Genomic DNA, 144073 nt, shown 5'->3' with positions numbered 1-144073 from the left:
TATTTCATGTGTCGTTCTGCTTCGTGATGGCTCAGAAGCGAACACAACACAACAGTTAGCACAAATGAACAAAATGGCTTTCAGCTGCAGTGAGAATTCATTTTTTCAGGAACTGTGCAACTTGGCCCAAAGCTGGTATGCATCGGTATGCTACCATTTTCTTAGTGGTTTTGCATATCATTAATAAGATAGCAGTAATATATTCTCTCCTAATGGTTGCTGTTCTTTATACCTCATCTCCTGGGAGATCAGAATCTCTACTTTCTTTATTCCCCACATTTATGTAATTTTTCTGTCCCCTTTTTTTGAGCAAAACCCTGAAATCAAACAAGTATTAAATCATCTCAGTATTTATTTATTCATTGTATTTTAGATAACCGTACTGTGATAGTTGGAACTGAGCATCCATGTTCTCAGCTTTTGGTTCACTTTAATTTCTTTTTCAAGTGTTAAATTAACAGAACAGTTTCCAGTGTCTATATTTTAGTCAGGAGCAATAACAACTTTATACACTCACTTTTTAATTTGCTTTGGTCTTTGCACCTCTTGGGGTCTATTTCCCCCATTCTTGGCCACCCTTGTACATCGTTATAAGCAGAATCATATAAACCACAGAAAATAGTATGAAAAGACACATATTTTGGCCCATCATTATAGTCCACAGCAGGTTAATCTCCACCTAAATTAGTCCTGAAGGAGTTTGTCCTACTTCTTGAGAATTCCTGGTGATGGAGACACCATATACTTTGTAGGCAAAATGCTCCAGCACTGACTGGTCTGTACTATTTGAATAATTTCCCTGGGAACTGTCTTTCAAATAATCATCATGCAATTAATTCTCTATGTGTAGATGTCTACAGGTATACATCTACAAATACTGCAGGTTTCTAAGTTTCTGCTGGAAGATGTGGAGATCTGGATCTTGATTCATTTGTCTACAGATAGGTGTTCAGAGCCATCTGAGATGGAAAGAGCACCGCTGATGTCTCACCTATACTTAAAGCCATTTCACTCTGTCTCATCAATAGGACAGGTGTGGAGTGTGCAATTTATTCCTTTCCTCTTTGTTGTACCCATTACACTTACTTATCATGTTGCCTGTCATATTCGATAGGCTAAACCAGTTCACTCTTTCTTTAAACACTGTTTATTCTCACATCATCTGTTTTTGTTCCTCTTTGGACTCTTTCCAGCTGGTTCACGTAGTCCTCATAATAAGGAACTCAAAACTAAACGTGGTGGAAGAGAGACCATGTGGTATTAAATGTATACTGCGTGAACCCCAGTTTATCTTTTAGGACAGTGAATGGGGAACTTAATCAGAGGAAAAGCTCCCTTTCATTACATCACCACTGAAGCAAAAGCAGTACATGCAGCTGTGTAGTGCTCGATTCAGGCTGTACTTACTGTAAAGCTGGGTGCTGGATACCAGTGAGCCACAAGGCCCGATAGGAGAGTATTGAAATCAGCAAACATCACGTCAGCAAAAGCGTGATGGCTGTTTCTTAATGATGTATGTCTACAATGCTTTGAAAAAGATGCTCACAAGAACAAGATCGTAGAATCATATAATTATAGCATGGGTTGGGTTGGAAGAGACCTTATAGATCATCTAGTTCCAGAATCTAGATCAGCTAGATGCCAGAAGTGCTCTTAACTTTATTATCTTGATTGCTAGTTTAAGAAGATATTGCCTTCATTCTTGAAGTTGTGGAGTAGATTTTCAAGTTCATGTGTGGAGGAGGAATGCTGACAGGATTTTTTTTGCATATATCTAAAAAGCATGTTGATCTAAAAATACGCTCCATTGTAGCTCATTGTTCAGAAATATTACTCTTTTCAGTTCTATTTTTATAAACAGCTTAAATGATTTATAATGGTTCCTTAAAAAAATTCCTTATTACTATAGTACATCTTATGATGGAGGATAATTGTTCCTGAATCTTCTAACTGTTCACGTGTCAATCAATTTATAAGAAGCTCAGAACAGTTTTGTGAGAATAATGGAACAAATTTAAAGTGGAGAGAGTTGTCTGAGGTCAAAGGAAATACAGAGAAAATACAAATTACCAGACTGATAGTGGGGCTGTGGGAGAATGCATGAGCATCTGCAAAGAGCAGTTGTGGTAAATCCACACCACTTTGATCATACCTTGATTTTAATTGCATTATGAAACTAATAATGACTATAATGAACCTGGGATTCTAAATTTCACATGAATACCATTGGTTTAAAGAAATCATCACAGTTTGAAAGATAGAAACCAAGACAGAAGATAGAAAATTTACTTCATACGCTGTTGCCACTGGTTGCTCATATAGAAACATTATATTTAGCTCCTTCTGCTTTGATGTTCTGGGTTCAAAATCATCTGAGAGGAGAGCCAGGACATCATCTTCTCTGTGGAGACAGAGATGAACAGCTTTTGCTTCTCCAGATCTTCAGGACAGAGCCCACGAGAGGCTTGCAGTGGGCTTTTTGATCAGTTGTTTTGATGCAGTCAATATCCTGGGTGAGTCCGAGCTACGGCATGTGACCTGACACATGGACTGAAGGCTTTTACATTAAAAACCTTGTGAGAATTCGTTGGGTTTGTGATTCTGAAATTGGAGACCATCAACATCTTGATTGGATACCCTCTGCTTTATGATGTTGTCCAATAATATGTAAGATTTTCCACTTGCACCACATATTGCAAAGTGCTTTGAATTCATATTGTTATCCATTAATAAATCTCTCCTGCAGTATTCTCTTACTATCATTGCAGCTACTTGATATAGTTTTAAAATTAAGTTATTGGTAAATCAGAATCAGTTTATTGTGATGCACCTACTAACTGCTTCTAAGTTTCTCCATGGTCTTTTGGGTATGAGTTTTATCTTTATAAATCTTTACATTGTTCAGGACTTGCTGACATAAAGGACAACCAGCTTCTTCCAGTTATTCAATTATTATTTATTTGTTGTATTATTATTACACTTAAGGGCTTATTATTAGTAGACCAAGGATTTGTTCTAGACGTTATGCAAACACAGAATGAAAGAGGAACTCTGTCCCCTCCATAGTACCTAACCTAGGACAAGAGAAGATAGATGCCACAGTCAGAGACATGTGGTCTGAACAACCGTTGTTTTTGGATGTATGAAATGAGATACTTCAAGATTTATGTGCAGGAGATGATATTTTTCTCATTTGAAAGTGATTTTCTACTGAAACTGTACGGTGGAGAAATAAAAATCATCAAAACTGAATTGAAATCTCCTTTTAAATGCAAGTTGTTTTTTTTTTCAATTGACATGAACACTTCTTACCCTGATTCGGGGTGGAGAACTTTTCTCAGTTCTTGAAAATTTTCCCCAGGTGGGAAAACAATTTCCCATCTACCTCTTCCCCAGAGGACAGTGGGATGAGGGACAGCTCTTCGGGTCTTGTGGCACAGCCTGCACAAACACAAGGATGCACACAGCTCACTTGCCATCAACATCAAGAAGTTTTACAGTCAATCTCCCTGATTTTGACTTCAAGTAAAACTTAATGGTAATTACTAAGCATGCCACCTAGTGATTTTTCAAAATCTGGAGTTAACCATGTTGTAGGCGAGCTGTGTCAAAGTGCAGCTTCCCTCTAGAAGCACCATGAGAAGCAACGTGATTAACAAAATGAAACCATGGCCCACTGCTGAACATGTGAGAGGTAGGGTATGGAAAAGGCCCCGGCATTGGTTCTCTTTTTCTCTCATCAAATGTCAGGTTAGTTTTAGTTACCACTCTTGCTTTTACTTGGTGTTTGTTCTGTCTGTAGTTGGTCTGAATTTGCTTGAGCGTTGCAGACTATTGAACTTAAGGCAGAGTGATATTAAGTGGGGTTGATTCTGTGTTAGCAGATGTGTTATTGTTTAGACACACTTGCAGAGTGAAATCTCACCATCTATTTAAAAGTGACAGTGTGAAAAGTTTAACATGTTAGAGAGGCCTAATGATTTCCGATTTGATATTTTAATATGTCCTGCTGCAAAATTTGTGGGCTTGATTGCTGTGTGTGCTATTTGCCAAAATTACTTATGCAAAAAACGTTCTGAAAGGGTGGCATCTTAGGCAGAGGTGAAAAGACAGCTCAGAAATGCCTTCCTAACCCAAATATACTTGCCCAGTGCTAGACCTACCCTGAAAAAGGGGTGGTTAATCTTTTAAATGTCTTGAAGTCCTCCAAAGTATTCCTGCATTCCACTGTCTATACAAAAGATTAACTATGATGTATTGTGATTGCCACCCTGGTTCAAGTAAAAATAATACTACAATTATTTATTACGATCCAAAATTAATTTAGTGCAGGTCTAGAGGAAGATACATAATGCCAAATGGAAAGCTGCTTCTCTGTCAGCAGCAGCATGTGGGTTTTCAGTAAACGAGGACATTTGGTGATGTTTCAGCTTTCACAGATGAAAGGTAGGAAAGATTTACATTTATACATAAACATGCACAGCATGGGGGAGGCTTGTCTGCCTCACTGCTTGCAGCAACTGTTCAAATTAAAATGAACACTTGTTAAGAGTACTATTCTGGGAAGTGCTAAGAGTCCACGCTGCTCACTGTGCCAACGGCCCCAGGAGCAATATACCTTAGATGTATGCCACAACACATTCTGGCAACAAGTGTATCATCAGCTTCTAAGGTTTATGGAGTTCAGTGGATTGTTTATTGATCATACATGAAAGAACTCAGCAGCTAGTGGTAGAGGTTCCACCGTGTATCGGAAACATCCATACTGTGTCCTAGGGAGAGATACAGGTTAGTAATGAAACACCATTAGTACAATTACTAACCCAGCAGGAGGTACGGAGGTGGGAAGAGGCTGGCCGTGTATCTGCCTCGGTACCAGAGCACTTGTGTTTCTGCTTTTAATGAAATCCTGGCCAATTTGGGACAGGCTGTTATTGAAAAATCCTCAATGGATTTGTCTTACTGGAGGCAAATCTGTCTTGGTGTTTGCTGAGAGGATGAGTGCAGAGCCGCTTGCTTTCTGGGATAGATGGGAGAAACGGTGAGCTCCTGGGTGTCCCACATCCACGTGATGCTGTAGGATCCTTCTTGTTGGGGATGGCAGGAATTGCTTGATGGCAACATTAGGCAGCTTTGAATTTAGCTCATGTCCATTTGTGGGTTTTGCCCCTGCTAACAGTCCTGCGTGGTGGGTGTGTTCAGGGTTCTGGTGCCTAGGTGTTCTGCATGAGGTTTGTGTCCACTTTGTATCCTTGGGTAGTTTCTCTCCACTGGGATTTTGGTTGGCAAAGAACCAAACTTTCCCAGTTTCTTGAGCAGAGGAATGGTTCCCTACCATGGAGAAAACATCCACAGGCTGCTTCTTAGAGCTATAATCTGTTAAAGACAGAGCTGGGTGTTCTTGGGACAATCTAATGTCATGTTAGAGGGAACTAAGTACTGAAAAATCACAAGGCTGCTGTCTTTGCCTTTTCTGGATCTTACTCAAAAGCACATCACTTGTTCTCGTATTTGCTGCTTTTTAGTAGGTAGCAGTGAGTCTTTAACTTGAAAGAGTTGCTTGACATCGGTCAGGCCATGAATTTAGTCTTCCCTCTTTCTGCAAGAGGCATTACTAACCAAAGATTAGAACCTTGCAGCTTGGGCTTGGCTTAGCCATTTTGGTAACAGTTTATAAGCACCTTGCCAAAATATTAGCTTGATATGTACCAGGACTGGCTCTAGGCATAACGCTGTGTGAACCAAGCCTCTTTGTACGCTTCTCCAAATGTGTTGGTGAAGGCTGCGGTTGCAGAAGGACGATACTCCAGTAATAGTCTGCATAAGGTTGAGTTTGTATCCTGTTATCTGAACAGAGCTTGCAGCAAATCTGAATGAAACCTGCAGTTCCCGTCTCATTTTCTGTTAATACATTTTCAGGATCATCTGCTAGTATTACTGCATGTATATTTTCATCACACTTAATCAGTATGATTAATCTACCATTTTTACACAAGGGACAATCTTCTATATTAGGAAAATGCCAGGTCCCTGCCTGAGATGTCGCAACAACTCTCCCCATATCAGTCCTTATTTTGAGGATTAATTACATTTGATTGAAATGATGTCATACTCTGGGGTTAACCCTCTCTGAGAGTAGGTGAATGATTCCTACTTTAATGCAATTTATTGTTTGGCTGGGTGAATTATGTGTCTGGAAGAAGGCTAAAGTTTAAAACAACAAGCAAAAATGCAGCCTGCTGGTCAATTGCTTCTCATCCATATTGGGCAGAAATTCGTAAGATACCCAGTTTAGTGCTCTCTAACTGGATTAATACTATGACTTCACTGTAGCTAACAGTGTGTCTGAGCAGGTTTAAAACAAGATTGCTTAAGTACTGCTGGCGGTGTCAATGTGCCAGCGTGGTACCTCACATGAGCTGTGAAACGTGATGGCATGAATTTGGGGAAGCTTTAGTGACTCAGAGAGTTTCCCTACTGCTCTGTCGCACGCCACCAACACTCGGCGTCAGTCTGACTGCTCACGCATGTTTCTCAGCCCACTCCTGGATATCTAAATTATCTACCAGGGCTCTGAGGAGTCTGAGAGGGAATTGGTCTTCTTCAGGATCACCCCTAAACCTGGTATATTTTTGCCTCTACTTTTCCAGCTACCCTAAAATCATTCATAGCACTAAGAGTTCAGTATTATGAGAACTGTATTTTTAAAAATAAAAACTAAAAAATCTATATTACACTAAAGCAGAACATGTGAGAAAGTCATTGCTTTGTTTAAGGTCAAATACACAGAAATATGTGAGGTTCGTTCTATCTTATTCAGCTACAAGGCTCTCAGGTTACTCACTGAATCCAGTTCTTCGATGAGTCTCACGCTCAAATTTGCTTCTCTTGAAATGTCTTCTGCTTTGGGTTCAAACCCATTCTTGTGTCATCATTTTTCTCCAGATGCCTTCAAGGAGGCCCTCAAGTGGACCTTTGTAAAGCTGTCTGTTGTCTTTTGGAGGACAGATTATAACTGTAAGAAGTAGCTACTGACAATGAAATTTTATGTGACCATATTATTTGAGTATTCCTTCTGAGAGAGAATGTTTATGAAAAGGTGAAAAATATAAGTGATTACTGGTACTTTATAGATAATAGCTATGAAGATACTGAAGTGAATCTGGGAGCAATAGCGTATTGGTAGTAAATGACTCCTCTCTCTCCTTGTGGTCCCCCAGGTCTGGCTTTATGACACTGGGATACTATGGTGTGTGCTAGAAAGCTGATAAAACCTCATACAATTAGTTCTGTACTGTTGGCAACTCCACTGACCATTGCACGTGAAATAACATTTTACTCTGAGCAGATGCAGCTGCAAAACCTTTACTTTGGAGGTGCCTGGTTCAGCTGGGAAAGCAGCTTCATGGTGCAGCTTCTCACTGTGCATTCCTGGCTGGCTGGTGCTCATACTTCACCACTATGTTGTGGGGGTTGTGTAGGAAACTGAGCCTTTTGGGAAGTTTTTTTTTTCGAAAATTCTGTTAGTGTAAACTACGATAACTCCAGCTGGTGCTGGAGTAAAGATATTTTATGTGTGCCCATGTATTTTTAAGAGCTTCAGCTAATGCTTGGGGGAGGTTTTTTATATATATTTCTATATATAAATATAAAATTAAATACTTTCTACATACTCATCTGTGAACTCTTTGTTTTATCCGTGGAGTAACAATCAAATCAGGTATGTTTTTAAAAGCCTTTTTTCCCCCACTGGATCCTGACATCTGTGTACTGTCAGGGAGGGTGACATTACCCATGCCATGTGATGTTCTGCACCTGTTGCTTGTGCTGTTTATTGCTTTTGATTCTCAAGAAGTGCAGTACTTAACAGATATATTGAAAAATTGTTTTATTTTGCCAGATTTTCCCCCTATTTGATGAATGTGGTTTCACCAGGAAAGATTTTGCTAGAGGGTCATTTTTCCCCTCTGCTCAGTGATTTTGTGCCGGGCTTTATGAAATCTTGATCTGTTTTTCTGTCCAGAGAAAGCATTCAGTGATGGTATGAACATTTAAGGGAAAAATGACGGATCACAGGTTACGCACTAGTGGTTATGGGAAGAGCCCTGTTTGTTTCAAATGCAACTGCTAATGGGTTTTGCAGTAAACTAAAACAAAGTTATTGCGGTCTTATTGCACTAACCTGCAAACCAGCCAGGGTCATGTTTCTGTTAATTCTGCACCTGCACTCATTGCAGAAAACTGTTGCTATAACCTGGCAGGTGGTGTTGATCACAGGAGCTCTCATGTGTGTTGCTTTTGGATGAACCACTATCACTTTTGGTGGCATTGCTGTCTACAAGTGACCACTCCAAGCAGCCGCTGTGCAGAGCTGCGGGTGCCTGGCTCCGTGCACAGCCCCAGCTGGGAACTGAGTGCTCCCAAAGGGCAGCTCAGAGTGACTATCCCACCATCACCTTTGTTTGTGCCAAGTTTGTGGCACGCTTCCCGCATTGTTCTGGCCTGGGCCAGCTCATGCTGTGTCAGACAAAGCCTGGTTTAGCACAGGCTGGGGACTGTGCCCTGCAGGCAGTTTGGACGAGGCTGCTCTGTTTTGGGATAGAGGGTATCTACATGGATGTAGGCTGTGCTGTGCCAGTTGGTCAGATAATAGTCCCGAAGCTGTTTTATTTACTTGTACAGATGTGGTGTAATGGATAGAGAGTCAAATGACTTACTACCTGTATTTATATATTCCTGTGTCACACAGGTTTAGAAAGTATTATGGAAGTGCTATGAGAATGAACACATTGAGAAAAGGCTGAGAGATGCTCAGAAAATGTGGCTACCAGGGCTACTTAAGCACTCTTAACTGGAGCACTGTATCGCTGTATTTATTGAATCTCTGCATTTCTTGTCCTACTTTAATGTTCTTGCATGCTCAGCATAGGTGATGCTCAAAAAGCATGGAGAAGTAAATGCATCTAAGCCATCCTCCCCAAAGATAGGAGGAAAATAACTGTGCCGTCCAGGGCATGTATTAATATATTGCAAAGCACATGAATGTTTTAATTGCTTTTGGGAGTGAGTGAGCCTCTTGTTCCTACCTGTTGTTGTTCTTTGTTTCCCTGTTTGACATCTTGAAAAGCATTTGTAAGGCCCTCTTTAAAAACAGGCAGTGTGCTGCCATCCAAAAAGCAGCTCCTTCTGCATCCAGGGAGTCCTTTTGGTATCTCCTGCAGTACTTTTAACACATAGCCTGACTGGAAGAATACAACGCTCTGTTCCATCTCTGCTGGCCCAAAGGCTGCCCCTGATCATGTAGGCACAGACCAAACGGTGACGTGCCATACACCAGAGCTTTTATGGCTTCATTATTATAACTCATTAGGTCTTAATCAGCTTAAAAACAGCAACACTTGATTGTGCCAAGTGACGGTATGTTTGCTTGGTGACTGTGCTCTGCTCTGTATTGTCTCCCTTCCCAGTACAGTGCCTGGTTCACGGACAATGTCCCCTCAAAGCCCTTTTATGACCCTGGCATGAGCTTCCAGGGCCCTCACTGCTCCTGGGTGCTATGTGATGGAAGATGTCCTCTGCTGAAGGACATTCTGGACTCATGCTGTAAGCAGGCATGCTCCAGCTCCCTTAAGGTCAAAGGCGGTACCGTGGTCTGGGAGGAATATTTAAAGCCCTGAACGTGCTGGAGCTTGTTTAGTGTCAGAGGAACTCGCACATACTAGCAGCTAAATAAATACCAAACTACCTGCAGGCTCACAAACATGGAAAGCCCCTCCAAGCTGAGCTTTTAGTTAAGAATCACCATTCCCAAAATATCCATCTAGCTTGTCCCATGGGTCACTCCAGCTATCTACTGTATTAAAGAGACCAGGTATTACTTTCTCTTCCAAGTGAAAATATGTGGCAGATGCCAGCATCCTTTCCAAGGTAGAAGGCCAGACTGAATGTTTCCTTTCCAAATTAAAGGTCAAATGTGCCAGCAAAGAATTGCAGGTGCCAGAGCAAGATGCCGCTAATCAGGTATCTGAAGCATCTTGGCTCAGGCTGAAGCATGGGCTGGAGGAACAGGGGTCTGAAGCCTCTCTCTCTTCTGTTCTGCAAGATGTCATAGCCCTGAGCTCCCGATGTCATGGCCCTGAGCTCCAGCTCTCTGTGTGCCATGGGGGCTCTGCTCATCAGCTTCCTTGGTCTCTGGCGCAGCAGATTGCCCATCCCTCGTACTCAGCAGGGACTAGTTGCTAGTAGCCCTTTTAAAGTGATTATCTTGAAGGGCAGCAGCTCAATAGAGGTGAGGTGGGGGTAAGGATGTTCACAAAATTACCAGATTCAGTTGCTGAAAAGTTGTGACTCAGATTCCGTGCCCTACCACACACCCCCTGCACCCTGTGCCCATTGGTGCTGTTTTCTTTAAAATACCCATTTATTTTCCTTTCTGGCCCTCCCTCCCCACATCTCTATACTTTATTCCTCCATGGCAAGAGTTAGAAATGGGGTTGATTTGCACTAAAGGCCAAGCTTCTTACCTGACTGCTGACCCCAGGGCTCTGAGCCGGGAATGGGCAGGAGCTGGGATAACAGCGTGGCAGCTGACACCGGGGACTTCAGCCACAATTGAGGGTGGAGACCCCACTCCCAGACCTTTAGGTGAGTTCGGAAAGCAGAGAGGAAAAGCAAAACCAGGCAGCAAAGTCTATTTTAGCAAGCTCAGAGAAGCAGGGCTGAGGATGAGGGACTTAAGGAGCAGTCTTGTAGCTCTGTGCAAATCTGAGGAGGCATTAAAGAGCATCAGGGTGTTTGTGGTAGCTCGTCCTTCCTGACTCGTTGGTGGGATTGCTTGTGTGTCCTGGTTTCAGCTGGGATGGAGTTAATTTTCTTCTTAGTAGCTGGTGCAGTGCTGTGTTTTAGATTTGGTGTGAGAACAATGTTGATAGCAAGTACTCACCTTACATTTAAAATTGGTCCAGGATTGGTTTTTTTTTCCCCCCTGAGAGTAGTTAAGATGCCCAGAAAATTATGTTCTTTCTTATGTCTTGGCTGATGATTACTGTCAGCCTGTTGCAGACATTTTGGCTTGTATATGTTAGGGTTAGACCTGCTGTTAGTTGGTGTCCTGCATGGGCTTGGTCCCAATCCACTTTATAGTGCATCATGCTAGCTAGACCTGAAAGACCATTCAGATAAACTCCAAATTAACTTAGGAGAGTGCAATGCCCTGAAGAGGACCCTGGTGATTGGGGCCAAAGACGTCAGGTTGTTTCTTTTCCACTAACTCTATTAATGAATAAAACTAGTGCTAATCACTCATCTTCTGAAAATATGCCACTTAAAGATGTCAAAAAACGGTACAATTTTTTTAAAAATTTGGATTGTCATTTATTATGTGTTTGGGTTTTTTGGCTAAGAAAATTGTGAAAATGAAATGGAAAATGGGTGAGCCCTAAAAGCTGTATAATAATCTTTTTTTCCCCCATTATGAAACATAGCTTTTTCTATTAGCTGAACTCCTCTCCAGGTGGGTCAGTTCCAGCAGCAAATCTGAACTCTGCTTGCATTTAACACCTCTGAATGCTCCTGTGGTCAGTACTTGTGGTGATAACCAGACCTAATTTGTAGAAACAGTAGGCAAGAGAAGGGAAATTCAGTCCAAACATTTTGTCCTTGAAATTATGGGCACAAAGTTAATAACATAGCTAAGACCTTAATTAATGTTATTTTCAAAACTCTTTCTGAACCAGAACTATTGACATCTCTGGCGTAGTGCCACCTGAATGCCACCCCTCAAAAGCCTTGCTTGCATACCCCGTTGTAGGAATCAGAGCACCTGAACATATCCTTGTTGGTTGTCCTGTTCAATCAACCTTAAATACAAGTAGCTTTGCCTCAGCAGCAATGCCTTGGGTACAATTCCTTGTGCTCTGTGCAGTGACTCAGTACCCTGCACTTTGCTGTGAATCTAACCTTCCCTTTTCTTTCTTCAAAGCCCTTGAGGGTAAAAAACAATTTGCTGGTAGTAGTTCTGCTTCTTTATGGATGGAATATTCTATTTATTTCTAGAGATGTACATTTACCTTTCATGTCCTTTTCTTGTTAGCTAAGAAGCTATTGCAGGAGTTTATTTTTCCCTTGGTGGATTTTTCCGCATAATTAGTGAGAAATGGCAATTGCAGTGTTCACCATGTACTTGTACTGTGGACAAATCACATTCAAGTACTATGAAAAATGTGTTGTCATTTCCCACTGAACATAACGAACAGTATCGTATCACCTACTGAGTGGCAATCTGTGAAGCACTGACTGCTCAGGAGTTGATGCAGAATGACACCTCAATGGTTGATGCTCTGTTTACTCACAAAGCCCAAGTAATCTAAATTTGTAGTCGACAAGATGATGTATAGGGCTTAATTTTTATTTCACAGAGTCCTTCTGGAGGGGCTGTGATGGTTTTGGTCTGTCCGAAAATGTGTCTGTCAAACAGCTTTGGGAGTGATGGCTGTACAGGGCAAATATGTGAGCTAGCATTAGCCAGCTGTCTCACGTACTGGTAGCAGGCTAGCCATGATGCTTGTCTGGTGCTGCCCTTTCACCCTTCGTCCCAGCCTGCTGATTGAAGCTGGCAGCTTTTGAGATGCAGACAAATTCCCATTAATAGTGGAACTGGGATCAGAAACCTAGTCATTTCTAAAGTTACTGTGTCTTGAGAGGACTGAAATAAATGGGCATCTTGGGGGATAAAAAGTCTTCAACCCCTTTGGTTAAACCTTCCAGTGAACCCACTTACATTTTTGTTGAGATAAAGCAAAGAAACACTCACTGCCCTGTTTACTGTCTCCCCAAGCTAATCAGGTAAAGCTGAGGACTCAAAGTAAAGGATGGTCATTAATTACCTTACAAACTCTTGGTCTCCTCACTGAGCAGTGTCCCTTAAGCAAAGAAACAATTCATTGCTGCTACAATGTGCAACGCTTCCTCATTCAGTTGGTATGCAAAGGCATGTGTTGCATGGCAGCAATGAAATAGGATGCAAAGGTGAAAAAAACCATCTCAGTCATTTACTGGTATCTGACAGCCCTAATAACAGTAATTTAATAAATGAGTCAATATTTTTTACAGGAGGCAGTAAAAGGCCAGTTTTTAACCATTAAGAGAATGAGACTTGTATCCCAGGTGTCCATTGTGCAGTTATGTGTACTATGTGCAACATCCTGAGCGAAAATCTAAGTTTAAGTGTCCTGGACAGATTCTGACTCAGGAAGAGTACAAAGGCTTGATCCTATGGTCCTTCCAAGAAAATTACTGTAGTGGACTTCCATCTAATACAGATAAAACTCTAACATGGATTAGTTAGATTAACTTCGATCTCTGTTGAAATCAGTGAAATTACTGAGTATTTACCTGGGTATAGCAGCATAGGAAACCCCAGGTTATTTATGCAACATACCTTAGTTCTCAAGTCTGCAAACTCTCAGCCTGGTCATAGAAGATGCTCCTTGCTATGTACTGAGAAATCAGTGCAACAGAGCTTGCTTTCTACTCGTGGCTTTCATTGTAAATCAACTCCAATATTTAACAGCTTTCAGCCAAAGAAATCTTCCATGCCTTTATTGAAGAAGCCACTAAACGATTACTTTTTAGGTTGTATGAAAGAGCATAGGAAACCAGCTGCTGTTTGTTTTAAATGGAAACAGAATCAGTATCCTTTTAAACAGGTGTTTTTGCTAGTAGTGTCAAAGCTGTGGACGTCATGGGACATGCCATACTCCTGATTCCTAGATGGGAACCCAGGTGTGATATTGGATGCACTGGCCCCTTTTCTTGTGTCAGTTTCCTACATGGCTGAGAATTATAGCTGGGAAAAAAAGGGGCTAGATGGCTCCTTGCAGGTCACCTAGTTGTCCTTTTACCCAAGGGAAAATGAACTGTAAACTGTGTCATCCCTCAAACATGTTTCTCCAATATGTTTTTGAGGACAATGGGGGTGGACAGGGGTCAGCTGAGGCCTCACCTGCTCTGAGCTGGTTGTGATTATCTTCCATGGCCTTCCTGCCAGCTCACTTACCATTTATTTGCTCCCGGGATGATTTATGTCTTTTTGCAAGAGTCTGGCTTCTCTTCGTCCTGTCCTTCTCTCTAACCGTACCCTTTCCTGAGCAGTGCTTCATTTTCTTTATATGTATATCTGTAAATGGGAATTATGGACATTTGGAAGTATATCCATTATGCTAAGGAAAAGCAGAAATTATTTTTCTGATTTTGTTGGGTTTTTTTGTTGTTTCTGTTTTTGTTGTCTTTGTTGAAATGTGGTTAAACACAGGAGGCTGGGAAAGAAGGGCAGCACTTTTCATCTAGGTTTGGCTAAATCATAGCTAAGTCCCCAGCTGTACTAATTCAAAGTCATTATCATGCCTTGTGGTTATCTGGAAAATACAAATTAGCTGGCTGTGTTGTGGCTGGATGCATCAGCTGGCATGTCCCCCATGGTAGGAGGAACACGGGATGTGACTTAGCCTTTTACTCAGGTATAAGCCTGGTCCAGCCACCCTAAGTTCAAAATAAGAAGAGAAAGTGTCACTTGAGGCTGGTTCAATAGATGAATAACAAATTTTAGCATTTGTAGCTAAACTTTGACACAGTCCACTTGCAGTAGATTTATGAAGACATGCAAACCCAGAGAGAATACTATTATTTATAGGAGAGTGTCACAGGTGGAACAGATTAACTGAGATCATGGCCACATCTTTTCAAAATTTCAGTAGCAGATCTACATTTCAAATGGTAGTTTCTTTCTGTTTTCTCTCAGCTTAATTTCTGCAGGGCTAAATTCCTGTTTTCAGGTTGATTTGCACAGATGGATTATCTGGCAGAACATAATACAGACTCCTGAAAGAATCAGATTTGAGTAGCTGGTTGCCATAATTCACGACACATTTAAGGCAGTAAAATTTTGCAGCAGAGGGAAAACAGAGGAGAAAAGACAGGGAGCAGAAGAAATGATGACAAGGTCATTTCAAGATCATTGAAGTGAGATGCATTGATTTCCATAGGCTTTGGGTTGGGCCCATAGGAGGCAACTTATGAGAGCCCATGGGCATTGGGGTGAGTTTGTCTCTGCAGTTTATTACATGTAGCAGGATTACAGCAAGAATGAATTTAGCAGAGTCATCAACCTCACAAAACAACTCCTTGATGTGCTGTCCCTTCCCTCCTTGTATTTTGCTGTTCTTCTTCTGCACCCTGATTTTGCAGCACATGGAGTAAGAGGCAGATGCCTTTCAGGTGAGATTGGGACAGGGTAGTGAAGGCTGATCTGATTAACGTGCTGGGGGAAAGGAGGGTAGGTCAGGGAGGAGAGGTGACATCATGGAGAGTTAGCCTCAGAGTCCTCTGCATGAGTGCTGCAGGCACTATCCATTTCTCTTGGTGTTCCCTGCATCTATGCAAAGAGTGGAAAAGAAAACTTCTCCAGGCCTTTTAGACCCATGAGTATTGCTAAGCTCTTAAGAAATAAAACTCCACAGAGGCTACTCCAGCTTCTTCAGCAAAATAGTAAAAGACAAGACATAACTGTCCAGCATTCAGGACACGACTCAGTTTGAGATTATCAAATCTAAATATAGGAGGCTGAGAGCACTAGTGCTGAGGACCCCATCACGGGTAATGGCATCCCAGCTGAAACATCCCTGGGACGGAGGGAGCTGCACAGCAGCAGGCACTAGAGACTTGCATGCCTGGTTGTGTGCCTGCACATAATGTCATTTAAGCTGCCTGGCCTCCAGCAGGCCATGGTCCCTTGTAGGTCATGGGGGCATCTTCCAGCTGCATGTGGATGTCTTGGGTGTCCCATGGCATCCCAAACAGCATTCATGTATGGAAAACTGAGCCAAGCAGTGGGTAAATACGTCAAGGTGAACAGAATTATTCTCTGGGGTCTGCTGTCTGCACTTGCTCAGAATTCAATCCAGCTGTCTGCACATAGGTGCCTAGTGCTGACTGAGATGTCCTGTCCTTGAGTATCCAAGACATCCATGTGGGCTGGTGCATGTGGCACAGGACCTTCTGTAAGAGAAGCTGGGGACCAGAGAGGGCACTAAACACCTGTCTGAACTGAGTCCCGTATCTCTGCTGACCACAGTATGCCCTAGGTGCCTAACTCACGTGTAGGCATCTCTAAGTACATGGATGATCTGCAACTGTTTGCTACCTTGGGTTAACTACCCTTATCGCCTTAGCTAACCATACCTTGAGAAGGGGCATCAGCTGGTAAACCCAGAGGCACTTTCACTAAATGAACCCTGTTGTGACTGCAGAGTACATCCTCACATTTGAACAAAGGCGGCAAAAATAATATAATTATGGACCACAACTTATATTCTTTACTTAGGCAAAACAATGTTCAGGGTTGTTGGCAGTACTGGTGAAGAGCATTCCTTCACATTGAATAATTATTTAATACTGTGTATTCATGCTAAGACATTGCAGCCATTTCCCGGGAACTAATCTCTAACCACAAGAATCATAAATTGACTGACATCCATTGATTTGTTTGTGACAGCGTTTAAAAAGTGGAAGTTATTAAAGTACTATTTCAATCAACACGGCTTCACTGATTATGTATCTCATCTATCTCGCTAGGTTGATTTCCTGTTATATTATTAACTCCGAAACCTGGCTTCTTCTAACAAACAGTTATTTCTAAACCCAGTATTTCCATTACGCAGTTAATTCCATCTGTTTTTTGCACATGTGCTGGTTACAGCTGAAAAGTCAGTGTTGGCAACATGGTATCATGTGAAGTGCCAAATATAGGAGATGAGGTACTCAAAACTGCTGACTGATTAGTGGCAGTTTCCCTTCATATACTGCAGGGATGCTGGAAAAATCCATGTCACCAGCGCACAACGTCACCTGGGACATTTTCTCCACACCTCTGAGACCCCCTCTGTGGGACCTGTACCTGTCTGTGAGGCACTGAAGTCATGGCAGGCAGGCTTCACTTCACCTGCCTTCAGTCATCTAGAAGTAAGGACCAGGCTAAGCTTATGAAATAGCCTCCACCAATGGCCAGAGAGGCAGAGAAAGGCATTTCGAAGGGTGATTCACTTCCCCCATTGACTAGGGAGGGAACTTAACCATTAACCAAGGCTAGGCACCTAGCTTTTAGACAGCTTATGTGACATGAATACTTCCAAAGTCCAAAATCTGTAGCAACATTTGCAACAGCTCTGGAGCCTTTTGGTCTGTACTTAGAAAATTGCTGCATCTGCTGTGATTTTAAGTAAAGGCCTATTGTCAGCAAAATTGAGGCTTCAGTAATAAGCCTGACATTTAAAATTGTATTAATGAATTGAAAGACATGGAGAGACCATTTAAAATTACGTGCCTTTCTATCTGTGCGCTGAGTAACTAATGCTGGTCTGGTTACTAATTTCTGCATAGTTTAGCAGGGTACTCAGCCTATTATCTTACTCATTTCATCTGGAGCAGAACTCAAGACTGACAAGTACCACTGCGCATATCGTTACCAATTACTGCCACTCTTTCTGCAGTTGTCTTAATTGTACTTCATTACTTGTATCAATATCTTGCATTTCAAGACTTCAATAAAATGGTCTTAGTTTTAAAGGTGCTAGTGGAGCAGCTAGTTTGGACTTCAGCATCTCTGGAGACTGTTTAATAGTGAAACAAGTTTGCCAAATGCAGAAAGCTTACAATTTGTTCTTCTATCAGTTATTAACTTTTCTCTAAGTGTGATTTTAACATTTATTTTCCAGTCCAATGAACCATATGTAATGGATTGTATTTCGATTATCACCTCTGATTTTAGAGATTTTAGAGTGAGGTGTGAATCTCCTAAAAGGACATTGTTTTTCAGTCATACGAACTTGTAGCTTCTTTTCGATGGCACCAAGAACCTTAATTTTCCACTTTGGAAAAAAAGGGTTCCCTTTACAAATACAGGGTTATTGGTTTAAATAAAAAACCATAACAGAAGTACTAAGAAATGGGCAGTGGTTACCAACTGTACCCTACATTTCATTAGGGTTACAAAGCATTTTAGGAGTCTTTGGAATGATGAAATGCTAGAATGCAAATCTTCGCCAGCACCTTTCAAAGCTGACAAATGATTTGGGACATCTTGTTTCTTAAGTATGCACCTTGACACCTTGGCTAAAATTGCTGGATTTGACGATTGTGCCAACTCCCAACCTCTAAAAGTCAATTCCTTTCATTCAGCTGAATTAAAACTCCAGAAACATTGATGGCTAAATGTACTGATCTTATGCTAAGGAGGAAAAGGGCATACTTCTTCCTTCCCATGCTATTTTTCCTATCAATCAGATTAATGAGCAATCTTGACTTAGATAGAGATTTTCTGTACAAGTTTTCTTTTGACCTTGAATATTAAATTTGGCTCTGGCAAGCAACCCCTCTAAGAATTTAAATATACATACTTGGGGTTTCAAAGTTTGTGTTTCTATTTGTCCTTTTTTATTTGGTGCCAATAAGTCTTTTATTGCAGAATTATTTCTCAACTCCTTTCCAATGAGTATGTAAAATTCTACCTATGGCAGGGAGAGATCTCCCTTTTGCTAGGTATATCTTTTACGTTATCTTCTGGATTTGCAATATCTTCTGATCATTTTGCCCTCACATCCCAACTGTAGTGACAAAATTTTGCACTTATGATCCACAACAACAGCAATTCCAGTTTTCCAAATGGTATGTTAAGAAGTCTGATTATTTCAAAACAGAAGCAACAGGGGGCTTGTCTTCACTAACTGTGTTTTATCAGGTTCAGAGAATAGGATTGTGTTACTAAGTTGATTAAGGCTGCTTATGATATAGTCTCATATCCAGGGCTTAAGATTTTCTTCAATGAGATGAAGGAGAAACCTATTACCTATGATTCCAAAAAGTCTCTCTTAAACAGAAGTACCTGTAGTTGGAAAGACGTATAGCCTATTAGTCTTATTATTTCAATGTGTAAGTCTGAAAGCTCCATCAGACACCACTTCTTTTCAATGATCTTTCTGCCCGCTCCCCGCCCCCCCCCCCCCCCCCATTGCTGTTAGTAGCTGATGGGAACATCACCTTTCTGATGCCAGGCTCAGTTTTTGGTGGGGAGTGCTTTTTTCTCTTTGGTTATAGTATATGTGTATATATATATATGTGTGTATATATATATGTATATGTATATATATATATATATATATATATATGGCCTCAGACAGCTCAGGACTTGGCCAGCTTGCTGTCTGCCTCAAAGCCTGTAGAGAGCCACTACTCCTGTAACACTGAAAGCTGCAGCATTCCCATAATATGCCATTCCCTTGCATACCTGAGGTGATGGCTGATGGGCCTTCTCGGTGCAGAACAGCTTGGCAGGGAGAGCAGATGAGGCAATGTTCTTGCCCTCAGGTACGAAGGGACTCTGCTGTCTCCTGAGTGAACAGAGATTGAAAGAGTTGATGAGTTTTGGAAGATTTTGAGAGACTTTATGGGCTGGTGGGTAAAAACAAGCCACTCTGTTTCTCCTCTGAGGCTTTCCTGCTTTTTCCCACTGCTCTCTAACCCATCCTGGAATAAAAATGAGGATGCAGGAACAGTCAGTCAGAAACAGATACTCTTGGATTAGTCTTCCATCAGAAAAATCAAGAAAAAATTGTCTGATTCTTGGAGAGGGAGGCTCTGTGCCACCTGAAAATCAGGTCTTGTATCCAGTTTCAGGTCCACTTTCTCGAGCTGGCCCTCCAGTAGGGCAAGAATAGGTCACCAAAATAGTGACTGCTCTTTAAAATGTGGACATTAATCCTAAATGCTTTACACTGAGGTCAGAGCATGCACAACTGAGATTCAGTGGAAGAGACATGAATATTAAGAGCTTAAGGGATGACTTTGTGGATTTGTCTGCTGTTACTCAGAGTGCATCACTTAAGTGCACCGAAAGTTTCAGCTTAGTTGTAGAATTTGCATCATGATGTGAATGGAGAGGTGGCAGAAATGGTTTGCCAGACATTGCAATGAGCACATCCCTTGGAAGCACATCTGCAGCAACTGATTCATTGACTCACTGAATTAAATCATGCTTTCAGCATTAAGCTGAAAACTGTTAAGCATTTAAAAGAGGTGCCTATTCGCAGGTGCTGATAGAAAGAATATGGTCAACATCTTTAAAAAATGTACTATTATATTTGTGACAGGTTTCTGTCCCTTACACTTCATGAATTATTAGCAAGTTTGACAGCATAGGAAGGCTTTGATCAAACCAGTCCAGTACTTCAACATTGCCCCAAAATGGCAGACAGGAATTTCTGGAGAAAAATGAAACAATTTTCCTCCCTGTTTTGGGCCACAGTATGTGGGAGTGTAATTGCTGTTCCCACATCATTTTCAGCATTCTTCTGTTTGTAATAACAGAACCTTTTTCACTTTCTCTTTTTTTTTTTAAACAAAAATTAAAATCACAAAGGAGCCAATACTTCAAAGAGACAGTTGTTGGTAGGCATACCTTTTGTACAGGCTGATTAGGAGCCAGACTCTAGTTGCTGAGGTCGGTGCAAACCCTCCCACTGAGCCTGATGCCCTGCACTTGCACTGGCACGCGAACCTGAGCCCCAGCATCACCCGGGGGTGACCAGTGCCCCCTAACAGGCACCCACCACAGACACTCCGGCAGCTTTTTTGTTATTGACGACTTCAATCGTGGGGATGAACTTCCCAAACTCAACACATGCTGGCAGCATCTTATCTAGCAGGCAGACAAGATAATGGGTCTGTCTGCCTGCTAGGTCCAAGATAAGTTTTTTCTACTAATTTTCAAAATGCCTTACAGTAATTGTGTTTCTTCCCTTCTCTCCTCTGCCATTTCTTTGGTGAAATAATAGAGTCTGTAGCTGTCTGTTTGAAGAAAACACCTTCTCTGCTTCTGAAGACAAGCAGACAGTACTTTTGGGATAACTTTCAATGTTAAACCCTAGTTTGCAGAAGCTTATGATTCACAGGATGCATTTAAATGCTACCCACTGTTCACCACCTCTCGCTGTTATACAATCTTTCAAATCTCGTAAACACTTCCAGGGCTTTGTCATGTTCTTTTGGTTCAGGTACATGAACAGTCTTCTGTAGGTTAACATGTAATTGATATAGTTTGACTTTCATTGTACTGCAGATTTAAATCCCCATGGAGGACCCTAGTTTATCAGAGGTGAGAAGTCTTCCATTTGGGATAAAAGGGGCTCAGCTCAGTACAAACCACTCTAGAGCAAGGCTAAAGGCGAAAAAACCCCACCCCTATTTTAATGAGAAACTAAAGCTGGGAATAAAGAAAAAGGTCTGTCATCAAGACTTTGAGGCAAATAATAGAAAAATCTCACTTCCAGGCCAGCAGACCCAGGCTGTTGCGGGAGAAAACAGTTTAATGGCAGAAAGGCAGCAAGCTGTCAGAGGGAGAAATGATCCTGTTAGTAGACCCCCTCTGCCAAGTGAGGACTCTGTACCCACTTGCATTGGAGGTATTCCCTCTGGGACTGCTGTAGGGAATTTCTCTCCATGGATGGGAAGAAGCAAGTTAAAATGGAAGATACTTTGCTTGCCAAGCATATTGGTAATTGGGTTTGTGATGCCAGCTGGATGCAACAGTGCGAGATCTTGTAGACCTCTGCAGAGGCTTGTAGGGAGTAGCTGAATGGTGGTTTGCCTTTTCTTGTGGCTGTCTTTGCTGAAATGCTCCCAGTGCCAAGTGTCAATGCAGAAAGACTGAAAATCAATCTCAGGTTATGTTTTAGGAAATGAGGAAAAGAAATAATGCAGAGTTCATACTCATCATAAGCTTTTGAAAATCTGGGTTCTACATTTAGAAATGTTAGAAAGTGGTGTTCAAAATAGAAAAAGTCTGTGAGATTAATAAAGAACTGTGAGAAAGCAAAGAGGTGTAGCATCTGAAAAGGCACGTCATCTGGGGTGAAGGCATGAAAAAATCTACATCTTTGGATGAGTGGTAAAGACTGATAACCCAGGAGAGAAACAGTGATGATCAGTCTGAAGATCAAAGTTCTATTTAAACAAGGTGCATGTGTGTACGCACATACAAACACACACACAGAGGTAACTGTATCAAGGGGTATGTGCTTCCACTGCAAGCTGAAATCAGGGAATGGGTATGCTTGTTTTTAAATTTGGAAGCTGACATAGCAGACATCTCAGAATTGGAAAGGAAAAACTGATAATCATTGGGATATTGTGTCACCTAGGAAAAATGATTACCAAAAAAAAAAAAAAAAAAAAGTGGCTGCCAGCTCTAACAGTAGTGCTATATGTTAGATAAGACATGCAGTCAAATCAGATAAATGTTGATCTCCAGGAGACAGTGTCCCCAGCATGTTGGTACGCATGGGGTTTAGAGGTTGTTGTGATGAGCATCCTGCTGCGAGGGCTGCTCTCAGGTGGGTGCTGTGCTGGGCAGAGCCCGCCATGCCCCAGGCATTCCAGGGCCATGGTGCAGAGGCCCCCGGTGCTGAGGTCTGATGGGCCACAGCCCGATGCCTCAGGGCTCACAGGACACTCATGCTCATTAATGGACCCAGCTTATCCTCCAGCTGAAGGAGCAGTGGCAGGAAGCCACTGATTTGGGTATTTGGGACCCATTGGGCTGGCTGGTGGTGCGGTGCTCAGAAATAACCATTTGGGCATCTTCCACAGGTTGAAACAGGAGTTTCAAACTCTGCTTGGGTGCAGAAGAGATGAGGACAGGGGACCAAAGTTACCTCCTCAGTGCTGAGGAGGCTGCAGTGGGAGGCAGAAGAGCTCAGGCTCCACTGACTTCCTCGCTGCAAGCTACAATGAATGCAAATCAGTCATCTCTCAATGAAAATTTTAAGAACAACTTAAAAAAACCCCAGATACATGATCCATTATTAAAATAAACCCATGAAAAATTAAAGTATGTTGTGACGAAAACTTTCAAAATGCGTTCTCTTATTTTGTGCAGCCTACATCATGAAGCTAAAAATGATACTTATATTTCAGTGTTACTATGGTTACTGATACTATTCTTCTGAGTCTTCAGAGGAAATGAATTGATTGTGTTAAGGAGGAGGCTGTATACAGGAGATAACCTTAGACCTTCATGATGGTTTCATTTATATTGTTCTGATTTCAAGCTTTCATGGCCTAATCTGCACCTAACTTAAGTAGCTGTAGTTTCATTTTTCTGTCTTTGTACAGACAAGTTTAAACTCTAACAGACAAAGTTGAAAGTTTTGGCCTGAACTCCCAATACACAGAATCTGTTCATTTTCTATTGCTTCCCAAAGCACTCCATGAGCTAGCTGCATCGTTGAATGTCCTGGTAGACTTCCTTATTTGGTGAATGTCATATAATTAAGAATGCAGAAGGTATTTTTTGTAGTAAGGATGATCTTACAGCCAAAAATATTTGTTCTTTGAAGTCTTTTTCTGTCTCCTTTCTCCCAGCCCAACACTGACTCGTGTGCTATTTGCTGTGAACCACAGCACTGCGGGGTAGCTCAGACTGGGAGGGACCTCAGGAGGCTTCTGCTCCAACCTCCTGCTCACAGCACGGTCAGCTCTGAGGTCAGACCAGGCTGCTCAGGGCTTCATCCAGTTGCAGCTTGAAAACTTCTGAGGATGAAGTGTTTGTTCCCACCCCGAAACACCTTTGACTTCAGTGTACAGGAGAGACAAAAAGGCAGAAGAGGAGCCAAGTCACAAGGAGGGGATTAGGGCCATATGGAGAGCTGGTGACAAAGCCAGGAGCAAAGGCCTGAGCTCTGGTACTCAAGTCAAGTCAATAGAAGTCAACAAACTGTTCCATAAACACTGATTTTATGTAGTTTCCAATTTCTTCAGAAGCAACACAGCTGTGCAGCCCTTCACTGCAGGCAGGCCTCTCCCTCGGGTGCTGTCTACTAGCGGCACATGCAGTCATGTGACAGTTAAGAAGACCATCTCATAGCTTTGAGGCCAAGAACCCTCAGGCATATTTAGCTTGTGCCTGTGCTGGGAGAGGCTGAATTCATTAAAGCAGACGTGGTTCTGCATTAATCTTCCTGCCTGGTTGTGCTGGATGGCATGGCTTGTGGCTGTTGGCACACGATGGTGGAGCAATGCCCCCAGGGAAGAAAGATAAGAGATGCTACTGCTTGGTAATAATGCCTTTCAGTGATGAACTGCAAGTGGTTTGAGGTGAGTGTGTGGATGATTTAAAATAAGGAGACATGCAGAACTGGCCTTCTTGTTGGTATGTTTGGTGTAATTGTGCTGTGCTGACGACACTGATCTTAAGCTAACATGTTAGCTACGTTTGGAGCCTACTCAAGGCAGTTTAAAGCTAATACACATCTTGTCCTACAGTCTCACTAATGAGACCATTTGTTTCTCAGCTGGAGAAAGTGAAAGCATATGGAGTGATTTAAGACTAAGACAATACTGTAGGGACAGCTTAACTTTGTCTAAACCTAGTTTGGCTTAAATCAAATGGGTGGTGGTTTGAAATCACACACACAATGCCACAATGCTTGTGTTGTTTCCGTTAACTCTGCCTGGAAATCACTCCAGCTACATCAGGGCATCCCCTGGTATAATGAGGCCTCTCCTCAGATGAGTTACACTGACATACAGAAGCTATACAGTAATGGTCAATGCAGCACTAAACTGTCTGTAAACAAGCCTTAAGGCACAGCTGATTAAGATGGCCTGCTCAGGGATTTGCACTGGTTTAAGGAATTTGGTTTGTTAATTGAATTCCATTAAACTACAGAAAGTTTTGATTTTAGACAAAGCCTCGGGCCCTGATTTTCTGTTTGGACCTGTCAGTAGCACTGACTGAACTGCTTCTGATGAACACTTCATTTGCAACAGCGCAGTGTTGGTCATCGCCAGACTGTTAGTATGACTCAATTTGCCAAATTGTTTCCCTTTTTCAGCAGTTCCAGGGGCTGATGATGAGGTGGTCTCTTACTTGTGATCTCTGAGCTCACTAGGTACAGCACAACTCAGGGTAAGACCCAAGTTCACTGTGAATCATCTGTCTAAGGGGATGTGAACTGGTAACTCTTTGGCTGAGCAAAAAGGCGTTCTTCCTCTGCCTTGAGAGTCATGTGCCCTGGGCTCACCACAGTAACACCATTTCTTGTAGGATTTTTTCACTCAACAGCTTGGAGTATCCTGGTTGTGGCTGCTCCAAGACAAAGGAAAATTAGTGGGCAAGAGTGGGAAAGCAAGAGGAACATATGGGGTGAGGTCAGGAAACACAGATTTGTCAGTGCCCCTTCTGGAGACCGTGTTGGTTAGGTGGCTGTGCCTTGTCTAAGCGAAGACTGTGGGCTGTGCTGGCTCCTCCTTAGACATGAGGTGACACCGTAATCTGGACTGAAAAAGCCATAAAAAGGGGTTTTCTCTAGAAACTAATGTGAAGGTCTGGTATGGAGGGAAACCTGCGTGCTCTAACTTGTTGGGTCACCGTGTTCCCAATGCTGTTTGCTTGTGCCATGTTAAAAAAAACACAACCAAACAAAAACCTAGGAGCTTTGGGCAACGGGGTAAGTCACTGTAACTGGGATGGGTGTGTGGTACAGAGCACAGCAGTTATTTCTGTGAATTGCATACTTATAAAAATGCCAGAAAGGACCTTTACACGGTGTAAAAGCAAACAAATCTAATGTAACTTAAGCTTTGTCTGAATGGTCCGTATTTTCTTAGAGTGCCAAATATGAGCAAAAAGAAATAACCCAATGAGTAAACTGCAGCACTTCCGAGGAAATGCTGCTGTGTGCTGGCTTCTTAATTCCTGCCCCGCGAGGTTTCACTAGCGGTGATGATGGTGCATCTTCTGAGGGTGTCAAAATGATCTGTGTCTCATGGGAGTAGCAGTTTGGGTGACTACCTTGCGATTTTCCTCCTCAGCTGTGCTCTCTGCCTGTGCTCTCTGCCTAAGTGACACCTTCCCAGGGCAGCACGTGTCCTGCGACACCTTGTGGTGATGGCACGGCTGCTTGCTGTCGAGAAAGAGAGGTGATGCATCCCAGGCAACACAGCCCCTCTGAGCAGCCTGGCTCAGGGAGAAGGGAGCTTCATCTGGGGAAAGGCTGTGTCACCTCTTGGCGTGGCGTGCTTGTTTGGTGCAAAGTGGGAAATACCTGGCATGAAGTGGTTGATAACCATGTTTCATGTGCTTGCAGATCTGAGGTGCTGCCAGGATGATGTGAAACCCTTTCCCTGCCCTGGAGACAGACCCTGTGTGAGGAGGGAGAGCCCTTCATTTCACTGGTTGAGGGAGAGATGGCGTTAAGATGCCAGGAGGTGTGTAGTGGATGGACAGGTTGGGTGTCACCTCCTCACACAGCTGGTGCTGGCTTCCCCTGGGTCAAAGGCTGGACTGCACATGGGGCTGAGCTCCGCACCCTCAATGGGGTTTGCACTCTGCTGGCGTTGGGGCAAGGTGTACTTTTGGCCAAAGCATGTGGGTGCATCTGGGTGAGAAAATACGTCAGCACTTCCTCAGAAATTTTGCTAATCTGTGGTGGGGTTTTTTTTGTTTGTTTTGGGTTTTTTGGTGTTTTTTTTTTGGTGTGTGTGTGTCTATTTGGCACCCTGTAAGAACACGTGCACCTGGCTGCACCCACATGCTGCTGCTGGGGGCACCCAGGGGTCCCTGTGCCTGCTGGTGGGGCAGGAGGGGTATTTCTGCAGCACTGCCTGTGGCTGAGCATATGCCACGGGCAGGCGGGTGGGTGCCCGGAGTGGGCATCTCCGGGCAAAGGGCCGGCAAGGTGGGTCCCCCTGCGGCCACGGTCGTCGTTCCCGCTGCTCAGCGGGGGGTCCCCTGTGCACAGGCAGGGCGCCTCGCAGAACAAGCAGAGTTGGCATCCAGCAGGGTGGCTTTTTCCAGCGTTTAGGCCGGCACCGCCTAGCGGGCTGCCCGAGTATTGCGGGCTGCCGGGGGAGCTCCCGTGCCGGCGCAGCCTTTCTACCAGCTGGTGGTGGAGGGCAGCCAGCGCTGCAGCACCGCCCGCACCCGCCGCCGGCCCCGGGGCGCTGGGGTCCGGCCCCGGGGTGCTGAGAGCCAGCCCTGGGGTGTTGGGGTCCGGCCCCGGGGTGCTGAGAGCCAGCCCTGGGGTGTTGGGGTCCGGCCCCGGGGGTGCTGGGGTCCAGCCCCGGGGTGCTGGGGTCCGGCCCCAGGGTGCTGGAAGCCAGCCCTGAGGTGCTGTTGTCCAGCTCCGGGGGTGCTGGGGTCCAGCCCAGGGGCTTTGTGGCCTCAGACCCAGCTAATGGCCTCAGCACAAGCACTGCTCCCCAGCCTGCTGCAGAGCTCACTGCTCCTTGTATCCCGTATCCTCAGGGCGATTTTACTCCATCATTCAAACTGGCATAGGGCAATATTAACAATTCTCTCCAGTTGTGCCCCCTTTTCCTTTTTTTTTTTTTTTTTTTTTTTTTTGACCCTGGTGGCTTTCTAGCGCTGCTCTCAACTCACCCCATTCTCAGCCAGTATTTCGCTCAGGTTTTTAAGCTCTCCCCAGCCCCCAGAAGGCATGGAGAGGAGGAGAGGGAAAAGAAGAGGGAGATGGAGAGGAGAAACTGAAATTGTCGATGCTGATTGAAGTGCAGATGCTGCAGAAGGAAGGGGGTGGTGGTGGTGGTAAGTGCTGAATTCCAGAGGCCTGTCCCTGCAGAGGTGTTAGGCAAGATGTGGAATTGTAATTTCAGAGTCAAAGGACAGAAGAGGTGAAAATTACTCACTGAGAAAAAAAAAAATATTTCTGAAAGGCCTGAGCTACAGAATGTTATTTTGAAGTTGTCTCTGCTTTGAGTGGATATTGGACTACATGACCAGCAGAGGTCCACTGCAGTCTAAATTATTCTGTGATTCTAGTTTTCCTCTGTGTCTGCATTTTAAAACAACAAAATTCTCCTTTGGTGATGTATAGTCTTTTGGGAATCGTATTACTGACATTAGCTTCATAAAAATGACCAGTTACAGTCTAAAGTACTGACACATCCATCTGCAGTATGGGCACATTTCAAATGTTACTGGGGTCATCTCCCTGCCTTGGAATTACAAAATGTTTTCTGACAGCTCTGGAAGAGAAAGACTACACTGCAGGGTCCACCTATCAAATTAGGGCTTTGCACATTGGCTGCACTCTTGAAACTATATTTTGAGAATTAGATAAATTTATTTGCTGATCACAAAACTGACCCTGCACGGGCCAGAAATGAAATATTTTGTGTTTGAGGGAGGACACAATGGATATTTCCCAGCTCTGCAGAGTTTGTAGCAGCAACACTATCCCGTATGAGCAGGAAGAAGATCTACAGATTTCCAGAAAGACAGCAAGTGTATGTTCCAGGAACACTTAAACTGAGTAACAGTTGAATTTCCAAAGAAAAACTGCAAGGTCAGTTAGTGCCTTCTGCTAGCACAAGCAGCATGTAGAAGAAAGAACTTTCGAAATCAGTTGGACTTGAGAGCACAAAGTGGGGGTGACATTGTTTGTCTTCCCTCCCTGCTGGAGAAGTGATCCTACCGGTGATTCTGTCCCCTAGCTGGGGTTCAGGGTTGCACATGGCTTTTTGAGGGTGCAGTGACCGAACAGCTATCAGTGCAGATGAGAGCTAACAGCAGCAGAGCTGGGCCATGTTGCTCAGTCCCGCTCTCCTCCCCTGTGCCCAGGACTGTAAGGTTTACTGCTCCACCCCCCACTACCCCCCCCCACCCCCCCCACCCCCCATTTCACAGCATGATTTGGAATAGCTGCATATGCTTAAGTTTACAGAGACATCAGAAAAAGGCACCTTTGTGCTTATTCTGCGTAACCGAGACATATGAGGTGGAAGAAGGAAAAGAAACCCCAAGAGGAAGACCACATCTGCAGCTGTCTGCAGCATTACACAGCCATGGCACTCCCTGCTTACTAAAAGCACATTTTCCCTTTAGTAGTTTCCACATTATTAATGCTTAGGAGGACAAGGATGAGCTTTGCAGCAATTCATGTGATGTGGGACATGGCAGATGCCCAGATGTGAGACCGCACTAAGCATCAAGGCAGGACCACACTGGACCCCTCAGCCCCACCAGCTCTGCCCTGTCTCCAGTGGCTGGATTTTCCTTGGGGTGAAATGTGTCCACCTCAGCATCACCCTGTGTGCCCCCCAGGGCAGAGCAGCTCCCTGAGAAGGTGGTCAGGGAAGGAGCTGGCGTGACATGGTAGCTGGCACCTGGTTCCCAGTGCCGGCAGTGACACCGGACACACAGCCGCACAGGTCATGATCCCACATCCTCTGTGGGCTGCTGAACAGAAAGCTGGAGAAGAAACAAAATTACTGAATTAAAAAAAGGAAACCCCCTCAAAGCAATATAAAGAAAAGGATTTGCACTCCCCCGTGCCTTCTAATATAGCCACGAAGTGGAGCAATTTTGCATATTTATACTTTTCTTCTACAGGCACCTGCTGAATATTTATTACTGTAACATCTCTTGTGCCTTTCTGTCTGTTCATAAACAGCTCAATACCAGTGATCTGAGCATTCATCACTTTAAACTGAAGCCAATAGCTACTGAAAGGAAGTGCTTATTCCACACAAGTTCCCCACATCATCCACAGAAAGGGTGATTAAGGGACAACTGTAACTCAGGGGCTTAGAATATGATAATCATTCCTTGCCTTTGGGAATGAGCCATAACTATTACCTGCCTTGGAGTCATTTGATCGTTGCTGGTGGGTTTCAGACAAGCCACCTCCAAGTGCATATCATCTTTTCCTCGTAAGAGGGGAAGCATCTGCGTAGTTGAACACTGCATTTCACAGCTGGGCGTCCTGGAGCTCTGCTGGTCTGTAAGGTGTAAGGCAGTGCCCTGCAAATTAAGAACAAGGACTTTACGTGTTTGCATGTAGGCAAGGAAAGAAACCAAAATAATAGATATAAAAATAGTAAAAAAACTAGTAAAGAAACATTCAAAGCTCAAGCTTACTTCACCCCCCCTCCCCCTCCATTTTTCATTGCAAATCAGAACTGCACAAAAAGGTCAATTTTCTCTCCAAAAGCAGCTGTGGTCTTGATAGAAAAACAACTTTATGCTCAGTCCTTTGCTTGGGCTTCATAGTTTTGTGAACATGCATCATTAAGCCTTTCTCTGTCAGGTCTGCGGGATGGGGTATGCTGATGAAGACACCCATGGAGTATGTGCATGGAGTGGAAACTGGATACCTGCCCTGAGTTCCTGCTGATTCCCAGGGAGGCAGCGCCTGAATTCTAGAGGGGAGCTGGCCATGGGAGAGCTCCTTGCTCTGGTTCCTGCTGGCACAGCCCCCATGCGATGCTCATCCTGGTCACTCCTTCAGAGCTGTGACCTGCATTAGAGTGGGGCCTGTAATCTGGAAAATTCCATCTTGGCCAAATTTCTGTTGTCTCAGAATTCATTTGGCTTTTATTGGGGGTTGTTGTACTGGGTTTGCTTGTGTTTTATTTTCATACAGGATGGCGAGAGGAATCTCAATCCCAGGTGGCTGGGATTGAGGGGGAAATGCTGGATACTGGGACACACTGTTTCTGCAGCTCACAGAGGCATTAAGTCGGTTCAGCAGTGGGGACACATAACCCAGACCACCTCCAGTCACTTGCCAGCGGGGCACTGGTATGAGCACTGGGTCATGGTCGCTGCTGCAGTTTGTGGATGGGTGCTTCGGGTAGCAGGGATTTAGAGGAAGGTCTGGTACCACTGCTTTAACAGGAATGGTCCATGGCTGGCCCGGCAATGCCTTCAGCATCTTGTGGGAGAGACTGCTGGACCCTTACAGGGTGGCTGGATGGTGCAGCTGCCCCACTGCAGATGTGGTCCGTGGCGGTGACATGGCTGTACCCATTTTGCTTAGAAGGGAGATGGAGGCAAGTGATAGCAGAGTGTCTTTCTGTGCTTCGGAAGGGATTGTCCAGTGGGATCCACAATGTGTTATTGCAGAAACAGAAACAGCGCACCAAGCTGTTAATTCTACCACTGTGTTCAGAAAAAATGGGATATGGTTTAAATATGATGTTCACCTTTTTCCCGGGTGGAGAACTGAGCCAGATGGGTGCAGTCTGTATTGACAAGAGCACTTGCTTTCTAAGAAGGAGTTTTGTTCATCTATCCATCTGCTTAGTATCCATGCAACAGTAAAACGGAGCAGCTTTTGCATATTTATACCCTTGTTCAGCCTGCAGCACTATGAGAACCAAACAACATGATCGCAGGGATGTTTGCCCACTTAGAAACACTCCAGCAACCATAGCAGAGTAAATGTGAACTGAATGTTATAATTCAATTATTTTTAATCAATAGTAGAGCTTGGCAAATTCTGCGAAGAAGTACTAATCAGTGTTAGCTCAAACAAAAATTGTGCTTTTGCTTTGATGTTCACTCTCCTTTTTAATGGTGTTCTGAGAATGTGCATACAAATTGTTTGTGCTCAGCTGCATGCAAGTGTAGTGTGGAGAAGCTGTTCTCCAGAACGGAGGGTGGCCTTGTGATTAAAGTGCCGTGACTCAGGAGTCTGGGAACAGGTACCTAGCTCTGTTGCAAACTTTGCTGGTGATCTTGAGCAAGTAATTTCAGGGAAGAGTTTTGGAGCATGTACTGGATCAGACACTTGGCCATCAGTTAGAATTTGGGTGCTGGATCCTACCTTGTGTCTTTGAAAGTTTTTGCCCTATATGTATCTAAATAGATTCAATTCCCCTTGTGTAAAATTTGGATAATCATATTTCCTTCTTGTCATCTGTAATTTGTCTTGTCTACTTACACCATAGACTCTTGCCAGGCAGGGGCTGTCTCCACCTGTGCACTTCTGGGGCTCACAGAGCAACTCTGAGACCTCTGGAGCCACTGTTGCAGAGCAGAGTGAAAAATCTTTCCAAGGTTTCTGAAATGGCTGTCTTCAAAATCCTTTGATTTCCTTCTAGCCATGTGTCATTCTGGGCAGGGAGCAGAGAGCACAGGAACATGCCCTGCTAGGTCTGTGTGATCCCTGTTGACTCCTCCCGGGCTTCGGGCTTCGGTGTCTAAGCACCACCTCCAGGCTATGCATCCACCATGGCTAGAAGGTCTGAAATCCTGGAGGTCCAGAAAGATCCAAACACCTGGCACAGAAGTTTTTTACCCCACTTAGGCCCAAGAAGCAGCTCACACACTATATTGAAGAGGAAAGTACAAGACCAGGCTTAAGACAGGACAACCTTTGGCAGGGCGAGAGTGACTGAACAGCTCACCGACAGTGCAGAGATGGCCAGGGATAGTCTTGGGGCTTTTGAACCATTCCCATTAAGTGACAGATTAAAATGACTTATGTGGATAGTACCCAGACACAGGAAAGGGCTGTCTGAACCTGCTAAACCACTGGATACTGGCCACTACTGTGTAAATGGGCACCATGGCTAAATGGGCAGTGTCTTTTCTTCATGCTGCAGCAGGATACGTATAACGCACCTTTGTATGTGCCCAAGATACTTGCCCGTATACATGTTCAAAAGAGATTATGTTGGGCAGAGGCAAAGTGAACACAGAACAAAGTGAACACAGTAAAAAGAACAAAGTGTAGCAGCAGGAATGGCACATTTTTTAGAAACTCCTGTTTTCTTAAAAAGAAACCCAGGATTATCTGCCAATTCAAACAAAATCTGTAACCTCTCCTTTTCTCTGCAGGTTCAAAGGCCAGTGCAGGTCAAGGCTGAATTGAAGCATAAGGGTTTTTTACAGCAACACATTCTCAGGCCAGATCTACTGGTCCCCAGGCAGGGGACCTGGGCTTCAAGACAGTGACCTCAATGCGGTTGTCACTTCTGCTGACTGCAGTTGCCATCCCCCCAGCTTGCCCTGTCTGGGCAGCATTTGGCAGATGCAAAGACAGCCGGCGAGTAGGGCACACGCAGCTCTGCAAATTTCCATGCTGGGGTTTTCCCCCTAACCTTTGAGCATGTAGTGATGGATGTCAACACCCTGCCCCTGCCTGCAGTGTCGCCTTTGTGTCTGTATTGCGTTTGCCTGGCAAGGTGTTGGTAGCGGGGTGGGCACGGGGCGGCTTTGGTGAGAAGCTGCTGGAAGCTCCCCCATGCCCGATGGGGCCGGTGCCAGCCGGCTCCAGGACAGACCCACCGCTGGCCGAGGCCGAGCCCCCAGCGACGGCGGGAGCCCCCCGGCTCGTGTGCTGAAGAAGGGGGAGAAGCTGCAGCGCAAGAGCCGCCGCGGCGAGAGGGGAGCGGGACCGTGCGAGCGCAGCAGCCCCGCAGCCCCGGGCGGTGCAGGGGGGCCGGGGGGCTCCGGGCGCCGCAGCAGCGGCTCCCCCAGCCCGCGGGGCAGCCCCGGCGGGGCAGGCTGTGCCCCCAGCCCACGGAGCCCGCGGGGAGCAGCTCCCCCCCGGGGCCGGGCTGCGGGCAGGGCCGGGGCAGGTGTTCTTAACGTTTGGGTTTATTTCTGGTTACCCTGCTCTGATCTGATTGGTAATAAACTGGACTGATTCGAGCCGAGCCAGTTCTGCCCGTGACGGTCACTGCAGAGCCATCTCTCCCTGCCCGTACCTCCACCCAGGAGCCTCTCCTTGTATTTTCTCTCCCCGGCCCAGCTGAGGAGGGAGCGATGGAGCAGCTTTGGTGGGCATCCGGCGTCCAGCCAGGGTCAACCCACCACAGAGTCCTTGCCTGGCTCTGCTCCGTGGGTGACTCACAGCTGCTCCCTCCTGGGTGTGCCGTGGCCGCGGCAGCCGGAGCTGTGGCTGTGCAGGCACAAGGGCTGTATCAGACCTGGGCTTTGGGGCCATGGGTGCAGGCATGGGCCATGGGTGCAGTTTGCCCTGGCCAGGAGTGAGGAGATGACAGCTGCAGTTGTGGACAGTTTGCAGCTCCCAGCATCTGCTCATGCATGCCATCACCATCTGATATCATTTGATTGTGGAAGCCATCCCCATGCATGGTATTAGGGCTTGGTACCATGTTGAGACTCATCTGGCACCTCTGCCTGATGTGCTGCAGCCACTGGCTGGGATAAAGGTTCCCGCAGGTCTGTGGGAGCCATCCTTGCCCCGCTCCCTCGTCCATGCAGGGCATGATGCTGCTCTGCTCCCAGGCCTGGAGCTGTGTCATGTTGTGCTCTCTGCAGCAAGCTGGCAGCATGAACATCTGATGTGATGTTCGAGGAACTGTGACATGGTGGATGATGGTGCTGAAAGTCACATTAGCTGTTTGGGGTGTGTTTTTACAAAGACTGACAAGTGTTTCTTTACCTGACAGTGCAACCTTAGTGCTGGCGACATGAAGACATCAACTGTGAATCTTTCTTTCCAGCTTGAACATATACAAATCAAAGTATGCATAATGCAAAGCATTATACTACATAACAACTTCAGACATATAAAAGTGGGTTTCACTGATGTTTAATACTTGCCCTTCAGTGACAGCAATGTTCACACTTGTGTATTTTCTAGTAGATATGTAAAATATATGTCTCACCTTGTTATAATCTATGCAAACGTCAGTAATCTATATAAACTGCAGTAGTTCGCAGTGTCAGGGGATGGCACCAGAACTGATTATCCATAGAGCAAGTTATTCTATTCTAAGTTAATTCATGTAGCAAAGCAAATATCTTATTCTAAGTTATTAGCTAATATTCCAGCCAACAAGGCACTATTTCTCTGTGATCTTTTGATTGCTTTTGTTCTTTATTTGCTCAATGTCCTTCAGTTCCATCTTTTTCCACTAGTAAACAAATTTTCTTTATATTTGGCATAAATAAGCAAGTAGTAATGCCAGGGCAACATTTTAGTGCAGCAGAAAGACAGCTACTGAAATCCTCATGTTTTCTAGGCATAGTCAGTCTCACCGCAGAGACCTTTTAATGTTGCTTCTTGATGCTTTGTTGCAGCTTGGACATGAAAAGAGATTTTTGATGGCTAGGGTGTTCAATACTATTAAAAGCTGGTGTCTTTAACTTTCTTTCCTGCTAAAAGAGATGTTGATTTAAAACTGATTAAGGATTAAGTTTATCATATACCAGCTAAGTTGTTCAGTTAACCATCTGCATTTGAACAATTATGTAAATTGCCTTGGGTAAGCCGTGATTACTAGACAGGTATAAATGTCCTCTAATAGCTATTTGTACTCTGAGATTGTTACTTCTGTCCCAATTCAATCATAGTGTTTTATTATTTATTACTCATCTGTCCTAGATTCTTTCCATACTTACACACTTGCTTGACAGGACTTACTGGAGCCAACAGCAATATCAGTAAGCTGAGCTGTTTCCCTTTGAGTTCTTGTCCCACGGTGGACCACCCTGTAACACTACCCAACAAAACTCATCAAGGTGGTTATTATGTTTTTGAGTGCCTTTTCCCAAAGCTTGAACTAGGATTGATGAAATCTTTTTTTCCAAGATAGGTTTGCTCCTTGCAATGTTTGGTATTTCTGTGTGCTACACTGTAGGGCTGACAATTTCCATGGTTACAACTGGATCTTGCCCTTTCTGGGAAAGCCCCTGTGGGGATTCACTGAAACACTGGCACACAGCCTGCCCTCCTGCATTGCACTCGTTGTAGTTCTGTGGTTTCCCAAGACTGCCACCTTTCCTATCCCCCCCCCCCCTTTTTTTTTTTTAAGTTGCACCCTAGCTGGATAGCTATCTTTTGATTTTTTAAAGATTATTTTTATTTTTACAATTTGTTTTATTTGAATATGGAGCTCTTGAATACTTAATATTTTTATCTGATAATCATCTGGTACTTCATTATCAACGCACTGGGACTGAGTGTCTTATTTCTTGGCCAGTCATTGCCATGTGAGAAGATCCATGTATGACAGGGACAGAAAATACACTATTAGAGTAACTGGAAGTTTTTTATCACAGTCTTTTCCTATGCCGCTGGCCATCTTTCCAAAGTCTTGCTTGAATATTCAGTTCACTCTGCCCATTGAGTCAGAGCTTTGGGAATGCCCTTTTATGTGAAATCATTGCTTGACTCCTAAAATGTTGTTCCATATTAGAGCAGCTGCTCTGTCTCTGTGTACTCCACGGCTCTTAGGGCTGCAGCCTTTGCTAGAGCATCCACTTTGTTACCTGAGTCCCCTTTTTCTATCTGATTTTTGGTGGGCTTTCACTTGTATTACTTGTTTATCACCATTTGTTTTCCTTAGGGTTTGGGCCACTTGTTCCCAGAGGGTAACATGTAACTGTCCTGAACATGACCCTTTGTTTTCCCATGTTGGTAGTCAGACAGCTTGTCAAATCCATGAAAAAAGTAGTTTCTCTCAGTCCTCATTTTGTAGTATTTCTTTAGCAGCCCGAGTTTCAGCTGCTTGAACTGAGTGGAGGAGTGCTTTCATTTTTGTGTATGTTTTTATGCTTACCCAAATAGCTGCAGTGTTTTCCCTGATTTGTTAGGGCTGCTGTCTGCAGCACTAGCTGTGGTTTGCTACCTGCTGTTGTGAGCTCTCCTGGCGCTGTGCATTTGCTAGGTCTGTGCCGGGGGTGACTTCCCTTTGTCCCCTGGCTCGTACATGTTCCTCCACAGAGTGCGAGAGCTGGCTGCAGGGCTGTCAGAGCTCTTGCCCTGCACATAGTTTTTCCTTTTGCATCAAGGCTGCCCCCACCTTGCCAGTGATGGGCTACTGAATATGCAACGGGTCTCCTATGCTGGGGTGTGCCAGCGCAGGAACCTGAGCAAAATCTTCCTTCAGCTGCCTTGGTGCCGTGCCTGGTCTGGGCCCCATGGTCACCATCTCTTCTCCTTGAGGGACATGGTCAGCATCCAGCTTTTGCCTGCTAACGTTGGAATAAAACTTCTGGAAAGCTAAATATTCTTTGCAAGGTCCATAATCCTGATACAATTTGGGCGTGTTGGGCTGCGTGTGTGTATTTCAATGAATTCCACCTGTTGTTTATCAGTGACCTCTTGAGCTAAAATTATGCCCAGCTCTTTAAGTTCTCACTGTACTAGTTGGATCTTTGGTCACCTAAACTGAAACGCAGTTTCCTCACCTGCAGAACTAGCTCTTTATTTGCTGTCATGGTTGCACAAGAGGGTCCATAGATCAAAATACCATGTACAGAATGTGCAACTGAAGTTTGGCTGTTTTCCAAGAACTCCACATTTACCATAACACACACAGGGCAGGTTGCCAGAGCATTAGGATCCCTAAAGCACTGGCTGCACCATCTGAAACAGTCCTAAAATCTGTGTTTCTACTTCATGTCCAATATAGGTCACGGCTGTGTTCATAAAACATATGAAACAGTCCTAAAATCTGTGTTTCTACTTCATGTCCCATATAGGTCACGGCTGCTTTGCTTGGTGGCTCTCTGGGCTCCCCAAGGGCATCTTGCATTGAGCCAGCTGAGGCTCCTACACCTGTTAGCTCTTTAGGACTATGTGTATTCGCTTTGTTGAGATCAGCGCTCTAGTTGCTGCTTGCCCCCTGTAAAGTTTGGATAGCTCTGGGCAGGACCAGCTGGAGGTTTTTAGGAGGTGGGCACCCCTAATGTGCAGAATTGGGTCTGTCTGGGTCAGGCCTTACTGTTTGTTCCTTTTACAGCTCTTGTTGTTTAGTTAATTCAGTTTGTTCTTAAAAGGCGCTGAAAGGTGACCCTCTCTGAGCATTTATGTTTTCTCCTTCAGTCCTCAGCTTTTTGACCTGTGAAAATCCCTCGTCCACCTCTGTCTCTGGTGTCACTGGCCTTTGCCTCAGCTTTGAAATACTGGCTTTTCTCCATTAACTTTGTTTTCCGTGGAGCAGACAATTAGTAGCAAATGTTACTACTTAGAGTGTTTCACAGACCTTCTTTCTCTTTACATTTTCTATCTGTGCCTGGTAAAATTGTTCTGCCTGAATGACTTTCCTCTTCAGCTAGAGCTGAGTCAAATGATGTTGATTTACGGGTTCAGTAATTGCCCTAGCAGCTGGTACCTATCCATCCGTCATTGCAGGTTTAATTTTGAACCTCAGCATTATGTTGCTGTCTTCGTCCCTCCTGCGTGAAATCTGAACCTGTATTCAGTACCTGCTTTCTTGATTAAAAAAAACACCCGCCTCTGGTCCTTCCTCAGCTCTCTTTTATTCCAAACTGAGCAGCTGCACCACGGTTAGGGAAAGCAGCAATACCTCTACAGTCCTCTGCAGATGGCCTGGTGTTCTCCCCCAGCTTCTTCCTCCAGTGCTGCTGATGCTGGGTTGAGGTTGGATGATGCTGCGGTGGGGTTATCATCACTCATGGCTGTTTGTGGGGCTCCTGCAAGTCCCACTACCACTGTACAGCAGTATCTACACAGGGTCCTAGCAACCATCATATAGCTCTGGCTCGTTCCAGGCCTTGACTCAGCTTGTCTCAAGCTTGCTCCTGTATCCCTTCACCAGCAGCTGTGTGCCAGTGGTGACAGGGGACATGAGAGGGGTCAGGGGTCCAGCACTTTGCTGAGGAACAGTCAGAGGGGAGGGGAGTAACCTGGTGGCTCCTCAAGATCCAGCCTGTGATCAGACCACACAGCCCCCTTCCCTGGCCCAGGGATCAATGTCTCACCCAGGAATCCCTCTCAGAGGGTCGCAGCCACAGCCTGCTGCTGCATGGCTCTTCCAAACACTCAGTCATCCTCTGGCAAATGCTGAGTCTCTCTTGCCATTGTCCTCACGGGTGCTTGTTGCTGATCTGGATGCTGGTCTCAAGTTTCTGCTGTGTTAGCTCTTGTAAGCTCCATCCCATCCTGCCTGGCCTCACCCCACACCGGTGTGGATGGCAGGATCTTTGCTGCAGAGGCACACGTGTTTCTGCCTCAGTTCCTTCAGCAATTCAGTTCCCTATTTTAATTCCATTTTCCCCTTTTCTAGACCTGCAATTTTCTCTCCAGGTCCTCACTTTACCATTTTAGTGGACTAGTCAATGTAGCTGCAACTTTCCACAAAGCCCATAGCCAGCAACATTAATAAGTCTTGACTTTGGTGCGCTCCTAGCAGACTGTAAATGCTTTTCTTGCCTCCCCCGGGACACTTTTGCCTGTGCAGTTAACCGGCTGCCATGGCTGGGCTCATACTGCGTGACCCAGATCCTAAACGTCACTTTTTGATGTATATGTATATGTATATGTATATGTATATGTATATGTATATGTATATGTATATGTATATGTGTATGTGTATGTGTATGTGTATGCATACGCGTACGCATACGTATACGTATACGTGTATGTATAACACAGCATGCCAAAAGACGAGAGTCTGTCTTCCCCCCTGCAAGCAGTCTTCATCTGTGTCTCGCTTGTGGTGCTTAGTACAGGAGCCCCAGTGAGATCTGAGCCTCCCCCCAGGGTCACTCTGTTTGGGCACCCTTCAGCATGTGCAAGGAGGTGCTGCAAGGACACACACAGCTCCAAAGCACAACGCTAGTATTTGCTGGCTACACACACAGGATAGCCGGGGCTTAACAAGCTGCCCAGCCGAGCACAGGCAGCTCACTGCCCCCGTACAGCACCGGCGCCTTTGCCAGCTGCACAGGCACCACCTCGGAGCGAGAAGAGTTGGTCTCTGCAGCCCCAGGGCACATCCTCAGTGGTGATGAGTTTCCTTATTTCAGGTCCCTCTTAGCTTCTTCAGGGTTTTATACCTTCCCATGATGGGTTTTTCTTATGAACGCTTGAGCTGGTAGTGATGCCACCTCAACCACGCTACCTCTGTGCCTGTGGTGTCACCGTGTCCCCTTTCCTGGCTGCGCTCTACCCATGTCTCATGGCTCCTCCTGACAAATGCGCAACACCCGCAGCAGCCTGAGCTGCAGCTGCACAGCCAGGAGGGCTGTGTCAGAGCTGGGCTTTGGGGCCTTGGGCTCAGGCCATTGGCCCCAAGGGGATAAGAAGGCGATGACTGGGATTGCAGACAGAGGTTTACATCCCCAGCTACTGCTGGAGACAGTTTCATCTGTGTATATAGGCTGGTACATCACTTTTGTAGCCATAAATCAAGCCCATCTGTATGATTTACTTTCTCCTCCTACTGTTTGTCTTTATTAAGTTAAATCAATCATCCCACTGCTCTGTGATTTATGGCTTTTTGTTTTGCTGTGAATGTGTCACAAAGTGAAAATTGGAAGTTTTGATGTATTGGTAAAACCAAGCTTGTCTACCTAGGGTGAGATCGGAAGAATTTAGTTTCCTCTTGAGTGGATTCTGACAGATGATATAAATTTCCATCCTTCCCTCTTCTTCCTCTTCCTCCTCAACCCACACCTGGCTGCAAAGAAAGGCCTTGAAATAGGTGGTGGCCAAGGCTCATCTGTTTCCCAGTCTGTCATTTTGTCCTGGCACACCTTGACCTGCACCCTGCAGTACTTGCAGCACTTCAGGGATCTGTGGCAGCTCTGCATAAAGCCATGGATGGATGGATGGATGAAGGTGAAGAACTCAGCCCCATCCCAGGTTGCCCTGATGGCCTCCAACAGCTGAGTGTGGCTTGCAACTGGCCATGGCCAACGGAGGATTCAATGACTCCAAGGATGGAGATGCCATCAGCTTGCTGTCTGGGCAACGTTATGTGGTATGGTCAGTCTTTGTCTTCACCAAGGTTCATCCAAGGAAATTCTGGCCAATGTGGGAGACCTTGTGCTGGAAGGGAATGGAAAAGGAGTTTCCCATTCAAGCAGAGGGTGAAATGGCTGGCCAAATACCAAAGACATAGTCTGGGGAGCACTTCAGTCCAAATACTGGCTTCCCCACCACCCGCTGTGCTCTCCACTCCAAACCTTTTGTGTTGAAGAAAAAGGCAGAGGGGCAGGCATGGCCCTACTACGGCCTTTTTCAGAAATGGGGACATCCTCTCTCCCCATCTCTCCCCATCACATCTCAGTGATGAGCAGCTCCTATCACCCCTGTTTGCTCCGCTATGCCACAGGATATCTGTGGCCATAGGCCCTTAGAAATCCCTGTGAAGGGTTTAAACTTCCTTAGACCTATTAAAAGCCCTTTTTTGCTGAAAGAAGGTCCACTGTGTGTCTCAATCACATTTCCTTGTCTTCTGTTCTTCCCAAGGGTGGAAAAGCAGCTACTCTCTAAGCCCAACTTTTGTCCTTTCAATTGGAGGCTTGTGAGGTAGTGGACTGAGATGGTAATGATGTTTATTAATTAAGCAAAACACACATCTACAAATCTTTTAATACCTTAACTACCTTATAAATGCGCCCCTTTTTAGTAGCATAATTCACATTTGTGTCACTGCAAGTAATACAGAGTGATTAACCTATTGCTTATTATTAGTATTAGTACAGATACATAATTATGTTACTCCCAAGAAATCTTACAAATCAAGCACTTTTTAACCTGCAAGTCTATTGCCTTTCTGCCTGCATTTAGGTAACAAGTCTATCCTTCCTTATAAGTTTATGCATCTTTACTGCACCCTCTCACACCAAGTCTTGTGGACCAGCCTGGTGGAGAGACCAGCATGTTCTCCAAGGGGGGTTCCCTCCAGCATCTCCAGTGGTGTTGGGTCCACAGCTCAGCTTCAGCATCTGCACTCCTTCCATCAGAAGCTTCTCACCCTTCTTTATTCTCTACCCAATCTTAAACCTCATTGCCCCTTTTTTCCCTTTTGCCCTTTTCCTGAATCCACATTTTTGCCTCCCTTGCACCTCTTTTTTGCCCTTCTGACTCCTCCCAAATAAACGGTCTAAGCTTAATCAGTCATTAGTCTCAACTCTGCTACATTCATACACAAATCCAGGGTTTCTGACACTGTCACTTGGCCATTTTAGGCCTATTATGGTATTACCGATACAATTCTTTAGATGAAGGATATCTTACGTTACAATACTCCCTTCTGACTGTGCGGTCCACACTGGTAGCATTTGATTTACATTTTATGTTTTTTTGGGGGCAGAATTACTGCGTTTTAGCCTTACCTACCTATGCTGATTAAGCAAAATCTGTTTCTCATCTCAGGTGCACAGTTTGCATACCACAACAACGATATTTGTGCATTTTGTTCTTACATCCTATCTCTGTACTGGAACAGTTTTCAACAGGCTTCCAGTTCCCATCAGAGGTCTTGGCCAGTTTTTGGAGCCTGGAGCAGGGCCCCTGGCTCTCAATCCCTAGACCTATAGCAGACCTCACATCCAAGTCTCTACAGAGCTACTCCAAGAAGACATCACTGTGGGAGAGCCCAGCTTGTTTATATCCACAGAAGCCTGGCTCATGTCCCTGTGTCATCCTCCACTGGCTTCGTGAAAGGAGATGAGCCAGTTATTCTACATTTTGCTGCTCAAATGCTAAGTTGCAGAGGGAAGAAGTGGAAGCCCAGGTTTTGCTTTGCACCAGTAGAAGGACCTGTCCTTTCCTTGCTCCATGAGCTTATAGCACCTAAACTTGTCTGAGCTTTACAGCCTGTGCTGTACGGTTGTGTGTTCTACCATGGCAATAGTTTTTGTGTGTGCACATGTGTATATCTATTTATATATATAAACATATGCATGCATATATACATACACATCTATATTTTTGTGTATATATATATACACACACACACATATATAGTGACTAACACTAGTAAAAAGTAGTTACTATATGCAGAATAAAATATGTATGACCCTAAAATAAAAATGCAAAGAGGAGTACAGACATAGGGTAAGAGCAGAGGCCTTGAAAATACAGGCACAAGATGATATTCATAGCCCCAGGACTATAAATTACTCACCAACTGTCAATCACTCATCACCAGAGGAATTCAGTCTTGGGAACTGGGATTAATTTTGGGGATACCAAAGAAAACACAGTTGGGACCAATAAGGAAGCACAACATGTACTACTAGGTCAGGATGACCTGAAGACCTGATCTGGGCCAGCTGAAAGGGTGACATAATCTCTTTCAAAGTGAAGAGTCCCCAGATATGCATATAAAATATGGCTCTTCACCACAGCTGTGAAGTGCATCGTTACTGTGGTTGTACCACTGCTGATCCATTCTGCAGTGCTGCAGCTGCTGTAGGTTTCTCGCTTTTCCTTTTATTTCTAGGTGTATTTTTGCTTACATTGCTTTTGCTGCCTTGAATATGCTATCAAAGCTATTAGGAAAAAGCACAAACACAGTACTAAGCATTAAAATGAGATTCCCTTTCCCTACCCCTTTCCAGTTGATTGGGTTTTTTTTTGGTAACCTGCTCTGAAACTTAAATGCAATAAATTGACAACAAACTGAATGGTTTATGGGGAAATTTTTGTCAGGGAGCAGCAGGCGTGGGGCTGTCCCACACAGGAAAGTGAGCTGGGAGAAGAGGGTGACCCAGGCAGAAGCAGGACAGTGTCCCCACCAACCTGGCACAGTTCCACAGAACATGGGCAGAACCAGATTCTATTGACTGCCCAGTGATCACCAAACAAGGTGAGGTGATGAGACAGGTCCAAGGTCAATGCAGGAAGACTAGGGAGCAAATCAGGATTGTCAAGGCTGGACAACAGTGCACCTACAACATAGCTGAGGAGGGGACGGAAGGCCCAGGGCTGAGATTAAGTAGAGCTCCTGGACCAGTGGACAGTGGGTGTGTGGGTGGAAATCCTGCATGAGGTCTGTCAGGACAATTAAGGCACTCAGGGTGCTGAAAACTGGGTTGGAGAAGCTGCAGGTGAGTAAATTCCTGGAGGAGTTTGCCAGAGTTAGGTTGGTCATTCCTGGATGTAAATAGAGCTATGAAGTTTGCTGGTCCTCACAGCTGTCTTCCAGACGGAAACAACATCCTTCAGTAGCAGGTTTGGACTCAAAGTGCCTGTCAGGTTTGCAATGGAGTCATCATCTTGCCTGTCTTCCAGGAACAATCTGAAAGTTTCTTTTAGCCTGTGGGTGAGACAGATTATAATTTTAAGTGTCTGAAAGACTGCTGGGTTTCCAAATGCCCTGACTGTGGCAGGCAATGCCAGCAGTCAATGCCATTCTGCACTGGTACACCTAAGACGGCCTTGCAGCTGGAACCTGGGCAGTGTTCTCTGGGATATCTCCAGTGGTATCAGACAACAATGTGGGCAACTGTTGGTCAACATTGTCAACAGAACCCATAGGCTGTGGCCTCCTCAAAGCTGAGCTCTCTTGGCTTCACTGACTGCCTCTCCCATCTCAGGTATAACACAGCATGCCAAACCTATCTGCACTCATCGAGATATATGCCCAGCTCCCTCCTTCACGGGGTCTGTCATGCTGTCACTGTGGCATTGGGAAACCTTCCTCATGCAAGAAACAGGGAAAGGGAGGTGGTGTGGCCATATGCTCACATTAGGGTTTCTCAGTGGTCTTGTATAGGGGGCACCTTTTTTGTTCCCTTACATGATCCCTCTTTTTTTTTCTCCCCAGGCCAAACACACACTGAACTGTATGAACAAGAATGTAGCTAGTCGGTTAATTTTTCTCTTCTGTGAAATCCCATCTGGAGGATTGTGCCTGATATTGTGCTCCAAGTGCAAGAAAAACATTGATCTTTTAAAGTGAGTTCAGCGGAGTGCAACCAGTATGATTAGAGGTCTGGAGCACAGAACATATGAAGAGAAGGTAGAGAACTGGGTTATTCAGTCTTCAGAGAAGGTAAAGGGAAACTCTAAATGCATCTTTAAGAATGTAGTGGGAAGGTTGCAAGAAGATTAAGCCAGACTCTTCTTGAACTGCCCAGTGAAAAGACAGGAATTAACAAACACAATATACAACAGTGGAAATCCCCACTAAATGCAAAAATAAAATAAAATAAATATTCTTCACATGGGTGATGCAGCCCTGGGACAATGCAGAGGACACAATGACACAACTGGACAAGTCCTTGAACAGTCTGCTGTAGCTTTGAACTCAGACCTTCCTGAATCAAAAGGGTAGACTATAGACTTCCAGAGGGCACCCCCAACCTCAGTCTCCATGACCATATGATTTTTAGTGGTTCTTTTGCTTCCCCATGACATGCCAGATGAATTGAAAGTACTGGGGTTTCTGATGTATTTTACTCTTTACATTCTTTGCTCTTTTTTTTTGTTTGTTTGTTTTTGTATTATTTGCTCTTGTAATTTTACATTTGCATTGTTCTCTTTACTTGGGCATCACAAAAAAACCTGATGATGCTCATCACAGCTGCAGTAACTCCCACTTTTGGAAGGCATGGCCCTTCCCTCCGGCAAGTTTCAAGAGTCCACCTTAAAAAGGACTTCAAGACACCTTTCATCTGGGTCTAAGGAGTTGGTATCTACCTCAGGAACAAACCAAGAAAAATCTGCTCTTACTCCCACTGTGGATTAAAGCTATCCAGAGACACAGCGATCATCTCATGGAGCTCAATGAGGAACAAGTCCAGGTTCACTGTCGAGAGTGCAGTAGTCAGAGCCTTCTCCATCTCTGCACTCAACTCCTCATGGTACTGCTCAGGAACCAGGCAGAAGGGATTCTGCAATGACAGACAACATCAGCAAGACGATGGCCAGGGACTCCCTGCAAAGACCATCTCGGGGCTACAACTGATGGAAGAGGTGGAACTGGAACCCTCTTTGTTCCTGACTCTTATGCCAGGGACACCAGAGACCACAGCACCGGCTGCTGATGTGACCCATGCCAGAAAGTACCACTGCTTCTAGCACAGAATCTTGTGGGCCACCGTTTTCCAAGGGTCTTATGTAATGTAAGTCACATAAGACTGCTGAATGGAAAGATACAAAACCCACAAAATATTCCTGTTATTTTCCTACCCATTTCCAAAGTTTTCCACAGAAAATCAACTTTGTAAAAATTTTTCTCCCTTCCCCTAGCTCTTGTGGACAGTTTTGTGAACTGAGCTCTCTCTTTCACCTGATTCATCTGCACCAACAGCACAGATCTCTTTGCTGACAATGTCTGCCACAGAGACAGGATGTGCTTCAGCTGAGTGTTCAGTACCACCTGGAGGAGGAGAAAACAGATGGACAACTAGTCAACCAGTTCCTGCTTGTCAGAAAGCCTCCATTGGCCATGTTCTGGGTTAGCTCACAAAAAAGTGACTTAAAAGGTGGTGTCTTAATTCTTAGGGGAGGGTATGAAGGTTGGAAACATTAATCCAGTTTCTGATTCAGTACAAGCAAAGCGCCTTGCTTACCGGCACGTCTCTGAACTGTTCTACACCTGCATCCATCTTCAGCTCATTTTTTACATACTCAGACAACTGACGCTTTGGGTCCTCACCGGTCACGGCCAGGAACTCGGCAGCCACTTTTAAGGTGGCAAGTGTTTGGGAAATAGCATTCACTGATCGGGCTTCTTCCATGATCTGTTTCAGCTGGTTCACACTTAGAGATTCCTATCAGGAGAAATATAGCCAGACTGTGACTCTGACACGTGAAGTCAGGGTCCAACAAGTGTGTCTGTACAGCAAAGTGACGGTATAAACTTTGGTACCAGTTCTGCCCTCTTATCAAAGGGAGAGTTAGGTACACCTGGGTGATGTCCAGTGTTTATGTGGGAAAGACACAGGCTGTACAAGGACATGGGTTCCCCAGCGTAGTTGTAAGCAGGAACAATAACCTTGAAGCTGGTACTTGTACTGATCCACCATGCCAGTGCATGGTGTGCTGTGGTCACCATATCCCTTTGGTTTAGACACTTGTACAGATAACTCCACCTGAGCTGCCTGGATTCCCTTCAGAGCCAGCAAAGAAAATTGGCTCCTTATGAGGCTCCAGCCATCTGTCTGGTTCGGACTCAGACCTTTTTACACATCCTGCAGGTGCCATATTCTTTGTTGAGATCTCTGTCCCTTGGGGTGGCTTATTAATAAGTATTACAAGGCAGAGGAAAGCTTGGATGGAAAAAATTGTAAGCTCTTTTTGTACCTGTGCCAGCTGTTCTCTCACTTTCATTTTTGTGTGCTGCAGAGTCTTCATGCTGTTCAGTGCAAAGGATGGAGCGGTCTGGAAAGCAAATGAATGGCTTTGAAGTATCACTTGGCACAGGCCAAACTGGAAACTTGTGACCATGCAGTAGGACACAGGTACCCATGCCTTGGGCTGCAGGGCCAGTGGCAGTGATAGCCTAGCATAGGAGGTATAGTGGAGGCAAAAGCAGGGAGGGGCTACCCAAGTGGAATATAGAGACACTACTTGGGCATGCAAGGGTGGAGTTAGGAAAGACAAAGCTCATCGGGAGCTGAAATTGCTGAGGGATGTGAAGGCCACCAAGAACGGCTTCTACATCACTATGTCATTAGCAAAAGGAAAACCAGATAAAAACTAGGTCCACTGCTCAACAAGGAACGGGACCTACTGACAAAGGGCATGGAAAAGGTACTCATTGAGATACTTGGTGCTTCCTTTGCCTTGTTTTTTACTTTAAATGTCTGCTTTCAGCCCTCTGTGTTTAATGGCAAAGTTTAAAGGCATGTCACAAAAAAAAGAGGAACAAATTAGGGACTACAGAGATAAGTTGCTGTTGTGGCATCCAAGTACCACAGAGCTCCTCACTCACTTCCCTCCTTTCCTTACCCCCAGTGGGACAGCAAAAAAGGAAAATAAAAATAAAAGTGAGAAACAAGTTATATTAAAGGAAATCGCTCACCACCTCCCATGGGCAGACTGATGAACCTCCCTAAAACCACTTTGTCTCCATTTTATTGCTGAGCATGATGTTATTTGTCATAGAATATCTCTTTGGTTAGTTTGGGTCATCTGCCTGGCTGTGGCCCCTCCCAACCTTTTTGCACATCTCCAATCTATTCACTGAGGGGGAGCAGAATGAGAAATGGAGAAGGCCTTTGATGCTGTGCAAATACAGCTCAGCGATAGTTGAATCATTGGTGTGTTATCAGCACGTTTTGGTCACAAATCTAAAACACAGCACCATATGAGCAGCTATGATGAAAATTAACTCCATCTCAGCCAGACCCAGTGTAGCTGGATATACACAGGCCCATGGAACCAGACAAATGCATCCAATGGTGCTGAGGGAGCTGGCTGATGTTGTTAAGATACTTCAGCAATAACTGACATGACATTTCAGCAAGTTTGTGGATGATACCAAATTGAGGAAAGGGGCTGATATGCTAGAGGGCATGGCTGCCATTTAGAGGGTTCTCAACATGCTGGAGAAATGGGCCAACAGGAACCTCATGAAGTTCAACAAAGACAAATGCAAAATCCTGCATCTGGGATGGAACAATCATATGCAACAGCACAGGCTGAGAGCAGACCAGCTCTGGAGCAGCTTTGCAGAAAAGACCTGTGTGTCCTGGTGGACAGGTTGAACAGGAGTCAGCAGTGTGCATTTATGGTGAAAAAAGTCACGTGCCCAGCAGGCTCTATTAGCAGGAGTGTGGCCAGCAGGACAAAAGAAATGATTTTTCCGATCTATTCATCATCTACCAGATTATGCTTGAGTACTGTTTCAAATTTGCGATTCTTCAGTACAAAAGTAATTGAAAAATTGAAGTGAGTCCAGCAGAGACAAAAAAGATGATTGAGGGGCTGCAGAACAGAATGCAGGGGATTGTTCACCCTGTAAAACAGAACTTTATGGGGAGATGCTAGTTGCTTATCCACTACTAAAAGAGGGATTGCAGTGAAGACAATAAGGACAAGGGGCAGCCAGGGATCTCCTACTTAAGCATGCAGAATACATTTTCACGGTGAGGACGTTAAAACATCAGAACAGAGGGGTAGAGAGGTGGTGAATTTCTGTCTTTGGAGATTTCCAAAATCCAACTGTACAACACCCTGAGCAATCTGCTTTTGCTTTGAAGTTAGCCTTATTTGGAGAAAACAATTGGACCAGAAACATCCCGAGGTCCCTCCAGCCAAACTATTTCAGTTTCTGTGTGACTGTATGTCAGTTGCTCTGCTTATCTTACTCTATTTCTGGACAAGGATGTAGACCTGAACGACTATGTGACAGCCATGTTATAATGCCCTTGAATCCCTTTTTCCCACTTTCTTGTGGCCAGATTTTCACATTTCACACATCCAAACACCCAGTAGGCGCTTCCTCTGACATAGGAAATAGCTGGGGCAACCAGCAGTCATAGGAGAACCTCAGGTGAAGTTTACATAACTGCCTGAGAGTTATGGGAAGTTTTTTAAGGGGCTGAAAGGACTTAGGTACCTAAATAGATTGCTGTCTTGCAAGCCTTAATTTTTGAGGTACGTATCTCTGGCCCACCTTTTCAGATGGGAATAATTATTTGCAGTTCTTGTCCCTTGAGAGCTTCCAGAGAAAAGCCAAAGGCTAATGTGGATAAGTGAAGATGAATAGCACGGAAGAAGGCTGGCTTCTCCAATACAGTTCAGAGACTCACATTAGACTCCAGCCCTATACTATGCCCAGGAACTCAACTCTCTTGAGTCTTTTTAGACTGTATCTGACTCCTTGTTTATAAGAAAATCCAGGCCAACCTCCCCTGCAGGCTTTGAATAGAAAAGCTCACAGTGCCTTTCATAGCACCAAGATTTGCTGAGCACAGAATGTTTTTTGACCACACAACTGTTAAAATCCATGGAATGCAGATAGATGTGGAGTGGTGGGCTGCCAAAGGTGCAAGCACCTTAATTTGTGTTTGCTCCAGCTCTGGAGAGGGGAGTACTAGGTGCTGGAAGTAAAATCCTACACCCTCTGCTGGCCTGGAGCACTGCAATTTGGCTTGTGCTGAAAGGGCATCGTGCTAAACTCACCTGAGCTTTGATGATAGGTTTCCCACTGATAAAACGTTGGATCACTTGCCGCTGCAATGCCTGGAAGTCAAAATGAGTTGTCTTGGTGCCATTTTCATCTATCACATACTGGGAGTTGGCCAGTGTTGCAATGATCAGATCATTCTCAGTTATCTTCAGCACTGAAGATGGTTTCACTTCTTCTGCAGAGATGGTCCTGGGAGAGAAGAAGTTACCCTTTGCTGTTAAGGATAGCAGGTTGTTTCTTACCTCATGCCACTTTGCAGTCAGTGACACGTGCAGCTCTAGACAAGTCCTGAATTGCTCCAGAGAAATGGTTTGAAATGTACCGTTGCTTTTCCTTTGTGATCTGTGTAGCTGTGTCCACACAACTGTTCTGGAGCTGTATGAGAAGGCTTGTCACAAGGTGACCGACAGAAAGTGGAGTTGGGAGGAGTTTCAGGACAGCAGTGCTGGCATTGATGTCCTTTGGCAAGAGGTCCAGGGGGACTCTGACATCTGTAACAAAATGGAGGGTTTCTCTTCTGCTAATGTGGTGTTAGGAAGAATTCTTCCCAGGGGAAAACTCTGGCTAGACTTTGTTAAAAGCTTTTTGAGGTTTTTTATATTAGGTTTTGTCGTTTTGGAAGGCTTTTAGATTTGTTTTCAGCTAGAGGGTCAAAATAAAGTGAGCTCAGCAACTGGCATGGATTCCAGCCTTGATCAATGGCTTAGAAAAGGGAAGTAACAATACCTGGGAAGTCAAAATACCTGAGCACAGTGGTTTCATTCTGATATTGCTCCAGACTTTCTGGATGGTCCCTATAGCTCGGCAAAAAGTTGAACGCTGGTCCTCTTCAGGCACAGAGCGGGGAGAAAAACAGCAGTGTCAATGCATGCTCCCAAGAGAAAACAACTGAAAAAGGTTTAGTTTCCCTGAAAGATATAGCTTATAGTGTACAGCTGATCAGTAAACTGTGTTAGGCTGCGCGTTGGTTGCCATTCACAGCTGTGGCTCCAAGCTTAACCAGAGTTACTTTTTTTCTAGCTCATATTATACCATTTATACCGTACCTGGCATCCAGCGGGTACCGAATGCCAGTTCATGTACACCACGCTAATATACCTGCCTACAGTCTTAAAAACTTGTCTCGTGTATGTAGCCCATTCATGGGTGAAACAACAGGACAAATCTACAAGTTTCTCAAGTCCTGCTGGCTATACCTACTATGAGGGTGGGAGGCAATCTGCCCAAGATGCGTTCCAATATTTCAGAGATCATTCCAGTATCTCAGAGCTCTCTAGCCTCTCCCTCAAACCCCAAAGATGGCCATAAAGATGGAGATGACTGACAGTCATACTGTGAACTTGTGTCAGGCCTTACTATCCCTGAGCAGCCTGATGTGGGGAATCCACCTCATCCCTTCTGCATGGGCCCAGGAGATACATGTAAGCTCACAACAGTGCCTGAGTTGTAAGAAGTCCTGTCTCCTGGTCTCACAACTTATTGACTGGACTTCAGGATGACTTCTGTACTAATTTCCTTGCCTAGTGCTATGATCACTGGGCTGTTGACAGAATCTGGTTCTGTCACTACCCTGGCCTTGTCCTGATGCTGTGGGACTGCACCCTGATTGCTGCCTGGTCTGTGCTATGGTCACCCTTAGGTTCTGGCTCATCTTCCTTTGGAGCAGTCTTGTGTTTGCTGGTCCCTCACAGCTTGCAACAGAAATCACAGGTCCTGCTATAACATCAGAGCAGAGCATGTGGGTGTTGAGGAGTAGTAGAGGCCAGTTTACTAGGATTAGAATATGTCCATGTCATACCTGAAAGTTCTAGAAACTGTTGTACTGAGTATGTTTCCCCAGCATGGCTGTTCTGGAAGAAGTGGATCAGAGCTTTCTGCAGACTGAAAATGTCAGGCAAGTGTTGAACATACTGGATGTTTTGGAGCTGGAAGGGAAAATGCAACATGACTTTGCTATCCACACACTTATATGAGGAACCAGGATTGTGTCTGGCATTGTGTGGCATTCAGGAGAAGGGCACTGTGCTGGGAAAACCAGGGAAATGAGTCACCTTAGTGCCTCACTGACACCAACAATGGTGAATCCACATGGTGCCTGTCTCTGATTTGAAAAAGGAGGAATGTTTCTACAACACACCTTAGACATGAGCTCCAGAAGAACAGGATAGCAATTTCCTTTGCCTTCTTGTTGTTCTTGCTGAAGGAGATGCATCAGGGTTTGGATGGACATCTTCTGTTCAAATCTCCACATGTAGGACAGGCCGATCAGTCCAAGGTTTGGCTGGTCTTCAAAAGGAGGAATCTCACCATAAGCTATTTGTAGGAGCAGGTTGGAGCCCTGAGGATCTCTTATCCTCTGCTGTTTGACAGAAGTAAGGCTCTGCTCCCAGGCCTGTGGAATTTGAAGGGTTGTTAGGAGCTGCTTTTTGTTACAAAAGTGTTTGGGAGAATTTACAAGTCTTCTCACGAGGGAAGATAATGGTCGTTCTGAAGAAAGGGAAGACACAGCAAAAACTTCATGATGAAAAATGAAGCTTGGACAGGAACAAAATTGCCCAAGAAGAAAACAAAAGGGTATTTTCTTGCCCTCCAAGGCAAAGAGCCATATTTTTTTTTTAAAGGGGATTTGCATCAACATATAAAAAGCATCTCAAAAAAGAGGTGATGAACCTGTTCATTGCATGTGGGAATGTCCTAGCTCATTGGATCACACCACATCAGAGCCTGTGTGGGCTCTGCAGTTGATACCTAACAAAGTGATAGTTAGTATATGGGATCCCTGGAAACACAGTGGCTAGTCCCTCGCATACCTGGAAGAATGGCTGAGTCAGTGTTTTAAAGCAGGTTTCCCACTTCCTTCGGTCTTCTTGTCTAAGCAGAATATCGAAGGCCATGTTTTGCCCTGTAGGAATTGCAAAGCAAAATATGAACCCTGACCCAGTAGACACTGGAATCTGTAGAGAACAGCTACAGTCATGGGATAAGAGTCACCAGTTCCAGTGGCCATGTGAAAACCAATCTGAGGTAAGCCTGTTCGTACCCTCCCATTGCATGGAATGTACCTTTAACTGTTGTACTGTTGCTCAAGTGCTGGAGAAACAGATGGACAGTCACTGTGGCATCCTCCATGTTTCTGCTAAGTGCCACTGCCAGGCATTCAATATCTTTTTCAAGGTGGTCCCAGAAGAATTTTGCCACATCCTTTGGCTTCTCTGTCATTAGACTTAGAATTGCCTGGAAGACAGGATGTTTTTTTAATTTAGCTCTCAAGAAAGATTCCTCCCAGAGTAGGGAAGAAACTATTCATCATGCGGAAGCTGCAGGCTTAGTGGAGAGGACAGGCAGACAGGAGGTAAGGGAAGGAAATGAAGCAAGGGCTGTCTCACCTGTTTATCTGTATAGATCCCCAGCAGCATGGAACAATGCAGCAGAGCTCTTGCAAGACAGACAGAGGCAGGTGACAGGTCCCTCTCCAGTTCAATTCTCCGTATTGAAGGGCTTCCAAGGATGTATCCTTTTCCTGTTTTATCTTCCGTGCTGTGTTAAGGAAATGTAATTCAGTTTACACTCTCAGTGACTGGGCTCTTCTCATATAAGTTAACATTGGTGGAGGCTTTGTCAGCATTGGTTCAGAACAAATGTGAATGTGGCACGAGATGAGACTTTTGGAAGAAAAGAACTGCTGCGAAGAAATGCTCTTTCTAGCTGTTTCATGCCACTCAGGCTTTCTTTCCTTTCTGTTCCCCCCAGTAGGTATTTCCAAGATTTTTTCCTGCAACTGGACCCTGGGTCACAAAGACCTTGCTCTGCCCACCTACAGTGTTTCCCCTGTGCCCAGAGAATAAAAAGAGGGTCAAGTGGCTGCAGCTCTGTTGATCTCTTTTGGGCTCTAGGCTGGAGAGCACCAACTTACATTTCCTTCCTCACAAAACCTCTCTCAGGTATGTGATTAATTCCTCCAATTTTGGCACCACATAGGCATTGTTTGACTTCCACAGGATTCCCACACTGTAGGTAAAGAAATGACAGCAGGGTAAGATGTAGGGCAAAAAACTTAACAGCAGACAGAAGATCCTCAGCATTACAAAAAACCAAAAGACACTTACGTTGGTGATGATCCAGTATGATCCGCACTGACAAACTGTGTATGAAAAGGAATTAGAGTAATCAGTCAATTTTCTTCCAATTACCAAATCATTTGTGATATAAGCACAGCCAGAAATTCACTGGGAGGGCAACAGACCAGGCTCCTCGCAAGTAAGACCTTCTTCCCATCTACTGGGATCTGGTCTCACAACATGGTTCTCACAAGAATTTGCTATAAATGGGCCTGGAGTTGCTGCAGCCAAAAGGAGATTGGTAAAGCACTCAACAGAAACACAGAGGTAGCTTTGAAGAAAGGCACCCTTCCCTCCATCCACCTGTTCCTTCTTTCCCTTCAATCCCTGGCCAGTCTATCTCATGGCACATTTATAGCATGTTGCCTGTGTCTGCCATCCATATAGCTGGAAAGAAGCAAAATTTCCTCAGCACTTACCCCAAGGTGTATCATATTGACCAATTTTCCAGTTCTTCTGATCAAAAAGCAGGTCTTCAGGCATGGTAGGAAGGTAGGACCCCTTAGAAAGGAAACACAGGTGTAAAGAAAAAGTTGAGAAATTATATAACAATTTTCCTAGTTCACTTCTCATCTACTGGAGAAATAATTTCTGGAGATAAAAACATTAGGTACGAATGAGAACATGAAAAAGCTTGACAGAGACATAGACCAAGGGACATAGCATTATATCAACTGGACATACATTGGGGATAGCTGGGTTTACAAGAACAGCAACACGCAAGTTAACATCTTCATCACTTCTTTGGTATCTGCCTAACAAACTGAGGATTCAGGGTGAAAGAGCATAACCTGATACTGTCTCCCACAACATCCTTATAGGTAAGTTCATGAAGCGTGGACTAGAGGGGACAGTGAGGTGGGTTGAGAACTGGCCGAATGGCAGAGCTCAGAGAGTTGTGAACAACAGCACAGAGTCTCGCTGGAGGCCTGTAGCCAGCGGTGTTCCCCAGGGGTCAGTGCTGGGTCCAGCCCTGTTCAACTTATTCATCAATGACTTGGATGAAGGGACAGAGTGTGCCCCCAGCAAAGTTGCTGATGATGCAGAACTGGGAGGGGTGGCTGATGCACCAGAAGGTTCCGCTGCCATTCAGCGAGACCTGGACAGGCTGGAGAGCTGGGTGGGGAGGAACCTCATGGAGTTCAACAAAGGCAAGTGTAGGGTCCTGCACCTCGGGGGGAACAATCCCATGCACCAGTACAGGCAAGGGGCTGACCTGCTGGAAAAAAGTTCTGAAGAGAAGGACCTGGGAGTTCTGGTGGGCAGCAAGTTGCCCATGAGCCAGCAGTGTGCCCTGGTGGCCAAGGTGGCCAATGGGACCCTGGGGTGCATCAGGAGGAGTGTGGCCAGCAGGTGGAGGGAGGTGATCCTCCCCTCTGTTCTGCCCTGGTGAGGCCCCATCTGGAGTGCTGTGCCCAGCGCTGGGCTCCCCAGTTCAAGAGAGACAGGGAACTACTGGAGAGGGCCCAGCAGGGGGCTGCAAAGCTGATGAGGGGACTGGAGCATCTCCCTTATGGGGAAAGGCTGAGAGAGCTGGGCCTGGTTAGCCTGGGGAAGAGAAGACCGAGAGGGATCTTATCAGTGCATACAAGTATCTTAAGGGTGGGTGTCAAGAGGATGGGACCAGGCTCTTCACAGTGGTGCCCAGTGACAGGACAAGGAGCAACGGGCACAAACTGCAACATGGGAAGGTCCACCTGAATATGAGGAAGAGCTGCTTTACCTTGAGGGTGACAAGCGAGCACTGGAACAGGCTGGCCAGAGAGGTTATAAAGTCTCCTTCTCTGGAGATTTTCAAACCTCACCTGGATGTGATTCTGTTCAACCTGCCCTAGGAGAACTTGCTTATTTGACAGGGGATTGGACTAGATGATGTCCAGAGGTCCCTTCCAACTCTGACCATTCTGTGTTTCTGAAACCTGGACACTGCCATTGTCTTCACGGCCAAGAGATGTGCAATGCATATCTCAGTTGCTTTCTGCACTCCTCAAATAACGGGAATAATTTGTCCATCATTAGATGCAAAGTGGGGTATAGTCTAGTAAAAAGTTTATCTTACCTGACAGCTGGCATATTGTGGTCTAGAATGAAGACATTTGGGCTACAATTTGAGTCATATAAGCTCAATCAACAGCTGATATTTGCCTGGCCTCTAGGCTCCCTTAGATTCAACCAGAGAGAGATGGGCATCACCAGCAATTTGCATCCCTTGCTTTCAGTACAGATAGTGATGAACAGTCTCAGTTTGCTCCTGGTGGACTGTCGGGAAGTGAGCAGAACTACAAGGCTCCATATGTGACCTAAACCAAATCTGGCTGTAAGCTGACAGAGCTGATTTTGTAAAAGCGGGACCAGCCCAATGATGTTATCATGAAGGGAAGTATCTGTATTCCCACATCTTGACTTACCTTTACCACATGAGGCTTAAAGCAGATATTCCTGAAAAGTTGAGTAAGGGGACTTTGGGATAAGGCCAGAGTAAATGCAGTGTGAAAGACCACCTCCATCAAGACATTGTTTTTGTGTCTGCACAGAGCATCCATGATTTTCTTCATCTTTTTTTCCAGAGTCTCTTCTGGGAGCATTGGTGTTTGGAGGATGTTTTCCATTTGTTTTATGACAGGCTAGAAAACAAATTGAAAAAAAAAACAAACCCAGATGGAATCTAAGGAGTCCCATAAGGCATCTCTTCATGAGGTACCCACTGGTAGGGTTAAAAAGTGGGGTTTTTTAATATAAATGTGATGATCCTTGTCTCCAACTCAGGAAGAAATTCCTATAGCTTTCTACAAACACCCCATAGAAATCTGTGGGAGACACAATAGATACTCACCACCAGTCTCTGGACTTCCTGGGGATCTTTGTTATTTATTTGACTTTTTGCTCTGTCCAGCACTGATAACATCAGTGTTATATTTGACCAGGTACTCATATGCTGTGAAACACAGATGTAAGTTACATTATTATAATGAAGATACCACCAGCATGTAGAAGGTTATCTCAAGCCCACTGAAGCATTCAGATGGACCCCTCACAAATGATCATGTTATTTTTATGTTATGAATATTACAAACTGGTTTTGCATTTTCTAAAATTTGTATTTGTATCATGGGGGCAAGCTCGGGGTGCTGCAGAGATATGGAGTCTGAAATCTGTTCTGCCTGAATTTTACTGTGCAATTGTTCCATTTCTGCAGTCTTTCAAATACACGAATAGTCACATGCTAAGCAGGTTTAAAGGAGGAATGAATTGTCCTCTAGAGGAGGTTTTATCTCTCCTCAGATTGGAAGAAAGACTCTAAGAAGATATTTTTCATTACTTGAACCGAATGAAACTGATTTTTCATTACTTAATGAAAAATTACTTGAGTGTTTCCTATCTCATTGTCTGTGATAAGGTACACAGGCTACAACACAAGATACATTTCATCAGGCAGGGCTCAAGTTAGCCAGCTGTACACCCTCAGAGCTGGCTGCAAAGAAAGCCTGGGTGCATCTGCATGCCTGGATCACACAACTTCAGTGACCTGCAGATGGGCTTTCAGAAGACACTCACCTGTGAAATTTCAACCCCTCTAGGTAAAATCCATTTTTCTGCCTGAAGAATCTCCTGCATTGGCATGAAACCGTAGTTGTTATGGAGATTTTTAATGAGGAATATTTGAGGCCATGGTGTCTGTGCATTTACCACCAGCTTCTTCATTGCATTCACCAGGTCTTGCTCCTCTTGCTTGTTCCCACCAGGAGATCTGTTTGGATCTGAAGGTACCAGTGAGATTTCCTATTAAGCTCACTCCCATGCAGTTGTACATCATAGAACCTTTTTGCAAACACTTTACCTGCTTAGGTTGCAACAACACTTTTTCCCCAAGAGTAGAAATATGGCCTGCAACCATAGTATCTTGGGCTTCTCAATACCTACAGCATGCAGGGAAGTAGAATACTGGGCAGTGAATATGAGGACTGAATGGCCCACTGTTTTTTTGTGCTTATAGGTTCTTGGTCAGGTAATCTTCTCTAGCATCTATCTTAGGTCAGAGAGGAAAGCTCTCAAGGCTGTCCAGAAGATGGAAAGCAATCTCATGGATCTATTCCAGGTAGCTGAGAAAAGTGGGAATCCTCTGGCCTATTTTACATCTTGGCCTTATAAAGGGTCTCCTCTTACCTCCGTTGATTATATGGGTTGAGGTAAGATTGTGCCAGTCTCTTCACTCAGACTTGAACACTCTTCAAAGCTGACAAAGATCTAAGGAAGTGACTCAACAGAGTTTAAAGTGCAATACAGTCACTTCTAAACCAAGAGACTCATGTGTTCAGTGTGAACTCCATAGATTCTGCATGTCATTCTCAACAGACTAATGGGAGAAGGGAGTCTTAGCACATGCACCTACCTGTAGCCACTTAAACGATTATCTTGATACACTGCTGCACACCACCCCTTAAGTCTGGTGAACTACTTATTCAGGGGAAATGACAATGTTCAGATAAATTTCTTTTAACGCTGACCAAAACCTGGATGTTTCAATACTGAGAAAATAATCCAGTAAAAAGAAAACGGTTTCAGAGGGAATCAACAAGTTCTAGGTAACATATATGTTTTGGGTGTAACATACACATCTTTGGATGCGATCTATTTATATAAAAATGTAGCTAGTTTAACCCTATTCAGTTTCAATATTGACAAAAAATAGTTTTATAGTGTCAGACTAAGAGGGTAAAAAAATTATCTAGATCTAAAAGAAATAAATTAGGCCTTCTGATCCTGAATCACCTCTTGAAAAATCATCTGTTAAACCCCTTAAATTTAGACAAAACTTACTTTTTTCTTTTATTTTCTTTTTTTTTTTTTTCTTCCCCCAGAAGGAACCTCCTATACTAGTGAATGTTTGGCTTGTTCTAAACCTGCTTATAAGAAAACAAAAATCTCATGCTCTCTGTGGCTAGCAGAAGGACTCACCGCAGAGCACCTGTCTGCCAAGCACAGTGGCCACATGGCTGATGGAGAACCGGAGGCGGGCTATGAACTGGAGGGTGTCAATTTTTGAGAGCCTGCATGAGCAGAAAGCGGAAAGGTCTGCAGTAGAGAGGCACCTTTCAGCAAGCTGGCTGGCATCATCTTGGGAGGAAGGATACATACAATCCTGTTCAACAGAAAGAGAGAGGGAAACTTAAGAGTCCAAAGCTGCCATAGGTTCTGAATAATCCCTTCTTCTTTCCCAAGCCTTTTCACCAGATGCAGACTTATTTCTGCTGTGATGTTGTACCATGTGAATCTCAAGTCCGTAGCAATGCTCTGCTTTACAGGTGGAGTATTTTTCATCACCTTTGAGGGTAACCCCAACTCTGCTTCCCTGGCAGGAGAGGACTGCCTCCTCTCTTGTTCACTTGGTGGAGAATCGTATGTTGAACAGGTGTGCTTGTGCATATCAGTAGTGCTCCAGTTCAAATTGGAGAAGAGACCAGGGACAGTTCTGCTCAGAGTGTCACTTATGCTGCAGGGAGGCTCTTGTGGCTTACAAATCAGGCCAGGGCATCCCTGGGCTTCAAGAGCCACAGCTCCAAAATTCAGACTGTACACTGGACCTTATAACTCAGGCCTGGATTCTTCCACACTACACTTAGGCACAGAACCAAGGCGGGTCAGCAGCCTGTTCCAGACAGCCTGAGGAGCCAGTGGGGGGAAAGATAGAGGAAGAGTATGATCTGCAAAGGGCAGGACAGGGAGTAAGGGTTAATTTGAGTATGGATTCCAAGAACAACTCAAAGATACTTGCACTTACCTCCAGACAATGCACCACCATGAAGTAGAAATGGTTCCAGTTAATTTTGTTGAAAGTTATCTTTTTCTCCATCTCAGAAAGGTATTTTTCCAGGTGAACCTTTATGTTGTTGAACCTATGACAAAAAAAGACAGCATGTGAGCATCTGTGTAGCCTGTGTGGCTCAGTGGTCAGGCCAGGACCTAGCTCATGCTAACCCATGTCGCAGAAGCAGTTTCAAGAGGGAGGACTTGACTGTTGGACTGGTGTCAATGCACTCTTCAAAGGGTGACAGCTCACTTTTTGACTTGCACACTAAAAATGAAGGATGACATTAATTATTTTTCTTCAGTACAAGATCAGATCAGGGTGCTAGTGAAATCAGGCTCTTACCCCTTTTTACTGCCTGGTGCTCAGGGCTGGATGGCTTGCAGGCCACAAACTGGATCAGTTGAGTAATGACTTCTGGGGATGGTATGCCTCTGTCTCCCAAGATAGAAGTGGTGACAAACTCCACAAAGAAGGAGTTACATTTCCTCCGGAATTTGTTGCGAGATGCAACAGCTTCCCTGTAGGGAAGAAAAAATCAAGATCTACCATGAAACCCCAACAAAACAAAGAAACAACTTGTCTTTTCTGATTCTCTGTATGTGACCAGATCAGGTACACCTAGACTGTGGAGAAGAAATAATTTTTTTAAATAGAGAGGGGAATTAGCCCCCAGAAAACCCACTAACAGCATTTTTCCTTGAATACTGAGGACAAACTTTCTCCTTCCTTGTACTCTCCCTTTCTCCTGCTTCCACTCAAGATAGCTACAGAACAAAGGCAAATGAATTCTCATGTAGTATGTATGCCTGGATAGACCACCTGTTGAGATGGAAGCAAAAGGGCTGGAACTGAATCCAGATCTCTTCATGTGAATCCTCTCAGCACCAAGGGCTTGCTACAGGTGGTGAATAATGACTTTTCCGTGGAGCTCATGTGTTAATGATGTTGGTGTAGCCTCTTTTCTGGTAACTATTTCCATATTTTATACAAGGTGTAGAGACTGACACAACAAAACTAGTTGTTTTACAGGTTGCAGGATACCTTGTGGCCACTGTAGCAGTGGGTGTGTAATCTTCTGGGAAGTTAGCCTTGCAGATCTTACAGTGCTTGCTGCTCCACTCACGAATGCACTGCGAGCAGAAAATGTGTCCACAGGGCAGCTCTGCTGGGTCAGTGATCTCCAGTAGACAGCTCTTGCAGTCCTTCACACCCTTCCTGAAAGATGTCACCAAAGGAAGATACAACTCAGGGCTGATTTTACACTGGTGCCAGACCTGAGAGTGGGCATGGGATTCTCATGCCCAATGTTTGCCATGGGCATCAAAACTGAATTGCAACTTTTAACTAGCCTTACTGGTGAGCACAGAATAGGGGCAACATCTGATAGTTCATTAAGGGGATGGCTCCACCAAGGACCATCCCACCTAAGAGATGTGGCCTGACATACTAAGGCTTGGCTGGGTGAGGGGGCTGGGCCTTATTCACAGTCTAACTAGTGAGTACCTTCAGTTACCCCGTGTTCAATTCCAGGGTTGTCTCTGACACCAGCCAGACACAACACCGCATGGAAAAGGCTTTGCTCCATGGTCGCCTGAGGTTGGGCATTACATGCCTTGGCATTAGTAGTCTCCAGGGGGGATCCCTTGGCCTGAGGAGATTAATCTCCATTGGCTAGTGACAATCTTACCCCACCCCTTACAAAAAATCATTTTTTGTCCCCAGAAAGAGCTTTTTTGTTGTTGTTGTTTGGGTTGTTTGTTTGTTTTGGCTTGGACTTACACAAGGTACACAATTTCAGCTTTTTCATTGCATTTCTTGAGCACTTCTGTCACCAAATTCAAAGTTTCTGCTGGCTCAAAATTTTGTGTTTTAGTCAGGCGCTGTAGGAAAGAAAGGATGGTAAAAGCTCAATGAAAATATCTTCCTGGCATATGAAAAAAGACCAACATGTAATGTCAGCACCACAACATTACATAATAAACCACCAAAATCAAACAGGCCTACAAAGTGTCTTTCCTCATGTAATGTCAGGGATAATTGGCCTGAAATATGTCTTAAGCTTTCAAGGAAATCTTCCTTTACATAAAATTCTGATTTTGGGGGGGCTTTCATGATGATTCTGAAATCTCAGTGTTTTTTGCACTGGGTGGTGCTTCCACCCTCTTTGCATCCTCTTCCTATTTCTATGCCCTCTCTCAAGCTGGAATCAGAGGAATCCCTGGAAGATAAGGCTCCTTTCAAACTCTGCTTGTCTCCAAGGCTATAAATTGTCCAGGCAAGCACTACACTGAGCACATACATTCCATATGAAGATGAAATGGTTCCCAAGAAGTCTCAGAAGCTTCTCATCTATTTCTGTCTCATTGTGCAGCATGTGGTCAAAGAACATGTAGACAATGTTGGTGCAGGTCCACTCGTGTCTGGAAAACACACACACACGCAAATGCCAAACAAAGCTTCAAGACTTGCCAGAGAAAGCCACAGGTGACCTCCTCTACTGTTGGTTAATGGTGTAATTTTCAGCAGGAGGCTGGCCTACAGACTTCTGAGGTCCCTTCCAACCAATATTTCTATGACAGGTCTCGGGTACTGTGAAATGATTTCAGGACACAAGAACTCCTGGGCTTGCTTTGGTAGACTAAACCAAGCAAAGAGAGAAAAAAATGGCATGGTCCTGTCTACCTCACTTGTTGGAGTGTCTCCAGACCAAACTTCTTGAATCATTACTGGGTTTTGTCTATGGAGATACCTACACTACTACAGCAAATATCCTGGGCATGAGAAAGCACGAAGTCAGATGTTCAGGAAAACAGGTCTTACTGTTTAAGAATGCTGGGTGCGTGGCCATGATTAAAATGTGTAGTTCTTAACACAGCTTTTTTGGAGTGATTTTGCCAATGCTTTTGTGATAATCAGACAACAGAATGAGCAAAGGATTAGAAGTGAGCCAAGAGTTTCAGGGATCTTAAGGTTCTCAAACTAACTATTATGGCTTCCCAAGGAAAGGATAGATTAAGCTCACAGTGCAAACAACCATCTCATGGAAGAGGTGAGATAAGGCCCTATATATTTGCATGAAACCTTTCAATTAATTGAAACACTGGATTAGGAACTCCAGGGAAAAAGGGTAGATTATGTGAAATCTTTCTCCACAGATTGTATTTTTAAGCTTCAAGCATTTTAGTTTTCAAACCTTCCGGTGAGAGTTGACAGAATCTTTAGCAAATACACTGAGACAATTTGAAGGAAAAAAGTTTTGCTTGTCTGAAAGAGAACCTCTTACTTGAAAGATGAAGATATGTCTGTTGAGGGTTGGACTTACAACACACTCCTCAGGAGCTCCCTTTTCTTCTGGTGAAGATTAAGCTGGTAATTGTCAATACTGATCTGTTCCATCCAGGGCATAATGGACTTGACCCTTCTAAGCCATTCTGTACAGGCTTCAAATGACCGAAGATTACCTGTGGGCTGCACCTTCTTCAGGAGAATGTTCAAGGTGTCAAGAGTGATAAACTGAAACTACATTTAGAGAGAGAGAAAAAAAATCCAGCTTTTATAGCTGACCTGGTCCCATTGCACCTTGGTGAAAAAAAAAAAAAAAAGCTTTGGAGGCTGTGATGGAGAATTCTCTGAAACTCTACCTTGGTGTACACAGCAACAAATACCATAGCAGGAATTTATTAGGTAAGGATGTGAGAAGAGTACAGAAACTGTAATTGTACCATAGTGTAACTCTGTGTTGCACTTGTGTCTTGATCACTGTTTGAATACTGGGAGCAGAGCACGGCTTTCCCTCCACAGGGAAACTTTCAGCTCTAAGCTTGTTGCCTTCAGTTCCCTTGACTTTCAGGAGGGAGAAACAGATACCTCCAAAGAACAGTTCTTCCATTTCACAGAGAGATGTTTAAGATTATTGAAGCAATTGTTCTTTGGAAAGACAGATATTTAGGTGGAATCCAGTTGCCCTATTGTAGGTCTCTGCTGTCAGTTGAAATGACTTTGGTTGTCTGAGACATCTACACACAGCTGGCGTATAGGGCCTACAAGACCTACAGGAGACCCATGCCCTACCGCAGCAGGAGCTGGAGGCCAGGGAGTATCTTAAATGTCAGTAGATGCCTACTTTTGGGCAACTGGACTGCGCCTCTCCATTCAGTTGTGAGTCACTCTCCACTGTCTCTGTAGCCCATGTTTTCACTAACAATCATAGGTGATCAGATGACCATTGCAAATACAGGCACATCCCTGTAGACATGTAAGCTACAGTGTCTGAATCCAGACATGGACCCCATCCCAGAATTTAAATACTGTTACCATCACCTATAACGTCTGACTGTCTAAGGAGAGATGAATGTCATACCCAGAATAACACAAGCAAAAGGATGTGTAATGTTTTTCTACATAATGCTGATTAAATTATAGACATTTTGAAAACAAAAAAAGTATAAATGGAATTAAGAAATGGTTAGAGGAGGATGAAGGACAGGTCCTTTGGTAGGGAATGAGCTGGATATGACCACTAACTCAGAAACTCCCTAAGACTTACTGGAAGCTGGAAAATACTTCCAAGGAAAGATCTCCTGAAGTCTTATTTTTCTCTTACACACTTTCACTGAGTGTTTGCTAGTAACCATAGGCAGAAACAGGCTGTGCCTCTTTGCTCTGCAAAACACCAGCTGTTCCCTTTTGCTCACCATTTCTGGCGGGTCCTTCTCATACTTTTTTTGCAGGTCACTTGTTACAGTCTCATCAATTTTTACCAAGTCAACAAAGAGTTGATACTCCTCTCGTAGGTAGAAATACTCCATATGAAGCCAAATGGGGGAGAAGCTTATCTTCCTCTGCCCCACAGAGGAGCAGAGCTGTTTTGCATTCACTAGGAGAGCTTTTGACAGAATCTGCAGATAAAATAAAAGGTGTTATTTCTGCTCCAAACAAACAGCAGGGGACTGAGCATGGTGTTCAGCATTGTTGAAACAGTCCAGTGAAGCTTGTCCATTAAAAATATTTTTCTCAAGGTGGAATTAAGACTGAGCACCAACAGTTGTTGGGAAGCGTGCAGAACAGGAGAAGCTATTTTTTCCCCCTAGTTCTTGGAACCATAGATATCTGTAGTCCTGTGACTCAAGCCAGTGACTTTTAAAGCTTATACCCCACCAGACCGCGTTTACCTCATAGACAGAATGATCTTGCCCAGGAAAAGTCATCCTTAGAAAGTCATTGGTATAACACTGCATCATCTCTGGATTACTGCCATCTGGCATCAACACATCCTTGACCAGTGATTGGAAAAATTCAGCTGGTTCCTTCATAGGTATTTTAGGATGACCTAGAGGAAAGGACAGAGATGTCAGGTAACCTGAAAATAGAAGTTGACGGGAAACTAGGAGTGCAGAACAGATATTTTAGGCCATTATGGTTGTGTGGGGAACAGAACTGCTACGGTTGGTCCTATCACAACCTTTGGCTATTATGGGAAATTTTGGAGATCACCTTCCCTGGATTAAAGAACAACACTTGTTTGAAAAGTCTGATGTTACCTCTCGTATTATAGACTTTCTCCCATAGTTCCTCCAGGTAGGCCTTCAGAACCCAGCTGAATGGGAACTGGCAAAACATGGATGTGTTGGGGTCTTCAGTCATTGACAACACCGAAATCTTAGCATCTTGTTTCCTTAAACAGTATAGAATGAAGCAAACATGTAATGTGCTCTGTGTATACTGAACTGAAGCATCACAGAGAAATTTCTGACTGCCACTAGTATATGTTCTGCTTAAAAGGTTAAAAAGTACAGAAAAATATTTTGTAAAAACCAGCAACAGTGAAAACAAGGCACGACCAGAAAAAATTGCTGTCACTGGGAGTTGAAGGCTAAAAAACATTGCAGCAGGGGAAAGGCAAACGAGTCAGACACCTGTCTTGTGTCTGCCACAGCTACTGTTCAGAATAAGATGACTGATCAATTGAAATGTGATAGTTGGACACTAGATACATTTTATGCTGGGGAAGGGATTCATCTGCTCTTACCTTAGGGAACTCAAATTCAAGTTGCTAAAATCCGGACCTACTGTTTCTGAGTTTACTCTGTGTTAATCGCTATTCCAAGGAACTGGAGTTCCTTGCTAATGTTCCTGAGTTGCTGAAGGTTTAAGAGAACTGGAAAGTTCTGATTCCAAAATCATGACCCAAAAGACTTATCATGGATAAGTTATGAGCTGTGTGAGCTTATCTTAACTTCAGACTTGTTTTACCATTTCTTTTTGTAGAGGGTTGGATTATGAAAGCAGGTTTTAATTCCACTAATGTACATACTGTATTTCCCCACCAAGTCTCTTACTTGCTGGTGTATTTAAAACTCAAGAATGAGTCCTCTGCAAACATCTGAAGCCACAGTTCTGAGAATGGAGACAGCGGAAAGAGATGATCCAGGTTGTTGTTTGCATCCACCACTGCGAGAATTTGAGCAAACAGATTTGCCACAATGTCTTCTAAATGCATCCACAGAGCATGCCTGGAAGTGATAACGTGGCCTGTTAAGTGCTTTCCTTGTACCTGACCAATCCTCTATTCATCAGAAACTCACATCTACTTCTGTATACTAGACAGCAAAATCCCTCCTAATTGTCATATCTGAGCCCCATTAAATATTGTGCTTCACACACCACAGCTTTTTTAATGCTCTCAGAAACAGACGTGTTAGAAATTTGGAAAGAGCTGCACAGGTAAAAGTACCTGAATGAAGTTTCTTCAAGGATGAACTCACTGGAGACAGCTCTGCGGAAGACCCACTCCCCTGGCTCAAAGCTTATTTTCTCACGTTCTTCTAGGAGGTGGCAAATTCTCTTTTTCAGCACATTCATAAAACAACTAGAAACTAATTATAAAACAACATTTATTAAAACATTTGAATGAAAGACGTTTCCATGCAAAGTTTTCAGTCAACATAAAGCCAGTCATAGAAAGCGACCACTATGAAAGTTCTTGGTTTTCTTCCACAATAAATTCCAGTGCTTTATATTCTACTCTAGCCTCTTCCCTTTCCTCTTTATTTTCAGTGAGTTGATTTTGGGGGCAACGTTTGTTGAACACGTGCCATTTTTGATGGAGGAAAGAAAATCCACTTCTCTCTTTAAAAATAATTGTGTGATTTAGGTTCTATGGTGTATAAACACTCTGATATTCATATTGATATGGAGAAATGTTTAGTATTGTATGTCACAAGAATAGTCACAGTACTGCAGAAGGGTTGGCATCCTGTTCCTATCTGTATGACACTGATGACACTGTTATCAATATAAAATAAAACTGATGGTTTTGCTTCACCACAAGCAAAATTCATCCTGTATTGTGCTGAGGAATGAAGGTGTCATTATGCAATCACAAGAAAATATCTTTTCCTAAGGGAAATTTTCTTATAATCAAAATTTAGTACAGAATAAATTCTGCCTTAGCCATGTGACCATAAGGACTTTCCAGACCCACCACATCTTTGAAGTGGCAACATGGTGTCTTTTCTTTTTCAGTTGTTAACAAACATCCTAGGCTCCTGACAGGAACCTATTGCTCAAAGAGCAAGTCATGCACCACAGTGACAAAGTCTTTCGATGTGCAGGAAAGAATAATTTCCAAATGCATCTACAAGGATTTTGGTTCTTGTTTTCTGTTGAAACCAGACCCTTTCCATTTTGCTGAAGCCATAGTTTTCTATGAAGACACCACATCACCTGCACAAATAATTTGTATCAATTCTATGTAGGAATCACTTGGGTCACTTTGGACTCCGAAATAGTCATGGGAGTATAAAGTGGCTTCTGCCTCAGATGTTTCTACCAAGTTTTCCATCAAAGGTCATGTGAAAAGCTGGATGTTCCAGTGCAAACTCTGAGAACACACAACTTGGGGTGCATAGAGAGAAGAAGAGGCTCTAGGCAAACCTAGTCCTTTCTTCTTTGGGATCTCCCCACATATTTTCATAGACAAGCATCAGGACAGATCATTAAACCACTCATTTCATTCCCCCTGTTCATGGTTTTCAATACGCAAGATGCAGCCTTGCAGAAATAAAAATAACCCAACCCACGCTGGGCCTTTGTTTGTACTCACGTGTGGTTCTACCATGATCCTGGAAAAGTAAGTTGTAAATGATCGTGATTCTCTTAATGGCACGCCGACTATTGTCTGTCTTGTCTTCCAACTGAATCACAGCTTTCTGGATGCTCTCTTTGATCATAGAGTCCATGCTGAGGAACTGTGAATGGAGAAGCTTGGACGTTATTGTATTGCCTAACACTCCATTGCATTTGCTCTGTCAATTCCTACTTAACTTGACACAATAGACTCCCAGGTGTATGTCTACTTCACCATCCCATCCCTAGTAAATCAATCCCAATACTACACAGAAGTGACAAAAGCCCTGCAAGGGATGGAGAAATGGGGACAGTGATTTCATGCTTTTTCAAAGTCCACAGAAGGCTTAAATGTGCCACCTCTGTCCTTGTATTTGTCTGTTATAGGTGGGGATCACTTCACCCTCATTGTGTGACCCACAAAGACCTGCAACTACTTTTTCCTGTAGCCAATGTACTATCTAAACCAGGGACCAGCATAACGGAATCCCTAAATGCCTGGGAAAGCTATTGTTTCTTAAACCAGTTCATGTGTAATGTCAGGCAGCTGAAATGAGAAAAAAGAAATGAAGCATACATTTCCTTCTGTAGAAAGACTGGACTTGGCTGGATCTTCAAGAGCAGCAGATTCCTCTGGAGGACCTGAAATCACAATCATTCATAAGACGCCTTTGTAAAAAATGTCAAAACCTGACAAAGAGATGCCTCTACCCAAAGGAAGCATTTGGAATCTGTTAACAATTAACAAAGGGTTGCAAAGCTGTCAACCTCATACATTTCAGCCTGGGCTTTGTCCCCTCTGGGAAGAATTGCCCAGTAACCAGATCTCAGCTTTGGCTGGCACCCATAGGAAGTGCGGGTGTAGCAGGACAGGAAGTGCAGTTCCTCCCCAAAAGCTCCTGCCTCCCCTCGTCCACACATCCTGGAAACAATGGCAGGGATGTATTAAGTTGCCTTTGAACTCAACAGATCAGGAATATTTAGTGGCTTTATTTGTGCAAGGTGAGCAGAAAGGCTTGCTGGAAATCACAGCAAAGTAAGTGTGTGTCTGCTGTATGCTGAATGCCACAGCACTACAGCCAATTTGCTATTGTAACTGAAGAACTAGCTCAGGTACCCTGCTACCCTACACTCACAGCTTTCAGACCAGGAATAAAAAATGCAGTGCTGTGAGGACTTCAGAAACAGCAAGTACAGTACATCCTGCTGAGACTCAGAGGCAGTGCCTCCACAGCCCACTTGATCTAGCTGAACTTAAAGCTGTAGAAGGAGCAAATGGGACACAGAAGAAAGGACACAGACGTGCAGGTAGCAGGTTAAAAGCAAGTGGCTCATTACCTGTTAGGCTATGCCCCTGGCAAGCGTTGTTGAAAATCTTAGCAACAGTCATTTTGGCAAGATCTCCTGGGTTTGCTGTAAAGTTGTCTGAGGGCATCAGATCATCCAAGTGGATTGACATCCATTCACCTGGGGAGACAGTAAACATGACAGAAATAGTAGTACCAGACATAACTGCTGTGAACAGTTGATCTGCTTTCCTTGGTGTATCACATACATCCAGAAAAATCAAGAAACTTTGGCTGCCCTGCCCTACCAGCAGCCTAGATAATAAGATATCGAGAGATGGAAGATTTATCATGTCCTGTTTCTTTTGTGCTCTGAGGGAGGACATGCTTCTCATATCATTCTCTTTCTCCCTTTCCATCTTCCCAGTGCTAATGTGCACAGGTGCCTTAACATTCTCACCCATTAACTACGGAAGAAAATGATCCTATAACCCAAAAGGTGTTTGACCACATAAAGAAGTTTTTTCTTATGTTTGAATGGAATTTCTTTATTTCAGTTTGTGCTCATTGACTCTTATTTTGTCATAGGACACCACAGAAGCATCTAGCTCCATCTTCTTTACATCCTCCGGTCATGCATGTATACACAGTGATAAGATCCCACGAGCCTTCTCTTCTCCAAGCTGAACTGTCCCAGCTCTCTCAGTCTCTCCTCATATGAAAGATGCTCCAGTCCCTTAAACATCTTCATGATCTTTTACTCGGCTTCCTCCAGTATGTCCATGTCTTTTATACTGGGAGACACAGAAATGGACGCAATAGTACAGGTGTGGTCTCACCGGTACTGAGTAGTGGGGAAGGATCACCTTCTTTGAACTGTTGGAAGCACTTTGCCTAATGAAGGCTATGTTGGCTGCCTTTGCCAAAAGGACACATTGGTAGCTCATGTTAAACTTGAAGTCCATCAGGACCACCAGGTTCTTCTCTATGAAGCCACTTTCAAGCTGGTCAGCACCCAGCCTGTACTGGTGCCTGGAGTTATTCCTCAGTGTATGTAGGACTTTGCACTTCCCTCTATTGAACTTCATGATGTTCCTATCAGCCCATTTGTCCAGCCTGTCCAGGTGCCTTTGGATGGCAGCATGATCCTTTGGTGTATTAGCCACTCCTCCCAGTTTTGTATCATCAGCAAACTTACTGAAGGTATACTCTGTCCCGTCATCCGAGTCATTAATGAAGATGTTAAACAGTACTGGTCCCAGTATCTATTCTTAAGGTAACACCACTAGTGACTGGCCTCCAGCTGGACTTCGTGCTGTTGAGCAAAACCTCCTATGTGCAGCAGTTGAGAGCTACTTGTTAAATTCACAATTTATCTTGCCCATTTTCATTAGTTTGTCAGTGAGGATGTTACAGGAGACAATGTGAAAACCCTTTCTAAAGTCAAGATAAACACTGTCTACCATTCTTTCCTCATCCACCAAGCCAGTCATCTCATCATAGAAAGCTATCAGGTTGCTCAGACTTGATCTGTCATTCATAAATCCATGCTGACTTACCACTTTCCATGCGTCTGGAAAAGGTTTCCAGAATCTCTAAGCATGTGGAGAAAAAGAAGGTTACCAGGAGTAGTCAACATGGATTCACCAAGGGGAAATCATGCCTGACCAACCTGATAGACTTCTACGATGGAATGACTGGCTGGGTACACGAGGGCAGGGCAGTGGATGTTGTCTATCTTGACCTCAGCAAGGCTTTTGACACTGCCTCCCATTACATCCTCCTAGGTAAGATCAGGAATGTGGGTGAAAGTGTGTGGACAGTGAGGTGGATTGAGAACTGGCTGAATGGCAGAGCTCAGAGTTGTGAACAACAGCACAGAGTCTCGCTGGAGGCCTGTAGCCAGCGGTGTTCCCCAGGGGTCAGTGCTGGGTCCAGTCTTGTTCAACCTATACGTCAATAACCTGGATGAAGGGACAGTGCACCCTCAGCAAGGTTGCTGATGATACAAAACTGGGAGGGGTGGCTGATGCACCAGAAGGCTGCGCTGCCATTCAGCGAGACCGGGACAGGCTGGAGAGCTGGGTGGGGAGGAACCTCATGGAGTTCAACAAACGCAAGCGTAAGGTCCTGCACCTCGGGGGGAACAATCCCATGCACCAGTACAGGCAAGGGGCTGACCTGCTGGAAAAAAAGTTCTGAAGAGAAGGACCTGGGAGTTCTGGTGGGCAGCAAGTTGCCCATGAGCCAGCATGTGCCCTTGTGGCCAAGGTGGCCAATGGGACCCTGGGGTGCATCAGGAGGAGCGTGGCCGGCAGGTGGAGGGAGGTGATCCTCCCCTCTGCTCTGCCCTGGTGAGGCCCCATCTGGAGTGCTGTGCCCAGTGCTGGGCTCCCCAGTTCAAGGGAGACAGAGAACTACTGGAGAGGGCCCAGCGGAGGGCTACAAAGCTGATGAGGGGACTGGAGCATCTCCCTTATGGGGAAAGGCTGAGAGAGCTGGGCCTGGTTAGCCTGGGGAAGAGAAGACCGAGAGGGATCTTATCAGTGCATACAAGTATCTTAAGGGTGGGTGTCAAGAGGATGGGACCAGGCTCTTCACAGTGGTGCCCAGTGACAGGACAAGGAGCAACAGGCACAAACTGCAACATGGGAAGGTCCACCTGAATATGAGGAAGAGCTGCTTTACCTTGAGGGTGACAAGCGAGCACTGGAACAGGCTGGCCAGAGAGGTTATAAAGTCTCCTTCTCTGGAGATTTTCAAACCCCACCTGGACGTGATTCTGTTCAACTTGCTCTAGGTAAACCTGCTTTTAGCATAGGTTTGGACTAGATTGTCTCCAGTGGTCCCTTCCAACCCCAAACATTCTGTGATTCTGTGATTATTTGCTGCATCATCTTTCAGGGATCAGTGTGAGGCTATCTGGTCTGTAGTTTCCTGGATCCTTCTTCTTGCCCTTGCACAACCTCTCCCTTCCCTCCCACTTTCTCCCTGGACCCAAATAACAAATGCAACCTTACCACTGTCAAATGCCAGGTAGCTGCAGCCTCCCAGAACTCGTGGAACTTGAGTGGCCAGCACAACATGTGATGGGCCTGTGCCTGTTGATTTCCTTCTCTCATCTATGATACAGTACCTAGAAAGAGAACAGAGAGGCTAAAATGTCCGTTCTCTCTGTCAGTTGGGCAGAGAGCCTCCCAAAGTCACCCCCTGCCTTTCCAGGGCTCTGACAGAGCTTTAGGAAAGACCAACAGCTTGAGGTGTGACTGTGCTGTAGTGGCAAGGCCAAGAGCCAAGGATGGTGCTGGCTACTTCAAGAGCCATGCTCATATATGGCTCCTACACCCTCTCTAAACAATGATTCAGTCACATGCCTCAGCAAGCTCTTTCATGATGAATTTCACTTACTGCTGAATATCAAATCTTTATTTTAATCTAGATTTGTTTTATTGTATGTATGGGTCTCTGCCCAATCATATATTTTTCAAGCAGTCACAGGTATAACATTAGCAATATCTTCCACAAACATACAGACAAATTAGACAACAAAAGCCACAACACAGACCAATCCAGGACTTGCAGGGAAATGAGCCAAAACCTAGTATAGCTTTCCTAGAATTAGGAGCAGAAAAGTTCAAGTACCTCTCTAGAAAAGCACAAATCCACCGAGAATACAGCATTTCAGGAGACAACATGCACATTAGCTGAGATGGTGAAGAAAGGATATGAACGGCAAATGTGGGAGAGTAAGAAAGAGGGTAAGAGGGATCATATTGAGAGAGGATGTGTCTGGTTGGGGGACAATGTCATTAATGTACTTCAAGGGCTTGAGACCAACTTCATATAATACTACTGTCAATGACTTCAGCATTCACTGGTGCCCAGGAGGGTTTAAGTCTTCTGAAGGCCCTGTGTCCTATCAGCCAGCCCTGAGGAGTGTCTTGGTTCCCTAGGATGTCTCAAATGGCACCAGATGTCATTAAACTGACAAAAGTCCTTTGGTTTGATGAATAAAAGGAAAAAAGTTATTTTGTGTTAGGCCCTGTTTGGAGTAGCTTGTGCTGTGTATGTCAACCGTGATGGGGGAAGGTGGTTTTAATGTGGGAAGGATGTATAAAGCATGTTTCCAGAATGAAGAAGATGCTTTTTTAGACAAATTAAAGCTGAGATGTTAGGGATGCTTTATCTTAACATCTTAACAAACACAGGCTTGGAAATTTAAGCTACAGAACATAGGCATGAGTGTGCACACACAGATACACGCATAAAGATATGTGAGAACATCTGCAATGACTCCACTGAACAAGTAAACCAATACTATATCCCATGGCTAGTTGGCTACTGCATCTTCCCTTACCTTTGCATCTGACTAAGGAAATACAGAAGGAGAGAAGAAAGAAGTAAGGATGCTTACTTGGCACAAGCTAGAAGCCTTTGGCTGCTCTGTGGCTCATCAAAGTGAAACTGGATGAGGAGGAATTTTCCTTCTGACGATTGTGCAAAAAAATTACTGCAGACAATGAAATAGTCTGTTATTACTTTATTCATAAAACCATATCTATTCTTCACTCTCCCTGATGCCCCTCAGCCCCTTTCCCCAAAACACCAATCTATAATGGCAACAAAGAAAGTTGAGAAGTAAATATTTCCTCACCTGAGTTCCTTCCGGAAAGAGTATTCGGTGTCAAACTGGCTTAGGAAGAGACAGTAGATTTTATTTTGAAGTTTAAGTGCCTTCCTTATCTTTTCTAAATCTCTCTCATTTAGAAGTCTTGCATGTGTAGAAACCTGCCGTGAAAGGGAAATAAATTCCAGGGAAATACTGTGTAGTTGTTGTATTACTATCCCTAACAGGTGGGAAAATTGAAGTGATCCCCTTCTGGATCTTTTCCAGTGCTTCCTAAAGTCAAGACTCAGAAATGTGCCCTGCTTACAGGGAAGAAGTTTGTGAATATAGTCAATAACCAGAAAAGCCCTGATTCCTCATGCCACAAGACTTAGACTTCAGCTTCATCCTTAGGAATGACTCAGATGCTGTAAGACATTGACTCCAAAGGAATCCTGCTGGAAGATGTGCATGAGCACTGCAAGTCTTGAGGGTGGAAGAGCCTATCCATGCAAAATTAGGGGGCTAGCATGATGGTATCCACATGTGACTCTACTGGGCTGACTCTCCCAAGGCTGTGGGCTCCTAGTACTGTAGATTCTGTCTGGGGATTCAGCTGCTACCCTTTTAGGGAACACAGGTTCATGAGCTCCTGTGATAGTCACTGGAGAACTGATCAGGATGCTTTCTGTGGCATGCACAACTGAAAATAGATGTCAGGGGGCAGTGGACTTGATCCACAACCTGCAGAATTTCAAGAACTACCTATAGTCTTGCTGGAGGCTTGCTGAGATCCCCACAGCATCACCAGTGATGTTTGTCACTTGTCTGCAGGCAATGAATGATGCCCGGATATCTTAGCCTTGAACCTCCAAAGCCTTCAGAGTTAGGAGCTGGCATCCACTCTCTGTTTGCTAACAGATTCACCACACCTGGCTCAAGAGGAGAAACAGAGCCTACCCTGACTGCAGAGGACCACAATGCAGAAGCCAGACACATGTATGATACAACTGACAGAGCAGGGACCAAAGAGGACAGGCAGAAGCCTGTCACTGTTCAGCAATGGAATTTATCCAGTGTCTTAATGGAGGTTGTATGGCAACCTTCCTCATCTGGAAAATAAAGACTACTCTCACTGCTTTACCGTGAAGCACACATACCTGTAGGCAGAGCCCAGCAGTTGTCTCTTTCCTTGGATGCCATTTAACTGCCTCTTCCAAAACATTAGCAAGGCTGTTGTGCTTCTGCTCTTTGAAGTACAAGTCTTGGATCTTCTCAGCATCATCCAGAAGGGAGTATTTAAGGCGCAGGATGGAGTCAGGGGTTGCACACTGAACAAGTTTCCTTTTGGCAATAGAGAGTGCTGACTCTTCATAGGGCTCAAGGACACCGCAGGACCTGCCCTGAGTGCTCTCCAAAGCAACAGTTGCAGTCGTGTCATTGCTGAAGCCGATGAAGACATCCTGTTCCTTGGGGCTGGGCTTGGCGGACAAAACATTGGTGAACTTGCTGCTGTCCATGGAGACAAACAGCTTGGTCCAGGTCTGCAGGTCCTGCTTCAGCTGTTGCTGCTGCCAGTTTAGGATGGTGTTCATATCCAAGTAGTGCTTCTCCAGACGGTTCAGCAGTGGTGTGGGGAACTGGGCATAGACTACATTCTTTTCCTCTATCACAATGAGTCTGAACTCATCCTTCACACGGCTTTTCACTCTGTGAGTGCCAAGACCCAGGTCCACATAGTAATTTCCCCCCAGGGTAACGAAGCACTGGTTGAGTGCATCGTAAAGGCTCTCATAAAGGTTGTGTATATTTAAAAGAATAACAGGCCTGCCTATCTCCATACAGATCTTCAGTCTGCTGACAGACCGGCATACCTGGGAATAATCTTGGTCCTGTGGAAAACCAGAGCCAAATATGATTTCACAGTTCTCAGTATCTATAAGCTGTGTCATCTGGATGATGTGGAAAGCTGCACGGTTGGTTGTCAGCAGCAGGAGGTATCGAGACATGAGTCCTGCCTGCTGTTTGCCCATATTTTCCTTCAGTAAATGAAGTGTGTGGCTGGTTTCCAAGTCAGGGGGCAGATACACCTCACTGATGCAGTTTCGGAAGAGCTCAACAGGATTGATAAAATCAGAGCCTCCAAAGTTTCTCTGAATGGCCTTTATAATAATCTCCTCTTGAGGGATGCACTTCTTGTCCTGGGTGTAGGACAGTATCATTTTGATCAAGCTGTAGAAATCACGGAGCCCAAAGAACTCATTTTTTTGTGTTTTTAGCACCTTGCAGTAGAATTCTGCCAGTGAAGGGAACAAATTCTCAATGCTTTCAAGGTGAGGCCATGCAGAGCAGATTCCCTTTGCAGTTTTAACGAGCTCTTCTTTGCTAGGGTCAGTCCGAAATACAAGAAGACCCCTGTTCATTTTGGCAGGGTCTAGGGCCCAGTTTGAAATGCCCACAAAACCAACTTTCTGGTAAGCTTCTGGGTTTTCATCATCAACACTTCCATCTTCAAGAAGAGGATGCAGTGTCTTCAGTGGCATCTCTGTTGAGTCTTCTGCAAGACCAATCTCATTCAGGAGGACCACGGATGCAAACTCATCCAGATTCTTCCCCTTCTGGAACTGTGCACATTGTCGGAAAGTGGAGATGATCCCTTCTGGCTTTGAATGGGGGCTGCACTGAAAAGACACCAGCTGGATCTCCTTGAATCTTTTGAACAACTGGCTTTTGGACAGCCTGCCCTGCATGGCATCCACTGCAATGGTTTTAGACAGGGATTTTGAGCTTCCTGGCTTCCCAACCAGAAAGAGTGGAACTCGTAAGTCCATGCATAGAACTGTCATGAAGATGTTTTCCCTCAGAGCATCATTACGGGCAGTTGCCTCAGGAATAGAGAGGTTATCAAGAAATACCTCTTGGCAAAGCTCAATCTCTTGCTGCAGCTGGGATGCAGGGACAGAAAAACATTTTGCGACCTCCTCCAGGTAATCTTTGCGGTTCTCCAAAGATACATAATAGCAAGCTCCTACTGAAAGGACCAAGGCCCTTTCTGCATCATTTAAGATTGGCTTCTGTTTCTTTTCATACTTCTTCTCATCAATCTTCGGAAATAGCAGGTCTCTCAAATTATAAAACCACAGTGCAATGTTCATGCAGCGCTCTATATCCCGAAGACTGGCAATTCTGCAGTCATCTTTATTCTTCCTAAGGAACTTTTGAGAGGCTGAAATGACACTGGTAAAGATGTCCAAATTTCCAAAGGCAATCTTGGTTTTCATGGTGGATTTTACAATCTCTCTGATGTACAGGTTCCGTGTATTTTCATTCAGCTCCCCAAAATCCCAGACCAGAGGCAGTAAGCTAGGTGGAAGGGGCTTGACCCGATACACCAGCTGCCGCAAAGGAATAGAGCCCAGTTTCTCCAGTGTGTCTTCACTCCGGACTCGGTACCCCAGGCCAGCTTTTTCAAGTTTCTCTATGGTTTCCTTTGTGTGCCTTTTGTAAGGGTTGCAAGCAGCTACTACTTTTAAACAGTCAGTGATAACCTCTCCGTTTACACTGTGATCACACAGCACCTCTTTGATCGCAAAGATAGCTTCTGATGTGTTGGCTTCATCAAAAAAGAGTACAGTGTCAACTTTGTGCCTCTCTTCATTGATGAGTGCCAGCTCGATTGCCTTCCTAACCTTCTTGTGGATGGTCTTGGAGGTAGTGCCACCATGGACGCGTACCACCACCATGTTCTGCATGTCTCTGCCTGCCCTTTGCAGGCTGCACATGAACTGCACAAGCTTTGTCTTCCCACAGCCTGTTTCGCCCATGATGATTACAGGGATCCCACACTGGAACCGCAGGTGAATGGCAAGCATCTTCATGGTGTTGTCCAGTGTCAGCTGGTATGATTCATCTGGATCCTGGGTGCAGCTCACACCAAAAACTCTGCAGAGGGTCTCCAGCTGCATTGTTCTAGGCAAGTCTTCAAACTTCTTATTGAAAGGAACATTCTGGGCTTTCAAGGTATGGTATAAATTACCTTTGATAACATTACTTTCTAAAACAGCCTGAGAATGGGCATCAATAGCATCCAAGTTATTGTTGATGTGGAAACCTAAGAACTCCATGGAGTGATTGTCTGCATGGAAGAATATATAGGGGTGGCACTCTTGTTCCCATTTTCGTCTTAGCTGGTACTGTCTCATAATGCTGTTTTCCTCATCATCATTTCCTACACTTGACACACTCTCATCAGAGATATCAAGAGAGGGTACAGCAAAGTCCTTGGACATGGTGATCATGAACTTTACCACAAATGTTTTAAACCCCTGGAAATCTTTTCCGACTGCTGGGCTACAGAAAACTGATTTCTCACACTTCCTTAGCTGGAAGTTTAGGAAATGAGTGAAGTTGCTAAGCTCAGTCCAGGAAGGGTTGTGCCTCCCACAGAACTCCAGTAAGATCTTCAGGCACTCTTTCTCTGTCCCTTCAGTCCTCTCAGGGATGAAAAGGAAACTGTCAAGGTTTTCCTCCCTTTTATATCTCCTGAGGTACTGGTAAGACCTTTGGAAAGCTTCACTCTTTAACATGTCTCGATCGAAGTATTCCTCTTTCATTTCAGAAAGACGACCAGAGCTGGGGTGTTCCAGCAGGTCAAGTACCTGCATTGGTGATACACATTTCACTGTAGGAAAAAGATCCAGGAACTTTTCTTCTGTTTCATTGGACACCTAAAAGAAAGTCAGTAAGGCATGCACACATTACAATGAGGACAGTTGCCCAGCCTTCTGCACGAGCTTTTTATTCTGTACATAAATAAGTCAGGAAGCTAGGAAAAGCATATGTAGGTCAAATTTGTCCAAGCCTCCACGCATGCTCCCAGGTGGATATATACCAGCCTGCCCATAACCTGTGAGGTCCTGGTGCTGCGTGGATGCCCAATGAAAAGCTAGAATAGAGCAAGCATGATTATTTCCACCATCAAATGATCTGCCAAACAGATAGGTTTCAGCACAGGGTGCTCTCCACCTTCATCTGCTTTCTCTAATTAGTAGGCCACAATAGCTTTCCTTTCCAAATACTTGGCCAGACTCACCTTGCAGCTGTGTCAACCGGCCAAAGGGGGCACATACAGCCCCCTTTGGCAAGGACCCTCACAGGTTTATGACCCATACCATGAAGAATCACTCCCTTTTCATTTGTTCTGAGCTGGTGTTGTTAATACTGTTTGATGCTACTGGTTCTTGTGTTGGAAGAGATGGTGGATGCTTTCTCCCCACTCACCCTCTCCTGGCCACTCATAATGTTCTTTCTCCATCATATCCCTAATTTCCTCTTTTTGGGTGTCCTTGCTAATTTCTCATATAAGAGACTTCCATTATTTTTTGAACATGTGGGATGTCTATATTGCACCAGGAATGAACTGAAAAAAAGCCCCAAACCCTGCACAGTGCCTTACATTTCCTTTCTGGACTAGGCACATGCTGGAGCTGCTTGTTTCTGTATAGATAAGCCATTACTCCATTGGAGAGACAGATGCTAAATTATGCATAGTCTTAAAAGTGACTTGGGATTTAGCGGTTTTACTGCAGGTGCAGACCTAGTTATGTTAACATCCTCCCTTACTGTTCCTCTGACCTGAGCACACCACTCCCAAAGCAGTACCTCTTGTTCCCTTGTCCTGATAACACCTCTCCCTTTTGCCAGGTACTCAATCAAGTAAAGATGAGAGGATTTACACTTCCAGACCAAGCCGTTGGGACTCTGGATGTGTCTTAGGATGCACAGCTCAATAAGCAATCGGTAGAGACCTCTTGACACCTGCCAGGGAAGAAACATTTGCAAATTGGTGAAGGAAATATCTATCAAAACACACTTATTCTACTACCACAGCAGGTAGTAGTACCTGTCGCCAGGTTACAGCTTTGCTCCAACTCTTGTGCAGGACTGCTATTCTACCAACACTGAGACAGTTGTAACTGTTAATATGATGGGATGCTTGGTGCTCTGACCTTCTGAGGTAGAAATAGGTTGTGTGGATTCACCCTCTGCCCTAAGCCCGCTACCTTTTGTTTAAATAAAGCCTCTTCCAGAGAAGTACCAGACTGGATGTGAGATGGAGCTTCCTGTGTATGGGGGCTTCTGTGTCTGATCACTTGGTTTGAATTCAGCCATCCTCCAGTGCCCTACACTCTGATTGGTACACTGTAAGAGGAAAGATTGTTTTTATGAAATGGGACCCACATCATACAGCTTCTGCACCTGTGGGCATGGAACAAGGCAAATGCAGGCACCTGAGCTTCCAAACTGTATCTAGAACTCTTGCTCACTTTAAATTTTAAGCACCTGTTCCTACTACTGTATGTGAGAATAAGCCAGCACAAGAGGCTGCACAAATACCCTCTTCTATAAAAGCTTATGAGATCTTGGACACTCCATGTTCAGCCACCAAGACAAAGACTCTTACCACTGGTGACACATCAATATGGAAGACAATGGGCTGAGTTTCAGTTGGGATTTCCTCAACAGAGAGTAGCTCCTTCAGAAGGAACTGGAAATCAATCTCTGACTCCAGCAGCCTAATGGTTTTGTGAACCACTGGTAAATCACAAAGCTGGGCATGGATCTTTTGGAGGGTGTTGTTCACGAAGTGAGACTTCCCTAAGGAACAGAAGCAGAAGAGACGGCCAAGATTCACCATCAGAGTCAGTCTCTCCCTTTCCTGTGCACAGTACAGTCTTGTTCCAGACATCTGAACTCCCTTCAAACTGAGTAACCGTCTCTCAACAATCTCTTTACAACAATACCTGGGACCAGATCCCAGTCACATGAAGGACATCTTCCAAGTCTATGCTCACAATTTCAGCAGTATGGCCCATTGCAAGATCAAACTCATGCCCCCACTGCAGCCCTATTGAGGTTACTAGTACAGACATAGCCAGAAGGCCTGGATCCTGACCAACTCACCTTAGATGTGCCCTGTAAAATATCAGAAAAGTTCACTGTCTAAGGAGACATGTCTTGAAAGGTTTCAGAAATGGTAGGAAGCATGGCACACCTTGCTGAGACTTGCAAAGGGCCTACAGAACACTTGTCCCATTCTGGAATGGCAGATGGACACTAGCTGGGCTAGCCTATGGTCCTTCAGAAGACATCCAGGCTTATTCAGGCAACTGACTCCTGTCTCTATGGTCTAGCTTATCCTAAGGAGACAGTCTTGTTTCTTGCTCTTTCCCAGAGTCTCACACCATTATTTTTTTCTCTTTAAATTGGACAACTGTAGCTCCCTCAAAGTTCATGTTTTCTAGACTGCATTGTCATTCCCCAGTCACCTGGAGTCTTTCCAGGTGGCCTAAAACCTCTCTTGAAATTCACTACCCAAAACTAAGCATATGTGAGGAGAGTAGAGGGCTTTCAGTTGTATGCCATGGTCCTCTCAAAGCTTCCTGGTTTGAGACATGACTCACAGTAGGACTACTAACACCTACCCATTCCTGCTTGATCTGAAATGATGAACTTCACATTCTGCTGATAGGGTTCTTCGAAGGCCTGAGCCATGGGGGCTGTCCCACAAGGCACTTTGAGATGTGTGCTCAAGTATGTCTGGATTTCTGTCTTAGAGTAGCATGGGATAGTAACTTTGTAGGTGTTGAAGGCTGTGATAACGTAAGAGTTGTGAGCTTTGGCATCGCAAAAGATAATGAACCTGTACTCAGGGACTGTAGAAGATTGCAGCAGGCTGAAGAAGTGGGTCTCCAGTTGTTTGGAAACTTTGTACGCTAATTTCTCAGCACCTAGCAAGCAGTAGATTTTCTGGTTTTGAGAATCAGATGAAAGAGCTCTCCTAACTATCAGCTCCACTTCTTCCTCCTCTGTGTCAGGTGTGCACACCAGAACCTCATCATATGTTGGGACAGGTGCTGTCTCTGTGTGTCTGTAAACGGAGAGCATGTAGAGCAACATTTCCTCTTCTTTACACATGATGAGAGAAGGTTTCCTGGCTTCAAGGCCTACTGGTAAACTTCTCTTGATACATGTAGTTTCAAGAGCTGCTAACTGCTTCAGTGTTTCTCCAAAAACATCCAGGCTGATGTATTTGTCTGATACAAGTTCAGGGTATTTCTCCCAGTAAGCTTTCCAGAGCAGACACACCTTGTCACAGATGAATTGCAAACTCTCAAAGAAGGTGATCAGTTCACCTTCTGCAAGGGTGTTAAAAGATTCCTTGTTGACATCTATGTTCCTATTTTTAAATTTCCTTGACTTCTGCAGAAAGGCTTCTCTCTGCTCATCATATAATTTGCTCAGATTTTCAACCAATTCCTTGTCATCACCTTGTTGAAAGGCAAAACTCATGAGGTTCTGCTCTGTAACATCAGAGTCTGAAAGGCAGCTCTGCAGCGCTGCCTTTGCCACTGCTGCATCGTAGCCAGATTCAGCCAGGCTGTTGATGAGCTGGGGAAAACGAACGACATAGTTATGCCAGGTAACAGATATTTCTCCTGCTGATGTGTTGACAGAGTCGAGTGGAGTCATGAGGGCTTGTTCCAGGGCTTTTCTAATATCTTCTGCTTCAATATCACGCTTTACGACAGAAAGCATATTAAGAACCTGTGGCTCTATTACACTATTATGGGCTTTGGCTAGTTGGCCACATAAATAGAAGAGCTGAGGTGAAGTGAACAGGTTGAGATGATAGTAGGTGTCCCTTTGAGTCTCCAGATATTTCTTCCATTCTACCAGGCAGTACTCCATTGCTTTGCAAAGCCCATCTAGCTCCTCCAGGACGGGTCTGGTGCTCTGAACAAGGGTGCCAGCAATTCTAAATTCTGTGTAAACTTGTACTTTGTGTTGGGGATTGCAGTAGATGTCAGCCTTCCAGTCTATGAAGAGGATATTGCCAGCTCTGAGAAGATGCAGGTACAGCTTTGCAACCATTTGAACTTTTTCCAGGATCTATAACATGCCACAGACAAAACATGGAAATGGATTATCATGTATTTTCAACAACTACTGAATACTTTTCACATTACATTTTCTTCCAAAGATCTAGTAAAACCTGATAAAAAAAAGAAAGAAAAAAGAAAAAAAAAAGAAAAAAAAGGAAAAAAAAAAGGAAAAAGGGTTTGGCTCAATTTTTATACTTCTTCCCAGGATATATTTGTTGGCCAAGGAAATGCTCTAGAAGTGCGTGTTTTCCTGGAAGACTTCTACTACTATTCAAAAATATCTTTTCCATAGTAACGTGCACATGCCTACAGGGGGAAGGAGGTCCATAGAGGAAGGACAGCTCCATTGTCTCAGGTAGCAAGCAAATCCCACCCCTGAAGATTATAATGAGCTGTATCCCACCCACTGAATCACCACCTTCAAGATATTTGGCCCTTGTGAGGTTTCTTCATCTCTGACTGAAGTACTGCCCTGCCTACAATTGATCAGAGAGCAAGCAGTTGGAGTGTGTCCTCAGGTATGTGAGAGAACACCTCACTTCAAACATCTGAATAAACAGCTTGTATAAGAAATAAGAAAAAGCCATTTTTTGTATGTGAAGCATCTGGCTTGGGGTGGGTGTGCACCTTGGGGTGACCTCCATCACACTCCTGGAGTCTCCTGTTTCTCTTCATTCACTGCAGCAGGAGCTTAGATAGCTTGCTTGGATGGAGATACCCACATCATTAACATGCAGAATGAGGCCAAGACCTCAGAAAGTCAGAGTTCCACACAGTCTACCATCAGCTTGCAAGGCTGTAATTATAATTTGCCTTACACACAAGATTGGTACCTCTGTTCCTGAAGAGCCAGAGCTGAAGGCCAAGGATGTCTCCATGAAATAATTTTAGCAAAACACCCCAAGCCTTATGGGCTGTTTTCCAAGCACATATTGGTGTTGCATTGTGGCTTACCTCCAGGAAGCGGTTTGCCTCCTCTCTGCCTTGCTCAGCTTTTGTGGTGACCAACATAAGCTTGTTCTGAAGCTCTATGAGCTGAGCCAGACTGTATCCTTTAGCCTTCTGATCTGTCTGAGATGCTTCCTCTGTGGCATCCTTCAGTAATCGCAGTGAAACACAGTCCTCAAGGGTAGCCTAGAAAGCAGGTAACAGGATCAGCCTCGTTCTGCCTCTTTTCTGTGTAATTCCCCATCCTTGTGCAATGGCCCTTTAAGAATGGTAGTAGTACATTCTTGCATATCACAGCCAAACATTAAGTTTTCCCATGTCTTAAGATGTGTATCATTCCTTCCCTCTTCTGTTGTGCAGGGCTCACTCTTTCAGGGAGTGCTGCAAGCACCATTTTCCTTGAAAAATGGAGTTGGCTGTTCTCATTTTAAATCTTTCCTTTTCCTTTTTTTACTTTCTCAGTGAGCAGATAAGTTATTTTTTGCATTAAAATATTGCTTCTTTTCCTCCCTGGGGATAAAAAAAGTCTGTTTTGCCTTGAAAACAACCAAGGATTAATGGAAAATGTGACACAAGGTTGTGCTTCTTTCAAACCTGACTAGAGATCTTTTTGCTATCTGACATACTCCTTGGAAATGAATTTCAAGGATATTAATGTCTTTAGGCAGAAACAACCCACTGGAAAGCACTCTTCAGTGTGGAGAACCATTACCTTGAATTTTTGAGGTGCTGAGATGATAAAAATCCCTCTGTTGTTTATGTCTCTGGCTTGAGAGATTGAGGAACGTTCTATAGAGCCATAAGAATCATGAACCATCTGTATCCACTCTCTGTTATCACAAGAATCTTTCTGTTAAAAAATAAAAAGCAACACAAAAAACTTCACAACAGAATGAAAGCTAATACCTATTTGTCAGCTCTGTAAGGACGATTTTGGTAAGAATGGGGTTTTTTTTGTGCCTGCTGCACCTGAAGAGACAAAGCATAGCTGTTGCACCCAAATCTGCATCTATCTGACAAGCTTTCCAAAAGCCAAAGCCAGTGAATAAGTATTTTGTGAAGCTGCTGTTCTTTGCCAGTCTTTAGGCAATTTGGAGGAAGGGAGTCAGTTAAATGGTACCCCGAGTAGGATGTTAGAGTTTCTGTGGAGAGGATTATGCAAGACAGTGCTAGACTAGACTTTCCCAAAATACAGAGCATTGGATTCACTGTATTCTGCACATGACACCTAATGGGTTTCTTCCATTTGCCCTCACAGAGGCATGTGAGGTCTTTTAAGGTGTCCTTGCTGAACTTCAGTCCCAAACAGCATAGATTTCTGTCCTGGTTTCAGCTGGGATAGAGTTAATTTTCTTCTTAGTACAGTGATGTGTTTTGGCTATGATGTGAGAAAAATGTTGGGGTTTAGTTGTTGCTGGTTGATGTTTGTACTAAGTCAAGGACTTTTCAGTTCCTTGGGCCCTGCCAGCCAGAGGGCTGGAGGGGCACGGGACATTGGGAGGGGACACAGCCAGGACAGGTGACCCGAACTAGCCAAAGAGGTATTCCATACCATATGACATCATGCTGAGTGTATAAACTGGGGGAAGAAGAAGGAATGGGGGGACATGTGGCATTATGGCGTTTGTCTTCCCGAGTAACCGTCACCCATGACGGAGCCCTGCTCTCCTGGGGATGGCTGAGCACCTGCCCGCCCAGGGAAGTGGGGAATGAATTCCTTGCTTTGCTTTGCTTGTGTGCATGGCTTTTGCTTTACCTATTAAATTGTTCTTATCTCAACCCTTGAGTTTTACATCCCTTTCCAATCCTCCTCCCCACCCTTCTGGGTGAGGGGGGGTGAGCGGGCGGCTGCGTGGGGCTTGGTTGCTGGCCGGGGTTAAACCATGACAATTTCTCATAAATTTTACCTCATATTTGCTATGCCTACTTGGATGTCTTGACTCCCCCAGGGCGTGGCACCAGACTTTGGCAATTAATTCCTCTAGTACAAGTGCGAGTAATTTTGGAACAAGGGATTTGTAGACTCACCAGCTTCTTGGGCAGATTATGGTCTTTTGCAGTGGCTTCACTGATGAATGACAGGGCTGCAGAGAAATGTTCAAATCCAGATGTGGGTCCCAGGTCAAATATGATGGGTGCTGAAGCAGTCACGGCATCACGGAAGAACTGCACTTTGTCAATATCTATGTCATTTTCACCTGCATAAATTGAGGCCAGCTCCACAAATGCAGGGATTTCCGTTTTGTCTGTAAATAATAAAGAAAAAAGAAAAAAAGATAAAATCAAAACCCGAAACACATAGTTGAGGAGCTTCATAGTTGAGGAGTTCACATTGTTGATTAATACAATGCCTCTGGCTGTTGTGACAAGTAGGGATTAACTGATCCCTTTCTATTATGGCTCTTATCTGATGACTCTATTACATTCCAGTATAACTCACCTTTTATTATGGTTTTGATCAAGGAGACAAAGCCTTTCCTTGTGCATTCAAGAAGTTCCCTCAAAAAATCCAGCACCGCTTCTGGAAGGTTGCTCAAACTATTTTTCACATTCATTAAGTCCTGGGTCATACAATCAAGTGTCTTATTCCTAAATTCCACCTCTTCCTGCAAAAAAAACCCAAGACATACTGATGTTTGTCCCTTGGTAAGAGAAGAGGGAAACTAACCTCTGCCTCCACCCCACACATCCAAGTTTCATCAGCCACTCTGGGTCTTTTCCAAAGGGCCAGCTCCCCAGGGACTTCTGTTGCTCTCATCCAATCTATGTAATAGACCCAGTCTGGTTATTTCAGTACAAGTCCATGCAGCAGAGGCACAGAGTTATGATATAAAACTTGTCTGACATCTGCATTGAAGTCCTGATCACTAAAAGGACCTTTCCACAAAATTTAAAAGGTCTGCTCAAATTTTAAATTTCTGGGGAAACCTGTACAAAACATGGAAAGCTATCCAGAGTACAAAATGTTACAGAATATCTAGCTGCTCCTTGGGAGTTACACTTGCAGTGCCCCATCACTGCTACTATAATAACAAGGTTATGAAAATATAACATTTTAGCTTTTACAGGACTGGAGCAATCAGAACTGGAAATCTGCAATAAAGAACATGTGGAAGCCAAAGGAAGAATTGCTGGTGTTGGTGGAGAATATTTGGTTGGGATCTGTTATTTAACTCCTGGAGTTTCTAATTCCTGGTTCTGCCAGAAACTTTCCATGGAGGTTGGGGAAAAGAATACTTCCCTGTCTATTCCAAATCACTTGATAAGGATCCCTTGATGCAGAATTTGGCTGCTGATGCACAGATGCCTGCATCCATCCACCTCGCACAGTTGCCTCAGATGCCTTTGGGCATCTTTAATGGCACTGGGAACTCATTTGTGGACAAGCAGGAGCCTGACTAGGGGTGAGCTGAATCACATTCCTGACTCCACTTACTCCACTATAAAGGTGCCAGGCTAAAAGGGACACTGCTACAACAGTGACATCTATATCCCAGAAGAAAAATTCCATCCACTGTGTCCTGTATGATTTAGTTAAAAGTTAAGACACAAAAGCAGAGGTCCCCCATTCAGACCTGCCAACACAGAAGCCACAAGAGCACTCAGTATAAGATATGAATATCTTATACTGAGTAAGTATAAGTAAGTAAGTGTGTCCTACTTACGTATTTTGTTAAGTCGTCGAGAATCTGAAAATTTCCATTAAACTTAAGTGTCTTCCGCAGTTCATCAATCATCTTGGCAGTGCTCACCACTGTAGACAGGGTCAGGTAGGTTTTAATTTTCTCAACTGCAGCATCTACCCAGGCAGCTTTTCCACTCCCTTTCCCTTCACTCATCTCCATAATTCTAAACTCCTTTGTGAGTTGACTCTCATTTGTTAACTGCTTCTCAAAATGGCTCTGCAAATTCCCAAGGGTGATGGAAAAGTCTTTGAGGGCCAGATAGGTACTCTGAAAGTCTGCAGCAGCTGGCTTATAAATGTTTTCTTGCACATCTTCTATCAAGAGAATTTTCTCTTCAGGGATTCTGGCTTTGATTTCTTCTGCTTTTTGCTTCCAAAGTCTTTGAAAATAATTGCTTTCCTTTAAGATATGAATTTTTTTCATCATGTCACTGTATTTAGAAAGGAAGTGCAATTCAGGAGCTTTCTTCTTGCCATTGTTAGAAAATCTGCTTACAGACATCTGATCCTTAAAACATCCTCTTTTTCTGATGCTTTTCTTCACAGCTCTTCTATCCACTAAATAAGATGGAAACAAGAAAAATTCAGTGCATTTCTCCAGCTAGAAAGACACTTGCTCTCAAAGCATGGAAATATTTTGAACCTGACTGCAACACCAAAGAGGCAGGGGTGTGGGCTTGTGTGGCAGGGGGAGATGTGTATTTGTCTTTGTGGCAAAGTTATTGGGTAAAAACTGAATCCAAGATCAACACCAAAACAAACAAGGGGTAAAATCAATTGTTCCATGATGAGGAAGGGAACCTTCAAACCATAGCCTTGAAACTGTGGAACATGAAACATGTCTGTACTGTTGGAAAACAGCTTGGCCCTGATGTAGAGGTTGAGGAGACTTACGCCAGCATTTGGCTTACCCCAGCTGGAGAATCACTTCTACTGATTCCTGAACCCAATCCAAGAACTTCAACACTGGGACATGCATGTTCCATTGTCCAGCAGAAAGAGCTCGCTGGTCAGTCTTCCCAACCAACATACATTTTTTTTCCCTTTTGCTAGTTCTGTCCTCTTTTCAGGTCCCAGATCTTGTGTGAAATTCTTTGTCCTGTCTGAAATGCACTTTGACCCTACAAACACTTGTTGAAGTAGCTAACCCAACCTCATATGTCTCAGAGAAATGAAATACCTGGCACTGTTTAATCTTCCCCAATGGAAAGATTTTTCCAGTATTCTGAGTTCCTTCTATATATAAACCCCTACCAGACTTTCCTCATTCCTTTTATTCTTTAAAGAACTCCCTGCTTACTCTGTCTTCCCAGCTACTGCTTGCCACTAGACAGTCACGCAGCATTATCTCTTGGAGGATTTGCTACCAGGTCTTTATTTCAGGAGACAGGTTCCCATTCAAAAACCATACAGGCAGTCCAATCCTCTCAAATAGAATGGTATGGTACCTCTTATCACATCCCCTATGCTGTTGCATAGATGTAGAAATGAGAGTCTCTGCTGCTTCTGCTCTTCCAGTTGTGCATATTCCTCCCTTCTGACTTCCAGCACTGTTGCTATACAGCTGGAGACAGAGGAATCTGAGGAAAGAAACAAACAAAACCACTCATGCCCAGACCTCCAGATATAAAGGATTTTTGAGAAAACCACTTGGAGAGAGAGAAGAGCTTCTAGAAACATAACCATTGCTGTTACAAAAAAAAACAAAACACAAGCTTGAGTTTGCACAAAGGCAGTGTCGCTGGATCTAAAAGCAGCAGTATCAATCAGGAGCTGTTCTGATGTGACCACTGCCAAAGCCTAAAACACATGGATAAAGATTATTATTGCAGAAGAATTTGAAAGAAATTTCTTCCAGGTTTTGTAAAATTTACTTGATTTATTTTGAAACTGGCCTGTGATCTTGAAGGTTATTCTGTAATCAGCATAAATAACAACAGAAAAATAAAAACTAAACCCACTAAACTAAACTGAGTGGTGTGGTTGACATGCCTGAGGGATGAGTTGCCATCCTGAGGGACCTGGACGAGTTCAAAATGTGAACCTCATGAGGTTCAGCAAGGCCAAGTGCAAGGTCCTGCACCTGGGTTGGGGCAACCCCTGGTATCAGTGAAGGCTGGGGGATGAAAAGATTGAGAGCAGCTTTGCAGAGGACTTAGGGGTACTGTCGGATGAAAAGCTGGACATGACCAGGCAATGTGTGCTTTCAGCCCAGAAAGTCAACTGTGGCCTGGGTTGCATCAAAAGAAGTCTGGCCAGCAGGTTGAGGGAGGTGATTCAGCCCATCTTTTCACTCTGGTGAGACCTCACCTTGGAGTACTGTGTTCAGCTCTGGAGTCCTTAGCTCAGGAAAGACACGGAGTAGCCCCACAAAAATGATTAGAGGCCTGGAGCACCTCTCCTATGAAGACAAGCTGAGAGACTTGGGGTGGTTCAGTCTGGAGGAGAGAAGGCTCCAGGGAGACTTTATAGAAGCCTTTTAATACTTGGATGGGTCTTGGGGACAGACTATTTAGTAGGGCCTGTTGTGATAGGACAAGAGGTAATCGTTTTAAACTAGAAGAGAGTAGATTCAGTCTAGATGTAAGGAAGACATTTTTTACAGTGAGGGTGGTGAACCCCTGGAACAGGTTGCCCAGAGAGCTGGTAGATGCCCTGTCTTGGGAAACATTCAAGGCCAGGTTGGACGGGCTCTGAGCAGCCTGATCTAGTTGAAGATGTCCAGGCTCATTGCAGGAGGGTTGAACTAGATGACCTTTAAAGGTCCCATCCAACCCAACCTTCTGTGATTCTAACACCACAAATAGAATTCTCTAAATAAATCATAAGAACACTTCAATATTTTAATTGCTATCCATTGTACAGAGAAAAGCGTGGCTTTCTGTCCTTCATAGTGTTAACAGGGCTAAAAATCTTGCCTATATTCAGCTTTCATATTTTTTGCCTTTGTGTTTGTTCTCTTGCAGATAATTTTTTGGTTTCTTTGTATTTTATATACTTTTGCAATGGATATATTTTCTATTTGCCCCATTGCATGGGAAAACACACCACATGGAACTACTGTTTGGGGAAATAAATTTGGAAACTGTGAGCTTACCACAGATGCACAGTATATTCTGAAATTGCTCTTGATGCTGCAAGATGATGGACAGTACATTGCAGGAGATGTCTCCTGAGAAAACTTGGTGCTTCAAATTGTAGAAGAAATCAGAAAACTGGGAAAGCAGGATTTTCACTTTTTCACTGATCTGACTTTGAAGCTTGTGCTCTGATTTTTCTGTAAAATAGATGAAATCTAGTGATAGAGCAGTGATTTCAAAAGAAGCAGTTTCCCCACTAGATTCCTTTTTAACATACATCCCCAAGATGAGCTAGCAGCTTCACAGCACCCCACCTCCAAGGCATGAATAGCAAGGGGATCTGTTATAGCCACCTTTGCGAACTGGACAGATTTGGTTGTTTTCCACTTAGGTGGCCAACACCAGCATTTGGCAAAAATGTTGCATTGTTCTTAGTCAGTGTAAAATAGCATTTTTCAATTGTTTCAGGTACATTGAAAACAAAACGTGTCTTTTGAGGACTCTGGCCTAGATTTGGTTATAATCCTCCTTCATGTCTGAGACAAACCTCTGGGGTGTTTAAAAATTAGCATTTCTGTTACTTTTTTTCACTGTCAGAGAGTAATTTATTTTAATACCCATATTTTTATTTAGAAAATGAAACACCTCCCATGAATGTGCAACAAAACACTATTTCAACTGCAAAAAGAAACTGAGATTCTTCTTAGTTTCTGAAATGAAACATAATTTTTCCAGGATATGTGATTATTTTGCCTCTTCCATTTTGCATTGCCAATAAACTTGGCAGATCTCTGAACAGAGCTACTGAAGCCTCATATTCCTTTCTAGCAAAAGAAAGAACTTGATCAGAAACTACACCCAGCTCCATGGTTGAACTTTTGTTTGGTGTGGGATTTTAGTGATACATGCATCAGATGTTGCTTGGCTCTCAGAGCCCACCAAAGCTCACTTCTAAAACAAGAATTTTAAAAAAGCCATTCTGTGGGAAACTCACTGACAGCGTAGAGTACATCACAGGTCACAGGAGAGCTGAGCGTCTCTGTGAGAACTGCTTCTCTGGTGTCAACAAAGCTTACATTTTCCAGCATGCTCATCTTGTCTGAGAATATTTTCTCAGCAACAGCAGAAAGCACTTTCCTAGCAGTTGACCTGTCTCTCTTGAGGACTTCGGAAGCCAATTTTCCTAAGATGGGCTCCTGTAAGGACAAGAAATTTATCCTCTTAGTTGTAAATAAGCTTTGAAGAACCTGTACCTTTACAGAAAATTCCTCTCCCACTCCATTAACCCACTGCAGGCCAAATGATTACAGCTAGCAAGGTAGGTCAGCTCGGTGTGACAGTAGGTAGAGACTCCCAGCTGTGCAAGAAGGGATGTTGCTATTTAGAGGGAAACTCCATACCTCACTTTTCATAAAGTGTTTAATACTTTGAATGACACAATCTGTAAAGCAGCTCTCCAGATTTGTATTCCAACACTTGTCCTTCTTCATGAATTCCAAGTAGAGGTCCAGACGTTTTCTGTTATCTACCTGCAAGAAGGAAATACTTAAGCTGCATTTTTTTTCTGGGGCCTTGCCAAATATCATTGGGTTCTCACAGTGCAGGAGGCTTCTACACTAGCAAGGAGCTGACTGCTTCAGCCCTCATCATCCAAACACTGACTGGGACAAAACAGAGCATCCTGGGATCAGGAGAAGTCTGAGCATCACCCCTTCCTGCTTGGAGTTAAGTAACCATAACTTACTTTCTCCAGCCAACTTTCTACCATGCTGTATATCAGGCTTTGCCATTTCTGAGTCCATTCCACACAGAGGATCTTAAATGAGAACAGCTCATGGCACACCTGTGGCAAAAAAAGCAAAGCTGGTCACCTGGGCCTCAGGGTATAGACAGACCTTTCAGGGTGGGTGATTATCCCTTCTGTGGGTTCTTGCTACTCACATTGACAGTTTCCAGGAGCTGTTTATTTCCCATGAGTGGTCTGAACAAGGATTTTCCCAGCCACTCCTTGATGTAACCTGCATACTCATTGAACCTTTCTAAGATAAACTGCTGAAATTCCTTGGAAAATAAAATAAATAGAAAAAAAAAAAAAAGAGAGAGAGAATTGGCAAGAAGAGCCAGATTTTCACTCTAGCTTTTGATTCTTAACTACTACGTACAGAGTGAAAATGAAGTTCTTCCCATAACTATCAAGGGTCTCCAAGAAAAAAAATGGCTGGCAGACTTTGAGATACTACCATCTTTCTTTGCACCTCTCTGTTCATGCACACCCTCCTCATTTGCGCCAGCACAAATTCCGACAGTGTTAGAATAAGTAACTGAGAAAGGTAGCTACATACTCTGCTGTCATTCCAAGAGTTGGCCATGCCTGAATGAAGCAAACCTGAAATCCTGGCCCTTCTCATGAAAAGACATGGGTATGTGTCTTCATGAAAGCTATGGGTGTTGGTTTTACCTGATTTTCTTGCAACACATCTGATTTTTCAGCAAACATGTCAAGTATCTGTAGCAGTGACATTATCAAGGTAATAGGCATTGCATAACTGTGCTTTAAGGAAAATAAAAGCAACGCGTATGTTGAATTCAGACATGGCAAGATATCCTCCTCATGTGTGGGCTTCATCAGCTGCTTGGAACCCTGTGGCAGGCACCTGTGGACAGAGGAAAGCACAGTACACTCCGTGCCTAATTCTAATAGCATTTGAATAACAGTCAACACAAACTTAAGGTTAACTGTCTATTTGCTGGACAATGCTACGCAGTCTCTGCCAACCGCAGCCACTTATGTGTCTGAATTTGGAGCTGAATCCCACAAGGTGAGGTGGAGGTAGACTGTTTGACAGGACAAGTTCCCCTGTGAAACTCCTTCCCATATACTCCTCAGCCCCAGAGGGGTTTAAAAGATTGTGACATACAACTAACAAAGAAAATTACTACAACCTCCCTTGTTCTGCTCAACTGCAAGTATAGCCATTCCTTCTCGCCTCCTCTACAGACCTGTCCCAGTATTTCTCCTCTTAAAAGGTTAGCACTTACAAGTCCTTGAACCAGAATGCCATCCTTTCAGCAATGTTGTCCACAACTCCATTCAAATCCTTTTCCTGAATAGAAGGTAAAAACATACACTGAAAACAACTGTGAAAACACCTCTATTCCTATAGCTGAGGTGGTATCCTATGAAAACTGGTAAGTGTGGGACCTTATGAGAATTTTTTTTCTGCCCAAAAGCCCAGTACTTCCAGATGGAAAGGCAGATATAGCTGCTATTAAAACAATTGCTTTAGATCCCACAGAAGCCACATGTCTCCAAGATCTTTGAAGTTTGGAGGATGGTGTGGGAGTGCTTAGGTCAGATTTTTTCAAGTGCAAATTAGAGCGTGTTGGGCGTAAATCCTATAATAAGCATAAAAAAGTAGATTTTAAGTGGAATTCCTCTCCAGGGCCTCAGAGGATATTACAACAGCCTAGTCGAAACATAAGTGAGAATGGCAGGAAGTAGGATCCCACAAACAAACTAAATTTTGATTTAAAAATAATCACTCCCCTCAAAATGCAAGTTAGAACTTTAACTTCCTTCTTTCATCCTTTTCCAGCTTTAAACAAAGTTTCAATGGCTTGATCTCCACAGAGTTCATTTTGCGTGCTGCTTTTGGGGACAGGATATAAAAATGGCTTAAAGTTTCTAATTAAAATTCACTCAATACAGCATTTGCTAGCCATTTTTCCAATGAGGCCAAAAACCAGTGAGATCCCCTTGCCATTTCTCTGTTGCCACTTCTCTCAAAACATGGGTATTGTATTGAGCTCTTATTCCAGGGTCCTACGATTCAACCCTTTTGGATTTGTTGAAAATTTCTTCAGGAGCCAAGGAGGCTTTCTGGCTCACCTGTAAAAAATTGCACAACTTTCCATAGCCTAGGAAAGAAACAGTAACAAGAAATCGATCTATTACCGTGTATGTTGTCTGATTGCCTTACATGCACTTGGGATGGTTTAGACACGATGTTAACAATGCGTTGGTACACAGTATCCAGGAAGAGCTGAGGTGGAACCTTGATTTGGAGCAGAGAGTCCTTGGTGAATTTCTTCAGTGCCAACATCTCCAAGACTGTCTTTGCCAGAGGAAAGCAGTTTTCAATGAATGACTTGTGAATCTCTATCATCGCCATGACTTTCCTATGAAAATGGACCATCAGCAGCAAATGAATTTTGGAGCATCAGGAAGCACTTTGTGCTGTCTTATGTTTTCCTGCAGCTGGCAAACATGGCACTGGGCTTAAAGAATAGGTTGCTGGATGCTGAATGGGATATCTGGGATTTTATAGCAAGTGAATTTACACAGTAAGACTATTTTTTTTTTGAGGCTTTTAAAGAAGGAAGTCTGTGTTTGAAACTCGTGTGAGTGCACATATATGCCTTTGCTCCCTGTACAGTTTGCCTGCAGATAGGATATTTTGGGGTCAATCCACCTTTCTCCCTGTGAAACAACACCTAAATGAGGATCAAGGGATAGTTCTCTCCCTAAAGCCACTCACAACAAGCTGTCTGAATGAGACTGCACAGTCCTCAGCTTAGTCTTCCCCTTCCTCCATTCACCTTCAAACACCCTCGTCATCTAGTCAAGAGCCCAGGACAGGAGTAGGATGTGTGAGAAAGGCAAAGGCTTGTATTCCAGGGAAGAAACACAAAGTTTCTGGTGGTTAGAAGTACACAAGCAAAAGCAATGCAAAAATACTTCAATTGTAGAACAGCTTATTTCCCTGATCCAGCCTTGATGGTCTCTCCCTTTCAAACCTACCTCTGCTTCTCTTCATCATTTCTCAGCTGCAACAAATGTTGTAAGGGAATGGTTTGTGAAAAAAAGGTATCCTCTGTCTTCTCTGTGATTGCATATAACAATGGAATCAGCCAAATCCACAAGGTGTCATTTTTATTACTTAAGCAAATTCCCTTCACAGATGAAACATATTTGCTGAAAAGAAAATCACCAAAAATCTCCGTCAGTGGTCAGAGCTCCCATAAACACTTATTACGATGTTTCCTAAGAACCTTTCCCCTTGACCCAATGGCATTCATCTTGCCAACATGTAGTTGCATGAAGATGTGTGAAAAAGAGCAAGAGCTTGCTTCTAGAAGCCTTATCAGCAGACATTCATTTACAACAAATGAATCCCACCCAGCTTTCCTGTAACAATCTCCCTCCGTAAGTTGTATGTAGCAAAGGAAAATCTAAAGAACTCAAATTCTATAGGTTATATCAAAACGGCATGACAGAATATAGTAATCTTTGGTCTAATATATCCATTTTTGTAAGGCTCAATTCAACTGTCTATGCAGAAGTGTTTAATTCTCTTTGAGGTGTCTGGGACATCTAAGGTAGACCTGCAGGGTTTTCAGATATGAACCAGAACTTCTGGGAGATAAAAATCCTTTCCAATTGCCAAGCAGGTGTCTTGATGAGATAGCTAATGGCACCTAATGGCAGCTAAAGCAACACAGATGCCCACCTGAGTCTTGTATCTCCGAAGTTTATAACAAAAGCCCAGACACCTACAGATGTGCATAAATGTAAGGGTCTGAATCTCAAACCAAAGAGATTGCCTGCCAAATACAGGACCTGCAGCTCTCCTTCCATTGGAGACCTGGCAGAGGGGACAGGCTTCACAGGTTTTGGCAGCCAGTGGCAGAAATACAGCTAGGAAGCACTGAAGTGAAGGGGAAAGTGTTGGGGAATGACATTCTACCTCTGTCTTCACATAATTTCTTCATAGACGAAATGGACCAAACAACTGAATGGCTACAGAAGGATCTGTAACTCAAGAAAGTAGGATGGCACTTTTAATTACCTCTTTCCTTTCAGGTACTTGAATTTGCCTTGAAACGGGCCAATGCCCTGGAAGAGTTTTTCAATCTTGATGATTACTTCTTTGCTTAGTGGGATTTTATAATGAAATGAAGTGTGTAAGGCAAAAAGCAGCCCATCATCTTTATGCTCCTCTGTCTCCAGCAATTCAAGGATCTTGTCCATGAACTTTATCATGTTATCATGCAACTGGAAAATGAGAATAAGGAGAATTTCACCAAGACTGACAAGACAATTTTACTTGAAGAGCTAGGAAGGGTTCAGGAAGGAGGATGGAAGATGGAAGTTGCTAAGAAACATTATCTGGAGGCAAAAGCCTTGCAGTTAGACCACTTAATTAAAGACAGGTTCCTGCCTTTGCAACAGCTAAGAAATTTCTCAGCTTCCATAGCATCCTACTGCCCAAGGAGAATGTTCTCCTGGCTGTCAGAAGTTGACCAAGCAGATCTTGTGTGCTGAATCCACTCCGGCACCAGGACCATACTAGCCACCTGTTCTAGGATGCTCAAGTTCTACCACAGATGTAGTATAGGCAAACAGATTTTCAGTCTCCAAGCTGAGCTGGCAAATCAAAGGGAATAAAAAGGAATAATGGAGATTCGTTCAGAGGTCTAGCTTAGTATAGGAGTATAACATAACTCCATGACTGAGAAACCCAAAGGGCAGATAAACACTTTCACCTAAACACAGATGCAGCACCTGTCACTCAACTCCTCTCACTAAGATTTCCCTGTGGGTGACTTGCAAGGCATTGTTCTACATCCTGAGTAGCCCAGGTGTATTTCGAACTTTCCACTGTGTGTGACCTCTTAGGATACATCCACAGTGTAAGACAACATCAGCACCTAGCTGACTGTAACCTAGGCACCTAGTTCTCTTCTGGATATACCCTGCTGACTCCCTCTGAGGCAAGCCCCAGACTATGCCAGGTGGATGTGGCACCTCAGCTCATGAACAGCACTAGTGGGTTTTGCCTGGCCAACAGCCTAACACCCACCAGGCTTCTCACCAAATCTCCTCTTGTGGGCCAGGGTGAAAACACAAGGGAGGTGAGAAGAGTCATGAATAGAGGATGACAGTTAAATAGGGAAAGCAAAAGCTGTGCACGTAAGCAAAGCAAAAAGAAAAAATAATATGCTACTTCCCATTGGCGTGAAGATTTCTAGCTCCTTCCTGGGTGGCAGGGTCTCAGCATGCGTAACAGTTGCTTGGAAAGACAAAAGCTATAACTATGAACATCCCTCCTTCCTCATCAGTCTCACCTATTGTTGCTGAGGACAACATCATATGATATGGAATACCCCTTTGGTCGGTTTGGGTCAGCTGTCTTGCTTATGTCCCCTCCCAGCCTCTTCTCCACCACCAGCATACTTACTGTGGGGAGTGGGCAGAATGAGGAAGCCTAGACGCTGTACAAGCACTCTTCAGCAGTAGCCAAAACATTCATGTTATCAACACTCTTCCAGCTTTTAGCCACAAATGCAAGGCACAGCACCTTATGCTATGAAGAAAGTTAACTCCATCCCATCCAGACCTAGTACCATCTCAGCTAGAAGCCATGCTGGGATGGGAGGAGACATCAGTGGTCTCTGTTAGCCATGGAGATTTTGGCTTTTTATTGTATTTGCAGGGAAGGGATTCACTTCCATGAACAATGAGAATATTGACTTCGAACTTTCTTCCAGGATTCCCGCTCAATCCATGGCAAGAGATGGATGTGCCCAGGGAAAAATCCCACCTGTCCACCTTAGGATAAGACAAACAGCCTCCCCTTTGTCCCTTGCAGATCAGTCTCTGCTGGTAATTAAGGGAAATGGGGAGGGGGAGCTTGCTCAGATGGACCTGTTCACACTGAAAGTGGTTCTCATCCCAGGAAAGTAAAACCCTGAAAGAAGCAGTTTCAGCCCAGACAGGATCCATCATTGTAGTTGATAAGGACTGGTAGGCCATTCCTCTGACTAAACATCAGTGCCTACTGAATGGTTGACTCTCTCTCCAGTCCTTCAATGACTCTATTGTCTACTTTTCAGCACCTACAACAGGAGCTAAGAAATTCATCATGTATGCACCCAGTTATTTTTTAGTATGCCAATTTCATTTTAGGTGTCTGCATCCTTAAAATGCATCCTACCCTTGGTTCATACCCCTGAGAAAAAAGTCAAATTGGACTCTAATTTTAGACTTTAAAATCAGATATTGAAGTCAGAACATAACTACATGTAAAATTTTTTTTTTTTCCATGCAGGATTCTCAAAAACAGGGTAGTCTTTCCATGGATCAGCCTCAAAGCTAGTTCTACAAATGACACCATTTGGGTCTGATTCCAATAGAAGATCTCCTTTGACCTTACCAGGCTTTGGGTCCAACCCCAAAATTGGAAAAAGCAATGAGAATAAGGTCCAGCCTTTTGATGTTCTCTGGCTGTGGTTCAGAATCCTACATGGAATTAGAGGTAGCTGCAGAAATTTCTCTTCATGAGTCTGTCTACCTGAGAGCTACTTGCTACTTTGGCTTGGTGTATACTTACCACTTGCTCAGTAAGATCAGTTGGAAAATACGGTTTGCCTTTCACAGCATCCCCAAGATAAATTTTGAAGGTCTCTGTGTAGATCTTTAGTTTTCTTTCTATAGTCTTAAAGTTATTCTGGAGCCTGATGGGCCAGAGAAATTCATCTGCAAGGTATTCTATAATACTGAAGTTGACTGACTTCTGAGGCAATGTATTTGAAGACCAAAGTTTGAAGGAAGACAAGTATTTGAAGCAACTTTTTTTCTCCTCATGAAAATAGCACTTTATGTTTTCAAAAATGGTCCATGTTCCTGGGGAGGAATCAAGGTTTGTGAATGAACCTTCAAACCTATAAAGGGTTAGTCTTAAACTGACTCTGAGCTAATGATACCAATTGCTTTATATGAATGCCAAGCCCAGCTGAGCCATAACTGAGCCACTGATGCACAGAACTCACCGTGCTTATTCAGCCCTAGATATCTCACCTGTACTTTAGATCTAGAGTCTGGTGTGCACAGCCCATGGTTGATTCTATTGCCCTAACAATACGTGCCTACTTTTTCAGTTATCCTGGCATATTCAAAACATCAGATCTCACACTGGTCCTCCAGCTCACCTGCACCCTTCTGGAATGGCAACTGAAGGCCTGATGGTAAATGCAAAGGTATTCAAGGCTTCGTTACACACTCTTCTTTGCCCAACAATGAAAAGCCTGAATTTATTCTGGGAAAAAGCTAAATAACTTAAGCACTCCTTGCAGAATAGTTTGTGTTTGTGTTACATAAAGAATCAGTTTGTGTTAAATAAATAGCCTATAAGCCTATGCATCAAAAATCCCCACAATAACAATGTTTCCATTGTAGGAAGCAGGGGCTGCCCCACTGCAAAGCAAAACAAGGGAGCGTTCAAGTTCACCTGCTGCCTGCGAGGATTTGTTGGTCATATTTCACTCTTACAGTCCTGCCTTTGAAGAAAGTGTAACACTTACCATCTGCTTTGATCTCTTCCTTGGGAATGTTAATGACTCGATGTAATTGACTCTCAATATTGTTGGAGTCCATTTCATATATATGCTCTAAATCACATAATCTCATCTCATGGTCAGTTGAGTGCACTTGGTTAAGGATAGCATATTTATAAAAAATTGGTCCTTTCTGTAGGTCAGAAATGGGGATTATTGCTTGGCCCACAATCAGGTTTTTTCTAGAACAGAGTAAAGAAGAAGATGAATTAGTTACTATGCCATAAGAAGCTTCCTTCAGGTTCAATCCCAGATGGCCTTTAGCTGTACAAGTCAGTTCACACAGCAAGAATGAGCAACCAACATTCACATTCAAAATGCAAAGTTCAACAAAATGCTTCTGGCCTTCTGGCAGACAAAAACTTGATAATCTGACCTGAGCTTGAAGGTTTGTCAGATAGGAAAAAATAAAAATAATTGGTAAGACATCTTGATGTGAACAACCCTGGTCCTAGTTTTCTAAAAAGAATGGGAAATACATCTAGAGATATTCCTGTTGAGTGCTGCAACTGTACCAGAACTGAGGTCTCGACTCACTCCATTTTCTCTCATGCAAGTCACCTGATGACATTTGAAAAGCTCTGTAACGTTTTAGACCTCTGTGAAGAACTGGCAGATCTGATGCAGGACCTACAGAAGTTAGACTTAATGCTGTAACTCGTTTATACAGATACCTACATTTAGGTGCCTTTGTCTGGAGCTGAAGGCCAGGGTGGGACCCTAAATCTGGAGTGAGCTATATGCTTTTGAAAAGTGTGGCATCAACATACATTTAGGTATGATTTTTACCTTTTTTTCAGAAGAGCAATTTCCTGGTATTGCCCAGGTTGCTTGTAAAAAGCAACACAGATTTTGGATGAATTTTCAGAAAACCTGGATTTTTTTGACATTACAGCAACAAACTCTAGGGTCATTGTTTCTTCCGTTCGAAGTCTTTCATTGGACAGATAGGGATTCTCCAGGCAGCTGTTGGAAGGGAAAGAAATAATGTAAGGTCCACATCAAGATGCCTTCCACCACTCTGTCGCCATCTTCACCTGATCCACCTCAGGACTTCAGGGCATCATTCAAACACTCACATGCATTTCTCCCAGCCTCTGGCTGCAGCTCTGGGAAGAGGAGTGTCTTCTGCATAATTTCCTCCAGTCCTGGAAATATCCTGATTACCATAAAGTATTTACAGTGGTCCCCGCTGCTTACATGCAAGTATCAACCTATTGTATGAATAACTCAGATACAGACAGCATGCTGTAGACCAAGAGGCATTGCAGAGACCAACTCCTGTCCTGCAGAGCCTCTACTTGTCTCCATCTCCACCTGCTGATTGAGGAAGGAGTTTAAGGGTGGAGTAGCCTTACAGTACTAAAGCTAACCCCCTCCTAAAGACAGCTGTTTTCTCAGCAAGCACCCAGATCTCAAGCTCCTTGAGGTCTGATGGGAAACCCCACAGCATAAGTCTCCACATCAACGAACCTGCTCTTGGGTCCTAGGTTTTCTTTGCTTTCATGTTCATCTGCAAGGGAGGAGAATGTTTGGGTTAACATCATCAGAAGATGCACCAGGCCGAGAAAAACTAGAAGATAGTTGCATACTGGGAATGGGAGAGAAGCTCTTGTAGTTAAAATCCTCACAGCTTGGGTATGGTCCTCTGGGTCTTTGAACCAAAAATCTCAGACCACTTGTGTGACCTCCCACCTATCTTGCCAAGCTCCACCAATGCTTGGTACAGCTTTGTACTGGGGATAGTGACATGGAGCAATCTGTTCTGCTGGGGGTGAGAGTGAGGGCAAAGAATGGGCCTAAGGACAACAGTTAGCACACCCCACATTGGTGGAGTTATGGATGGGAACAATGGGTGGAAGGACAGCATGTACAATTATGCTGAACAATCAGCTTTGAGGCTTCTCTTATCAATTGTCTTTTGCCACGGGTAGTTCATGACAGCAAGCCAAGTACCTCCAGGCATTCTAACAATCTAACAATCATGTGGCATTGCCAGGAGCCTTTGACTCCCAGCCAGGACCTGCACACTCAGGCCTGCTCTTCACAGTAGTTTGCATCAGATTCACATTAGAGCAGCGATGGCAATGCTAAAAAACACTCATCAGTTACCTCTTCTGTTACAGTTTTCTTGCTCTACCAGTTCCTCTCTCCTCTGGTGATCCACGATCTCATTCTTGCAAAAATAAAGTTTTAAAATTAAAGAAAAAGAGAACTCCAGCATTGATTCAAACACAGAAGTCCAAACAACACAAGAGGCACAGGGCATGGGATGGTGCAGAGCTGAAGCCATTCAGCCTTTCTGCCAGTGTTTCTTTTTGTCATTTCTGCTTTGCATGCAGCAAATTATGAGTGTGAAGAGAAGAGCTGCATCTCAGCGTAACTGCAATTGAACTCAAGGTGTCACCTTGCAAACTCCATGCTAGTGACAGTGCTACCCTGCATGGTATAGGGGAGGGAAATACAGCCTCCACCCATTGTCCTCAGAGGTCCCCATGGAGTTCAGCCATGACTGAGTTTGCTCTTTAACAGTTACAGTGTGATTCCCACTCAGAAGCCATTCTGAGTTCCTTGAATGCTGGGGGTCCTTGATTTCTGATAGCTCCACTCGACTGGAACTGGCATTCAAATAATGCTTGCCCTGTGAGCTCAGACACAGCAGACTGCTGCTGGTATGCTGGGACTTGTTGGGCATGGGCCTTTTCCTGGAGTGGAGTTGCTGGGCCACAGCAAGGAGAAGAATATGTGTACTAATGGCCATAATTAGTCTCCCTGCTGTGGGCTGTATCAGCCCAGGCTTCCGTAAGTGCCAAAGGACTTTTGGAAGAACTCTAGCATTTGAGGCAATGTTAAAGCAAAGCAAGGTTGTGGCCTGGCCAGGGAATAACTTCTCCTGAAGCAGGCAAGAAAAAGATATAAACAGTGTAAGGCCTAATATTGTTTGTCTCAGGAATACTGGCAGCACAGAAATTCCAGCCTCTCAGAATATTTTAGCCTAATCCAGTAATGCCCAAATGTTCACACAAAGTTCTGAAATTTGAAGGTGTACTTACACTCAGAGATTTTACCCTGCTTATACGTGGCAATAAATCAATACAATCTGTTAGGCTAGAACTTTTATAGTTTGGTAGTGGGCTTGATCAATGAAGTGGGAAATGATCAATTCCCAATTTCAGTGGGAAATCTGAATTTTCAAGCAAAGATTTTACTTTTTATGTGAGAAAAATTAAACAGCCTTTCAGCAGAAATTATCTTTCTCCAAACTGCTTTCTCATGATGGATTCGTTCCATGGGAAAAAAAATAGGTCAGACCTCAAACTTTGGATTTTTGTTTGTTTTATATGGGTGAAGAAAAAGCAGAAAGACACCAGATTTCATTTGCCATGATGATGGTTAAAAAGAAGGCAAAGTCAAAGTAGTTCTCAGAACTATCCTGAAGACATAAAACAACTGGATATTGAGTGGACATGGCCATATGGAAATCTCTTCAGAGTACAAGCTGCTCTGTAGTATTGTCAGAGCCATCCTTTTGTTCCTGCTTCTTCCACCCAAAAGCATTCCCAGAGCCCTGTGCTGGGGCATGGCATCCCTTTGGAATCACTAGCTTGGAAGAACAAGCAAGGATGATACTCAGGCTTCTTAACGGGGCCTTTTTAGTGAGACAGGAAGCAGCATATATCTTCTTTAGCATTAAATATCTCAGTTTAAGGGTTTCAGTCACCAGTGAAATGTCTTAGGTAAAGCACAATTTTCTCACCCCATGACTTCTGTCACAAGTTTTTTGGCCTGAGTATATTCATTGGACATCAGTGATAGTCAATTAAAAACTCACCTCGTTAGCTCTGACAGAGGTGTCATCTGTGGACTGGGAGAATGATTTCTGTTGAGAATGATGATCTCTCAAGAGTTCTGCACTGGCTGTGTGTACCTGGAGTTTCTCTTCCTCTGCAGCAGTTGGAGCTGAGCACAAAGTGAGATCAAGGTTTCCACCTGGTCCCATTGCTGGTGCCTGCCCTTCCCTTTGTGACCCAAAGCCACCAGCTGGCCAGCAGAGGGGCACACAGGAAGCCTTGGGGCCTGAAACACTGCTTGCAGGAACCTGCAGACTAACTTGTCAGAGAACTGGGTAGAGCAACGATCATCCAGGAGAGGTCTCAGCCAGGCCACTTTTTAGGGGTGCTCCCTTCAAAGGGCAAATCCCAGGGCTGGCCCCATCTTTTGTCTCACAGGCTCACTTCTTAGGAGCCAGGAAGTGAATCAATGATGCTGCAACACAGGCAGTGAGGGGAGCAGCAGCAAGGTAATATATAGGAGAGAGCAGGAAGGCCCTTCTACTCCTTAAGATGGAATACTGACCTTCTTTTTGCCTCAGTTTTCCTAACCTTTTCTGCTTCATCAAGATATTTCCCAGACACGCTGTACCTGAATTGGTGGGCAATATCTTCCAGGACTTGCTGTCATATTCGGTTGAGGGCTCGCTTCTCACCAATCCCAGAGATGAAGTGGTATCACAGCTTTCCTTTGGGAATATTTTAAAAATCAGGATACACTCTTCAAAGAAGATTATGGAGGACTGGCTTTCACAGGGAAGGACTATGAATTCCAGCTCTGGGGATCTAATGCATGTGGTTGTCTCATTCGTAACTACTTTCCCTTGCCAGCCAGCTGTCGTTAAGAGAGTCTACAACCTGCAAGTATCCACTCATATTGCCAGCTTCTCTGTGGGACAGCAAATAGGGTGAAGCTCAGGTCATATGGGATGAGTCCCTGGATTCCCCTGCAGCTCCAGACCCTGGCTAAGTGATGCTCATAAATTATGTAACTTGGCCACCCTGGACCTAGAGAAACAGAATTCCCACCTCAGTGTTCGGTCCTATAGCTTATACCTGGGGTGCAAGCATGGTAGCTGTCAGATGGTCTGTGCCGAGAGGTTGCTGCTTGTTGCTTTTCAGTTCTGCAGATTTCATTCCTGGTGCAAGAAAATGCATGTATTGAGCCCAGTGTCTATCTTTACCATATCTGCTACAATAATACCAAGCCCTCTCACTTTGCTCCTAATAATGAAGGAGCATCAACAGTTTTCAGAATGCTCCCCTTTTCCAGTTTGAATCTGTTGAAAGGTCTGGGCTGAGCCAGCAGTCAGAGCGCCCAGCTTTCCACCCTAGTGAGTGGGCTCATCTGAGCCAGCTGAAAGCTGGAATATCTAATCCAAGCCAGTTATCTAGATTTAGTAGAGACAAGTTAACAATAGTGCAGTGAAGGAAAATGTCATTGAAAAGGGTAAAAGAGAAGCACATGGAAAAGACGACGAGAAGATCTCATTTTGGGCAGGGCTTACACCAAGTTTTATGAAGTCAGGAAGCTCTTGATTCCTGCTGCTGAAATTCTGCCACATTTCTGGCCCTTCCAAGGGAAATCACCCCGAACCAAACTTGCCTGTGTCTAAATTGTGTGGTAAGAGCAGATTGTGCCTGCAATGTGGTGCTTATCCAGCCGTCCCACCTGCTGACAGCACTGTAAAATCGCACGCATCAGCACTGCTCCTCCCTATTGTTTGGGACCAGCATAGGAAAGTAAAGGCAGGGTCTGTGCCTGGGGACAAAGTTAGTTACAGGGCCTTTAATGCAAGTTGTGGCATCTTTTGCTTCTAGTTCTGCAGGCTCCCTGACAAAATCCCTGGGGGGTAAGAGACCGGCTGTCACGTAACATGACGTGCTGCTTCTTGCAGACAACCTTTCTTTGGGCCTAGGGAGACCGAAGGGAGTTCACCATCTTTTTCTTTTTACCAAGCGAAGCAGCTTTTTTTTTTTTTTTTTTTCCTGGTAGCACTGATGGGAGATTAGCTTGATATACATTTTCTTAAAAATAATGCTCAGATATTTTAAACATAGGATAAAGTTCACCCTCCATTACAGGAGCTGGAAGCCTTCAATAGGCTTTCATTGTTTTACTGGGCTTTTCCTTACTGTATGAAGAAGCAAGCTGCTAGATTATAAACACCGGGGTCGGTTGGTGGCTGTTTTACATAATCTCCACCCACAACATTTCCTGTTACCTTCTTTATCATGTAGCAGGTCACTGCTGCCTTCCTCTGTGGAAGGAGGAACAGGGTAAGGGTTCTCTTTGTTTTCGCCCTCTCTGTCACCCTCTACACCCTCCATTGCAGTAGCTCAGACCGGGGCAGACAAGGAGAAAACTTCAGCAATGAGACTTGCAGCTTCAGAGCTAAAGATCTGAAGGAAAGGTTAAAAGAACGTAAAGATCAGCCTGAGAATGCCAGGTCTGGTCGTTTTATCTCCCCCATCCCTACCCCTGCCTCATGCAGTGAGGCAGAGAACCTCATCTAGTGGTTGCAGCCTCACTCATTTCAAATCCATCTTCAAGCCATGTAGGGGTTTGTCAGCACCTCTGAGAATGTTCCGGAGCATGGAAAAATCAGGTGTTTTTTACACCCTTTCCTGGAAATGTGACTTCATGGATGCATTTTAAGGAACCTCTATGGACTGAGACTTTCTATATGAGCACAGTTCATCTCAGTCCAGCTCTAATTTGTGAAAGCAAAACAAAAAAGCTGAAGTTTCTGTCCTGGAGACTCTGTGCCCTGCTTCACACTTTTTCTGGTGTCCTCCCCTCCCTCATCCCTGATACTGCGCTCAGCCATACTGCACATTGCTCAGCTCCTTCTCTCTCTAGCTTGGTCTCTAAAAGCTTTACACCTGTTCAGTACCTTTCCCATGCTTGCAGTTATGTTTTTTTCCTCTGAAACAGCAAAACTAGAAAACAATTCAAAATTATTTTTTCTCCTTTCCTGCCAAGTATTTCTCCTGAGATGCAGGAATGGGCAAGCACAATTTGAACAGGGCTGTAAACCCTCCTGCCTCTGCTTCAGGTGCATGGGGAGACCCAGTGCCCTGTTCTGGCCTGGCTGTGAGCTGGGACAGGGGAAACTGGGGCAGGGTCAGCCCCCCTTGCCCTCACCCAGATGGGGAGGCTTTCTTGGCCCCATGGGTGCCCAGGCAGCCTGTGGATCTGAGGCTGGAAGTGGCAGCTCGGAGGCAGCTGAGGCTCTGCAGGGTGAGCCCCAGGGCCAAGTGAGGCAGGAGAGAGCGGATGAAGCCCCAGGAGAGATGTGGGGCTGCCTGGAGACCCTGCCAGGGGAAAGCACCCACAGAAATATCCCCCAAAATCCTCCTGCTTCTCTTGGGTTTAAAGTCTGTAAAAGGTCTGTGCAAAAGCCTTGGGAGTCCCCAGCCCCAGAGCCAGCCCCTACCTTGTGCTGTGGCCACCTCAGGTGCATCTCCCCACCGGACTGGGCTGTCGCAGCCTCTTATACCCGCCTGGGTCTGCCAGCTGCCATTTCTCGGTAATCATTGGAAAGTGAAAGGAATTATCCAAGACGCGTTGGCGCCTTGTTTGTTTCCTTCTTGTCGCAGGGTGGAGGTGGAATTTCCTCAGCAAGAACAAAAGTTAGGATCTGCAGGGGTGTGAGAGCCCTGCTGGGGTGTGTGGCCATCCTGCCATGCTGTGGGACAGCCCTGGCCTCCCCTGGCACCGGTGACATCTGGGGGTGCCTTGGCCCCATGGATATCACCCACTCCCACATTCCTTGGGTTCCCCAGTGATTCCACTGGTGTCTTTGCCCCACAGATCCTCCATGGTCCCGAGGATCCTTACCCCAAGGTATTCCCCCACCCCATGTGCATATCCCTCTGTGCCCCAGGGATCTTCGGGGTGTCTCAGCTCTACAAATACTCTGGTGTCTCCAGGGACCTGGGGGCTTTCTTCCCCTCACCCCTCTCCAGCTCTGGCTGTCCTCAGGATCAAGAGATCTCTGCCACATGTCCTGTGTAGTCTTTCTACACAAGTCCCCAGATATACTTGATGAGTCTTAGTCCCATAGGTTCCCTCATGGTCCATGGTCCCTCAGCCTCCCCCTGGCCCAATGGATGTTCTGGATCAGGGTCCTCAAACTACTACCCACGGGCCAGATACAGCCCCCCAGGGTCCTAAATCCAGCCCCCGGTATTTACAGACCCCCCTGCCCGCCCCCCCCCCCCCCCCCCCCCCCCGCGAGCCGGGGGTTGAGGGGGAACCAAGCAGCCGCAGATGACTGCCTGCCACTTCATCTGCGCACCGGCCCCCTGGTTAAAAAGTTTGAGGACCCCTGTTCTAGATCTTAGCCATGACCTTCTGTCCTTGCACATGGGGCTGAAAGCCAGAGGTCAATGCTCCACTGCCCAGCACAGTGGAGCAGTCCCAGGTGAAGAACATGGCCAAGGCCACCAGCAAGGCTGCCATCAGGAGGGCAGTAGACCCTGGGGCTGCTCACGGGAGATGCTTTGACTGCTGGGAAGGAGTCTTGATCTGCAGTGTCCCCTGCATATACTTTGAGGTCCTTTCCTCGAGACCTGGCCTCCTCACCCACCATCCATGCCCCAGTCATTGCAGTACAAGTTTTACTTCATTCCCTCTTCCATGACTCAGGAAGAAATAAAAGAAAGTTTGTCAATATCTGAAAGAATAGCAGGCAAATTAAATATGAGGCATTTGTAAATTCAGGAGAGCATAATGGTAGCTGGACCTTGTCTGTCCAGAAGGAGCACCCTACCCATAGAAAGCATGTTCAGATCAAGAGAAGGAACAGTGGACTGAAAGATCAGCACAATAAGACTGCTGCTTCAGCAACTATGGGGACGCTGACACATCAACAAACCAAGATGTGCAAACAAGACCAAGAGGACTGCAGCCTGTGGGCAAGAAGCGACTGTCCAGCACTTGCTCCCACCTTGCACAATAACAGAGATGTTGAGCTGTCAAACAGCGAGCATCTTCCCCACTGCAGCCTTACCCAGCCCTGCAGAACAGGCAAACTGTCACAGCCCCCAGCTCGACTCATGCTTTGCCCCAGAGCACTGACAGCTTGGACAGGATGATTGGTCTCCATGCTGTGCTCCTCAGGCTTTGCCCCCAGCCTGGGGACTCCTCTGCACTTCTGAGCTTCGTGCTCCTGTGTGGAGTGGCTGGTGACCAGCCCCAGGACCAAGGTGGTGAAAGGCACGTGCAGAGCTGGCTGCTGAGACCCACTCCTGGTCCCAGGACTCACAGATGCCCTGTGGTAGAACAACCACTTCTGATACCTTCTGCCAGAATGGGATCTTCTGTACCTGCCAGCCAATCTCAGAGGAAAGGTATCTCTAGGCTCTTTAGGAAAAGCACAGAGGAGCTCCCAGTTTGTCACTGAAAACAGCTCATAAGAAAGAGAGTTGAAAAGCTGCCAGCATTGACTTCCCCTCCCGTATTTGCTACTTTACACAGCTGCAAGGGTAAGTGAAAAAGAATGCTGAGCTTGAAGCAAAACCAGAGCATTATAATGTTCTCTTCAAACATATGTCTGTGTTACTCTATTGAAGCTCTTGCTTGGATTACCTTTTAGGGTTAACATTTTTCTAAAACTTGTATTTAGATCTTATTCTTCTCCCCCCCCGCCCTTTTTTTTTTTTTTTTAAGAAGCCAACCAACCAGCTCATCAAAAGAAGACGCTGGAAAAGCAAAATTCCCCTGTAGAATTTTCAGGGTTTGAAGCCCTAAATCCTGCTGAGAACCACAGAAATCAGCATTAAAATACATAATTTTAAACAAGCCACTTGCACCAAGGGATTCTGCAAGCATAGCAGCAGATATTACAGGATATATTTTGGCTGTTTCCTTATCAAAAAGGAAAGATAAAACCTGGTTCTGTAACATTAACTACACTGTCTCATAGAGCATTGTCTCTGTTAATTTTAAATGGGTATTTGCTTTACCACATGAATGTTATTTCATCGATGTACCAAATATTAAGAATAGTAAAATACTTCAAGTTATTGTGTTAAAATCCATCTCACTGTTCCAAGTAGCACATATGGTAGCCTATGAGAACATCAGCTGAATGACATGTAATCTTTATGTTATATTTATTTACCCAAATCGTTCTTGCCTGAGTAATCCTGTTGTGTGTGTGTTTACGTGACAGGGGTCAGGTAAGAAGAGCTCTTCTGGTGGGGTTTTCAAGTAGTAAAGTTTAGTCCTGGTGAAGGGCTAAAGTAAGTACTTACAAGAAGTCTGAACCCCTGGAGCTGAAACAGATTAAGTAGTTTGTCATTTTATCTTCTGATTTTGTTAGGAGCTGCCACTTTATTTTAGCATCAAAAGCAATACTGTGGTGAATGATTTCTGTGGCAATGTGTCATGGTTTAACCCTGGCCAGCAATTAAGCACCACACAGCTGCTCACTCTCTCCCTCTGTGTGGGGATGGGGGAAAGAATCAGAAGGGTAAAACTGAGAAAGCTCATGGGTTGAGATAAAAGAATTTTAATAGGTAAAGCAAAAAACACATGCACAAGCAAAGCAAAACAAAGAATTCACTCGTTACTTCCCATTGGCAGGCTGGTGCTCAGCCATCACCAGGAAAGCAGGGCTCTATCACATGTAACACCGTAAGTCCAAACATCCCCCCTTCCTCCTTCTTCCCTTGGCTTTTATTGCCAAGCATGATGCCATGTGGTACTGATATCCCTTTGGTCAGTTGGGGTCACTGTCCTGGCTGTGTCACCTCCCAGCTTCTGGTGCCCCCGCCCCCCTCTCCCCCCACCCCCCGCTGGTGGGATGGGGTGAGAGGCAGGAAAGGCCTTGGCTCAGTGTAAATGCTGCTCAGCAGTAACGAAAACATTTCTGCGTTATCAACACTGTTCTCAGCACAAATCCAAAACATAGACCCATAAAAGTTACCATGAAGAAAAGTAACTCTACCCCAGCCAAAAGAAGCACATTCTCTACCCCTTATTCCATACCATATACATCATCCTTAGGTCCCATGTTATCCAATAAATCCTCATTAACCAGAGCCACCCTCCCCATTCTTTGATATAATACACAGATCAGTCCCCTAGTCCATGGGACAGCCCTGTAAAGTGTCCACTGAGTTCATGTAGTCCATGACTTTGGGCTCTATCTGTTACGGTGGCCACTTAGCACAGGAGAGGTGATGTGCTGCATGGACTTACTGAGCACCAAAGACAGCTCAGGTCAGGTCACTGCTGCACTTGCACTGCTTCTTGTAAGACTTGTCCTCTATTGGTTCAGGTGGTTCCTACAAGTCAAATATTGTAGCTCAAATAATGGGTTACAGCAATTTAAAGGTATTTCCATTACAAGCTCCCTTTGAACCAGACCATCACATTTAACTTTGCAATGAACTTCTCCCCTTCTCCCTGCTCCAGCTTGGGCTTATCCACAGACTGCAACCCCTTAGAGTTGTATGTGCTCCAAGTGGAGCCTTATCTGTGAGCCACAGTCTCTCCAGGGGTATACCTGCTGCAGCATAGACTCACGCACAGCCACAGATGCTTTGAGGTGTATTTGCTCCCGTGCGGACTGATCCTTGGGCCACAATCCCTTCAGAGGTATACCTGCTGCGGCACAGACGTAACTGGCTACAAACACACTGATGTGGACTGTCGCAGCACTCTCAAAACTAGCCAGCTGCAACAAGGCTTTTACCACCCCATACCAGGTTAACTTCAATTAGTAGTTCTCAGACCTTGCCCCGGCACAACCACTAATCCCCCACAGGGTTTCAGAAGTTCATCTACTGTCCGTGCTGTTTCTTAATCCTCTTCAGGTCAGTCCACCCTGCTTCTTGCCTCTGCTGCATCTGTATTCTTTCTTCTCCAGACTCCTCTTCCAGCCAGCCTCTCCTCATCCAGGCACCCTTCTTCCCCCAGGGGTTATCCCTGTCTCTCCTGCATGCAGGATACTCTATCTCCTCCCTCTGCTTCTTCCAGGTCTCTCTTCACCTCTTCCATACCCCTTAGAGCTATGTAACCCCTTAACAGAACCAGCCACAGCTGCACATTATCCACATCGGCCAACCCGCCGCCCCTGAAGCCAGCCCACAGCTGTATATTACCAATGTTAATTAACCCAGCTTCATTCCTCTATAATTCCTCTACAATTCATCTACAGTGGACCTGCTTTGGTGTGGACTTATCCATGGCCACAGATGCTTCGGGGTGTCCTGCTTCCATGTGGACTCATCCACAGGTCACAGTCCCTTTGCCTTGAGTTCACACTGGAGTTCCAGCCTGTCCAGTATGGCAGCACAGAAACAGCTGCGATGTCCTGGTCACCTGCCAGCCCAGCTGCATTGCCACTGCTGTCATCAAAATGTTCCCAGACACAGCAGAGTAAGATGATGTGCAGTACGCCAGTACTGCAAGCAGTGAAAGCAAAAAGCAGCTTCTAACAAGTGTTAAACTGAAATATACAAAGAGCAAGCAAGCCCCATAGCAAGCACAGGAGCCTGCCAATAGCTAAACAGCAATAACAGCTATAAATTTGATCTGGCACATTCCAATCAAATCTGTCATTATCTTGAACCCTTCGAACCCCCCACTGAGCACCAAAAAGGACTGTCGTGTTTTAACCCCAGCTGGCAACTAAGCACCATGCAGCCACTTGCACACTCCCCGCACCCCCCCTCCCCAAGCCCCCCGCCCCATGTCGGGATGGAGGAGAGAATCAGAAGGGTAAAGGGGAGAAAACTAGTGGGGTGAGATAAAGACGGTTTAATAGGTAAAGCAAAACTTAACACCGTCCCAGCCAAAATGAGCATGCAATAGATACAGATGAACTGTCTGAAATAGCACAGTTTCTTGAAGTGGGGGTTTTGGTAGGTGCCAGCCCTTCAAAGATTTTCAGCTCTGCAGAGCTACAAGTAGAAGAAACTAGCTGCTTGAGAGGCCCATATTCAATGTAAGCGAATGAATTGCAGATGGGATGATATATGCAGCAGCTAGTTCTTTACCAAGAAAAGATTAAAGTGATTTTGCTTGTTAGAAAAATATCCCTCCTGAAGACATGACATTTCTGTGAAGTTACAATGCTTGGACTTATTTAGGAGGTTGGTTTTGGGTAGCAACCAAGTGCAAGCTTTAAACTGTAAAGTGATATTACTATAACGTCAAAAAGTGCTGAAGCTGGTACGATATATGTGGGAGACAGTTAACCTGTAAAATTCAGATACTGTGGTGCAGAAAGAAAAACTAGATCAGGAAAGGCTAAAAAAATGAATATGTAAAGGTGAAAATGTATCTGTAGAAAGTATATGTATGCTTTGATATGTTTCTAAATCTTCCCTTTAGCTTGCTACTGCAATTAGAATCTTAACTTTGCCATGCCATATTAGAACGCTAAAGAGTACTATCATGCCATGGCAGGTCATGAGCTAAAGTTGGTCTTGTGGCTATATTTTATCCCTTGATGGAGAGCAAATGCTTTGATTTAGTAATGAAAGGTATTAACTCATCTCTGTGTTCACCTTCTGTTGTGTAAACACAGGACCATCCAAAAGAAAATTTGAGAGAGTGTAACAGGACAGAAATAACACAAAATACCTTGCCTAAACTTCCTGTAAAGCTTAACTTCTGCTCTTTTGAATAGCCCAGCTCTTATCTCATGCACCACAGACATCTTAAATATTCCCTGTCCTCACCAGTCAGGAGTTGCATTCTCAGGCTCCTCTTATTCCCACCTGTCTTGAGGAGTCACTAGAGCCAAGTGCTCTGCTTCCTTCCCTTTTCCTTCACTGCTGGCGATTTCAGTCAGTTTCATACCTAAATAGCACTGAGGATCTGGCCCCAAATCCCCAGATGCCTTGTGAAAATGAGTTTTGAAGCTGTTGTTCAAGACACTGAAACATGCAGCAGGATAACCTTTCATTTTCCTCATAAAAAAATCAATTTCTTCTTGATTTGATGTGAGTGTAGACTGCAAATTCATCGTGCTTTAAATTGTGAGTTTGGAGTTCTGGAAAATCTGATACTCCTTTTTTGATCCCTGAGTTGGCTGATTTTGTTTCATCCCCCCCCCCCCCGTTTTTTGGTCTTTTTTACTTTATCTGTTCTTACTTCAGAGAGGCTTAGTCCTGTTGCATTTTCTGGGGAATGAATGTTCTGGAGCAGTAATGCTGCCTAATGTCTGTACCGAAGCTTAAGGAAACCCAAACATTTGCATCTGAGATGTATGAGGCTCCTGATCTAGGGACTATTTTTATCACAGTGCTGCTTCCATAATCATTATCCTAAACTATTAAGAGAGAGAAATAATCATTAGAAATGACTCTCAGGCACCTGGGAGAAAAAAAAACCAAACCCCAAAACACTTTGTAAGGCACAAAATTTGTTTTAAATAAAAGGAAATCCTGCCATGGCAATACTGTGATTAAAATGACATGAAAAGGCTTTAATAAACATCAGAGACATCATATGTATCTCTTACTTTAATGACCACTGATTAATTATCATATGGAGCTTATGCTGAATGTTATTTGGGCAAATTAGAAATTCTGCCTCAGGCCATCAGACACTGTACTCCTGGCTGCATGAAACAGATATGTGCTAAACAATTACAGGATCTGATTCAAAATGGTGAAAGCTAGCCAAAACAGCTGCAGTTGCTTGCTTTGTAAATCACCCCAGGGCCTTCATCCGCAGGAAGAAATTACAGGTTTGCAATTGTCCCACAGCACAGCTGTATCATAGGTTGTGTGAGAGTTAGGTGGTAGGCACAGAGAACACATTTTTATTCTAGTCTCTTGCCTCCTGTGGATAAGGTTAGAAGATGGAGCTAAACATCCCTGCATCTGGTTTGTGGCACCTCATTTTTCAGAGACTAAAAGCACACACAGGTAATACAGTAGCACATACACTCATGTGCGGTCAAAATCTATTTAATTGATTGCTGCTTTTGAAAAAGTCTTGGACAGAGAGCTCAGGGACAACTTTAATGAGCAGGTGGTGTTTGTCCTGAGCCCCCTGAACAAGCAAGATATGAGCAGAACCATCCAGACAATAAATATTGTGTGCAGCTATGTCATGACGGCAACTCCACCATACTTGGGTGCCTGGCCAACACTCCACCATGTGTGTATCTTACAAATCATGAGACAGTGCACATCTGCACTTAGCCTAAACTTAAAAAATTACATACACTAGATAGGTAAACTGTTTTTGGTTTTCACTGAGTATAAAGGTGGGCAAGTTCTGGGACTGGGCCAGAAGCCTCACCTACAGGTGGATGCACTGAGAGACTCCTGGTGCCACCTGCAATGGGGCTTGCATGAAGTGGTAATTGGTGATGTATCCTTTGCTTAGTCTCTGTAATGCTTTGCAGTAATGATTTCATGCTTTGCTCCTATTGCTCTTTCATCATATTGTGCATAATAACTAGTACTGAATCCTTTTATCATATTGTATGCTATTTTCCTTTATTATATTGCTATATAAACAACTGCATTTGTTCTTATAGCTGATTTGGAATTCATTTTTTCTTGGTATCCAGTCAATCAGCAAAACATTTGCGTGCACTAAGACACCTCTCAAGCAGGACAAGAGCTCAAACAGAGACTTAGGCACTGGTTCTGAAAGATCTTGTGCAGGCTGTGCTATGCAGTTTTCATAGCTTTTTCTGAAGCTTACTTAATTGTCAGTATTTTCCCTCCTCATTCTTCACTGACATCATGCTTTGCAACACTTCCTAATGTTGTGCAAAATATTCAGAATGAAATCAGCAAAATTCATATGCCAAATTTAGGTGCAACTTATTTGCATGTACAGAGACCCAGGAGCTATGCTTGGCCTATAGCCACGTAGATTTTTCCTCATTCCCATAAAACTTACAGGAGCTTCAAGTTCTAAGTCTGCAACCCATTTTTTAGCCCTGTGAATATCAGTACAAGCTCTTCTGTTTTCTCTAGCATGCACTTATAATGAGCAATAACCTTTAATCTTATTTTCAGTGGGCAGAGTTCAAACTGTGGTTCTGTTCTCCCAAGTATTTTAGCAAAGGTTGTTGTCTCAGTGTGGCATGCTCCCCTGGTTGCAGCTCATCAGTGATCTTTCCTTCATAGGAAAGAGAAATAAGCTCTTAACTCCTTCATGTAATTAAAGTCTCTGATAAATCATTTTGGCGTATTAAGAATAGATCAGGAGAGCAGTGAAACTTTTCCCCCTTAATTATAGTCTGAGTTATTCCGTCTCTGCACCTATCATTGACCAATGTGCCTTTTCTTTCCCTTAGGGCATTTTCAGTGTAGTCTCTGTGAGATGATCTTTTTCTCATGGCAAAAAGCAATATCTTTGCAAAGAGCAGGTCACTTTGAGGGTGCATGGGCTATGTTTGTGTTATTATACTTTCCTTTTGTCATTCAGATTTACAGCACAGTTAATATTTCTCCATGGTTAATCTTATGTGACTGCCCAAATCTGTGCTCCTGACACTGCTTTTCTCTGAAGAAGAGAGCAATTGGTTATTGCTGGTGCTGCCCAGCTCAGGTCCTTCTGGGCAGTGTTAATCAGAGCTATGTAGCTGGTCCATAGGTAGTTCAGGAGCTGCTCACCTTGTTTGTAGTCAGGTTCACATACAAATAACAGATTTGACTGGTGCCTGATGTTGCACTTTATGTTGATGGAGATTCCCCTACCTAGCAAACTACTCACTCACAGATAGCATCGCTTCTGCCACAACTGGATAGGTGACATGACTTACCCTGCCATGGTAACCTCCCAGCCCAGAGTGATCTTCTCCTGAGAGGCATACAATGCTCCTGATCCTGACCCATCCAGGGTCTACTAGGTCTCTAGTGCCACTGGGTAGATAATAGTGCATCCCCTTTAGTAATTTTCATCCAGTGGTTTCAGGCTGGGCAAGTGGAATGTTCTGTTAGCCCAAAGGCTCAGTGCATTTTTCTGCAGGCAGGCATTAGCCTGCACAGACACAGATAGTGCTATCTTCCTCCTGCAGGTTGCCAGCAATGAGCAAGAGCTTGCTGACAAAGGATGACAAGCAACTTACAGTTACTAAGGACCAAGGCTTTCCTCATATGAGCACTTCAGAAGTTTCATACAGGCACCTTATCCAAATGTTATCAGCACTTCAGAAAGCATTGCTGAAAACCCCTGTCTGCACCTCAGTCTGATGTACGGTCACAGGACAGTAGAGCAAGATCTTCTTTGCCACAAGCAACCACTACAATCCAGCCCACACCTTTTTTGTGCCTGTGATACCTGATCACCTCAATTAATTTAATTTGTCTCTGTGAAGGTTATTTATCACTTAATGCAAGTTATCCTCAGGTGCATTGCAGGGGTACTCCTGTATTTTGCTGTTAAATACTTGTTTATTTATATAATGTTGCTAATAAAGGGAGGGACATCTCATTTAGGTACCAGACTAAAAAGCCAGGTGTTTTGCCCTATTTACCTTCACTAACTCCTGTCTTCACAACTATAGAGTCATGAAAGGTTTTGGTTGTTACTACCATAAGCTTTTTACTAAGACCTAGATGTTTAACAAGGTAATGAAAAAAATAGTCCTGAGTATTCCTGGTGTGCTGGTTTTAGCTGGGATAAGGTTAAATTTCTTCATGGTAGCTTGTATGGGTCTATGTTTTAAATTTGTGATGAAAATAGTGTTGTAATACAGGGATGTGCTTATACAGAGTCAAGGCCCTTTCGGTTTCATCTGCTGCCCCACCAGTGAGTAGTCTGGGGGTGCACAAGAACATGGGTGGGGATGCAGCTGGGACAACTGAACAAATTGATATTCCATATCATATGGCATCATGCTCGGCAATAAAAGCTGAGGGAAGAAGGAGGAGTGGGGGATGTTTGGAGTTACAGTGTTACATGTGATGGAGCCTGGCTTTCTTGGTGATGGCTGAGCACCTGCCTGCCAATGGGAAGCGGTGAATGAATTACTTGTTTTGCTTTGCTTGCACATGTGGCTTTTGCTTTACTTATTAAACTGTCTTTATCTCAGCCCATGGTTTTTCTCATCTTTACCCTTTCTCTTGTCTCCCTCACCCTGGTGCAGGAGGTAGTGAGCGAGCAGCTTAGTTGCCAAGCTGCCTACTGGGGTTAAACTATGGTATCTGGACACCTAGCTTAGGAAGCACGGCTTCCCCTTTTCCCTCAGATTTTTAATCAAAGCTTCCTTCTGTCAGAGGATCTGTTTGTTGCCAGGGTCAACAAAGAGAGATGAAGTAGCCATAATAATTCTTTTATTTGAAGTAGTTGGGGATACAATCTAGTGTTGGCTCAGCATGCTGAATGGGCAGGGCTGATTCCTGATCCGGTCTCTGCACACTTATGGGCATAAAGAAATGAGGATTTCTGTCTATAGCTGTTAACAAACTCTGAGTCCAATGTATAATCACTTTAGCTTTTAACAGCACAGGTGGATGTAGAGCTGGTGGCTACTAACACCCAAGCAGAACTGTAGACTGCTGGAGGATGCTTGAAAGATGTAAATTGTCACAGCACTCTCCAGACTATCAAGCTGCAACAAGATCTTCTACCATCTCATACCAACATACTCTTCATGTCAGTCCCTCTGCTGCCTTCTCCTCGTCTCACCTCATTCAGGATGTGTGTTCTTTCTTTTCCTTGGCTGCCCAACCACTTAACAGAACCAGCCGCCTGCATCTTATCTACATTGGCCAACCCGCTGCCCCTGAAGCCAGCCCACAGTTGTATATTATCAATGATAATTAAGTCAGCTTCATTTCTCTACAGTAAATGATCATATAGCAGTATCTCTTGCCATGTTGCAGGCCTTTGTGTGGCCCATGCGGTGACAGAGCATTCCATAAAGCTGTAGATTTTCTGGACTGTGGTTTCACTGTAACACACAGCAGGGAAATAAATGTTCTGTGCTTTGGACTGGTATAAAGCAGCAGAGGACAACTGTGCCAGATAGTGGGTTAAGATCAGCAGTGAATGGTTCACAGCTGAAGCTTGTACTTTTTTAACCAACACAGGCTGGCAAGTAGTAGCTTCCTTTGCAGCATGATTAACGTTAGCTTTCCCGAGTGCAGCCACTGAGGTGTGTGACCCTGTGGCGAGCATCACCATTGCTGGGCAGGGGGTTCAGCCAAGTTTTTCTTATGCACAGGGCAGAAGACTGTCTTCAGTAACACTTGATTCCTGAGCGATTTGCTTCAGTGAAGGTGAGTTTGACTCCAAAATCTGTCCTGAAATAGCTTTAAACCAGCATTTGACCTACATAAAAATAAGCTACTCTGGACAATATCTTTAGGACTCTAAATATATTCAGATTTTTATAACTAAAAAAAATCTCCAGAACATGAAAATATATGTAAAGCTATTACTTTACAAGTGCATTGATCGGGTTAGCTCAGCAAGTTTTATTCCAAAACTCTTTTTCCATGTGTCAAAAGGCAATAGAGACCTCTGTAGCTATAAGAAACTGAGAAAATAATTAAAAAAACCCCCAACAATGCTTTGAATATCCTGTTTTTCTACATAATTTCTGTAGTCTATAGTGTTTATGCTTTAACTTTTGTTCACTGCTACTTTTTAATCTTGGTTTTATGCCAATAAGGCCATGTCTTTCTCTTCTCAGTGGGAGCTACTGCTGTTTGGCTGTGGTTTTTGGGTAAGATTTATTCTGGCAGTCAGTGACCTTTCCTTTTCTCCCTATTGATTGTCTGGAAGGCTCGGCCTGATAAGGTGAAAATAGCTACAGTGTTTTATTGTTTCTAGTATCTGTTTATTTGTCCAGTTATGCAATGCACTTACAGACTGTCTGATTGATTTATTTCTCTTTTTGTGCTGCTGCTGGCATCCTTCTGGGCAATGGGACTAGAACCGGACTTCCTGAAGCTGCGAGTTTATGTCAGTGTCCATGCATTAACAAACTGCATGTAAGGCTTTTGAGTCAAAACCATCCCCTGTAACCCATGGCTGTCTGTTTGCCCAGAGTTTTTGACTGCAAATCTAGGCTTATACAAGCTGTCAGACTGCCAGCTGGCAGTGCAGTGAGTTACTGCTGAGGTAGGCTTGTGTCAAGGTAGTATAAATGAAAAAGGGAAAATGTATTGTAAAACATAGTAAATGAGCTATTCTAACTTCTGTAACACTATGCAACAACCTCTAAAAGAGCAAAGTGGACACAGGACATTGTTCTGTGAAGGCCTAGGGAAGAGACTCGGCTAACTGGATGGAGTGGAAGTCTATGGTCAAAGTGTGAATGAATAGGGGAGACTGTATGTTGCCTTGGAAATCCAAGAATAAACCAGTTACCACAATTCCAGAAGCCACAACATGTTTTTTCACCTCTGGAGCTAACTTGGGACAGCTGATCCATGTGGACAGCATGAACCCTTTGACAAGAGGTGAGTGAAGGTGAGATATGGCCTGTCACAGGGTAACGGGCCAGTCAAACACTGTCGTACAGCATGGTCAGCCACAGTCCCTAGAATTTAGGAGTGGATGACAGCCACTGGAAGAGCAGAGACCCATACATAACAAGGGAAAAGGAAGATGGGGAATAGTTAGTTTTGGGATCTGGGGAACAGGTAGTACTAAGCTTAGAGATGCTCATGGTTCTCTCTTAGGTCAGATGTCTTTTCTCATGCTTTTAGGCAAGAAGTTATCAAGTGATCCTTCAAGAAAGAGTAAGCTTTCTTCTAGTGACTCAGTCACCATGATACTCTGAAACATATGTATATGCACTGACTCACATCTCTTATCTGTCTCATATCGATAAACACTAACAACGCAAAGGTCTGGATGGTCTGCATGGAGGTACCCTGTTACTCCTCTTGGCTGAAACTGCATATGAAGGTAATTTATCACAGTGGGGTAACATTGCATCTGGGGTGACTGATCCACAGAATCATTCTTAAAGAGGTAGATGGCAATATTCCCTTAATGGTTGGGACCAGGAACCTTGAAACACTCAAGGAAAAAAAATTCCTCTGCCTCTTAGCACTAATCAAGAGGTGCCTAGTTCTGTCAGAGAAAGTAGAAGTCATGGTGTCTGTGGAAGAAGCTGGTTTAGGATCACAGTTCAACCAATGAAATCCAAGCAAGGGCAACTCAAGCACGGGACTTCTGAAAAATGGAGAAGAAACCTACTGGGATGATTTTCTGGTTCGTAAGGAAAGTTATGGCTTCTTGATCAAAACCTGTACGTAGGGAGAAGCCAAAGGTGGAGCTAAGGGTGCAAACTACTTAGCAAAGTTAGTGACAAGTGGACAATCTGTATCCAGAAGACCTGCAAGTGCAGTAGAATGTTCAGGTGGAGAAGAGGAAGCTTGTATCTGGACAGGTGGATGGCTTCATCTGTTAGAACTGAGGAAGTGTAATATGAAAGAACTAAGAAAAAGGGAATGAGGAAGTCTTCAGAAGGTAAGAGCAATAGCCTTTAACATTGGAACTACCCTAATTCAGAGCTGCAGTTCCACTGAGTTTCAGAAGAATCCCCACCTTCACAACTGCTTGGGTATTTTCTCATGCTCTCCTATATACACCCCTTCTTAACAAGGGTAACATATAATATATTGTATTTGGTCTGTGGCCTTATTTCAGCAGCTTTGGTTTCCAGTACTGGTGACAGTGCACTTGGCTCTTTTCTCTGATAGATGAAATGCAGAGCTGTTGCACCAAAATCAGACTAAGTACCACTGAGAAAGGACACAGTCCTGTGATGCCCTCTTTGACACTTCTTCCTTAAGACATCTGTGTACTTATTTCTGTTAGTTTTGGCTGGGATACAGTTTATTTTCTTCATAGTAGCTAGTACAGGGCTATGCTTTGGACTTATTGTGAGGGTGATGAGGCATGGGAGCAGGTTGCAGCTGTGGCTGCCCCATCCCTGGCAGCGCTCAAAGCCAGGCTGGATGGGGCTGTGAGCAGCCTGGTCTGGTGGGAGGTGTCCCTGCCCATGGCAGGGAATTTGGAACTAGATGTTCTTTAAGGTCCCTTCAAACACAAACCATTCTATGATTTTTGCTGAAAACGGTGTTGATAATGTAGAGATGTTTTAGTTACTGCTGAGCAGTGCTTACACTGAGCCAAGGCCTTTTCTGCCTCTCACCCCACCCCACTAGCGAGTGGGCTGGGGGGGCACAGGGAGCTGGGAGGGGACCCAGCTGGGACAGCTGACCCAAACCGACCAAAGGGATGTTCCATAACATATGGCATCATGCTTGGCAATAAAAGCTGAGGGAAGAAGAAGGGGGGGCGGGGGCTAAAGTTAACAGCATTTGTCTTCCCAAATAACCTTTACGTGTGATGGAGCCCTGCTTTCCTGAAGATGGCTGAACACCTGCCTGCCAATGGGAAGTGGTGAATGAATTAACTTTTTTGCTTTACCTATTAAACTGTCCTTGTTTCAGCCCTTGTTTTCTCAGTTTTGCCCTTCTGATTCTCTCCCCCATCCTGATGCAGAGGGAGTGAGTGAGTGGCTGTGTGGGGCTTAGTTGCTGGCTGGGGTTAAACCATGACACTGTCCCCACAAGACTTGTCTGTCAAGGTCAAAACAACACTGAGGTAGAAAATTCCTCACTTCCTCACTGGATATAAATCTGAAGCCAAACTAACTTCCCAGGCTCAATGCAGTCTGAGAGGCATGGGTCATGGTGTAGCACAGTTCGATTCGGAGAGAAGTGAATTGGCATAGCAACCTACACAATGCTGCCAACTTCAAAAAGGAGACAAACCCCTCAGGTATCTACCAAAAATATATATAATCCATCTAGGATAGAAATATGTGTTGTGCTGAGACAGGTTCACATTTAGAGGGGACCGGTCCATTTTGGACCCTTGTCAGTGTCATCCACACCTGATTTGGTGGCAAGTTGCAGGTTATCATTAAGCCATTCTTCTCTTTTCTTATGGAGATGCTCTTTTTTTTTTTTTTTTTTTTTTCCACAGTGTGACTTGGACTCTACCTAGTGCAAGGAACTTATATATTGATAATTGCCTTAAATATTGCCTAGTGCACAAATTCGAGAGGGACTGGAATGAGCTGTTGCCACAAAAAGTGGTTCTGCTCAGATTGGAGAGGAACTGGAACAAGCTGTTGCATAACTTTGTAACCACAAGGAGGTGATGTAGGATGTAAAGTTTTTAGGTTCCACAAAGGTGAGATCTAGCTAGCTCTTCCTGGAAGAAATGCCTGTGGTAACATCTGGCAACTGCTCATGTGCACAGCAAGGGTTACCTAAACCCCTCACAGCCACTGATGAAGACTCCCTTCGACCACTGACCACTGCTCACATGTTGAGCTTACACAGACTACACCCACCCTCACTTTGTACGTAAATGAGGAGGTGTCCTCTTGAGAGCATAAAACTTGAACTGATGAAAGCTTGGGTGGGACCCCCCCACCAAGGCACCTGGGGGTGAAGAAGACCAACAGGACATAATTTGATCCATGTGTGGTGGTATCTTCACCCTCTCTCCCTCTTCACACACCACCACCCTCCCCTCCCCTTTCTTTTTATTGAATAGTTCTCACATCTAGGTAACAAAATGTGGCATGGGACTAGCTCATCCAGTTAAAGTAACTGCCATTGAGCTATTGTATCTAACCGCATGCCTTCTATTTTGTATTAGTAAGTCAAGAAACTAGTTGGTTGGTGTCAGTTCACCTTAATTCAGTCTAAGGGTATCATGACCTTGGTTGCTGGTCCCAAGGGGAGTGAGTTTGTCCTAAACAACTCCTTTTGGGTTGTGACACCGAGTAACAGTTTTTGTGTAAAGAGGTCATAACATATTTTTCACACAGGTGTTTTTGCAACCAATATTCGTACAGTTACACTTCATGTCTGCAGCCCCATGCTTCCCCCTGTTCAGTTAACTGAATGCCACCCCCCAGAGTGAGATATGCTCTTTGCACAACTAAAAGAATGAAGCTAGGACTCTCACTCTGCATTGCCGAGGTGATGCTTTCCATTTTCCTTCAGTTTGAATCTGTAACAATGTATGCGCTGCAGGTGCTGGAAATGTTCATAGAATTAGGCCAGGCTGGATTTAAGGATAAGCCATCAAAATGGGCATGGCTTCCATACCAGAAGTCCTGAGTGTATTTCCTGCAGGCTTCTGAACTTTTAGCTTTTCCTGTCAATATGGGTCCTAAGATCCATTCAACACACATGAGAACACCAGCTGGTGTCCCCCATAGTCACTCTCCTCACACTTAGGAAAGTGTTAGAGAAAAGACGAGCCTTTTGATGAAGAGAAATGGGTGGAAACAGGCTGGAAAAGGCTCCTGTTTAAAGTGCATCTCTGGCTGGTACATGAGAGAGGTGGTCACTAAAGACTGTAGAAAGACACCATGACCTTTTAAAACGTTTTAGCCCATCTGAAAGGCATATCAGTTATTGAGAATGGAATGTAACTGTTAATGTTTGGCAATGTGTGGACTTTTAATACCTTACAGGTTCTGCACAAGGTGCCCAGTTCCTTCATTCCTTACCATCACTTGCACCAGTGGTGTGCTGCTCACAGTGTGATGAGTCCATCAGCTACATGGAAATGGGAAAACCTAGGGAGAGAGGCCACAGTGCTCAGTCAAGGACTGTGCCTGGTGGCAGGGACCTACACACAGGACACCCCTACAATGTGGCATCCTCAACGTGGAGACCTTTGCCTAAGACACGGGACCGGGCACACATGTGAATTCATCATGTGTCACCATATTCCTGTGTGTAGTGGCTGCTCTCCAGCCAGGCAGCCCAATGCATAATGCTTCACACAGAGGAGACTAACTTGAGAGATCTCTGGTTACTGCAGATACTAAATACCTAGACGACCACCCATATGCATTTTCATGCCAATCGATCTCAACCAGCATCTGAAATTTAAAAAAAAATCCTCATCTCCTGGTTCTTCCCTACACCTCGGTCACAACACTGGCAGTGCCATCAGGGCTGCAGAACATGCTCCAGAGGCACCATCGGCCGAGACTTCTCAAGCGGGTGCTTTTGCAGTGCCACTTCCAGTCTGTCAACACCGGGTGGCACCAACGACATAAAGAATCAGGGCCACGTCTCCAGCCTTTCCTTCTTCAAAAGCAGCTGTGATCCTGGGAGAGGTGAGGTCCTACCGGTTTATTTGTTTATAGTTTTGACGCAGCGACTGTAAGAAAAACATTATCGTAGCACGAGACCTCAGGTAATGGTAGCATTAGGAGCAGGTGAGGATATAAGATAGGAAGAAGTGTTTGTAAAGTTTGATTACTTCCACTGTGGAACTATTTCAGCTTAAAAAATCCCCACCTGTGACAAAGGTGTTTGGGTTGTGTTTTTTTTAATCTTGTCATGAATAAACCCTCTCCTCAGGCACAGAAAAAAAGAGACAGAAAAGCAGTGGAGAGGTAGGGCCAGTCCTAGGTTCTGTGCCAGTGTTGGCCATGTCTAAGAGACAGCTGGAGCTGGGAGTGGCCCTTGCGGATCTCCTGTTCCTTCCATCATCAGCTGCATTGCCCTGTGTACCAGCCAGCAAAGCAGGACCGGAGCAAGAGGCAGAGCCCCTCCATCAGCAAGTTGTTCTTTCTCACATCTCATCTAACATGGAATGCTAATGGCATTACTCCAGCAGATAAGACCAAGTTCTTCCGGAAGAATATCTGCATACCATTTTTTTTTTTTTTTTTTGTGGGGGAGCTTAGAGGCAGAAGTTTCTAGACGGTGAACTGGAGGAATGCCATGTGTTCATTATTGATTTCTAATTGCTGGCTATGATAAATTCCAAAAGTGTAGCAACGTGGAGCAGAAAGTCACAGAGGAGCTGCCATCTTACAGGGTGCTTTGTATGCCTTCCTTAACATCTGTCATTTGTGACCGATGCCACTGAACGCAGTTATCCAATAAGATGCCAAACTGTCAGCATTTCATTAAAATATGCTGCAGGGAGTAGTTCAGCAAACTGTTTAGCATGCCAAATGCATAGTATGTGCCAATATATTTATTGTATAGTGTTCTTAAGAGCTGCAAGCCTCTATTCATTGGGAGTAATCAATTCCATTTTCATATGCAGTGGACCTTGACCCCTGCTCTGCACTCACATTGCAACAATCTAATTTTTTCAAGGGACAATCAGAGTAAGTTGATGCAGTACCTCTACCAGGAACTTTGGCAGTAAGCTTTGTTGATATTCTGGGCTAAAAAAGCTCTACAGATCTCTGCACACTGTGGGAAGGATCTAAAAATACATAATAAAAGCATTATTAGTATAGCATGCAACAAGGTGAGGAGTACATGCTGCTCAACAGAAATAAAGTCTTGACAATGTAAAAGCAACAAAGCCAAATAAAGTAATTCAGCAACAACAGTATTAAGATCAGCCTTACTGCAATATGAAATAAAGGACAGTTATGTTTTTAGTGGAGCTGAAAGAATCTACCCCAGTGGCTGGTTATTAATAGTTCAAGGAGACCTTCAGTCCCCTGTTCAACCTTTGGATTGCCTCATTAGACCCTGTCTGTTTCTGGGACATGCAAATCCCATGTGTCAAAAAGCACTGGTCCTCATATACTCAGTGACCTTTCTCATCTCTCATATCCCTTCTTTCCTTTCTGCCTGATTACCCCAAAGTGCCAGCAGTGACTCTGTTCCCAGGCAATTACTTGTTGGGCAGCTCTCCCTCAGCTGAAATAGGGTCTCTCCTCTGATACTGAAAGCTAGGCAGCATTTTGTTAAGCCAGGACTTGTGTGCATGTTCAGCAACCCTCCATGACCTCTCTCCATGGGAAGCCTGGCTTCTGAACCTTGGGGTTTTCATCTTCGCTTGATATAAAGTGCTGCCAATTAGTTGTAGTCAAACCCTGAGGCCAGCAAAGGGGCATCAGTGTGTTCCTGAGCCTCATGCCTCCAACCCTTTCCACCTCTGGCAGTGGGCTCCAGCACTCCATTGCCTGTATCTCTTGCTAGGACAGACAGAAAACGTCTGCAATACCATGTATCTCCTTAAATCCTAAAATGCCACTCTGGCTCTATAGCAACACTAATAGGCATCATCTGTTTTTATTTTATGGCTGGGAGGCTCACAATGTCCCTACTGCAGTGTTCTGCAGCTACAGTTGAACAGTTCAAGCCTAGAATTGAGTCTGAGATACAATCCCATGTTACACCTCTGTTGAGCATCCTGGCTGGTGTCAGAAACAGTGTGGCCAGCAGGGCCAGGGCAGTGACCGCCCCCTGTACTGGGCACTGGTGAGGCCGCACCTCGAATACTGGGTTCAGTGTTGGGCCCCTCGCTGCAGGAGGGACGTCGAGGTGCTGTAGCAAAAGAAGGGCAATGAAACTGGTGAAGGGTCTGGAGCACAGGTCCTGTGAGGAGTGACTGAGGGAACTGGGGTGGTTCAGCCTGGAGTGGAGGAGGCTGAGGGGAGACCTTATCACACTCTACAACTACCTGAAAGGAGGTTGTAGCATGATGGGGGTCAGTGTCTTCTCCCGAGTAAGAAGCAGTAGGACAAGAGGACATGGTGTCAAGTTGTGGTGGTGGAGGTTTAGATTGGATATTAGGAGAAAATTCTTCACCAAAAGGTTGTCAAGCATTGGAACAGGCTGCCCAGGGAGATGGCTGAGTCATCCTCCCTGGAGGTATTTGAAAGACATGGAGATGTGCTGCTTAGGGACATGGTTTAGTGGTGGACTTGGCAGAGCTAGGTTGACTGTGGGACTCAATGATTTTAAAGGACTTTTCCAGTCTAAACAAATCATATTCTATTCTATTCTGTTCTGTTCTATACTATTCCGTTCTATTCTCCCAGACCATGTTCCTGGGGGCTTTATTTCAGAGCTCAGTAAGATCTATAGAGAGCTTTACGACCTTGAAATTCAGGCTGCGTATTAGGATTCCAGAAGAGGATGTAGAAACCCAGCTCTAAGCTTCAAAAATGAATAAAATGGGACATGAAGAAGCCACCAACAAACTGAGACTTGCAGAGATTGTGCATACATACAAACATCCTCATAAAATCAGACATGAGTTTTTCCCCAAAATGAGTATCTCCTCAGGATGAGCTTGCTGAAGGGGAAGGTATGGGGAGGAGTGGAAACAAAGAAGGGAGAAAACGTGGGAATAAATTCAATTTAAGTGTGCACAGAAGGAGCAAGGAGTCTCGTAAACATATCCAAGGTGATAAAAGACATCTGAAGCAAAGAGCTTTTAAAGATGTGAAAACCACCTGCTCTGGCAAGCAGAGCTGAAGATAAATAAAGACTTATGATCTGGGTGAGACAGTTTGCTGCATGCTTGTTCATCCCAGCGCTGCTGTCTTTTTCCGTCAGGCAAATGGGCTGGTTTGTTGCGGTAGAAATGATAGTGACCTGGAGTACTACCTGGAAAACAACTCCTGTGCTGCTGCATAGCCCTGATGTATATGGAGTAAAAGGTGTTCTTTAATTATACACAGGGCTCAAACCACACAGATTGTGTGCACCAGGTCAGATGCTCACAGTGTTTACCGCTTTGCCCATGTTTACAACATCCAAGCCCAAATTGCAGGTTTTTATTATGGCCTTTCTCCCTCTCCTGCCCCTACATTTTGCACTGGCCTGGCCCTGCAGCTGGAGGACACATGACAGTGGTACCTTGTAGGGCAGCAGGCACCAAGGACCCTTCCCTGAGCTGAGAGTGCACGCCCAGACCTCAATTGTTTGGGGGAAGGAAGATATTTGAGCGGTCAGTTCATATTATAGTCTTAATCACAGCAGAAACATAATGAATACATTCTTCTCATTCTGCATTATGTCAATAATTTTCTGGGCTGTGTCAGCTCTTCTGTGGGTGAGAGCTTATTTTAATCACTTGAGAGAGGATCTGACCGACAGAGATCTGCTGAATATAGGACTGCATAGTTTCAGAAAGCTGTTTTTCAGAGCAAAGTTTTCAGACTTTATTTCCAGCTGCTGTTTTGTCTCATACCTTCAATACAGCGGACATGACAAGGAGTCAGTGCCTGGAGAAGTAACGGCTGCATCAGACTACGAATGCATTTGAAGGGCTACATTTACTTCACACATATTACAGGACCACAGTGAGACTTTGGTCATAAACTTTCTGGACATTTTTTAACAGGGGAATTGATGCTTGGCCGTTACATTTAACTGGTAAATTTTTGCTATTAACCATAGAGCCTGTTTGAGCAATAGGTTGCTTATAATCATGCTGTTTACTGGAGTATCAATGACACTATATAACACACAGTTCCCATGTCTTTATACAGTAATACATTCCTTCTTTCTTTTCTTTCCTCCTCTCCTCCCTCCCTCTCCTCCCTCCTTCTCTCCTCCCTCCCTCCCTCCCTCCCTCCCTTCCTTCCTTCCTTCCTTCCTTCCTTCCTTCCTTCCTCCCTTCCTTCCTTCTTTCCCTGTTCCCTCTCTCCCTCTGCCTCTGTGGTGTGCTGACACAGGTGCCAGTTGCTGAGGACCACGGTGAGCTGACCGATTTTGTGACTTCAGCTTCATTTTAAGTGCTGCTACTGGAACGGCATCCAGACTGCTGATACACTTTCCTTCCTTTCTAAACTGCTTTCCCCATTAGCAGTGGCTATGGTTGCCAGCTGGCTATGGTGCAGTCAGAAGGGGAAAAGCAATCACGGTGCAACCGGGAACGCCTCCATTTCTTGTTTCACACTTGCAGCAACACTGGTCCCAGAAGAGAAGACAGGGTCTAGCAACTTATTCGACTTTGTTACCTACAGATTCTGATGGGCAGGACTTGGAAATGTATAAAAATTTTAGCAAAAAAAAAAGAAGAAAGGGGCCATGCTTGTGCGGTGAGACTTTATGGCATACCCCTTGTCCCACTGTTTTTTTAATTAGTTTTGCTTCTACCCAGCAAGGAGGGTAATGAAAGCCTTTCTCTCTGGTTTTCTGGTGTTGTTTTTTTTTTTTTTTTTCTTTTTCTTTTTTTCTGACTGTGGCTATCGTCTGTGCAGGAAACATTTGTTATGCTCTTTTTTTTTTTTTCCACTACTACATTTTTTGTAGCTCTTTCCAGTTTCACAGGCTTTGACTTTTTTTCTAGTGGGTCAGTTATAATTTTCATGGCCTGGGAAGAGAGATGTGGGAGAAGAACACAACTGGCCCTGGTGGGGCTGGTAGGGGTGTGTAGTGCAGGACAGTGTCAGAAACTCCGGCTTCTCTGGTCCAGCCAGCCAGTCCTGCATGACATTTTTTTTGCCACCTAGCAAATTTTCAATAACTTGCACTGAATATATTTACAGGCAGGTAAGCCAGGGAGGCAGAGACGGCATTTATCAGGTGCCAGCTAGCAAACTCTGCCACCTTTGCTAGTGAATTGAGGAGCTACTTGCTGTATTAGGAAAAGATATATACAGAGAACCTATTAATAGCCTTATCTCTGGTCTACAGCGAAGCAGTATGAAATGCTTGGGCTTCTACCCAAACTGCAAAATGCTTTTTGGCTTAAGCAGACCACAGGGCAGAAAACCAGTTTCATGCAATCTCCTAATGCAATGTAACTCTGCAACTGTCCACTGAAGCTCCAGGTGATAAAGATTGCTCCTGAGCACATCCATCAGTCTCTGCGTTGCCTGACATTGCTGTCCTTGTCCAAGCAATGGCTGTTCCAGTCTCATTGGTTTTCTCCCCTACATCACAGGTTGGAGGATATAGCTGTTCCCCAGGAGGTGGGTTTTGCCCTCTTACTGACAGACACTGCCGATGCCCTTCCCTGACCAAAACCTCCTTCCTACCTGCTTTGTATTCCAGTTCAATCACCAGTGTTAGTGGCACTAAATGCTGTCTAGCCATCCATCACAAGACATTGAGGACATCCATTATGATATGATTCATTTGAGCAATCTATGTTCATTATTAATCTTCCCTTACTGCAGGCTAAAGTAACCCTGGCTTGTAAGGTCTCTGTCTTTTCAAAGCTGGCTTTACTATAATTGTGTTTTCTGCTGTATCTGCTTGCTTGCTTGCTTCTTAGTGCTTTTGAGGGTATTGTCCCTTTCCTGAAATAACTTCTGAACTGTGCCATTCATCCTGGGAAATGTTTATTTGGGATAAATATGCAGTCAATCACTGCTGTACTCTCAGCTTCTGAAAGTCTGCTTTGGAATGTAGCTCATCCCTTCACCGAGCTGAAGGGATTAAATACATAAATCTTCTTTCCTAAATTCTTGCTCTCCTGCCACCAAAAAATGGGAATTTGGATCTTTAAAAGAACAGGGACAGTCTGTCTGTAGTTTTTCAAGGTTGTGCTAAGTGTTCAGCTAAACAAATTCCACCTGGTTTCTCCACTGACCATCCAGATGCTGCCAGCTGCACAACACTCTTGAATGCATTTTTGCACCCTTGCAGGTTACCCTTTCTTCAGGGCTGGTTCCTTTTTTCCCCTCAGATACAGCAAGAGATTTCATGAGATTAAATCATATGTGTGCCCAGCCAGTGCTCTGAGGAAGGATAAAGTGCAGGAAGCCTCTGTTTCCAGCCCAAGTATTGTTACTAAGGAAGAGACAATAAAAATAGGTGATGGCACTCCAAGAATGTGACAAGGAGATGGGCTGACCCTAAAGCAACACATGGGACCCCTTTCTGAGTCAAGGATGCCAAATCCTGGTCATTGACTGGGATCCCCAGTTGCACCCTAGTAGTAATGGAGAACGAATATGCCACCAAACTGTCCTGGGTCTGTTACCAAGCCCTGCTTGCTTCCTCACCAGCAAGGAAGACACATTCACGCAGAACCTCTCAGACCTGCTGAAGTGAAATGGCTCTGGGACCCTCAGCTCAAACCACATTCCCCTTTCCAGAACACAACAACTCTAAATCATGCTCCTAAATAGTTACAGCAAGGGATGCGCAAGCCCATGTAATTTTGTGATTTTTTAGGAAAAAACTTTGCATTATCTTTTTGCTTAAAGCAGGGTGGAATAGCCAAAGGCTAGTGCATTCTGTTGTATCCAGAATTAAACACTTCAGCACTGGCTTGATTTAGCTGCTGACAACTGACTTATAAATGTGGCCAAATGTCAATAAGCAGTAATATTTTTATGGGGCATTTATATTCTGTATGGGGAGAACTTGAAAAAAGATCTTGATAACCAGTGATCCCGAGTTATTCAATAACTGTATGACTTGTTTTGGTTATTGAGGTTGTCCCCTCCCTGCAATGCAGAATTAGCGCTGTGGCATTTTTATCCACCCAGGAGCAGAAGGACCATGAGCTCCCTTTGCCTCCATTGCACTGAAAGCAACTGCATTTTACATTTGACGAGGTGCAAGCTGCAACAGGACTGAAAGCAAAGGAGCTGGGAATAAAAGGCAAGTATCTCTCAGGAGAAAAGGCAGAGGGAATACAGAGATAACTTCTGCTGGGCTGCTCTGATGCTCCTCTCCCCAACAGTGCCATTTCTAATCACGGCACACTCTGCATGCTCACAGTACTTTCCTCACCGACAATTTCATTCAGGCTGTCAAATTAGCCAGGAGAGGCAGCGTGGGTAAATAAATAGCAACCAGACTGCTTGGTAAGTCTTTGCTTCCTTTCCTATTCTTGTCATCTTTGTTTCTGGGGTACTGCCTGTGTTCCAGATGCTTATTTAGGCATCTGTAACTCACATCCATAAGATTGCCACCACAAGGTACAGTTTTTCACACAACATAGCCATGCATGTGAACATGCTGCCATTCAGGTCAGCACTGTCCCCAGCCACCACCTTTGCACACCAAGTCTTCATAGGGAACTTGAGAGGTCATCTGGTTCATCGTCCCACCCCAGGCAAATTGTTCTTCATTATCTTGGACTACATATGTGCAGAGTGTAATGTAGGGGAAAGCTGGTCTGGATTGGACCCAATGGATGCTGGCCCCAGAAGTGGTGAACAATAATAACAAGAATACAGTCCACATGCCAGGGTTAAATAATCAGAAGAGAATATTTGGTTTCTATTACTGTGTAGGTCAAGTTGTAGATTTAGGTATATAAACTTTGGCACTCTGAAAGTCATGGTTGTAAAAACCAAGAATGAGCACGGCAGCTACCCCTTTTCAACTACTGCAACTTCAATCTTTTAAAAAGAAAAAAAAAACTTAAAAAGAAAAGAAAAATTGTAGCTTGAATATGACACAGCATTTAGTGGTTTTCTTTCCCTTTTCAGTTGATTAAGTGGCCTCGTCTATTAAAATCCTCTTGATACGACAATGAGAGCTATTAGCAACTCATGAGAATCTGTGGTTGGTAAACAGAATTACAACTCTGAGAAGAAATACTGCAGCTACCATACAGCAAGTGGCATGGCAGTAGAAGTAGCTAAAAATAGTGTATTACTCTAGAAGATGAATTCCTAGAAGACAATCAGGGAAGCTGTCACAACATGATTGAGGTCATCTTCGAGTGATACCTGCAGAAAGACAGTAATATATCACCTGTACAGCTGTAAAATCTGTAAGCAGCTTTATTGCATTAAATATGCTCTGACATGAGCTCTACAAATGCCCTGTTTATGGTAGGCAGAGTGTGCCCTCTGTGCGTGACCAATGTCCCAGTTTGGAAAGGTTCTCCTTGTCTTCCATGGATGGTTGTCATCCATTCAAAAGGCAATAAGCCTCCCCTTATTCTAGTGCCGGCTCCCTCACATACTTAAATCCTCTTTTGTCTGGTTCAGTTGGTGATGAGAGCATGCCTTCCAGATGACGGTATCTGTAGCACACACACAGCCCCCTCCACCTTGAGAATGCTGAAATCAACCCAAGTGCCAGAGATGCTCTTTAAAATATTAATTACACAAATATTTTACAAATAGTTTTCTAGCTGTGAATAATAAGCTGGTAGTGCCTGGGAGAGGCATACAATTTGCATCCTCCCTTTCCATATGAGCTGTTTTGCTGTGACTTCCAGATGCCAAATAAATTATTAATCAAGTCTGAAAAATATACTGGAGCCTTCTTTCCTGAGAGGAAGGGTGATGCTAATCAGCGAATGGATTTGACGTGTAAGTCACATTTCCATTAAATAGCTGATGAATGTCTTTCACCACCACTTTATTGTGTTCACCTCTCTAACTTGGAACATGTTGCAGGTGTGCACTAATTCCTCCTATTTCAGTGCCATTACTGGTGATGTACACTTGCCCAGTGTGGGCACAGTGAGGCACGTGGACACAGTCTATAGGGCAGATGGCAGGACTGCACAGCACAGCATACTGGTGGGGCATTAGAAAGCACAGGAGAAAGATCCTGTGGGTCTTTGTATTTTGGGCTGGGTTTTTTGGTGGTGTGGTTTTTTTTGGTTGGTTTTTTTTTTTTCTCATTTGAGCTGTGATTAATGGCAGTGTCAGACACCACCAATGGAAGGATGCAGTTTGTGAATACCCTTGCATTGACTTCAGGACAAGGTGGTAGAGAAAAGGATAAATTTCTCCTATTTTCATTGCTTTTTCCCAGCTTCCTTTTGCAGTGTCACAGGCACTTGATCAATGTATTTCTTTCTTCACACACGGCAGAGAACACAGATTAGGAGACAACACAGAATAGACAGATCAGTTGGACTCTTAATACATGCCCTCAGTTAGCTGAGGGCTCTCATTTTCAAAAGAAGTGGACTCCAAGAACCTTGCCATGTAAGCAAATCCACGAGGAAAGGGTGAAGACAGTGGTCAACCAAGTGATCTTTTCAAAATCTCACCTAAAACAAGGACAATTTGCATGCCTTGCTTTCCAGCTAGAGTCTAATACAGAAAAAAAACCCCAAACAAACATTATTGTGTCTCAGGAACTATTGGGTTTTGGGCCATATCTTGTATATAAAAGCTCAGGCCTTTAAAACCCAGCTGAGAGAACTGATGGTAAGTGCTGCTAAACACAAATTGGCCTTTGGTGGTCTCCAGAAGCATGACCCTGGAGTTCCTCTGCTGCTATTCCAGCATCAAGGGAGCAAAGGCTGTAGGAGTTGTGCATAGATCACTCTTCTCTGGTACAGAGAGGGAGACAGGAAGAAACCAAATGCTTTCCCTGCTGATTCTGCTGCTACTTTCTTTTTAAACACATTTAGATTAATCTTTAAGTGTCCAGTTCTACCCCGAGTATTTTATATCAATAGGAATACATTAGTGCAACCAGAACGCACACCAGCCAGCCTACAAATACATTCATACACAACACATCTTGAGCTGCATAATACTATTTCTTCACTCTTCTGTATGTCCCCAGCTCCCAGTATGTCAGAATCACCTCTTGGCATCCTGCTTGGTGATAATAAATCAGGCTCAGCTGCATGATCTAGAGCCAATGAGCATCCTTGGTACATATGTTGTTGCCAGCCCATCCTCTATTAATCTAAGGGTTCCCATGTGTGTGTGTATTTGTAGTGCCTCGTTTCCTAATGAAATGAGTCCCAGCAAAACAGTACCGATTAATTTTCCTGCCCCTTTTTCCAGTTGGAGCATGGTATAATGCACCTTTCTTCAGTGTGAACTACACCTCGTTGTGTTATGTTCTGTGTAAAAGCAAGTATGAAAAGCCTGTCTCAAATAAATAACAACCTATGTATAAATTAAGAGGCAACACATGGCAGAGCAAACCAGCAACATCAGGCTGTCAGGAAGAGGTCTTGGTGCACGGCTGCATGCTCATTGTCAAGATTTCTGTGGCACAACAGCAAAAGAGAAATTTATACAATTTATTGTTTACAGCATAAATATAAATACTTGGTGGTGGTGAAAGAATCCCAGAGACCTTGTAAACTAAATCACACTGAAAAACACCCTCCATGAAGGCCATAAGTTGGCAAAAGCTTATGCCATGTATTCTGATCCTTTTCTTTAAACAGAAAAATATCTTCCTAATTAATGATTGATGGTATTAATATAACAAAAGACTTTTATGTCTTCAAACTCGGTTCTGCTCAGAAGGCATTGATACATAGGAGTATATATCCAGACCATTTTTACAGTGAGTGAAAACACCAAATCTTTCTCTTTCACAAGAGTGTCTGCTGGTTTGATCATTAGTCCCACGAAGTTGCCAAGCAGTTTGAGCCAGTTCCTAGCAAAAGAAGAAATATCAGAAGCAAGGCCACATACATCAGTGGAAGACAAATGAAAATGGAAAATTTGGGGGTTGCCTTGATCTTTGTCTCCCCCTCCTCCCCCCCCCTTTTTTTTTTTTTCCGCAGACTTTATTTCAGGGAAGTGAGAAAGAGAAGATTTCATCCCGCAAACAGAAGACATCACTGGTACTTGCAAAGATGCTGTGGGTCACAGCAGCTGACAGGCCATTCCCTTCAGGAAGTACAAGAGGAGCTGAACACAGGGAAGGCTCTTCATCCTGTGTTCGTGTCTGCTGTACGTCACGTTTGCTATGGGCATATCATGTTTTGTATAATCCCCCGCAATCTTTCAAGAGATACTATTCTTTATCACAGAAGACATAAGGGACATCCATTTTTCATGTGATCAGAAGCACAAAAACATAATTGAAAATGGATCATGACAAGCTATTAATCCTAGCATGTAATTCAAAGTTTTGTTTTGTTTAGGTGATTAATTTACTTATGTTACACAGTGTACAGGTATTATAACCAATGGGTTCTCTCTCCTGAAATATCCTTTTATAATCATCATATTTTCTAAGAACTCTAGATCAACACATATGACATGTAAAGGTGCTTCCAGAGAGAGACAGAGGGAGAGACTTCTTGAACAGAAACTTCTTGGCCATTCCAATTTCATGGAATATGACACTCCAAAAAGCTGATCCTTGAACCTGATCAAGAATGTTAAAATTATTAAAAAAAAAAAAAAGAGAGAGAATTGAAAAAAAGAGACAAATTGAGGTTTTTAAGTATCTCAAAGGCCAGGAAGTGAATCTCAAAAACAGGACTTGATGTGAGCTTGAAAAGGCTCTGGTTATGTGCTGACCTTGCTGACAAACAAGCAAGACAAAATTTGCAAGGTGCAACATTGGCATTTTGTTATGATTACTTTTATTTTGTATAGTATAAAACAATTCTGAGAAATATTCTGTTAAATAGCAGCATAATAGTAAGGAAATACTTCCTATAACTCCTCACACAAACAAAGAATAATGTTGTAGAAACTGCAAAGAAAATATGCGGCAGCATTTTTCAGAACAGCTGGTTTTGGAAGAATTTAACTACAAAAGCAGTACATGGGGATGAATTTATTAGGATGACTTAGGGGGTCTTAAACCTCAGCTACTACCTTTTCCTTCCCTCTCTCCACTAACACTGCTTGCCAGCATGAGCGTGCTGTGGACCAGGGCACATGGGCAGCCCTCCTCCCTTTCAGTGGCACTCAGTGCTCATGATAAATGTGCTTTGGCCCACTGAAGCAAATGGGAAAACTCTCATTTCAAGGTGATTTGGACTGAGTCCCTTAACTATCTTTGCAACAGAGTTCTGCTTGAAGAGGCTCATAAGGAAAAAGTATCTATTACCGTATCTCTGCTCTTACCTGTTGAGCCAAATTCCAACAATGCATAGATGCACACCCTTGGAAGTCTCCATATGCAAGTTTTACAAGGAAATGCAGTCCTGTGTGCTCCACAGACTTGCCTAGCTGCCTACAGGTTTTGAGCAGAACTGATTCAGATCTAAACTGAAGGCTCCCTCTATGCCTATTAATCACCTTTCCTCTCACAGTGTTTTTGCAGCTGCCACCACATATACTCCTTGGGCACCAATCCACTGTTTTGCACCTCCCAAAGTCACTCCATAATCACTAGTGCTGATTTTTTATCCTAGGTAGTAGGACAAATCTTCTAGGGCAGCTATAAATGATAACTAAGTTACTTACATAATTATCTTAACACTTCACTACACTCTCAGTCAGTTGACTACTGGTTTAGATTGCAATGATACTTTAGTAATATTCAGCTCAATCAGTTTTCTGCCCAAGATAGTTTGTATCTTTCAATAGACAAAAAAAAAAAAAAAAAAAAAAAAAAAAAAGAAGAAGACACTGTAATCATCTATTCTGATTCCTGCAGAAGGCTCTGGGTCAAGACCTGAGCCCCAAAAGTACTACACCATATCCTGTACAAAACTATCCTGTGTTTGCAGTGACAGGTAACTTAACTGCAAGCTTGGGAAGTTGCTCTAACGTTACCCAGGAGAGTGGCTAAGATGAGATGGTTTTATGTGAAAAAAATCCTTTTGAATTTGTAATTACTATGTTATTTGAAACATCCGTAAAAAGATAAAAGGGAAGTATTCACATGCATGGGGAGTAGCATATGAAGAAGGCAGGTTTCCTTTTATATCCCTATTACTGTGTTTGATCCTCTCCAGCTTCTCTAATTGCCCTCTGTGCCATTATCTTCAGCACAATACAACGTTTTTTAAGTCAGTGCAGACTAAAACTGTATTGTAATACAGTGGCTGCTTTGTCTTGAGTAGATCTTTATTAAATTTTTGGTCAGGAGCAGTGCTATTTGGTAAATAATATAAACCCACAACAGATTTGCTCAAAGCAAGTAAAGCCTCAGGGTGACTGAGGTGTAAGAAACGTCTCTGAATGAACAATTCTAATGGAGGAGGCATTTAAATAATTAACTTCCTTTTGATAGGATTTTCCTGCTGCAGTGGAAGAAAGGATAAACAGTTAGCAACTGAAATGCTCTTTCTTCTTGCCTGATCTGTCCCTGAGTGTATGAATTAATGGGCTTTATTCCAGGAAGGGATCCACACTCAGGCTACTGTCATAGCTGAAGGAGACCTTCCTTTATGAAGGAGGAGGAAAGGGAGATAAAGGGGGCCATAGGTCCTGTGCACAAGAGGCTGTGGGCTGAGCTGGGCTGTCATCCTGCTGCTTACTGTCTCCTTGGTGCTGAGGCAGAAGTGGCAGTGAAGCGTGAGGCTGTGCCCAGCAGGACTGCTGCTGGCAGAGGGAACCCGTGCAGGCAGCTACCACCACTGAGGATGGAGTGACACTCTTCACTGGGGTGGGCTTACTCTTTTCTGGGTAAAAAACTGACTGGCTGGCCGAGCCCAAAGAGTGGTGGTGAATGGAGTTAGATCTGCTCAGCGGCCACTCACAAGTGGTGTTCCCCAGGGCTCAGTACTGGGGCCAGACATTAAGCTGGGGGAGCACTGATCTGCTGGAGGGCAGGAGGCTCTGCAGAGGGGTCTGGGCAGGCTGGGCCGATGGGCCGAGGCCAGTGGTGTGAGGTTCAACCAGGCTCAGTGCCGGGCCCTGCCCGTGGGTCACACCAGCCCCAGGCAGCGCTACAGGCTGGGGCAGGGGGCTGGGAACTGCCCAGTGGGAAAGGGCCTGGGGGTGCTGGCTGACAGCCGGCTGGGCATGAGCCCCCAGTGTGCCCAGGTGGCCAGGGGGCCAGCAGCGTCCTGGCTGGTGTCAGAAACAGTGTGGCCAGCAGGGCCAGGGCAGTGACCGCCCCCTGTACTGGGCACTGGTGAGGCCGCACCTCGAACCCTGGGTTCAGTGTCGGGCCCCTCGCTGCAGGAGGGACGTCGAGGGGCTGGAGCGTGTCCAGGGAAGGGCAGCGGGGCTGGGGAAGGGGCTGGGGCACAAGTCCTGTGAGGAGCAGCTGAGGGAGCTGGGGGTGTTCAGCCTGGAGAGGAGGAGGCTGAGGGGAGACCTTATCGCTCTGAATGGGGAGTGTAGACAGGTGGGGGTCGGTCTCTTCTCCCACATAACAAATGATAGGACAAGAGGAAACGGCCTCAAGTTCTGCCAAGGGAAATTCAGATTGGATATTAGGAAGAATTCTTCACTGAAAGTGTTGTCAAGCATTGGAACAGGCTATCCAGGGAGTCGGTGGAGTTGTTGTCCCTGGAGGTATTCAAAAGACATGGAGATGTGGCTCTTGGGGACATGGTTTAGTGGTGGACCTGGCAGTCCTGGATTAACAGTTGGACTTGATGACCTTAAAATTCTTTTCCAACCTAAATGATTCTATGATTGTATCATTCTATGACACCACAGAACTTTCACCAGCTGTGAGCTGACGCCTGCCTGTGCCAGCCTTAGCGCTGCGCCCCCGCTGCAGTGCTTGCAGACCATCCCTGGGCAATTCGTGTCTTCCAGGAGTGAGGCTAGGGTGAGGACTGAAGGCCGTTCAGACAGAACAATAAACCAGATGGAAATGAAAAGGGAGGGAGAGGTAGATGGATGGCTCAGCTGCAGTGTGAACATGCTTCGCAAAACTTACCCAGTGCAACTGATAGTAACAGGCAGCAGCAGCAGCCTCCAGTGCCAGCCTGCCTACCTAGGCATTGCGATGCACATGGGAGTTAGTCAAACGTCTGCTGCAGAAGGCCACACACGTTCAACAGTGTTCCATTAAGTAAATAGGAGGTATCCATCCCCTTTAAATCAAATTGTGTGAAACAGTACAATATCATCCAAAAATAGGATAAACACAAAATCTGCCTACTGAAATGTCTTCTGCTTGATTTGAAATGGGGGGAGGAGCGGTAGGCTGTGCAGCACATGCCTTTTGTTTCAGAGACCTACAGAAAAAACATTCCATGACCCATTTATATAAATCAAGCCACATGGCAATACCCAGAATTTTCTCCTAATACTGTTAATTAAGAAACTGTTTTGACCATTCATTGGGTACCACTTCAGAAAATAATCCTCATCTCTTATAAATGCCAAGCTGAGGACTATTAATATCTTCAGTTTACTGTTGCTACCTAACTCAATTTCATGCTTATCATTTGCTTTTGGGGATTTGCTAAAAAAAAAAAAAAATCAGGAAAAGAACAAAGTATATTAAGGCACATGGTGGGGAATAAGGCTAAGAACACATAATAAAGAGTATTGATGAGAAATACAGACCACGTATGTGTTTGCAGTCAAATGTCCAGCAGTACATAACTGAATGGTAGTTCTGGTTCCTTTAATACTGCATTTAGAGCAGTCATTACAGAAAAGCAAACACATGCACAAACACGTTCTTCCACAACTTCAAAGAGGATGTCCTGAGCAAAAATGAACAGAAGTCTATTTTGTTTTCTGTGAAATCTAGAAGACTGTAAATCTGGAAGGGGAAAGTTTGTTTGAGCATCTTCCAGCAAAGGGCTGGCTATATGTAGCTCAGCGCCACCCAAGAGACCTTCATATGATTATGACTGAATTCTGCCCAAAAGTGGTAGGGAAGAAACAGGACCAGGGTCTAAAGACCCAGAAAGTATGGCCACACATGGCTGTGGGCAAGGAAAGGATGATGGGTGGGCTCAATTCTGGGGAGGAGGAGGAAGGCAAGGAAAGAAGGTAGATTTCCATGCCAGGGAGGAGATATGAAAAGGGAGGAGACAGAGGTGTCAAGTGGGACCTCAGGAGGTCACACAGCCCCTTTTGCACAGCAAAGAAGAGAGTAGAGGTCAGCAGTCAGTGAACAGGCAAAACAGAGTTTTGTGGCACAGAGACTAGTTGCCCAATGGACAGGGTAGGACGGGCTGCAGAGTTTCACTGCAATGGTTGGTGCGGGCAAATTCACCAAGCTCCCCCCTTGGCAGAATTGTGGGGGTGCTCACAAAGTGCAGTCTTTGCAGAACGGCCTGGTTAAAAGCAGCTGTTAAGATAGAAAGTGAGTGCCTACAGCATGGGGGAGCAGAATACCCAAAACTGCCATCACTTGCCTAAAACTGATCATGTTAAAGAAGACATCAGCAACTAGCTGGATTGAACAGTGACCAGGGAATTAGAAAGAATTCAAAACAATGAAGGAGTCAGCTTAAGAAGGCTTATGTGTGAAGTACAAAAATTTGTAACATTGGGGAGAGTCCTTGGAGTGGGAACAGCAGCAGTCAAAAGTTGGTGTGACAGTGCCAGAAGCACCACCAGCATCCCAGCCTCTGCTGAGGCTGGGCAGAGCAGCTGCCCTGTTGGACACCATGTGAGGCCGACATTCAACTAGTGTTGTCAACTAGTTGTTGTGAACATGGGTTCACAAAGGGAAGGTCCTGTTTAACTAATTTGATGTGATAAAGATCATGACCTTCTATGATAAGGTCACCTGCTTAGTGGGTGAAGGGAAGGTGCTGGATGTAGTTTTTCTGGATTTTGGTAAGGCTTTTGATACCATCCCTCACAACATCCTTCTCAACAAGCTGTCTGACTGTGGGATGAGCGCATTCACAGTACGCTGGATGAAGAACTGGCTGAAAGGCAGAACTCAAAGAGTTGTAGTGAATGGGGTTATATGTGGCTGGCAATCAGTCAGCAGCGCTGTTCCTCAGGGCTCAGTTCTAGAGCCAGTTCTGTTCAACATATTTGTAAACTATCTGGATGCAGGAGTTGAATGCACCATTAGCAAGTTTGCTGATGATACCAAACTGGGAGGTGCTGTTGACTCTCTTGAGGGACCAGATCCCTTGCAGAGGGATCTAGATAGACTAGAGCATTAGGCGATGATTAATGGGGTGACATTAACAAGTTGAAATGATGGGTTCTGCACCTAGGATGGAGTAATGCTGGGCACAAGTACGAACTGGGAGAGGAGTGGCTGGAGAGCAGCCCTGCAGGGGGTGATCTGGGGGTGCTGGTCAGCAGCAGGCTCAACACGAGTCACCTGTGTGCCCCAGCAGCCAAGGGGGCAAACTGCACCCTGGGGTGCATCAAACACACTATGACCACCCGGTCAAAAGAGATGACAATCCTGCTGGATTCAGCACTGGTGCAGCCTCACCTTGAGTACTGTGTGCAGTGCCAGGCCCCACAACTTCAGAAGGGTGTGAAGGTCCTTGAATGCCTCCAGAGGAGGGCAACAAAGCTGGTGAAAAGGCGGGAGGGAATGTCCTATGAGGGCGGCTAAGGACTTTGGGCTTGTCTAGTTTGGAGAAAAGGAGGCTGAGGGGCGGCCTCATTGCTCTGTACAGCCTCCTGAGGAGGGGAAGGGGAGAGGGAGGCGCTGAGCTCTTCTCCCCCACGTCCAGTGGCAGGACACATGGGAATGGGTCAAAGCTGCACCAGGGGAGGTTCAGACTGGACATTAGGAAGCATTTTTTTACCAAGAGGGTGGTCAAACACTGGAACAAGCTTTCTAGAGAGGTGGTTGAGGCCCCAAAGCTGTGACTGTTTAGAAGGCATTTGGTATCATGCTTTATATATTAGTATCATGCTTTAGCTTTTGGTCAGCCCTGAATTGGTCAGGCAGCTGGACTAGATGATCGTTGTAGGTCCCTTTTAACTGAAATAGTTTATTCTGTTCTGTTCTAGTGGGGTGACAGCATGGACTGCCGCAGTGGAGACACACATCTGGAGTGCCTGTGTGTTAGCCTGGAGGGACCTTTGTCACTGGTGTGTGCATGGGGAGCATCCACATCTCACAGGAGGGGTGTGAGAGCAGGGGAGCTCCCTAGGAGGGGGGTGAGTGCTGGTGGCCCACATGGCCTCTGTGATGGTGGTGTGCACATAACTGTGCACGCTCTGGGATTAGAGCTTTGGGATATCAGTTATGAAGGCTATTTTGAAATGTGTAGGTGTTTATTAATATTTCATAGGCATCTAGTGCTGTGGTTCGTCTGTCATATTACTGATATTGATCCTGCAAGTACAGTTCACTGATTACTAGTTAATTATGTCATTAAAAAAAATCTAAAAATTGCTTTGATCCTCATTTGATTTAAACCACTTGAGCTGAGCAGTTTTTCCCCTGCGACAGAGAATAGAGGAGTTCCTATGGGAAGAGAAAGGGTACAAGCTGCCCCAGTGCTGCCTCTGCTCTCATGCACAGTTGGCAGGGGCAGCAAAACTGAGCTCCTTGAGCCACAGGTGATCCACGAGCAAAGAGAAGCAAGTCCCAGGCTGGGGGCACATTGCGTGACTTGGGATGAGGCTGCAAGAGGGAGAGAGCCATCATGGCTTGCCAGGGGTGGATGGACCAACCCCATGCCTGCAACTCCCTCCCAGGAACCACTCTTGGAAGACCATGGTGTGGACCTCACAGCTCTTGCACACATGCAGAAATTGGTGTCTCAAAGCCACAGCTTGCAACACACTTTCAATCTGCCCTGCTGCAGGACAGACAGCTGCACCAAGGGAAACATTTCTTTCACTGTGTGTCCCGTGGCACTAGCAAAGACAAATATTAACTATTGCAGCTCCACTGATCTAGGTGGGCTCTGCTCCTTATACTGTGATGGGAAGATGTGGGTGAGAAGACACTTGCTTTGCATTCACACCCATGATCCAGATGATGGTTCATTCAGGTCAGCCAGGAGATTTTTATCTCCTCCTTGGGCCCATATGCAGCCCTTTAGTCCATATCCCTTTTCATGAAGGAAGAGGCAACTGTAATGTGCTCAAACTGGCTTCATGATAGGTTCTAGTCAGAGCATGAAAGAAGCTTGCAGGCACACACTGAACCTTTTTGCACTCTATTCAATGAGAAAAAAACATGGGTCCTGTTCCAGGGGTTGTCTTTGCAGACATTCGTCACTGAAGGTATCACCAGGAAATTCATCTCCTTTCTTTGGCTGAAATGAATGAAAGTGATGAGCAATTCTGCCTACGCTGTGCCTGAGAGAAGTGTTTCAGTAAACTCTGTCCTGTGCTGACAGGACACTACTGAAGATCC

The 144073-nt window shown here is 44.4% G+C and overlaps 1 protein-coding gene and 1 long non-coding RNA gene across 5 annotated transcripts; both read right to left on the bottom strand.

Annotated features, from left to right (window-relative positions):
* Positions 1 to 41120: 41120 nt before the first annotated feature.
* On the bottom strand, positions 41121 to 107132 carry LOC106630970 (E3 ubiquitin-protein ligase rnf213-alpha-like). 3 transcript variants are annotated; one of them, XM_055701908.1, is made up of 69 exons: positions 106945 to 107132; positions 105730 to 105907; positions 104561 to 104643; positions 104097 to 104193; positions 103507 to 103751; positions 101787 to 101850; positions 101148 to 101187; positions 100754 to 100822; positions 100464 to 100640; positions 99642 to 99856; positions 98672 to 98964; positions 96128 to 96333; positions 95080 to 95253; positions 94259 to 94457; positions 93318 to 93382; positions 92737 to 92932; positions 92220 to 92339; positions 92023 to 92121; positions 91679 to 91807; positions 91273 to 91474; positions 90296 to 90475; positions 88647 to 88778; positions 87179 to 87756; positions 85954 to 86119; positions 85542 to 85759; positions 84226 to 84363; positions 83520 to 83699; positions 81105 to 82572; positions 80084 to 80277; positions 79282 to 79437; positions 74781 to 78347; positions 73669 to 73802; positions 73429 to 73524; positions 72035 to 72150; positions 69067 to 69195; positions 68306 to 68370; positions 67706 to 67850; positions 66335 to 66476; positions 65940 to 66113; positions 65142 to 65275; positions 64773 to 64930; positions 64296 to 64499; positions 62924 to 63120; positions 61901 to 62021; positions 61381 to 61481; positions 60643 to 60816; positions 59944 to 60119; positions 59769 to 59865; positions 59572 to 59686; positions 58749 to 58932; positions 57348 to 57550; positions 56626 to 56727; positions 56201 to 56416; positions 54212 to 54293; positions 53781 to 53815; positions 53588 to 53682; positions 53061 to 53211; positions 52737 to 52908; positions 52485 to 52576; positions 51812 to 52066; positions 51473 to 51599; positions 50418 to 50501; positions 49997 to 50165; positions 49668 to 49863; positions 46842 to 46919; positions 46109 to 46309; positions 45826 to 45915; positions 45267 to 45427; positions 41121 to 43848 (listed from the first exon to the last, which is right to left on the bottom strand). In XM_055701908.1, exons 2-69 carry the CDS (start codon positions 105833 to 105835, stop codon positions 43680 to 43682), a joined length of 15096 nt encoding a protein of 5031 aa, XP_055557883.1. In that variant the 5' UTR covers positions 105836 to 105907; positions 106945 to 107132; the 3' UTR covers positions 41121 to 43679. The 3 variants fall into 3 exon arrangements, with proteins under 3 accessions (XP_055557883.1, XP_014133107.3, XP_055557884.1); XM_014277632.3 differs by having other exon boundaries at positions 103507 to 103634; XM_055701909.1 differs by lacking the exon at positions 100754 to 100822.
* A 3191-nt stretch (positions 107133 to 110323) lies between these two features.
* Positions 110324 to 116474, bottom strand: LOC106630972 (uncharacterized). Of its 2 annotated transcripts, none has more exons than XR_008730726.1 (3): positions 116260 to 116474; positions 110718 to 111868; positions 110324 to 110360 (listed from the first exon to the last, which is right to left on the bottom strand). It is a non-coding gene; the product is annotated as an uncharacterized LOC106630972 (long non-coding RNA). The 2 variants fall into 2 exon arrangements; XR_008730725.1 differs by lacking the exon at positions 110324 to 110360 and having other exon boundaries at positions 110367 to 110803; positions 111684 to 111868.
* Positions 116475 to 144073: the final 27599 nt, after the last annotated feature.

This window comes from Falco cherrug, chromosome 2 (genome assembly GCF_023634085.1).
Source record: "Falco cherrug isolate bFalChe1 chromosome 2, bFalChe1.pri, whole genome shotgun sequence".
Taxonomy (NCBI): domain Eukaryota; kingdom Metazoa; phylum Chordata; class Aves; order Falconiformes; family Falconidae; genus Falco; species Falco cherrug.
This window is presented reverse-complemented; position numbering and strand designations above follow the sequence as displayed.

Excerpts from the sequence above, each read along its gene's own strand:
- LOC106630970 (XM_055701908.1), bottom strand. The coding sequence starts at position 105,835 with ATGGAGGGTGTAGAGGGTGACAGAGAGGGCGAAAACAAAGAGAACCCT. Across the intron at positions 59,687-59,768 it reads AAACTGCTTCTGCGACATGG|GTTCAACAACATAAAGGTTC; the intron begins GTTAGCATGAGC and ends TTTTTGTCATAG. Across the intron at positions 50,166-50,417 it reads AATGAAACCACTGTGCTCAG|ATGTCAGAGTCCCCCTGGAC; the intron begins GTATTTTGACTT and ends ATTTTGTTACAG.